Source organism: Pavona decussata, unplaced genomic scaffold (genome assembly GCF_977016875.1).
Source record: "Pavona decussata unplaced genomic scaffold, jaPavDecu1.1 SCAFFOLD_361, whole genome shotgun sequence".
NCBI classification, from domain to species: Eukaryota; Metazoa; Cnidaria; class Anthozoa; order Scleractinia; family Agariciidae; genus Pavona; species Pavona decussata.
Window position 1 is genome coordinate 189,335 of NW_028145740.1, and position 142,600 is coordinate 331,934.

At 39.4% G+C, this 142,600-nt stretch overlaps 10 protein-coding genes and 1 pseudogene across 13 annotated transcripts in view; 5 read left to right on the forward strand and 6 right to left on the reverse strand.

Annotated features, from left to right (window-relative positions):
• The first annotated feature begins 5,401 nt into the window (after positions 1-5,401).
• LOC146452949 (melanocyte-stimulating hormone receptor-like) lies at positions 5,402-6,340 on the forward strand (annotated as a pseudogene).
• Positions 6,341-13,102: 6,762 nt separating this feature from the next.
• On the forward strand, positions 13,103-28,580 carry LOC146452950 (mitogen-activated protein kinase kinase kinase 12-like). The gene is made up of 11 exons (XM_085097219.1): positions 13,103-13,863; positions 15,141-15,332; positions 17,451-17,609; positions 18,745-18,796; positions 20,015-20,121; positions 22,356-22,464; positions 23,219-23,349; positions 24,033-24,149; positions 24,750-24,881; positions 25,695-26,301; positions 27,744-28,580. The coding sequence occupies exons 1-11, from the start codon at positions 13,448-13,450 to the stop codon at positions 27,837-27,839; spliced, it is 2,118 nt and encodes a 705-aa protein (XP_084953345.1). The 5' UTR covers positions 13,103-13,447; the 3' UTR covers positions 27,840-28,580.
• A 590-nt stretch (positions 28,581-29,170) lies between these two features.
• LOC146452951 (uncharacterized) lies at positions 29,171-60,342 on the reverse strand. The gene is made up of 22 exons (XM_085097208.1): positions 59,843-60,342; positions 55,788-56,966; positions 46,926-46,961; positions 45,482-45,591; positions 44,695-44,750; positions 44,399-44,574; positions 43,070-43,171; positions 41,776-41,882; positions 38,870-40,624; positions 38,291-38,359; positions 37,464-37,547; positions 37,145-37,262; positions 36,602-36,751; positions 35,944-36,019; positions 34,971-35,070; positions 34,517-34,569; positions 33,499-33,628; positions 32,738-32,877; positions 32,111-32,163; positions 31,533-31,597; positions 30,915-31,007; positions 29,171-30,227 (listed from the first exon to the last, which is right to left on the reverse strand). The coding sequence occupies exons 1-22, from the start codon at positions 59,943-59,945 to the stop codon at positions 30,003-30,005; spliced, it is 4,980 nt and encodes a 1,659-aa protein (XP_084953334.1). The 5' UTR covers positions 59,946-60,342; the 3' UTR covers positions 29,171-30,002.
• On the forward strand, positions 47,207-50,368 carry LOC146452952 (uncharacterized). 2 transcript variants are annotated; one of them, XM_085097204.1, is made up of 4 exons: positions 47,207-48,930; positions 49,189-49,236; positions 49,449-49,690; positions 49,788-50,368. In XM_085097204.1, the coding sequence occupies exons 1-4, from the start codon at positions 47,760-47,762 to the stop codon at positions 50,364-50,366; spliced, it is 2,040 nt and encodes a 679-aa protein (XP_084953330.1). In that variant the 5' UTR covers positions 47,207-47,759; the 3' UTR covers positions 50,367-50,368. The 2 variants fall into 2 exon arrangements, with proteins under 2 accessions (XP_084953330.1, XP_084953331.1); XM_085097205.1 differs by lacking the exon at positions 49,189-49,236 and having other exon boundaries at positions 49,623-49,690.
• On the forward strand, positions 50,594-53,177 carry LOC146452953 (uncharacterized). The gene is made up of 4 exons (XM_085097206.1): positions 50,594-50,816; positions 51,170-51,374; positions 51,929-51,981; positions 52,235-53,177. Exons 1-4 carry the CDS (start codon positions 50,601-50,603, stop codon positions 53,171-53,173), a joined length of 1,413 nt encoding a protein of 470 aa, XP_084953332.1. The 5' UTR covers positions 50,594-50,600; the 3' UTR covers positions 53,174-53,177.
• Positions 53,663-55,188, reverse strand: LOC146452954 (uncharacterized). Its single transcript, XM_085097207.1, has one exon. The coding sequence runs from the start codon at positions 55,015-55,017 to the stop codon at positions 53,671-53,673; it is 1,347 nt and encodes a 448-aa protein (XP_084953333.1). The 5' UTR covers positions 55,018-55,188; the 3' UTR covers positions 53,663-53,670.
• Positions 60,343-61,953: 1,611 nt separating the features above from the next.
• On the reverse strand, positions 61,954-106,429 carry LOC146452955 (bifunctional glutamate/proline--tRNA ligase-like). The gene is made up of 35 exons (XM_085097218.1): positions 106,246-106,429; positions 103,149-103,233; positions 101,766-101,865; positions 100,704-100,860; positions 100,092-100,240; positions 99,091-99,179; positions 97,995-98,314; positions 96,804-96,975; positions 95,830-95,954; positions 89,296-89,404; positions 86,005-86,089; positions 85,507-85,566; positions 84,435-84,545; positions 83,262-83,398; positions 82,511-82,565; positions 81,870-82,022; positions 81,011-81,123; positions 79,961-80,051; positions 76,389-76,589; positions 75,510-75,739; positions 74,460-74,511; positions 74,052-74,145; positions 73,759-73,874; positions 73,288-73,360; positions 72,740-72,819; positions 71,448-71,549; positions 71,170-71,325; positions 70,738-70,818; positions 69,945-70,064; positions 69,317-69,490; positions 68,281-68,364; positions 67,895-67,971; positions 65,883-65,961; positions 65,429-65,493; positions 61,954-63,146 (listed from the first exon to the last, which is right to left on the reverse strand). Exons 1-35 carry the CDS (start codon positions 106,391-106,393, stop codon positions 62,990-62,992), a joined length of 4,200 nt encoding a protein of 1,399 aa, XP_084953344.1. The 5' UTR covers positions 106,394-106,429; the 3' UTR covers positions 61,954-62,989.
• LOC146452956 (uncharacterized) lies at positions 90,005-91,351 on the reverse strand. Its single transcript, XM_085097216.1, has one exon. It carries the CDS (start codon positions 91,334-91,336, stop codon positions 90,233-90,235), a length of 1,104 nt encoding a protein of 367 aa, XP_084953342.1. The 5' UTR covers positions 91,337-91,351; the 3' UTR covers positions 90,005-90,232.
• LOC146452957 (uncharacterized) lies at positions 91,670-93,971 on the reverse strand. Its single transcript, XM_085097215.1, has one exon. It carries the CDS (start codon positions 93,830-93,832, stop codon positions 91,670-91,672), a length of 2,163 nt encoding a protein of 720 aa, XP_084953341.1. The 5' UTR covers positions 93,833-93,971.
• Positions 106,430-108,535: 2,106 nt separating the features above from the next.
• Positions 108,536-114,475, reverse strand: LOC146452958 (transmembrane protein 41A-like). Of its 2 annotated transcripts, XR_014859626.1 has the most exons (6): positions 114,219-114,475; positions 112,824-112,980; positions 112,062-112,223; positions 110,743-110,881; positions 109,049-109,678; positions 108,536-108,710 (listed from the first exon to the last, which is right to left on the reverse strand). XR_014859626.1 is itself a non-coding variant. In XM_085097195.1 (5 exons), the coding sequence occupies exons 1-5, from the start codon at positions 114,374-114,376 to the stop codon at positions 109,497-109,499; spliced, it is 798 nt and encodes a 265-aa protein (XP_084953321.1). In that variant the 5' UTR covers positions 114,377-114,475; the 3' UTR covers positions 108,536-109,496. The 2 variants fall into 2 exon arrangements, 1 of the variants encoding a protein (XP_084953321.1); XM_085097195.1 differs by having other exon boundaries at positions 108,536-109,678.
• A 15,325-nt stretch (positions 114,476-129,800) lies between these two features.
• LOC146452959 (uncharacterized) overlaps positions 129,801-142,600 on the forward strand; it is a 42,311-nt gene continuing 29,511 nt past the window's right edge. For both annotated transcript variants that reach the window (XR_014859617.1, XM_085097188.1), the window contains exons 1-11: positions 129,801-130,263; positions 130,737-130,868; positions 131,391-131,719; positions 132,496-132,631; positions 133,064-133,323; positions 133,952-134,072; positions 135,626-135,853; positions 136,561-136,854; positions 137,751-137,861; positions 139,160-139,366; positions 141,689-142,351. Coding sequence is in view for 1 of the 2 variants with exons in the window: in XM_085097188.1 (XP_084953314.1) it covers positions 129,840-130,263; positions 130,737-130,868; positions 131,391-131,719; positions 132,496-132,631; positions 133,064-133,323; positions 133,952-134,072; positions 135,626-135,853; positions 136,561-136,854; positions 137,751-137,861; positions 139,160-139,366; positions 141,689-142,351 (2,905 nt within the window). In the remaining variant the exon portion in view is untranslated. The remainder of the gene's footprint in view (positions 130,264-130,736; positions 130,869-131,390; positions 131,720-132,495; positions 132,632-133,063; positions 133,324-133,951; positions 134,073-135,625; positions 135,854-136,560; positions 136,855-137,750; positions 137,862-139,159; positions 139,367-141,688; positions 142,352-142,600) is intronic.

Genomic DNA, 142,600 nt, shown 5'->3' on the forward strand with positions numbered 1-142,600 from the left:
TGACACACAATCTGCTGTTTCTCTCTGTCGCTGTAACATATTGACCCACACCATTACAGCGGACGCTGTATTAAAATCTCACAGCCGGAGCTACCGGAAGAGTCTCCCGAAATAGCTTAGCATTGAAACAATTGATAACATACACATACACTATTAATAGTGTACATTGAAATGAACTTCAATCAGGTTGAATCCTTTGTAGGAAAGAAACTCTCTTATCTTGTAAATAGCATGAATGTACATGCATGACCGGTGATGACTCTCTCAACCTTGTATAATTCAACAGAAAAATTGTGGCGAAAAAGAACGTCAACTGGATTATGTAACAAACAAATAAACGCGGAAGTTGTAGATGTTTTACGCTTGAAATGTAACATTGCAAAAATGCCGTTTACTGTTTGCCCTTAAATCAGGCGGTCTAAAAAAGTTATTATTTTGGGTTTCGATAAGCACTGGCAAAAGGGTTAGGTATCCGCAATTATCATATGTACATTACCCGAAATTTAGACCCCCTGTGGTCTGACCTCTGGTAAGCGACCACCTCCCGTAAGCGACCACATATCCTTGACATTATGGGTGGTCGCTAACGGGAGGTTCGACTGTAGCAGCAATTTTAGCCAACCCTCATTTCCCATCATCCAAAACAGATTTATGCATATGCCGCTCATCCAACCACGCGAATACAGGTTTTCTTCAGTGATTATCTTAAGTGGGGTTGCGTATCTTCAGTAAACTTATCCTATAGCTTTAGAATTCGCGTCCAACCAATACCCAACTCAAAACCCAGTAATGCTGAAAAGGGTTTTGGAGAGATGTCAACGGAAATTACAATTATCCACTGAGCCCGTTATCCAACAGTTGATTTTCTGATTGCGCCCACTATCGTCGCCTTTGTACTTAATCGGATCTTAGTCTTTAGCATAACCTTTAAGCCTCGGTCGTCCAATACGTTATCGTGTAATATGTTGATTTTATCTTTCGTTTTCGTTTTGCCGCTGATTGGACTCCCAGTCTTTCTTTAATTTTTTTTTTTTTTTACAAAACACTGTCGTCGGCATAGACCTGCAGAAGACCATTGTCCCCCCTCATAGACGCCTTGGGAATAGCTGTCAAATTTTCCGCATTTCAGGCAAATTTGATCTTCAGTAATTCGCCCTTCTCCATACTTCAATTTTAATTCTTCGAGTACATCTGTTATTTTTACGTCCATTTGCTGAAGGCTGTGGAAGTTGCTTCGATGGGCTTCATGGCTCACCAAAGGAATGCTGTCGAAATCGGCTTCTCCTTGTCTATGGTTATACTTGGGTAGATTATCCATAAGCCTTCTCCTTAGCTAGACACCGCAGCAACCGTAATATCTAAAATGTTCACCAGACCTGATAAGGCAACATAATCACCTCACTCGCGGGTAATGGACATCCGTCGAGGGTGCGTCTTCCACCCACTATGATTCACAAATTCTCTAAAGTGAATGCGTTCGGGATGGGAGTGGCTGGGTTACTTCGGGGAAAGCTCACAACATCAGTGCGTGCGAAATGGTGGTACTTTCTGAAGAGCCTTTCCCATTCGAGTAAGTTGGCCTGTTCCAGTATTTTTGAGTCGCACTGTCAAAATTTGTTTCGTATTGTTCGCGCTATTTGAAAACTGATGACGAATTTCCGCGTACAATTCGTGTACATTTTAGGCGTTGTAATGGTGTACGTAAATTATGTACACAGGCATGTATGTTCCAGATTAATTTATAACTAAATTGTTCTGTTGCACTGAGCTGCTACATTATAATTTTTGAAGTTGTGAAATTTGCATGCAGATAGTTTAACATAACTGACTAAAATTTTTAAATATAACGACTGGTGTTATTAAGAAAAAAAAATGTTGTGTATAAAGTTGAAATCCACTGTCCAAACTTGAGTCCATTCCATACTATATTTATGATGAAGCGATCGGGGATCATTTGCGGTCCAATCTGGGGATCATTTCCCGTCCGGGGATCATTTGCGGTTCAATTTGGGGATCATTTCCGGTCCGGGGATCATTTGCGGGCCTGTACAGTTCTCTGAGGAAGCTCAGGGCCCGATCGACTACGATCAAATGTGTTTCCACATTGCTCAAATCTATCACTTCTTCATGGCAAATAAACTCTGCTTTTCCAACACAGAATTTAGAAAGATCGGTAAGTCTTCTAAGTTGAATGACTCATTCCCGGGTGCCATTATCGGCATCCCTTTCCTTACACGCCGTGAAATTCTTTGCTTTTCAGAGAGTCCTTCTCTCCTGGTCCTACCATAGTCAATATGGCGAATCTCGTCGAATCCGTTGTGGCACTCCGCTGACTACTCGGAACGAAGTCTCAAGATCATTGAATTGAAACATTGAATTAATTATACAGTCAACTCTCTCTAAGGCGGACACCCTCGGTACCAGATTTACTGTCCGCCTTAGAGAGAGTTCATGTAAACTGATACCCGAACATCAAAACTGAAACCAGTGCCTTATTACTTTAATTACAATGTATGTAATGTAATCATGACGGGCCGGCTGTATCTCTTTTATATATTCCTTACGGAATCCAACACATTTCATACACACTTTGAACATTTGTGAATCAACCTTTCGTCGTTTCTTGGAACTTGAATCAAGTAGCGTCTCTTGTGAAGTTACAGAAAAATGATTAAATCGTTGGGGTGGCTACGGGCTTGAAGTCCCATGCAACAGAACAACAAGTTTCAAGGTGTTCCAAAGGTCGTGGCCTGGATAGCAAAGTGCATAGGTAAAGAAAACGAGAAGATTACAACTGCGGTTGATCTAAACTGTCCCAAGACGCGAAAAAGTGAAGTTAAGGAAGAACACAAGTGACTCACCTGATTCCAGTAAACGACAGCGCAAATGAGTTGTTGTATAAATGACAGGAAAAGTGACTTTAATATTGTAAGGTCTGGTCTATTTTATTAAAACCACTGTTATCAGATTGCGCTAATTTTTCGGAATTTTGGACCTGTTATAAAATTTCAAAAACATCCGGTGTCCGCTTTGAGAGGTTTTTTGAACCAACATGTCGGAAAAAAGTGTCCGCTGTCCGCCTTAGAGAGAGTTCAGTTACAGAGAAACAAGTAAAATTCGGCAGGGACTAAATTTACTGTCCGCCTTAAAGAGGTGTCCGCCGTAGAGAGGTGTCCGCTTAGAGAGAGTTGACTGTACCGTAAATGATCTTATAAACGCCGGGGGCGTTTCAGTTGAATTTCAAAGGTCCGAGGGGGGCGTTTAAAAGATAAGAGGCGTTTATTCTAATAACTGTAACAATACGGTATTATAATAACCTAAATGACAGAGCTTTAGCAGACTATAAAGGCAAACGTGAAGTCAAACGTGAAGTAGGCCTTGTAATTCCGGGATGCTACAATGCTAGGACGAGCCGAAAGAAAATTGTTGGTATCCTAAGCACGGAGATCAAGAACATTGAAGAGCGCTATCCTCACTTTGAACTGGAAATTGAGTGAGACGCAACTCGCACGTCTGTTTATAGTGTTTCTAGTTTATGTGTGGTTGTCAGGGAAGGAGACGTTTATTAGACTGGGGGCGTTTGTTAGAGAGGGGCGTTTACTACAAACTTGTCAGCTTAGGGGGGCGTTATTTAGATAGGAGGCGTTCATAAGAGAGTGGGCGTTTATTAGATCACTTACGGTGCGCATTGAATTGAATGAAATATCCATTGAATTGAATGAATATACGCATTGAATTGATAAAATATCCATTGAATTGAATGAATATACACACTGAATTGAATGAAATATCCATTGAATTGAATGAATATACGCATCGAATTAAATGAAATATCCATTGAATTGAATAAAAATCCATTGAATTGAATGAAAACCCATTTTTGAATTTTGCTACAATCGGCTTGCCATTGCCCACCATGCTGGTTTGTTATATTTTGTGACCAGCGTTTATAAGACGCGAAAAAGTGAAGTTAACTGTATATCAATATTTTTATGCCTGATTAAGGTATCATATTATGGACTTAAGGACATGGATTGTCTGTTGAATCAGTAGTCTTTGGAAATAGATAAAGTTGCAAAGAACTCATCCAAATGGTTCATAATTTTTCTCTGTTGTTTTCTGATAAAACCCATTGCTTCAACTAAAGTTCATTAAACGGATTCAGTAAAATTTGACAAAGTTAAATGACTTTAGTTGTCAATAAACTACGCCATAGTTTAAGCTTTTTTGCCGAGCGCTGCTAGCTGGAACATGGTACAGCATACTGTTGCAGAAGACGTCAAAATAATGTACTAACTTTTTAACGAACGTGCGGAGCTTTTGTTTCGCTCATGAAACATTTTGCTTTTTAACGTCCTCGTTATCTTCGCCGCCGTGTTTTCGTAAGGTCCCTATATATGTCTGTTGATGTACAGCAAATGTAAACAAAGTGAACAATATAGAAGTCAAGAGTGACATTCCCGAAAATGAATTAAGATACAAAAAATGAAACCGAATTTAACACAAACACGAACCAAAAAAATTAAAAGAAAAGGAGTCTCACTCAACCTTTATTAACAGAAACTTTCAGTTTTGTTATAATATAAATTGTAAGAAACAAGATGTCTACATATGTAAATAAAAAATGTAATAACTGTACTTTGGACGTTTCTGTTAAGGCCTCGTATAGGTAAATATCCTAACGGTAGAGAGAGCTCGCTCAGAACACTGTAATATTTCGACCCTTAATACTCGCAATATTCAAAAACGTTTATCGTTCGGATGACATTTGCACAATATGTTATTGAGTCGGCATTTGCCGCCATATTAAATTAAATGTTAGAGAATGGCAATTGTAAGAGGCAAGTTTATACTGGGATCGTTTACATCATCAGAAAAGTTTGACATTCGTCTTCTATGTCGAATGCATACAAATGTTTTGTTCTCGGCTTATTAAAATTTAATGTTTTTGTAAACTAAAGGTAGTTTTTACCTTGGCAGCATAATTTTTAATGAGCTTGGACAGAAACAAATTAAAACTTCCTCATTATTATGTAAAAGTGTTAATGTGTCTGGAAACATCTCAGGATCTCTCCTGTTGTGTCATCCTTTTGCATCTTTCTGTTAATTATCGTTTACAGAAACATTTCTACTGTGAATAAATACTCTTGTGGCAATAGTGCATTAAGGTTCCGTGGAATGCGGACTTATAATAAAAAATTTTTTCCAATAATTGAATTTTTGAAAATTAATGCATTTTCAATGAACTTCGCCTGATCTTTCAATTTTTTTCTTAACTCCCTTTCTGATGAAACCAGATGGCTTATAAAAAATTCATATAATAAATTAAATCTTAATGTATGTAGTCACTTGAATACTTAGAGCCGCCATACAAATTGAGCTCGTTCTGCGCGACGGTAACATGGCGTTCACAAACTTAACTGAAGATCCTAAGAAAACATTTTGGAGAGAGCTGGCGTGTTCAACAGAATTTACCAGGGGAGTCCATACCCATTTGATAGTCCTTTTAGCGCTAAATGGTTTTATGTCCATTACCGCATTTCTGGGGAATACTCTGATCCTCATTGCCCTTCACAAGGAGACTTCACTTCATGCGCCGTCCAAACTCTTGTTCCGCAACTTAGCGATAACTGATCTTTGTGTAGGTCTCGTTGTAGAACCTCTTTGTGTTACTTATTATATATCTATGCTGAACGAACCTTGGAATATTTGCCCCTACGCATATGTTATTTTCAATATCACAGGCCTTATTTTGAGTGGTGTGTCTTTGTTTACGCTGACCGCCATAAGCGTGGACAGATGTCTTGCCCTGTTATTAGGACTCAGATACAGACAAGTTGTGACTTTGAAGCGGATTTATCGCATTGTAGTTGTTTTTTGGGTTGTCTCCACTACCGGAGCGACAACAGCAACTTGGAGTCAACGTATACCCTCGTTGTATGCCTGCATTGTTGTAGCACTTTGCGTAGTCACGTCAATCGTCTCTTACACGAAAATTTTCCTTACTCTCCGTCATAACCAGATTCACGCACAAGGTAATATTAATCAAGGACAACCAAACCAAACAGTTCAATTGAACATAGCGCGTTACAAAAGAACAGTGTCCAGCGCACTTTGGGTGCAGTTAGCATTAGTTTTTTGTTATCTGCCACTTGTTATAGTGTTGCTTTTGCGCCTACAAAGAGGAGTGGCGGCAGACAATTTCATCGCTTGGTTTTATTCATCAACTTTAGTTCTCCTTAACTCGTCATTGAACCCAATTCTTTACTGTTGGAAGATCATAGAAGTGAGACAAGCAGTAAAGGAAACACTCAGGGGACTTTTTTGTTGATCGAGTTAATTCTTACAATAATGTTTTAAAGTTAAATGTTTCTATTAAAGCATGGTAAAATTTAAAGCTGAAGTACCGTTCTTTTTCAATTGGGCTTTGTGAGTTTTGTACAATAGTAGAAATACTGCCTTTTTAACGGACGTAACATAAAAAACTTTGTATTCGTCTAAAATTGCTATAACTCAGCGAGTGGAAGAGGAAAACTATCTACAGGTATCAACTGTGGCATTCAAACAAACGAGCTTCTTTGACGAGGGAAGTCGACAGAAGGTTGAGAAGTGTTCAACTACGCCAACCACAAGAAAATATCCAAGCAAGATTGGCCATCAGCTAGTGCACATAATTCGAGACCGCAAAGTTGGTGCACCATTTTACAGTCCAGGGATGCAGACAGAATTTAACTTTTAATGAATTAAAATTGAGACGTTTTCGTTTTTGCTTTGTCAAAGTAAATCCATCTCTTAATTAGTAGAGGGAAAAAAGGCATTTTTATTTTAATTTTACGACTGTTAAACAAAAGCTTAACAGTTAACAGTCATTGGCTAGTTGTTTGTGACACTAAACTAGTTATAAATAAAATTGCTTGATGATCTCTTTTCTTTAAATTTATTCAGTTCAGTCTACATTCCGTTTGATCTGCTGCAAATGCAAACGGAGCGACAGAAAAATGAGTAAAACAGGAGAAAACCCAAACCGAAAAATAAAATTGGAAAGAAAAATCACCATAATCAGGTCTTGTTTTACGTTTAGGGAATGCGTAAGCGTTACTTAGCGACCAAATTATTTCAACACGCGTACATATTTTGTATGCCACAATGAATGCCCCTAAATGTTCCCTTTGGTGAACTATTTTCGAAAACCACAATTAAAAGTTCCATCGCTCCTTCGTTTTTCTAAAAATTAGAAAAGTTGAATTTAAGGCTTCACGCCCGATTCAGCCCCCCGGAAAAACTGAAAAATCGTGCATCTTTAGCAGCCTCGCACACAGCAACGATAACTACTCCCCCTTTATATCTCATCTGTAAGTAAACCTTTTTTATCTCTCGTTTAGTGCAAAAATGAGGTCGCAAGTCATATTTTTAATATGCTAATTTACTAGTTGAAGACAGCGACCTTTGAGTGTTAGATATTGAATTAAAATTAGAGCCGATTTCAGAGGCCTATATGGTCCTGGCATATGTTTTCTGGAGCAAAACTATAGGTGAAGTCTAACCTTAATCCTTCCTTTTCACGACCTCAAAGTGCCTTTTTTGGCCCGCTAAAAGCGACGCATCCAGAATAAAAAGTGTGCAGGGTATTTTGATGGCTCGCTGTCACGATTACCGTCACGCAAATCACAGGTACCAAAGCGTATGTGACACAGGTCACCATGCAAGCGTGATATAAGAGTTTGTATGGCGTTAAAATTAAATCGAAATTTAGACAACAATATTCCCACAAAAAAATATAATAAAATATGTAAAAGCTTACCCGGTGTGTCTTGCTGTGTTTTCAAGGCTTCTCAGTGCTTCCAAACGCCGTTTTGAGCGGTTTATCTCTCAGCGGTTGGTCCACGTGCATCACTGTATTATGTTAATGGCAAGGTTGGAAACTACAAGTCGAATTTGAATGAAATTTGGCCCGTCAGTAGAAGAGAGCACTTCGAAAGCCTTGCTAAAATTTGCTTGAAACTTAAGCACTCGCTTACCTGCCTCTCCAAATGGCAAGAAGAATGATGTGCGGTCCTTCCTGGGCAGCTCATTTTCTGAGAAGTTCATTTATTGAGACACGGGCCTTCGTTGAAAAAAAAAAGTTCATTTCAAATCGGGTGCCATTTTTGCTGCCGACCCGACCAAGCCGTGTCCCTGGAATGTTGTTACAAAGTCACGGTCAAACCTAGGCACGAGTGCTAAAATGTGCCCAACAGGGGAAATCCACGGGAAGCCTTTGGCACGCAACAAACCACACACACACCCCCTCCCGGCTCAGTGCAGTTCTGTACCAGCCAGCAAGCCGCGCCGTTCCGTGCCGTGCCTGTAATGAGAACCTCGAAATACAAAACGTTTAATGAGCAAAACAATAACCTTACACGTGTGTAAAAAAAAATGTTGCCGTTCTCGGCAAAACAACAACGACCAAATTCAAGGGGTTTTTTGGAGAACGTGAATACAAAGACAAATTTTCAGTTTCTTTCAGTCAGCTTTTATTCAATAAAAGCCAACTCGTTACTAACGAGTTGGAAAATCGCGAAGTCAAAACAAAAGCAATTAATGATACAAAAGTCAATTCATATTATCAAGAGACATTTTTTGCTGTCACGCCAGGAAGGGCTGGCTGGTACAGAACTGCAAGGTTAAGCGAGTGCTTTCAAGCAAATTTTAGCGAGGTTTTTGAAGTGCTCTCCTCAAATGACGGGCCAAATTTCATTCAAATTCGACTTGTAGTTTCCAATCTTTTCATTAACATAATACAGTGATGCACGTGGACCAGCGGCTGAGAGATAAACCACAGGTAGCCCAAGCTGTATGAGCGTTATACCTGCAGCATTTTCATTGTACGGTTCCTTGCTTATTGTTTGCTTTTTTGTTAAGATAAAAACCTTTGTTTGACCTTTGTAATTTGAGTGTCACGATGAGTGCTACACAATGGCGTAAATTATAAGGGTTTGTATGGGAATTTACAAACGTGTTTTTGGAGTCAAAAATAAAGGGCATGAATTAAACAAAAATGGCTTACCTTGTCTCCTTGATGTCTTGCCAGTGTTTGTGTGCCGTATTTTGGCCATTTCAGCGCGATTCAGTGGGTTTTAGGTTTGCTGTTTTCCTCTCTATGACCATGACTATATTGTGGGTTTTTGTGTCGTCTAAATTTCGATTTAATTTTAAAGCCATACAAACTCTTATGATCACGCTTGCATGGTGACCTGTGTCACCTACGCTTTGGTGACCTGTGCTAAAACAATCCACTCATCTAAAGTTAACGTGTTTTTTTTTTTGTTTTCAACGACAAATCTCGAAGGCAGGTATTTAATATTCCAGTTCCTTTACAATACCACGTCATTATTTTAAATTTTGAAAGTAATAAATATTAGAAACCGATCTTCTACATGCTGCTCTACATGATAAATTTTGCCGACATATTTTAAGCGCCCGTCATAAACGTTGATGTCGTACTATACAAACTTCCTGTCAAATCTCACCAAATTAACCATTATACTCTTGCCAGCTACATAAAAAAAAATATTTCAAAAGATAAATGGCTCATCTTCAAGACATCTATAGCTGCTAGCTTTCTGTGTCGATTTATAGAGTTGAAACACAACAACAACGTAAGTCACATACCGCACAGGCAATCACGGGTTAATTAAATTTATTGGAAAATACTAAAAGAGCTTTGTACTCTACGTGCTGTTATTAGTATTTATTTTATCTACTCAATGACAGAGGGCTTACCTCATTTTCTTAACTGTTTAACTGTAAAGTTACATTATAAAGCGACAAGACTGGTTTGCATTTCTACTAAGGGACCGTTCATTAATTATCGGAGGGGGGGGGGGGGTGCTGGGTGATTTTAGGGGGGACCTGAAATTTTGGCCACTAAAAAAGGGGGGGTCCTGGAGTAATTGCTGAGTTATGGAGGGGGGCCTTGAAATTTTAAAAAGGTCAATGTTTAAAATGGAGAAGTTAACCTTTTGTATATGGTATTACTTAAAACACTACTAACTAAAAGTCTAGCATTTACAGCAATGCAACAGCAACTGAACTATTATTAAATTGTATAGTTGTTACCCCACTTGAGTTCTACAAGTGCAGCAGTGGATCAAGAAACCTCAAAACGTATATTAAAATCTACTACAGATGTATGTTATTAAGTGGTTGAACTGTTCTGCGAAAAAAAGAAAACCATATAAGAGAAGTGTGACATTCTAAATGTATATGTACAGTATATGTGAACATTTTTGATAACTACGTTAATAAATACAAAGTCTAGTCTCCTGGAAAATGTATTCATTAATTTGTTCCTCCTACACCTCATCATCATCTTAATCGCTATTGCCGGACATCACCATGAATGAATATGAAGTGTATGAAGAGGGAAAAATGAAGAGAAATGCCTGGATGGTAGCTGAGGAGGTGCAAATAAGGTAGACGATGCTCCTGTATTATTGACCAGAGTATAGCACGGCTTACTAGAAGAACATGTTTTTCTTCAATGAAGAGCATTTATCAAGTTATCAGAAGTGCACCTTTTGACAATGCCAGAAAGAAGGTAACAGGGTCATGCTACATAGAGAAAATCACAAATTTCCAGAATATTCATTGTAAGGGTGGAGAACTGTTTGAGGGATGTAGAGGACACTTGGATGGACTTGGTACTCTTTGCGATTACTGTTCAAGTCACCACTAGATTGGGCCTGAACGTTCGAAAGTTCCTCAGCCAGTTCCAGACCAGGCCAACCCTCCACACTTTCTTCCTGTTTGGAGAACGCCTCTCAACAATGATTAAGGCAAACCAAGATCTGTTTATGACTACCAGCCTCGGGTTCAGAACAATGAGGCTATTGAAAACTTCTCAATGCAATACGCGACTGATAGCGATTTAGTAAAAAAGGCAATTGAACACCTTCTTGACATCAAGCGACGAGAAAATATCCGAGCAAATCAGAGGAAATTAAATGTACAAAAAAGAAATGAAAAAGGCTATGACAAATATAATTGGGAGGAACTAACAGTAAATGGCGGATTAAATAAACTGTTTCTGAATTAGATAAATATCTGAACTATCATCGTCTGCCAAAATCTGGGAACTGAAGTTGGACAAAATTAAGCGTATCACCTGTCACACGTGCCGATCAAACAATGGACAAGTGCAATCTTTGGTTACAACCCGGCCGATATGTGATGAAGACACAGACGCCACCAGTGATGACTCGGAGGAAGAAATTATAGAAGAATTTACAGCTCAGATGACACATCGGATGGCGAGCTACACCCCCAGTTAATAACCACCACACGCAGCGGACGAGTGGCAGGCTCATGGAGAAATGTGTTTATTTAACAGTATGCTAAATTTAGTAATTATGTTAAATCGTATTTTATAGTTGAGGGGGGGGGGGGGGGTTAAATAATTCCCCAATAGAATAGGGGGGTCCTAATTTTTTTTTTGCTTTATTGAGGGGGGTCTTGATCCTGAAGGTAGTAATACTAGAACAAAGTACTCTGACTGATTGTCTCACCACTAAGGAACGTATTCGTTTCCTTTGGTCGATTTTATGACTCTTGAACCCCATTCAACACTGCTGAAAATCCGTTAGTTATGCTTATCTGCAAGTTAAATCAGCACATGGCACGGTCGTTTTCATTTGATGCCGTTTGTGATTAGTGTGACACAAACAGAAAGATGACTTCCGGTAGCGCGGGGGAATACAACTAAACTCAGCTAAGTTTCCTTCCACCAGTGAACTGAAACCTAACTGGAAAACAGTTTTTGAGTTTAAAAATCCACGTATGATTAGCGTGTGTCTTCCTTTGCTATCCGTCTTGTTTAGCCGAGTTTTGCTAATTGTGGGTAGCAGAAACAATTTTACGGAAATTAAAATCAACTTGATTAGCAATAAACTATCAAAACTATGAAAGCCGAGGCTTCTTCATGTTACAGAGGAAGATCGAAGGGCCTCTGCTCGCAGGGCATCTTCATGTCAAGTGACTTCATGACTGTTATTGCGAGCTTGACCAGTTGCACCGGCAAGCAAGTTTTGTTTGACAGTTTTTATTTGTTCCAGTGTTCGGGGTAAATGTTCAACTGTTTCCCCATGATGAATCACACCTGTTTTGGAACAAGTGCATTGCCAAGGAAACACTTGAAAAATTTTGTCGAAACATGGAAATATATATAAAACTTATCTGCGGTCAAATGCAAACCGCTTCGGTTCGCGTGCAACCGGAGTCACCTGAAGACTGAGGAACGTCGATTAGACTCTCTTGTTTTTCCATAATGACAATGTTGACAAAAACAAAATAAGTTTTGGCATTTTGTCTTATGTTTTTAAATTCTTTTACTGAAACTGTTCAGTGTCTTTGTCCTCTTAATTACTGTCAAGTTTTTAAAAGTGTTCCCAGTCGAACTTGTTCAGTTCCCCGAACTAAGCAGTACACCCGCGGCACGCTGCGTCTTGTGGGACAACCGGCCAGTGAAACATGCGATTGAACTTCAATTTTTTCAGGGAAGGCAATTTATCAATAGGCAAATGTTTCTGCTTTATTAGTCCATAGAAAAGGCATTTCGGGTCAGTGGGTTTGTTAAATTCCCCGCATATTTCAGCTTGCGTGAAAATGACCAGTCACAGTGAGCACTCGGAATGGCTTTCTTGCATACATTAACTAGGCGCCGTGAAAAATCACGTTTTCAGGCCTATAACCGTTAAGTTTAACCGGAGTATTCGTTGAAGATTTAACTCTAAGCGACGGAGTTCCATTCAACTCTAGATTGATAATCAGTCACAGGCAGGACACAGGTTATCCATGTTGAATTGCGTAAACTTCCGTTGCCGGGATTTGCATGTGAAGCGGACGGGATAATTTTTAATTTTTATTTTGCCGGTACCCTGAAGAAAAATATAATGAACCAATTAATAAGGACAGCTCTTTCCAGGCAAAACATATCGTTCTTTTTTCGTGAACCTGCGTTGTTTTTATTTGCCAAGCCATTGGCTTGAGAGACCACCTGTTTATATCACTTCGATTGGTTGGTGTTTGTTGACAAACCAATCGATCCCTACCTGTCACATGACACTCGGCGCCATGTTCGTCAGAAAGTTATAAACATCGGCTTTCGGTTGGATAATTTGCGGGATTTTTTTCGTGTCGATATGAGATAATCCTCTTGTTGAAGTGGTTTCGTTCATGAGCGGAACACTAATAGCCCCTCAGGTGCTCTAGCCCTCATGCTGTAGCGTTATCTTGAGTTTTGTTCGGAAAAGAAAATGAAATTTTTCTCGCCACAAGTTTTTATGGCCGATCGAGCATGATCTTGTTCAGCTGATATGAAAGGCGATCATGCGATTTTTATGGCTTCACTGGAAAAGCTTCAATAGCTAAAAGGGGTGATGATGAGTCGTTGACGACAAAGAAAAGAAATATGGACTTAAATGTTGAAGATTCTCAGCGGAAAGACGACAACAGTTCGCTGGGAAAAAATGGCGGGTTTTCCCCGGGTAACGAGTCCATTCCTGGCGGCCAGGATCAAGCTTCGTCTAACAAAGCCTTTTCAACGAACTCAACCTCTCTTAGCGGATTTCTACAGCGCTTGTTAGGTTGTTTAAGACCTGTTTGGACAATATTAGGGAAAGCTTCGAAAGAACAGAAGACCGATCCCTGGGTGATTCCGTTTGATGAGATATCTGAGTTGGAATGGTTAGGATCGGGGGCACAGGGGGCTGTATTCCTCGGACAATATGGCGGGCAACAAGTTGCGGTGAAAAAGGTTCGCCGTGAAGCGGACACCGATATTAAACACTTGAGGAACATAAATCATCCCAATATCGTAAAATTCAGGTAGGAATATTAAGACTACTGCGTCGATTCATTCTCTTTTATTGGTACATATTTGAAGGGGAGGATCGCCGGGTGGTGAAAAATGAATGAAATGAAAATTTGTTTTGGTTAGTTTATAGATTCTTTGTAGATGCTGTGTTTATTGAAAGTTATTTCGTGGTGAAATCTTAAATTGTTATAAAACCACACAATTAAAATTCCACTGGACTTGTTTGTGGTGGCAAATTTTACTTCCCACATTTCCACAGATAATTTCACCTGGGGAAGATTAATTCTGGGGCAATAATGAGGCCCTCCAAGGGGGGTTCTGGTGTCGCTTGTCGCGTGTTTTAGAGCCTGCTTGTCGCCTGTTTCATTCGAAAAAATGTCGCTGTCGAATTTTCGCTAGAACGGCAAATGTCGTTGTCGGTACTTAAATTTTCGCGATGCGGTACCACAGAGATACATATCAAAATATTTACACTTAGTTAATTGTCCTTGATCAAATGTGCTGCCTGCAATGATAGTTTTAAATAATTATTATGATACTGTCACTGCCGATACTGGTATGCTTTGTCGCTGTCACAAATTGTTGCGCTTTTTATGTCCGTTCCTGTCGGCTGTCGCCGTTTTCGAAAAAGATTGTCGCCACATTTTGAGGTAATGTCGGCTGTCGGCAAAACCCCTTGGAGGGCCTCAATAATTATTGTTTGAGGAGGAAAAGGCAACGGGGGGGGGGGGGGGGGATCAAATGCTTTTGTCTGCTCTGTTGCAAATTTAATTCTTTGAACCCCAATAGGGAGCAGCATCTAAATTCTTTTTCCAGTATCACTACTTGATCAAATACATTAGTTTGTGGGAAAAAAAAAAGAGAAATGATCGTCTTGATCAAATACATTAGTTTGTGGGGGAAAAAAAAGAAATGATTCTCCTGATGTTTAAACAAATTTATCCCAACTTAAGTGCGATTAGATATATTTGCTGGAAATCGCGCTATACAAATAAAGTATTGCTATTCTGTTAAATGACATATTTATTATTATTATTATTATTATAATTATTATTATTATTATTATTATTATCATTATTATTATTATTATTATTATTATTATTATAGATGGCAGTGACGGGAATATGCATCTTGATTTTGTAGCTTAAAATGGTTATAAAGTAGACACTGGGCAATTTTATTTAAGTTCAGCCAGGTTAAAGAAAACCATGGTCTAACTTGACTGGTCCATAGTCCATAGCATGCAACTGGCTGTGTCATGTATTCAGATTATTTTCTGCTGTTTCAGAGGGATCTGCAATCAGGCCCCTGTTTATTGCATCATTATGGAGTTTTGCCCAAATGGTCAGCTTTACGAGGTTTTACGTAATGGCCGTCAAATCACACCCTCGCTGTTGGTTAAGTGGTCCACACAGATTGCTGATGGAATGCATTACCTTCATGTTCACAAGATTATCCACAGGGATTTAAAGTCCCCTAAGTAAGTTACCTGACCTTCAGTATAATGTGCAGTGCCAGAAAATATCCATACTCCTCCCATGGAAAGTTTTTTTTTTTTCGACCCCCATCCGCCCCCCCCAGGAAATTCCAGTTTTGCTTCTTATTTTGCTTCTAAAATTTTGGCTTCTAAGACCCCCTTCCCCTGGGAATTTCTGATGTCCTTCCATGGGGTGGGTATGGATTTTTCCAGGAAATGCAAAATTTTAAGGTGTGTGCAGAATAAGACCCTAAATGACTTTTGATGTAAGGCCTGTAAGGCCAAATTTCACAAGCGAATGCAACAGAATCTGGAAGGAGAATCTAACAATTTATCAGAAGTCAGGGGTCTTTTTTTCCAGGCACCCCTTCAATTGAGATATGTTTAGTTACAGTAGGAGGACATTTTAGTTCAAACATGATGGGAAAGAGGGAAGGGGTAGAGAGCTGAAAATTTTGGCCATATTTTTGGGGACTGTAACAAAATAGGAAAGTAGTTTGAATATTTAGATCCAAGGGAAAGATTAACTGGGAGTGTTTACCATTTGTATGGAAAAAAGAAAACAGTTTTTATGGGGGAAATTGAATGGAGCAGTCCTTTCCACTGGCAATAGGCCTTATCACGGTTTTCGACGCCATTTTGACGGGTAGGCAAACACGTCTGAAATAACAGTGTTTGTATGGGAATCCGATGTCAAATAATTTTCATAAAACATCGCTTCTGAAAAATTCATGAATTGGAAACTTTTGGAACTAGGGAAAGGATTTTAAGAAAAAAATTGGAGGGATCTAGCTGTGCCAGAAAGCGTCCAGTCGTGTTTTGAACTTTCCATACAATTCCCTATATTTTTTTCCCGCGAACTATTTTTAGTAGCAGTTCACGGCTGGTTCGCTATACAGACAAATGTATGGAAAGTTCAAAACACGACTGGACGCTTTCTGGCACAGCTACATCCCTCAAATTTTTTTACTTAAAATCGTTTTCCTAGTGCCAAAAGTTTCCAATTCATGAATTTTTCAGATGCAATTTTTTTTGAAAATTATTTGACATCGGATTCCATACAAACACTGTTATTTCAGATGTGTTTGCCTACTCGTCAATATGGCATCGAAAACCGTGATAAGGCCTATTAAGGGAAATGATGAAGCAAATGGTACACTGTTGTACATAAATTCTGATAGTTCTGACAAAAATGGGAAAAGAGGATTTAACCGATCTGAAAGTATTTAATTCCTTTTTTTTCCAAATATTTTTTAGTGGGAAGGGCTGTTCCATTTGATTTGTAACAAAACAATCAGTTTTTCCATGCAAATGCAAAGTGTTTTGTTACATGACTACAATGTATGTTGGGTTAATTGATCCTTGCATGTTTTGGTAGCCTGTGGGTGGGTGGGTGGGTAGTATTTTTGGTATGCTTTATTGCTTCATTCTCATCTCTCTGTCACCTTTAGATGCAACAGTTCCCCTTCTGGGCAGACAGTATTGGCATCCATTGCAATTCTACATCTTATCATGAATAAATTTTTACAGTCAAGTAAATTTGCACCCACCTACACTTACTTCATGTGGGCTCGATAATTTTTTAATCTGGAAAAGTTTGGTCCTCAATCAGCCAGTTTAAGTACCAACATCACAACATAAATATCATTAACAATTATTGTAAGGGCTATAATAAACCTAGCTGTAACACCTATTGCAGGTAAAGATCTTCAGTTGACTGTTGGTAGATTCAAGGTTGCCACAACCAGGAAATTTTCGAGGAAAAAATGATTTTAATTTTCAAATTCAGTGAAAAATCAGGGAATTTTATTTTTGGCTCAGCCACCAAATCTGTGAAATCAGGTTTCCTTGTTGGTGAAGGAAATGTAGCTTGAAAAATTAGTTATGAAGGTAGTGATTTCTGTAACTTCAACGCTGGCCTTGTTGCCAAAGGATTAGTCTTGGATGATCAGGGAAAAGTCAGGCTCAATATTATTGTTATAATAAAAATTATAACCCTGAAAATTTAATTTACTTACCATGAGAAACGGTCATCCTATTTGCCTGGATTCTTACATGTCTTGACTTCCTCAATCAGCTCTTGTTAACATAATTAATTTTGGTTCATCCATGACCATGCAGTGTCCTTGTTGGTGCAGACGACATTCTGAAGATCTCTGATTTTGGTACATGTAAGGAGTTCAGCGAGAAGAGCGCCAAAATGACATTTGCTGGTACTGTTGCCTGGATGGCTCCTGAAGTGATCAGAAATGAACCCTGCTCTGAAAAGGTTGATGTTTGGTAAGTTGTTAATAAAATTCAATTTACAGTTTGTTAATCCTGTTATATTTTAACTTATTATTCAATAATTTATGACAGAATGTTATGGCTGATCAAAAACTCAAATTAATTAATCCTTGTTGTCTATGTATACATACGTGCATGTAGTCTGAGAATTTTAACTATTTTTGTTTAGAAATGGGAGCAGATTTGGAGACCACACATAATAGTATAAAAGGGGGTTAGTTTCTGAAGAAACTGTGGTGTTGTGTCGGTGGGAAGTAGAAACAAATGTTTGGTTTATCAAGTGAGTTGATAACTAAAGATAAATTGGTTAAAAAAGTAAAAAGATTCAAGTGTAAGCACTTCATCAGAGTGAATCGATTAGTGGATAGATGGATTTGCTCTGACAAAGGGCTAATGCTCGAAACGTCAGCACTCAAATCTCTTTATGGTGGCCAATTTTCCTTTTGATAGTCATCAACTCTGATCTGTTGATAAACCAAACATTCAGAAATATTTATTCCACAAGGAAAGAAAGCTTTGATTCAGGCTGGTTTTCTACCAAGGTGAAGAGGTTATTAATTTATGCATACATGTAGCTGCTGTCACATACATCTGTAACCATAACATGACTCAATTCTTACATACTCAAACATTGGCAAGAGAAAGTTGTTTTATTAGAAGCCACCCAGGTACACTGTACCAACGTGGTACCTGCCCTTGGAGATTGAGATTTAAAGCTGGTCTAAACACGACAAATAATTATAAATGAGTCGTGAGTCATCTAGCTATTCACCATATAGAGATTATAAGTAGACTACATAAAATGTATAATGAAAATTTAAAAAGACCTGTTTGCCTTACGCCATATCCTTTGTAATTGGTCAGTGGCTATCTGGAACACCTGTTGTCTCAAACTATTTTTCTCTATTTGGAGATAACAGGCTTAAAATTATACACTTTCCACTTTATTGACCATTTTTTTTTATTAAACACATGTATTAAACCCTTCAATTGAGAAACAAGTCTGGAAGGTTGACAGATCAGTCAAGAATAGTATCATCTTTATGAAAAAAAGGTGACCTTGACAGAAGACTGAGTTGGTTTTTATTTGTCAATTTTCTGGTTAGCTTATAGCTGTCTGTTTCTACAGGTCATTTGGTGTTCTCTTGTGGGAACTTCTTACAGGAGAGATGCCATACAGGGTAAATCAACTCATTTAACACATTAGTTACTTGTTAAGGATGGTGCCTCCTAATACAGAGGTATTTTTGTGTAGTTAATGACTATATGCTGGAAAAGCTGATCTTAGGAAGGGTTATTGGAACCCAAAAAGAAAATTGGGAGTACATGTATAGAACCGCACATTTTTTCAGAGATAATAATTATAAGCAACAATTCGAAAAAGACGTAAAAAATATATAGCATTTTTCTCCAAACCGAAGCTTAATTATCTCTGAAAAATGCATGATTACCCCTAAATTTCTGTCTTTTTGGATTCGTCAGTTCAAGTTAACCCTTGCCAAGATCTGCTTTTCCTAAATAGTCATCATGCACAGAAATGTAATTATACAGCAGTAAACACCCACATTTAAGAAGCTACGTTTTTCAAGGTCAGCCTGAATAAGTCTTCATATATTTATTGTAAGATTCTTAATATATAACAGTAGACTTTCTCAAAGTCGCTTGCTTGCTTCTCATTGTGGCTCCAAGGTTCTTAATCCACTTGTTCTTTTATGCGGGTGTTCACTGTGTTTGTTTTAGAAGGCACAGTGTCCTAAAGAAACCAAAGTTTCTTGGACCACTCCATTAGATGCACAGAACGTATGCACAGTAATTAAAGGCATCATCCTTATATTTAACGATTTTAAAGTGTTCTGTACATACAGTTGCTGTAGATCTATGTTGGGCTGACATATATGATCAGCAAAAATTATATGCATTCAAATGGTGCAACAAATAAATCAAACAGAAACTCTGCTTGATGCCAATACACCTTGTCAACCTTGTCAAGTTCTAAAAGGAAACTTTGCGAAAAAACTGTATGCCCATTTAAGGTGTGATTGTATACATTGTAACTACTGAATCAATTTGAATGAATGCCACCAATGGCTTCCTTGCCATTAGTGTTTAAATAATTAGTTTTTCTTGCTTTTGTACAATTTATGGCAAAACAATAAACTGAAACTGAAACTGTCCACTGAAACAGCCAAGTGAAAGTTGACCATGGAATCCTAGCCAATTGAATTGGTCTTAAGTTATTGATGCTGTTAGTAGTACTGTGAATGTACATCTATCTCTGATACTGTAAGTGGTCAACAAGTTGAGTGACACCATTTTGTCTCTGAGTGACATATATACTGACATTTTGACATAAACTTGCATTGATCAAGCTTAACGTTCTTGTTTTATGTATCATGCAGGATGTTGATTCTTCAGCAATTATCTGGGGTGTTGGAAGCAATAGTTTGCACCTTCCAGTACCAACAACATGTCCAGAGGGATTCAAACTACTCATGAAAATTTGCTGGTAAAGATTTTTTTTTTTTTTTAATCAGTCATTTTTCCTTGTTGGCAATAGGCCATTTTACAGTTGTGTGTTTAGTGACCTGGCCTTGGATTGGAAGCGAGGCTGGGGGTGACCTTGTTTTGATACAGACCTCACTTTTTTCATATGTAAATGAAAACTAGTTAGCATAAGAACAACATGATCTACATATGAAAAGCAGTGAGGTTTGTATCAAGACAAGGTCACCCCCAGCCTCGCTTCCAATCTAAGGCCAAGTCACTAAGCACACAACTGTAAAATGGCCTATTAGAAAATTATTAATTTGATTTATGTTATGAGGAGAGTAAGAAAATGTCCACTTAATACATGTACATAAAAATGGTGTACTATTATTAATGACTGAAAACCACCCAGAGTTAATGGAACGAGAGTTAAGCAGAGCCAGTGGACTTCCAAGATAATAGACTTGATAAAAAATTCATCAGTGTTAACACTAGAATTTCTCAAAGTCTGTTTTTGTTGACGCATAAGAAGACGACTTGAGGTAAGTTTATGTGAACACAAGCTATTCCAAGTGTACAAGAGTCTCAGTTTCATCTCTTTTTGACCCCGACCTTGCTTAAGGGAGCTGCAGCATTAGCAGTCACTGACACTCCTTCACCCACCATGACCGTATGTCTTGTGACAAAAAAACTAAATCCCTTCAACCATGTTGAAGCTCGAGGAAAACAATAACACAGGCATTGATATAGCCAACCACGTTGGCTTGCCTACGTATATTGAGACGTACTTCACGGGTCTCTGTACGATTTACCAAAGATTTTTGGCAATGTTGTGGTGAACCGTAGTGTAATAGCTTTGCTTTCCAACGCAAGCTGTGCAGTGATCTGGCACATGCACTGTGTTATCTCATGCGATCTCCTGTCTCTTAGTCATGTGATAGAATTGCTATACATGTATGCATTGTAGCTTGTAGTTGTATGCAATCGAAGGACATTCACAGATTGATTCTCCCAGCAAAGAAATTAAAGTGGAACTCAGTGCTGTTCTTTATTATTCAATTCAATTCAATTCAATTCAATTTATTTGCCATTAACAAAAAAATACAACATAAATACATTATAGACGACACACAATATTCTTACTATTACAATATTCATACTTGACTATTTACAATATTAAATGTGTTAAAGGCTAGGAAGCCTATATAGAAGCCGGGGGCTTATTAACTATAGGCTTCCTAGAACTATTGGATAAACCATAGAAGTTAAGGGTACTGATTGAAATTTCCAATTAAATTTTTTTTTTTTAAAAGAAGAAAAAAAAAAAAAAAAAAAAAGGAAAGGAAGAAAAGAAAGAAAAGGTAAAGAAAAGGTGTGTAGCTCAACAAAGAGTCAATTTAACTTAGATAGAAGGAATTTTTTAAGTCTTTTGCCAAACAAACTGATAGTTTCACTGTTTTGAATTTCACGACTTAGCGAGTTGAAAAACGAAGGACCTTGAAACCGAATTGAGAATTTTCGAAGATTAGTTCGACAATAAGGTATATAGAAAAGGTTGGAATTTCTTGTTTTATAAGAATGTATTTGACTTGCAAGAGTAAACATATCACGAAAATAATTTGGAAGTAAGCTTCTTTTAAAAAGATACATAAATTTACCTATTTGGTATAAATAAATGTCAGAGAATTTTAAAATCTCCTGTTCTTTAAAAAGAACACCCGTATGAGCATCAAAAGAAGCTTTTGATATTATTCTAATTATCTTCTTTTGCAGAACAATAATCCGATTTAAATTAGACTGATACGTCGATCCCCACACAGAAACACAATAAATTAAGTAAGGGTAAACTAGACTATAGTACAAGGAACGTAAGGAGGTTTTGGGGAGGCAAAAACTAGACTTATAAATAATACCTATTGATTTTGATATTTTTCTAGAAACACTAAGAATGTGAGGCTTCCATGACAAATGCTCATCGAGGATAACACCTAAAAATACTGTTTCTTTCACACGTTTAATTGCATTGTTGTCAATTTGAATAGATATATCAAGTGTTTGCCTCCTTTGGGGTGGTCTAAAAACCATAAAATTTGATTTTTTAAAGTTAATGGACAGTTTGTTTGCTCGACACCAATGAGTTAATTTAAGCAATTCAGAATTCAAGATTCCAGGAAGCATTATTCACGTAAAACAACAACTTTCACTTAAAACGAGGGCTCATAATTTAATGTTAGCATCCGTTTCTTTCTTCAGGAACAGCAAGCCAAAGAATCGTCCATCATTCCAACAAGTGCTCCTCCACGTTGAGATTGCTGCAGGTGATGTGCTCAAGACACCACAAGAAGTTTACCTTAACCAGCAGGTAGGCAAACCAAGCTCAGCTACTGCAGCCTCAAAATAACATTCAAAGTCCCAAAGGACGAGTGCAGGGGTTATTTGGAGGTTGAAATTTACTGAGCAAAGACATCTGGCCCCAGTTGTTCAAAGGCCGGATAACTTTATCCGCTGGATAAGGCACTATTCGGGGTCTAAAATATACTTCATGTTAAATGTTGTCCAAGGTTTTCTACACTCCTAAACTAGACTGTGGTTAGAGTGTGCATATTCGCTTGTACACGATGAAATACTGAAATCTTTGCACAGATTGAAACTGTCGGATAGTGACTTATCCACTGGATAAAGTTATCCGGCCTTTGGACAACTGGGGCCTGCTGTTCGAGATTAGAACTGCCCCCGCCTAAGAATTTAAGAAAAATAACTGATCAAAATTAACGTTGCGGAAATGAACGCCCAAAGAAAATAATTCCATGGAGATGTTGAATTCCCATTGGTTTCATGGAACTTTAATTTCTGATAATAAGATAGCAAAAGTTTAGTTCGCTCTGCCATTCATCAAATTGCAACTGTGTGACATCATAAAATCCAAAATGGCAACGCGCAGGAAATTTAAAGCGAAAATAGGTGATCATTCTATTTATTTTTTAGTGCACTTGATTGTTGTTTCTGCTTTTCAAACTAACATTTTGATTTTAGGCATTATTTCCAACAATTAAACGTCAATTTATTGTCAGAGTGGATGTTCTCTTTAATAACCAGATAACATTCTGTTTTCAAAGATTACATGGAGAGGAGAAATCAAGGAAGAGTTTGAGAAGATGAAGAATAAAAGCAGCGCGCATATTCAAAATCTTCATCAGCTTCACCAGCTCGACGAAGAGCTGATCAGAAGAAGGAAAGAGGAGCTAAGGTAAATGGATTGGTGGCCCAAAAATTTGGAAAAATTCCAGATGTTTTGGGCTTAGCCATTCTCAAGCTCATTAATAATTCATCAAGCCAAAACAAAGCAAATCACTACCATGGAGGAGGTTTAGAAATGTGATCTTAATTATCATAAAATTTTGCGAACTTTTGCTTCGAATTTCTCCAAGAATTATCAATAGTTTGAGAAGCTATATCAAACACTCGAAAGAGGGTTTCCTCCTATTTCTAAACACCTCGAAGTTGGTTAAAAAAAACTCGGCTGCGCCTCGTTTTTCCAACTTAGTTCTCGGTGATTGGAAATCGGAAGAAACACTCTTCCTCGTGTTTGATCTATTACTTCCTCAGTGGAAGTCAAGTATGATTTTGCCTGAAAACACGCTCCACGAGACCAATGTTTGAAATTCGGAGACGCGCGCGCGATCGCGTAGAATTCAAATAAAACGGAAGTCAAAATTGAGTCCGCACGGTTTACTGGTACCCAGTTCAAAAATGGGGCGCATTTCACGTCGCTTCAGCTGAAGCTTGCTGCCGCGGAGCATCTTTCCACGGACTTGTGCGTCATGGAGAGAGTGTCTACTTGAATTAAAATGCTCTACGATTGGAAAGCCCGGCAAGCTTTTCTCAATAGTACAGAGGTAAATTGAATCTATCTTACACTTGAATCTTCAGGCATGCACGTGACATTCGAGTACACTACGAGCAAAAGCTGGAAAGAGCCAACAGTTTATACCAGGAGCTGAATGAATGTATGCAACATCTGGAGGCACGAGAGAAAGAACTTCTCAGGTAAGGCAGAGTTGTAAAATTGGGCAAAACTTTAAAGAAATAGGCATCAGCAATTCCTCATCTGTTGAGAACAAATGAACCTGAAGCGACTATTCGCTTGGCTCTCCCCACACAGAAAGCCGCAAAAATTTAGAGCAAAAATATTCATCTTCCAAATCGGTATTCTTTGTCCACACGGAATCAAAGAACGCTTTTCATTCAGTTAATTTATTCTGTTTTTCATGTTACCATGCTCCCACCAATAGCGTAGCTTCCCTGCTCACTATACATAAACCACACTTACAATTCCTTGGTTCGCTCCGACGAAGGGCTAACGCTCGAAATGTCAGCACTCGAGTCTCTTTACGGTGGCCAAATTTTTCTTATCAACTGATGATAAAGCCAAGTATTCGTTTTCCCTAGTTTTAAGGAGAAAGCAATTTTCACGCGCGTTCCACCCTTCTTTGAAAGAAAAATAACTGTCTGTAACCTAAACAACGGTGTAAACAGGCTACCAGCCTTATCCCTCAGCAGAAAACTGGTTCTCACCCTAACAGTCGAGCTAGAGCTCAAGATTATGACCTGGATGGATGAGCATTTTTCTTTCTTTTATTACCGCAGGCGAGAGCGTCAACTCAAAGTTGCAAATAGCAAAAAGAGGGTTCTCAAACCAGAGCCAAAAGCACGCACAGCAGTTGTGGAGAATGTCGTGAACAAGCAAACTTGCGTCAAGAAGGAGACGTCTTCAAGTTGGTAAGTTTGCAAAACTATGAAAGGAGAAATTTTCTCAAGCTTTAAATTTCAGATGTCTGTCCGACTACCATTTTTCTGTGATGACTGAGGCGTTTTTTGCTGGTTTCATTCTAAATTAGTGGCTTTTAGAGTGGCACGCTCTGTACCGTTGTCACGTGCCAATTCTATTAGTTTGCGAGAACTTTTTGACGTCTCTTTGATGGCTTCCGTTCAAGCTGGCCAATCAAAATGAGACAACTGTGAGGGGTGGAGCTGTCAAACTCCATGTTTGATTTCCAACAGTTGACGATTGATTGACCATTGATTGACATCAGCAAGTTGTAAGGAAGATGTCACAAACTATGACGGGAGGAGAACAGGGCTGGCCGGTGTGCCTGCAATACTACAATATTGCTACCTCTTTGAAACATTCGTTTGACTATTTCGAGACAGGTCGAGAGATTTGAAGTACACAGCGTTTTCACCGTCAGGGAAAAGTCCGGGAAAAACAGATTTTTTTTTTTTCAAGGTCGAGGAAGAATCAGGGAATTTGATTATAAGATAACAACTAGGTTTGGGAAAGGGTTTCCTTGTTGGCAAAGATAATGCTTCAAAAGAGATCTACAAAGGGATTTATTTCTGTGGCGTCATCGCTGGCTTTATTGGGGAATAATTTGTTTTCTGTGTTCAGCAAATTTTTTTTGTCAATTTTTTTGGGGGGTCAGGAAATTTTTGTTATTGTGATAAGTGGTAACACTGGATACATGTAGCTAGAATCCGTTTTACAGATCTATTTTAGTACCTTTCATAATATTTGCGTGTGTTTTGCTTTAGTCCTAACACTTCGAGTAGTTCCAGCAGCCCCACAGAGCGCGGCAGCTGGCCTCAGGAAATTGAAAGTGAAGCTGACCACCATAAACAGAACTACAACAGGAAAATGAAGCGAAGCCGGAGCTTCCTCAGCAAATCCAAGCGCCGAAAATCACCAGGGACACAAAAGACAGGCACACAGAATGTAACTGAATTTACGGACCTCAAAACAGGACTTATAAATGGTCCCTGTAACCAAGGTGACCTTAGGAACGATTCTCCGGAAGCTCATTCATGGGAGTATACGGACAAAAAAGCTTCTTGTAGTTACACTGACAGCGACCATGATGTGCCTGCCTGTAAGCGCTCGGCGGACGAGTGTCCCAACACAACAGGGTCCCCTATCAGTATCCCAGGAAGGACAGCTAAGCGGAGAAAGCGATGGAACTCTAACTCGGATAGCTCGTCCGAGAGCAAACATTTATCCGTGCACGAGTTGTCATCAGACGAACTGTCTGATCTCGAACCTCAGTTTATTCCGAATTTGACGAACGACTCGATGGAATTCACCGAGGACGAGCAGTTCAGTAATGTCATCCTTCAGTTCTCCGAGTCTTGTCTCCAGGAACAGGTAAACTGAAGTCGCTGATAAGAGTGTTAAAAAAAGTCTACTTTTTTTCTAATTTGAACCATTCTTGTTCATTGGTGGCTTATTGCCATCTCTTTGACGTTCTTTCTTCTAAAATATTCTGATGAGGTTTCGTTTAATTTCCCCTTTCCTCTATCTCATTGGCCGTTTTTATACTAGAGGACGCATTATCCGTCTGGACGAACTTGGGCAAACATTAGTTGCTCGTCTGGTTGTGCGTCTCTAGTGTAAAGACGGACACAAGACGGATTATCCGTCTGAACGAACTATTTTCAGTTGTGCGTCGTTCAAGACGGATAGCGGAAGATAGTCCGTCCAGACAGATAATGCGTCTTGTGCTCGTCTTTACGCTAAAGACGAATAACCAGACGAACAACGAATGTTTGCCCAAGTTCGTTCAGAGAGATAATGCGTCCTCTAGTATAAAAACGGCCATTGTTGGTTCCGTCTGAATGTAGAACCAGGTTTTATATTGTCGTGTAAACTGTCAAATCGCTAAAACGGTACTCAGTCAGGGCGATTATGTTGAAAAACCACCGCTGACTCCGCAAGTACTCCGAACGGTCGTTGCGAACACTAGAGACGTTTAGATTCGAGATTTGACTTCAAGTTCTTAGCGAAGTACTAAGAAGAGATATCACAGGAAGCTTCGTTTTACTCTTTGTGAGCGACGAACTTGACGCAGTTGTTTTAAATGATGATAATTAAGTTCTTTTGTTATTCGAAAACTAGACGAAATCACATACGTTTCGCGGACTTGTTTTCGCCATTTAGATGTTCTCGCAAAAACTTGTAAACAACAACAACAACAATTTATTATGAGAAAAGGCAAATTACAATATTACAGACTCACAATTAGCAAGGGCTATTCGAGGTGGGTAGCATTTACAGTTGTTTGCACGCTCAAAAGGAACAGAAAATTAACAGCACAAAAATAGAAATGATTCATTAAACAAAGAGATTTATTTATTTATTCATTAAACAATGATTCATTAAACTTGTAGTAAAATGACGACCGCTTTCTCGTTTTCCCGCCAAAATGTCACCGTTTCACGCGCGCGTGCGCTTTGTCTATTGGAAAGATTGTTTCATCCTACTTCTAAACACCTTGAAGGATGGTTAAAAAAATTCGGCTGCTTCTCGTTTTTTCAATCTACTTCTCGGTGTTTGAAAATGGGATGAAACATTCTTCCTCGTGTTTGATATATCACTTGAAGCCTTCCGCGATTCCGACAACCTCATTACCAGGGTCTCTCCGTCCCCTTGAGCGAGAGGGGATGGGTAGAGGAGAGACACTGGGAACGAGGTTGGCGATCCGGACGATCTGCGCAGTCGTGACGAATATGAGACCCAAGTAAACTGACCAGAACAGAACCAAAGATTTGTTTTCTTACAAGATGTATCATGTGATTTATACTTTGCAGTCACGTGTTCAGGAGGGTGATAACAGAGACAGTAGCACGCAACTAGCTTCATCATCCGGGAAACATTTACAAACATTACATGGCTCATCTGTATAAAGTATTCTTAAAAATAAGTTATTTTAAGTAATCATCCCGCTGCTGGGCAGAGCGTTATCTAGGAATCGCAGGCAGATTGGTGAATGGCATTTATACTTGATATTATGTACAATGTATTATTTTAAAATTCCGTATTTATGGATCATAATGTATCGCAAAAATTTGATTCGCTGCTGGGCAGCGGCTGTGAATATATGACAGGCGCAACGGGTTCTAAGGCCCGCATTAGCCACTCAGACATCTCCACAACTAAACAAGTAGCTTGGTTTTAGTCGACTCCACGTGGTTGCTAATTTGGATAATGTATCACCTACCAACAAGTTGATGTGGAGCTCGCTGCGCTGTGGACAGAACATTTTCTGATTGGTAAACAAGCATCAAACGTTTATAGTACACCTCTCCATTCCACCGTATGGAGAAAGATGGCGTCTGTACATTTTACCACAACACCTTGCAATCCTAACACAGCCAATAGGCACATAGAAAGCCTTGTTTTGGGTCGAAATTAGTCCACGCAGTAACATTGTGTATGCTAGGTTTGAAGATTTTAGAACTTTTCTGTGCGTCTTTATGAGCGTTTTTAAGGTTTACTTGCACTAAGAATGATGGTTAAATGTACCACTCGCCATCTTTTTTGGTACGGCCGGTGGATCAGAGGCGTGCAAGAAGTCGTTTAAACTAAGCTTGGGCAACGTGTCAGTGCTTTGAACCGAAGTCAAATAAAAAACCATTCTTTTTCTCTCTACTTGTCGCTTTACTATCCACCATTTCAGTCAACAGTAAGCACCCAAGGCAACAACTGCTTCACCTCCCCCGCTCCCCTTCCCTCCTAAACACAGCGTCACCGCGCAGAAACTGAAGAATGTGTGCGAGTTGCTTTGAACCTCATTTAATATGAGAGCGAGGCTAAGTGCAAAGTTTCCATTATGAAAATTAGTTTAAATTTGTATGCAAACAAAACTAATTTTCATATGAAAAGCTTTGCACTTAGCCTCGCTTTCATAATGAGGTTCTCAGCAACTCAGAAATGGCCTATTAGTGCACCGCAATCGTAGGCCGCACACTACCTCTGCCACTAACAAACATGTTTCAGAAAGGTCGCGAGGGAGAGCATTGTTGTTGCAGAGTTGCTCTCAGTCGTCTCTCCTGTCCGTGACGAGGGCGCACGCGAGCGCGCGAGTGCGTGCGCGGAGAAGGGAGAGAGCGGAATATGATGGGAAGGATATCTCCCTTCCGCGCGCACCGGCACGCCTCTGATTACAGACAGGAAAGACCATTAAGTTGCAGTTGTCAGAATGATAGCAAAGGAAAAACAAACTCAAGCAAGGGACTCGTTGAGCAAAACTTTTATTCAAAAAGACAGCTAACTATTTTGTCTTTTAGGTCGCTTTCCGACTTAAGCAGAGATGAACGTAAGCCACTTTTTTCAGGAATTTCCAAGATTAAGGTTTTTATATTATTATCACACAATATAACATGTGTGCGTTGCTATGGACAAATTGACTAATCACTACAGTTACTTTGTTGAGTTTGTTGTTGGTTCTTGTCCTTGCTCCGAGAGGTTTCTCTCCGGGTACTCCGGTTTTCCCTCTCCACAAAAACCAACACTTCTAAATTCCAATTCGATCTGGAAAGCGTCCCTAACTAGTGCTCTGCGCTAAATACATTGACACTTAAATAATATTAAATGATAATATGAATTATTTTTAAAGCAGAGGTACTGTTAGATCTTTCCGCTTTGATTTCTATTAAATACGCGCCATGTTAGCGAACCACCATCTTGGACTATGCTCGTGAGAGTTCGCCAGGTTTATTAAAAAATAGATATACGCAGAACATTATGATAAATGTAGCAGATTAAAAAAAGTCTTCGAAACGATTCGGCCACCTTCCTCAACTCTGTCCTTCCTCGAGTAACCTTTACAACCAGCCGGAAAGGGTCGTGTGAAGTAACAAATGAGCAAAAACTTGGTAATGGAGTTATTTTGTATTCGTTTGTTGCCAAAGTAACCTGTCCACCTGGCCTTCGTGCGCACGCACCGTCGACCGATAGGACGACCTTGGGGCCTAGAAAACAATTGCAAAACTGAAGCGCGAGTGACATTCTGTGCAATGCATAGATGGCAAAACCTCCATCTTGCTGCAAGTAGACATCAATTATGTTCAAACGTCTGAACCGTCCTGATTCATGGCCGAGCGCCTACTTTCCCTAGGAGGACTGGGCCTACTTGACCCAGACTGCTCTCGTCTTCTTGCAGCCTCTTCCTCCTTGGACAGGAAGTGATAAGGCTGATGATAATCTGAGAACAGTAGCGCTTTCTCTTTCATTAGTAGTTCGTCGTCGTCCTCGTCTTCATCTCCTAGCTCTTGAGCGCGTCTTGCTTTTTCCTGAAGCGGAAAAGGGATAGATGATTAGTGACCAAACAGTGCAAAGTTTATGTAATGTTTAAAAAACGAGCAGCAGTGTTTTATCAGGATTTTAAACCACGAGGCGCAGCCGAGTGAGAAAAAACACGTGCTGTGAGTTTTTTGAACGGCTTCAAAAACATTCCTGGAAAAGCGCGTGTCAAGAGAGTTCATAAGAATGATGCTTTTGTGAACGTTGGAAACTAGCATACGAGAAAAACATTAAACACCGCAGGAGGAGGTTTTATCGGGTTTTAAAACCACTGCACGTGATGTTTTATTAATGAGTTTTTTATTGATGAATTATTAATGAGTTTCTGAAACGTAATAACAAGAACGAGCTTGAGTCCAGGCAAAGTCCAAAACTGGATGCAATTTCTAAAATGCACCACGTATCTTCTTTAGAATTTGCCGCTTGTGCTCAACAATTATATCGTAGAAGGATAGATAGCATATGACTGGACACATGTTTTAGATAGCCTTACCTCGAGAACTTTGTACGAGGGAAACCAGAAACCCTCGAATTGTGCTTATACTCTAGAGTAGCTAGACCGTGGTAATTAACCCGCGTTACAAATAATTAATATGGCATCCCTGCGGTATCTGTATAATTAAGGGCGTTGCATTGAACCAACTGAATGTTGTTTGCAACTTATCCCAATTTAATACCTGTTTGTCTTGCGCCATTCTCCGTCTCCTTGTCGCGATCATCTCATCAAACTGGCTTGAGTGGCTTGACGCCGGACTAGCAGCTCCGTCACTCTACAGGAAAAAACACAAGAAAACAATCGAGCCTCCCATTAAATGCAAACAACAGACCCAGTCAAAGTGCTAGCCCTCACGTTCTTTAATCGAATTTCCATTACACTCGCTGTAAATTCCATTGAAAGAGAAGGCAGTAAGAGCCAGCGATCTCAACTTCCTGAGAATCAAGCCCAGGCTCCTCGGATATTGGTTAGTTTCCATGGCGACTATCCACTGACCAAGAAGGTCACAGACACGAGTTTTCTTCTGAATACAAAATGTTCCCGTTGGACCCAATCTCGTACCCAGAGTCTTCAGGCTTTTTGGTCAGCGGGGCAACGCCGGGAAGACTCTGGGGACATCGAAAAAATTCAATTTTTTTGATTGGCTGTTCCGAAACGGTTTCCATTGTTTTACCGCAGAAATCCTGCGGTAATAAAATTCGATGTCCCCAGAGTCTTCCCGGCGTTGCCCCGCTGACCAAAAAGCCTGAAGACTCTGGGTACGAGATTGCGTTTGACCAGACAAAACCGAACAACATACCTTACTGCTACTTGATCGAGACGCCCTAGCAGAAGAGCGGGAGAGAGATCGTGATCTTCTTAAACCTGTTGGATTTAAAAACATTTTTCAGCCATGTCTCACGAATAAAATAAATAAATAGATAAATAAATAAGCAACTGAAAAAACAAATAAATAAATAAATAAATAAGAAAGTAAAATCAACGATTAAATCGAACGTTTTATCGCTGATTTTGACTTGCTTATGTGTTACCAACCCTTTGCTTATAATAAATAAATAAGCGAGTTTTACTGTTTATTTATCCAGGGATACTAGGTCAGCTAATTCTATTCTACCCAAAGGCCCTGATAGAAATAACAAATTATCACACGAACGTTTAAGTACCTCGTACATCAGCTGACGGTACGTACACAAAGTAGCAAAGACTGTGAATAAAACTGATGGTATTTCAGTCCCTTCCATCCAAGGAAAGTAGCCGACCATTTCTTGAAAACTAAAGGCTTCGATGATTTCAAGGCCGGGTCTCCGTCCAAACAGGGTATTTAACGTTCGGGTGATAAACAGAATTTGCGTCACGTCGAACAAATTTTAATCATACCTCGTGGTCTTGGCCGGGGCGTACCTTCTTGATCTTGGCTTCTCCTCTTCCTTCTGTTTAAAGAAACAACAAAAAAAGTAATCAAAGCCATCAAAATCCATGAAAAAGAATATCTAAGAGAGTAGGCCTTAATAGGAGTGCTTTATTCTCCTTTATTAGTCCATAGAATAGGCCATTTCTCAGCTATGACAGCTAACAGTGAACACATTTCACACTGGAAGTGAAAGATGTGAAATATTTCACACGCGGATGGAAGAATTAATAAATAACAGACCATATCAGTTATCTATGTAACTTAACTGAGCTGCGAAATGAAACATTGAAAGTGAAACTGAAGGTGCAGTGCTTTAGCTATGAACGGAGCTATCAAGCAAACTAGGAACTGGTTATTATATGAATTCGCTATATAAAAATGTAGTAGCGAAGAAATTGAATTGAAATATGTGAAATATTACTATGAAATGACACGGCTTGTTGTAGCATGAGATGATACTGGCATCGCATGACGTGGGATAGTGTGGCATATATCATCCTCATCATCATTTATTTATTTACACTCGTAACCCTTAGGAGATAATAGCCTGTTATAATGCATACGTGTCAAGTAAATATAATAACATTAATTACCTCCAGTAGAAGAGTAACAGAAGCACCAATATGATGACCACCAACACGGCAAGAATTCCCAGCAGTATTCCAATCCAGCTGCGATCCTGACTCGTCCCGGGGGAGGGTACTGCAGCTGATGGGTGTGGCACTCCTACACCCTGCCACAAAATAAATTAAAATGTGTCTGAACTATATCATGCGGCTGAGAAGCTAAGTGAAGAATAGAACTACAATCAGGATATGTGCTTTTATGTTTGCATTGAAATGTCAGGAAAACGATCCTTATAAACGCTTATGAATGAAAATAAAAGAGCTGTCCACTCGGTCATTCAGCTGTTCATCTAGTTTCGCAAATTCGTTCACTCGCGTCGGTTATTCGTTCGTTCGTTCTCGCCGGAGAGCGCTCGGTGGACCGTTTGATTGTTAACTCGTTCATTCGGCCATGCGTTCGCCAGCCCGGTTGTTCGTTTGTTTGCGTTTCTGGTGTGTTCAGTTGTTCCTCTGTTTGCTCAGTTCTTCTTGCTATTCATGGGCATAAACATGTTATAAACAATAAAATTTAACCTATTAAAAGCTGTATTAAAACATTACGAAGAAGTTTCTTCATGTTTTAACACTTATGGCTGTCATGCTACAGAGAAAGACTCCTTCTTTCTCTACTGATCTGACACGCAAAGAAAGTAAAGAATCTAGAGACGAAGAGCACAATGGAAAATATTGACTTATTGACCGATCGATCGATTGATTGTTAATGTAACTGCACTTCAGAGGGCTCTTACCTTGGCTTTGCTGGTGTCGGCAAGTACAGCAAAGTCGGTCATGTGATTGCACTCACAGGTGGTGTGAGTAGCATTTGAGCCTGTCATTCTGCAGCCTTTTGATGACCACTCAAAACCTCTCTCTCCCAGACTACAAAATTTCCAATAAGACATGATACAATGTGAGGTTAGGAGCGGTTTTTAATTAAGTGCCGGAAAACCAAAACTAAAGTAATTTCTCTGGCCAATCACAACAGTTGTAAACAGCACAATCAGCCAATCAGAACTGGAAGCAAAGACATGTAACCTGCGTCAAGCGCGGGAAAACGCGTGCGACCAAGCACGGTTGGTTTTGGTTTGGCTTCCCATTAGTTGATAAAATGGCGCGAACTTTACCAACCAATCATAGAGTCTAGTAAAGCAAAACCAAAGCAAACGCGAAATTACTTTCGACAGTCAATTGAAAGCCGCTCTATATGATTAGAGACAACATGAATAGCAAATTAAAGCACTTCAATGGATCTTTTACTCCAGCCTAGGTTTTGCTGTTGAGATTATCAGTACACAAGGTAAAAATGTAGGAGGCACTTTCATAAATCACCGAAATTATGCCCTAAATGAAATCCCGCGCATCGGTACTTTAAACTAAGCACGCTGACGGTGGAGGTGCCATTAAAGTCATAATTTAATACACATAAACTAACGATGGACCAATACTACAACAAAACCTAATAAAATATCATGCCTTTTTCGTATCCAAACATACCCAGTTACTTCGTTCTCTAAACCACTCCCGGCCTCCCGCATCTCCAAGAAATGTCTACAATAAATTTCGACCTAAGAGAAAACTGTTCAAATTTCAAACCGAAACAAAACCTAAAATCGCGTAATTTCAAGTCCAGAAAAATATTTTTCGTTACTCGAGTGCCCCTCAATCCTGCTTTTCGTTGCACTATGCTAGCATAGGAGTATATTAAGCAAAGTAATTGCACTGTAGACGATGATAGCCTAACCTGATGGATATAACACCGTTACTAACCCTTTCTTTGGTGTCCAGGCTACACACTGCTGATCGAACTTGATCAAGCTAGACTGAAATAAAAGTTATGTATATAATTAATTTCTTCCGTAGCAATGAAACGCACAAATTTTTAAGGTAGCGCTCCCTCATCCCCAGTGGTCTCGCTATTCAGTCGTCCGTGGTGCGCATGGTGTTGTGGGACTGCTGTAACTGTGCGTTCCTGTTTTCCCGCCATTTTCGCGAAATACGTTCGCGCCTGAGGACGACAGGAGGTAGCGTAACGGTTTTCGTAAAGTCACAGTAAAAGCCGTTATCACCCAGATCAGGATAACAAAATTAATCTCTGTTATAAACATCTTTATCTAAGGTACCACTCTTTTTGTTATGTCATGCCCAAACAAAGACGGTAAAGGGGATACTTAACAATTTGTTTTCTTCATTGTCCAATTTAGGCATTTGTTACAATACTTACATTTAAAACTGACATGACAATCTTCACAGGAGGGATAAGCTCGTCCGTCACGGCTGGGCGTGCTGTGCTCGATACTACAACACTGTTTAAGACCAAGTCGCTGAGAAGGCAAAAAGGGAAACAAATTGATCAAAAAATCATTATCCTTATCGATCTAGGAAACTGCTGTGTCGTTGCTATGACAATTAACTGTCAGTTTAATTTAGCCTTTGAGGCCATTATACAGGATAAACTTTCTAACTGTATCCTAACCCATTGAATAACATGTTCAACATCATCACCACCTTAGAGCTGGACTGTAATCTGGCACGATAGTCACGCTCTTCAGTTAATTTATAGTTCGAGTTAGTTCACTAAAGGCCCGAATACAAGGTAGAATATTGTGTACATCAAAGCTAAAAATGTTGCTGTCTAAAACTACCCTACGATTGTTTTTATCGATTAGCAATTAAAATCGAGTCAAAGTTTGCGTCAATCCAGGATTAGCTTAATCCGGCTTTGAACAACTGGACCCAGAATTGTTGCACACACGTACTGCACCTTTTTTTTTTTACAAAAAAAAAAAGAGGAAAACATGCCAGCGTGCGCAATAGACATGCAGTTGACTATAAAAATAAGCAAAAAAATGGAACGACGTTTCGGTGTTATCTTGGCTCCATTATCAAGTAAAGAATGCATTAGAAAAGATAATTTGCATACAGAAAGTAAAGGTGTGAAAAAGAATAAACTAAATTAAGACTAAAAGTAACTGTCCGATGTTCATTCATTCATAGACATGCACCGAAATTTATTTTCCGATGCACGAGTGACAGTCGGCGTGTCGATTTTGCGCGCTGTGAGATGTCAGTGTTCCTTTACTTATATGCCTCTTATTTGCTTTTAAAAAGTCTCCCAAAGAAAACATGAGTGTAAATATTATAATTTCACCTGTTAAGTTCACACGACATGAGTTTCTTACTTACACCCAACATACCTATCATTCCCTGGAGGAAGCAGCTGAGAAATGGTTTTAAACTGGGACGTCAACAGATGAACATTAGCACTGTTTCCTACCAAAATGTAATTACATTGAATTCAGTAAGCGAAAGGGTTTAAGCAGAGACTCGTTTAATCTCTATATCGTTTTTATGCTCTGCCTAGAGTGAGGCGTCTCTGAAGCGCCAAGCAAAAAAGCATCCCATCCCGTTGCTCTGAAGTTAGAAAAACCCGAATACTTATTAATAACCGTTCTATTCAGTGAGTGTTTTGTGAGGTGAATGTATTGTGCGTGTAAGCTCAAGGCTAAGGACTGTTATTAATCGTATGGTAGAATGTAGCCGTATCAAATAAAAATAGAAACAGTTAAAAATATAAAACGATACTTCCCATTCGTTACAAAGAGATGTGAGCAACGCCTTAGTTTTAACATTTTCTATTCGTTTTGCTGTTCAATAAAATCAAAAAGGACCTCGAAAAAATGGTTGTCCTCAAGAAAAATGCTGAGTCCACCAGACTCAAACAGTAGTCACAAAGTAATTTCAAGCCGAATGACCTTTCTTCAACAAATCGGCAAATCGGCAAATTCAGCAAAGCTCGCGACAGTCAGGGATATTTTTGTCTCACTATGGGAACGAGGCTATTACCATACGTACCTAGCACCGCAGAGTCAAAGATACTGGGTGTCAAGGTGATGGAATCGTGTCCAGTGCTCCAGTTTGCCAACACTGGGTCGGAGTAGTTTGGGAAGGACATGGGTCGAGTAGGATCCGAGCTATCTGAACCAAATGTGTGGACTCCAAGAACTACAGAGAAACAAAAACATTCGTTTAAAATGTCAAGATATCCAATTGCTCTTTATACTGGTTGGTTTATTACCAAGCAAATTGTTGGTAGTATAAAACGGTGTTTAATTGAGTGTCGTAAAACCAATAAAGCAAAGCAATCACTCTGGGCAATAGCAAAAGGCGCAGCCAACACGATGAACCATGTAATCTAACATTTTTTGCATTCTAAATGCAATTTAAAACGCTTTAGCGGAGTCAATTCCATCGCTAGTCATTAATCAGTAAAAACTGATATTTTTCCTAGACAGTATGATGGCACAGCAACATGCAATTTTTCTGTTTCCTTTCCCTCCCGTTTTATTTATTTTTAATTTAATTCTTGTTCCCAAAATATTGTAAACTGATGCTTACGAATGTTTTTCGTCAAGAGCGGCTTGGTAACGGAGACACTGTATGACGCATTCATGACGAAGTCTTGGATTGTTCCTATGAGGTCCAGCACAACAGGCCCGATCATGGAGTCCTCGGACTAAACAAGATTAAGAAAGAGTAAAATAGCGATAATGAACAAACCCAACTTAAAAAAAAAACTGCTCACGTTTTTTTCATCTTATATGTTTTGCATCATTATTACATATTGCAGCGGTTCTTACTATATTTTGTAACATAACACCCAGGTTAAACCTTTTCGAAAAATATTTGTGCTATGTAGCGAAGGACTGGTACTCACCGTCATCTCTTGAGACTCGTCCCAGTCCCAATTGCTGCTATCTTCCAGAACATTGATACCTTTCTTGTACAGCGCTTCTGCGTGCTACACAGGCGCAGAAACAATATTCAGTGCTTATTTTATCCAGTAATTCAGACACAGAAAATAATATGAAACAACCTAACAATTTCGCTTACGATAAAAGACTGCTGCGCATACGTTCTACGCATCTCAGCATGTTACCAGAAACTCTGATTTCTTTAGAACGGTGCCTACTATTTCAAAGAAATTTTTGCACGGTTTGTAGCTGTGGGTCGGGAGAAAGAAGATCGTAGCAAGTGTTATCTAAAAAGAAAATTGGGGGTAACCAGATATTTGTAAGAGATAATTTACCTTCAATTTGGAAAAATTTTCCATACATTGTTTTGTATTTTAAAGCTTTTTAGAATTGATGTTGCTTAATTGTCACTGATAAATACGTTGTTATCCCCAATTTTCTTTTTCGATTTAAAAATCCCTTGACCTACTTTTCCCGCATAGTCATAAACTGGGCAGAAATACCACTGTATTCAATCTCGTACCCAGAGTCCTCATGCCAGCGGTAGGTCGCCAGGAAAGACTCTGGGGTACTGGAATTCTATTACCAATGGAAGCCATTACGGATCTTATACAGAGCAGCCAATCGAAAAATTTAAATTTTCTCGAATTCTCCAGAGTCTCTCCTGGCGCCCTCCCGCTGACCAAAAAGCCTGAGGACTCTGGGTACGAGATTGTGCTGTATTATGAAGTACCGCCGTTAATGTGATAACTGCTGACCGGTTATTAAAGTAACCTTACAGTGCCGATACCTTTTGTGCATTTCTCCACTCTTGTTTGTTTTTGAGATCCAACAGATGGCTACTAGAATTCACGAACAACTATCGTACAACGGGACAGGAAAATAAAAGAAAAAATGATCAGTAATGTTAAATTGATGTTTGGTATACAATCGATTGAAACAAACGTCATGTAAAACGCATAAACCATGAAAGATAAGACCGAACAGCTTTCTGGGAAACGTTCTTCTTGTTAGAAGATGAAAGCACGTGCTGTATTTAAGGCTTAAAATTTACATATTTCTCGTGGCCAAAAAAAGTGGTCGTTTTCAACTTGTTATAACTCTGAAAAAGTCACTTAAACTTAACTCTTGCGTCTTAACCTAGCCACGTGCATACTTGACAGTAATTTGTTGTATAGACTATAAACCGGATAAAGCTTTTGTTAGTCACCAGTGAGTCGTACACAGACTTATTTGTGGTGGTTTATCATATTCGAGAACACAATAAACATTATCAGAACGGAGAGAATGCAATTACAGAAGCCAAAATAACACCTTATCTGTTTAACCAGCAAACAAGCATAGGTTTGTAAATTTGATAAAATCTTACCTTTAACTCCTGTTCAGTCACCGCTGGCGTACTCAAACGCACAAATTTTTGAAGTAACTGTAGCACGCCTACCGACAGCAAGATATCGCCACCAAACATTGGTACCACGTGTTTTTCGCTCCCTTTTATTGAAGAAGTCGGACTGTTTTGAAGCTTTCGAGATTTATCTTTGCTCTTCACATGAGGCACAGTAGCTGACACGTCTTGGAGCTTTTCCAAGAGATTGCTTTTAGCCCCTTCTTTCTTTGGCCGGCTAGTTCTTTGCACAGGCAGACCAGTTGGCTTGGGCGCTTGGTGCACAGGATGCACTTTATTTGTGATCTGCTTTGTAGGTTTCAATTGTCCACCAGGCGATGTTTTTTCACTAGTTTTCGTATTTTGTATCGGGTTTTGGTTTGAGTTAGTTGTAATCCTTGACTTCGTAGGAAGTAAAACCGGCTTAGGTGTAACTTGCGAATGCAAAGCTAGTGTTGGCTTTTGAATTGGGTGTGGCATTGTGGGCCATCGCTCAACAGGTGCGGGATTTGCACCCGTAAGTACTCCCGGCTGTGTCCTGTATCTCGAATTTTGAATTTGACTCCTTAACCCTGGTGCCACGCCGTTTAAGCGCTGCTGACCCGCGGGTGAAACCCCCATCCCTAGGGATTGCCGATACGGTGATCGCTGATAACCGGCTTGAAACGAATTTGCAGCGACTTGGTTTGGTGAGCCTCGGTAAGCGTTTTGCGTAAAATAGTTCCTTGGTTGTTGATAAGTAGAGCTGGGTATTGCAGGGTTATTATATTGTGAAGGATACTGGCGCGTGTTATACCACAGCGCATTTTGGCGTTTCTGCCTTTCGTTGTTATCAACAACGTCTCGTTTCCTTCTTCCTATATCAAGTTGATCGCTCGAATAACTGGGCGGGGAATAGCTTCTTCCCCAACTGCTCTGATATCTTGCACGGTTACCCTGCCAGGCTTGGTTACCTGGCCATTGGTAAGGATTTTGTGGACGAGCATAACCTTGGGCGAGTCGTGGATTTGGAGGCTGGTAAGGGTTACGAACAGGCGAAAAGTTCTTATACTGTGCTCGAGTCAATGCCCTATTATTTAGACTTTGTCTAAGCATAGCCGCGTTTGGTAGAACATTATTCTGGATTCTGGACCTCGCAACAGCATTTTGATTCGCGGTTAAGCCCCACGTTCTCATTCTCTGTAAAGGCGGAGCTTGAGAGGGTATCCTGTTTCTATTATCTTGCACAGGGATAGCCGATTTGGTACCAGTCAAACTCGCCGGCGATGGAGCCCGCGGTCTTGGAGTTGGTACAAGATGAGCAGCAGCCATCGGGTGGTTTGAATTCTTGCTGTTTGCGTTATTACCTAAATTATCCTTGAGATTTGGCACCGTTTGCTTTGTTTTTGGATCAGAAAACCACACCGTGTTATGACCTTCATTTTTCTCCGGGGAACTGATGGGTAAAATTTCTTCGCGAGCCCTGGGAATTTCCGTTACAGGAAGAGAACTTAAATCTTCTTTCTTGCCATTTTTCTCTTGTTTTTTCACAAACTTCGGTTTGTCTTGTAGTTTTGAAGTGTTTTTTCCTTTCTTTTTTGCAGCTCGAATACTCTTATGTTGATCCGTAAGTGAAGCGCTCTTAAGCTCGCCGCGATAGGTGTCTGTAAAAACCATTTTCTCGAGACGAGTGATAATCTGACTCGCGGTTGCTTTGTTAACTGCAAGCTTTTGTTCTGCTTTTGCGGCGAGATCTTTGCTCTGAGGAAAGAGATTAAAGCCACGATAAATTAATAAGTGAAATAGAGACAAACAAACGAAAACGGGCGTTGTTTAGACTGCGACTGGCAATTAAGACGGTGATGGTGATGGTGTTGGAGACAATGGCGATGATGATGATGTTGATGACGACGACGGTGATGATGATGACGACGACGATGACGATGAAGATGATGATGATGATGATGATGATGATGATGATGATGATAATGACGATGATGATGATGATGATGATGATGATGATGATGATGATGATGATGATGATGATGATGATGATGGTGATAGTGGTGGTGTTAGCTGTGATTAGATACAAAACTTTGTAGCATGCAGTATAAGTTAAGAAAGTTAAGAAGTCAGTTAAATAGGACTAAGAAAACATTTTGGAATTCTTCAGGAATATTTAAGTCTAGAGTACGAGAACAAGATTGAGCACGTAACCAGTTCAAACCAGTTACGTCCCCAGAACTCTCACTCCTCCCCGTTGATTACTAACAGATAAAAAAAAAACCAGAAACAAGATTAGTGACATGTGATTATCTAAACCACTCAAACTACATTTGAACAGTTTATTTCTTATTGTACTGTGTGACGTGGAGGAGTCTGGTATCTTTTGGAGCGCTCTCGACATCTCCCGCCGATTGTCAGGTTTTCGTGTAATGGGGAATATGGTAGTGTTCTACCGGGATCAACCACCTTTGATTGACTGAGTTTCTTGTCTCGTTTTCTTCACTGGATTGGAGTTTTTTTTGACCTTAAAATTTGGCTAAATTATATCTTAAACTGCTTGAGTTTGAAACCAGGTTGTTCTAAATAGTGAACCACCCAAGAATGAGATTAATTCATTGTACAGAAAGTATTCAGGAACTTTGACGTAATTTTGTTGTCATTTCTCACGATTCCCCTAAAAGTCTTATTTGTTTCTAATAATAAGCTTTATTCATCCATCTTAAAAAATAAATTTACATGGATTTACATAATTGGATCTAAAGTTATTCGGCATCCCAAATGATGTCCAAACACCTGTTTTGTGTGGACTCCAACTCATCTGCAAGGTATTTCGACACACCGCCCCCAACTGGGGATGCATATTCAAGGAGTGGACGTATCTTACTACAATATACTATCTGTCTTACCTCCTGATGAAGGGTTTTATATCCAGAGGAGACACATTCACTGAAGTTTGGCTCGTGCCAAGTAGCATTCACAGTTTCGTTTCCAGCGCAAAATCTGCTTGTTTGCCCTGAAAAATGTACGCGAGAAATCATCGTTCATTATTATTCGACATTATAAACTTTTTTAGACACATACGTTTTAATTTTATCTAGTTTGATATTTGTAATTTCTTGTTTTTGTTCTTTACCCGCCTCGAGTAGTTAACTACATGCAGGTGGAAGTATTTTTGCATCAGTTTCAATTTTGGCAACATTTCACTAATGTTGTGAATAACCTCTTGATCCTTGAGGCGTAATGTTATAACTTGTTTTAATCATTTCTCCTTAATTATTTCTCCATAGATTTGCTCAAGTTATTGCGACATATAAACACCCATAGTCTAAGACGACGTCTAAGACCAATTATTAAAAACTGAATCATTGTATTATGCTATTCCAGGGATTTGATTGGCTTAGCGGCCAGCAAGGTATTAATGGTTTGCAAGTGATGTCATGGCAGTCATGTTGGTGTACAGGGGCCCGTTTCTCGAAAGTCCCGGTAACTTACCGGGCCCGATAAGTGTCTTTGGTGATAAATGTTTCTTAATAGAAGTCAATTTGAATACTAAGCTTTGAATACTAAATTTTTAAATATTATAATTCTACGAAAACATTGGCCACGCGCCATGTCTGTAATCACTGTGTAATCGGTGAAAAAACATTTAAAAATATACTTATCGCGCCCGGTAAGTTACCGTGACTTTTGAGAAACGGGCCCCGGGAAAAATAAGATTTTTCTCCTCTGGAACTTACTATAACTTCCATTTTTACGCGAACAAATTCTTTTTTGTTTTTTACACCAACATGGCCGCAATGCAACCACCTATATGAGCCACGCCCTAGAAATAGCGGTCATTCAATTGTTGTTCTTGCAAAGCGAAATCAGTAAGATCTAGCAATATTTCTTGATTCTTTTTAATAAAACAATTATTCCACTCGCGCTTGTTGGATATGAGACGATCTCGATAGCCAACGAGGCGTATCTATCATCTCCTATGCAACGCGCGTTCGTGGAATAATTGTTAAAAATCTTGGAGGAGTAGTGACTTCAGTTCGTGTGTGAATCTGGTAATTCACAGTTTGGTGATTGGATTTCCGCCCGGCGATCGATTATCCGCGATGTCGGAGAATTTTTCGCTAGTAAATATTGTTACCGTTTAATGAATATCTTTAAATTTCTTTATATACTTTAGTATTTTCTATTTCAGTGAAATACCTTGAGCTTTTCGTGGACATATTTGATTGTCCGTGGAGTTAAACATCGCCAGCTTCCAGCTGATATCGTAATCGTGCTCCGCGCTGCACACTAAGTTTAGTCCTGAAAAGATCGCAAGATAGGAAAATTCAACCGATGAGATTTCAAAGCACGAAGAAAGGAAAAGCTTGAGAATTCCATAGTTAATTGAGGGACTGGTAATGAAACTTTGCCACGAAAACAATGGTTCTGCAATTTATGTTGAAAGGGCCACGACAGTGCACAATCCCTTGTTTGAATCAGTTCACACTACAGTTGAATATCTTGACACGAACGTTTCTATTGGTCAGTTGCTCAAACACATTTCAAAATGTATTGTAGCCTGTTCCAGGCTCCTAGAGAGAAGCACGAAGGAGAGGGCGAGGGGACGAAAACGAAGGAGAGGGCGACGGGACGAAAACGAGGGGGGCTGGCTCCCCCACCCCCGTCGTTTTCATCCCCTCGCCCTCTCCTTCGCGCGTCTCTCTAGGAGCCTGGAACAGGCTAAATGTATTGTCGTCAGTGCACTGTGAAGGCCAAAAAATGATAACAAAAACATACAACAAAGAAATTTGTCGGACTTCATAACCATTGCCTTCGTTATTAAGTTTGAGAATTCGCGTTTTTAAACCTTGGTCAGTATTTATTTAGTGACAAATGCTATCGTTGTTTAATTGTGATTTTAGCCATGAGATAAGGAATAAAGCTTGGCCTAGACTTATTCATAAGGTAGTTAGTTTCTAAAGAAACTGTGGTGTTGCGTCGGTGAGGAGTAGAAACGAATGTTTGGTTTATCAACAGAGTTGATAAAGTAATTTGTGCACCGTAACGAGATTCGAGTGCTGGCGTTTCGCGATTTAGCGCTTCGTCTCTGCTCTGACGAGGGGCTAACGCTCGAAACGTCAGCCCTTTTGTAAATGTGATTAAGTATTTTAAATATTAGGAATTTAATATAATTTTAGGTCGTTGTCTAGGAGCCTTATTCATTTTATATTATTACATAGCAGAGCATCCGAACTAGTAATCGGAAGGTCTTAGGTTCGACTCCTGATAGGAGCACTCGGAATTTCTTTTTCCGAGTTTGCCAGTGTCATTACTGAATAATACATCATTCTTATTATATAGTTGTAGCTCATTGTAATGTAATGTTAGAAACATGTACGCAACCCTTTAATTTAGCTAAAGCTGACTACAACGTGGTTAATAAACAGTCTCTTTTCTTTTCCTTTTACTTATTTATTCCCCAATCCTTTCATTGCACCCATGCTCCGTGAAGCAGACCGCGCAAGACATGACTGTAAGAATACCTACCGCTGGACGTTAAAAAGCGAAAGCCAGCTTCGCTTATTTTAAAATTAATCGGGATTCCGTCGATAGAGGATTTCAGTTGACCAGCTTTAACTGCATCTAGCAGATGTTTAAGCACCTGTGATGCCGGCGTTTTTGCCGCTGTTGTCAATTTTAGCTGGGCTATCACTGGGCCAGGCCTGGCGAAGAAAAAAAATGTAATACCGAATAGTTAAGTATGTAAAATATAGTTTACGACAACTAGTACAATCATGAGAATATTGAAAAATATTTCCAGGGTGAAGTGAGTCAAGCCTTACCGAAAAGAAATAACTTCTGGCTGATACGATGGGTCATTAGTGAATACCGAGGAAACCTAATGGGAAAGAGGAAAAGGAACAGAAATTTCAGCTTAGCTACATAATAATGATTAAAGGAATTTTCGTGCTAGTTACTGATACTACTATTAACCTGCCAAAAGAAAATAAGTACAAATACACCACTATATTTGCATATAGTGGTATAGTGGCTTCCGTTTTAATATTCTTTCGTTCGTATTCAAATTGGGGGCTGTTTACATGGAGGGAGGAAGATCCTAAAGGGCGGATCATCCTAGAGCCATTGATATGTTTTCTCTATTCAGTTTACATGCAAAAAGTTGTACTTGGCCCTAGCGCTAGGATCTTCCTAGAGATAGAAACTTCCCAGCTGAGAGATAGGAAGATCCTAGCACCATGTAAACTACTGTCGCTCGGAAGATCCTAGTACTAGGGACAAAAAGAACAAACATGGCGGCAGTCGGACGTTCAGCTGCTCAAGGCCGACAGTTCTTCTTCTTTTCCTTGACCACTTGGTAACCACTTTGGCCGAAATTTCTGCATGTAAAGCAAACGAAAAGTTTTTTCGCCTTCTCGGATCTTCCTGGTGCTACGATCTTCCTCCCTCCATGTAAACAGCCCCTTAGCCCATCTTACCTCGTTCCTAAGCTCAAAAATCAAAAGAATATCATCCCTTGAGCAAGGCAAGAAGAGCTAATTTGCATTGAATGCAAACAAAAGAATATCAAAATGGAGCCATTTTGGAGTGAGGTTAATAGGTTTTACTTACCGCTACTTGCAGCTTCTCAGCAAGATTCAGAAATTCAAGCGATTCGATGTCCTTCAGATTGCTTGTAAATACTTTGTCGGTGATAGATAAAAACACGGTGAATTCTTTATCTACAGGGAACAAGAGAGACATCGTTAAAAATGAAGTTCGTTCGGTCAAGGTATTAAAAATAATGTTAAAAAGGAGTATTTCGAAAGTCAAGTATGATAGATTTAAATTCTTGATTTATAGCTTTTAGCTTAGTTTTTTTAAAGTATTGTGATTCATTCTTATATCTTTTATTGTAAACCAGACGTAATTGAGCCTGTGGCTGCAAGATTTTTGATTAATAAACTACCTATCTACGTTCTTTTTCAACCCAATACATTTACGCCAATAATTACGATCATTCCTCATGAAACATACGAACGCACTCGTTTGGTCGAAAGCTAAACGCGAAATAGAACAGATAGGAAATTCTGAGATCAAAAATCGTAAGTTGCACTAAGTTCAGTTTCGCCAGGTTATTTATGAATGCCTGGTACGATCTCAGAAAAGACCTCTCCCAGTTTACAGTTATTCTAAAAGCATATATAAATTTACAGTACAACTTTGTGTGCAAGGTTGCAGAATTTATCTTAGTATTGCTCCAATTGCTTCGGGCAAGAGAAATTTTACAATAACTGTCCAAATTCCCGCGCGCTGATTGGCTCGTAGCTATTGTCTATAAGAGTACAGACAATAAAAATGACGTCAGATGTAACGCGCGCGCTTTCTCAACGAAAAAAATAGCCAATTCCGCTCGTACTTTTTCCATGTTATTGTAAAAGAAAAATCGACGGCAGTTTCCTATGGTCTATACTCTTATAGACCATAAAATGACGCCATGAAATGTCCAAAACTTGGCAGTGAAACCACTCGCCTGCGGCTCGTGGTTCCATTTGAGTTTTGAACATTTTTTGACGTCATTTTATGGTCTATAAGAGTATAGACCATAGAAAACTGCCGTCGATTTGTTAATTTTACAATAACTGTCCAAATTCCCGCGCGCTGATTGGCTCGTAGCTATTGTCTATAAGAGTACAGACAATAAAAATGACGCCAGATGTAACGCGCGCGCTTTCTCAACGAAAAAAATAGCCAATTCCGCTCGTACTTTTTCCATGTTATTGTAAAAGAAAAATCGACGGCAGTTTCCTATGGTCTATACTCTTATAGACCATAAAATGACGCCATAAAATGTCCAAAACTTGGCAGTGAAACCACTCGCCTGCGGCTCGTGGTTCCATTTGAGTTTTGAACATTTTTTGACGTCATTTTATGGTCTATAAGAGTATAGACCATAGAAAACTGCCGTCGATTTGTTAAATTTTAGATGATTTCAAAACACGCGCAATGTGAAATGAGTACTATAATGTTGCGGGAAATGTGAATGAAGATGTCGTTTCCTTCACTTAATAGTTACCAGCACTTTCTTTACTTCCGGGAATGCCTTGCCTTTCTGTGGATTAAAAAGAGGAGAAAATACATAAAATTTGTATAATGCTAATTATTCTAAAAACACTGGATTATTGCCGGAAGATGCAGTCCAAGAGCAATTCAAGAGTTCTGATGGGGTGCTGTTATCCCAGGGCCATCAAGTACCATCAAAGGTAAAGAAAAAGAACGGTTTTGTAATTATCAACAGCAGCCCATTACACCGAATGTTATAGGTTAAAGCACCCAGTCAGGAGCTTATCACCCGGAGCCTCCATCTACCCTATACAGGGGCAACAGCGTATTTACACCTTGGGCTATTTTTAGGATTGAGCATTTCCCGCGAAATTTGTTACATGATACCTTTTGCGTCCGCATTTGAACATTGAAAAAAAAATGGTGGACAGAAGGCAATAGTTTTGCAAGGAGGTGGTAGCGCAACTCCACCGTTCCAAGTCCTTTATTTTGCTCTCGTCGATTCCCCCCTTTCCTAATAAACTACCCATGATACAATGCGGTGTTTTGTGATCTTCATGTACAAGAGCGATGGGAAATGGCCGGGAAGTTTGTGTCCGCGTGAAGACATTTGGGCTTGTGGAGGCGTCTTGTCTTTGAGGGGATACAGGTTTTTCGTTCATTTCCTGTTGGTTCTTTTACATTTTTACACGTTCGTATCGACTATATGAATAATAGAATTGAATTGAGGAATACTAAACACACCGTTGTGTGCGCTCCAGCGTGTCCGTGAATGTTAGCAAAAAGCTTGTGCAGAAGTTGATTTTCATCTTGGCTTCCGCTGCTGGTAGCGTCTTTCAACTTATAAATGAAGCGTTTTGGCAAAACAGTTTTTTCAGGAGATCAGACGCAGGAAAAGTTTGCGAAAAAGAGCGACGATTCTGGATCTTGTACGCCTTCCAACGATGGCAATGTTCCGGCCTCTACTTCGAGCTCGCCTTCGACTTCTGAAGGACGTCCTCTCTCAATAAAGAGCCTCTTGAGACAGAAAATCCAGGGAAAACTCAGTACCGAAAAGGAATCTGGTGATTCATCGAGCAGAGAACGAAGGCAACTCGACGAGTGGTGTGGGAATTTGAAAACATCTGGATTTATTTGCGAAGTGATTTCCTTGACCGATCGTTACTCGCCATTTCTTCATGAAGAAAATAATGACATCCCTGGTTCATCAGCGTTAGTAGTTTACCCATCTAAGGATCATACGTACAGCAGTGAAACGGGACCTTTCCAGCCGGTAAGACTTGTCATTTTCCCCGATGGTTCTTGGCGTTTGCAGTGTCCTATCTATGAATTTCAGGATGTGTCAAAAGGGAAACTTTCGCCTTTCAGTTGTGAAGAAGTGCTTTCTCTAGTCTCTAGTTGGTTTACCCAGTACCACGCGTTGTGTCCTGGTCTAATTGGTCTAGAAGATGTTGAAGGTAAACTGGGTTATATTCCTAAAAATGTGAGAGTACTAGCAGACCCTGTTAAGATTGTGCAGGCGGTTTCTTGTAAAGTTTGGCATGTTCCAAGCTCCCAAGCACGTAAGGATGAGTCTGATGCAAGAAGGTTTCATGTTTGTGGAGAATGTCTCAGAGCACATAGCTATGTTCAACGGCGAATTACTGAAAAAAACAATGTCGATACACCAACTAAATGTAAACGTCAAAGCCCTTCGAGCAACTATCCCATCAAATACCTCTCTCCGAACAGCAAACAGAAGCGCTACTCCCATCTGAAGAATGACCGACTGCGCCTTAAAAGGAGAGTTGACCGGTTCTACAAGAAGACCAAAATTGAGCTTCCAGAGAACCAATCCATTGAGCTTTGTCAACTTGTAGAAGCCATCGAAGATTCAGAAGATGGGAAAGACGAATTGAAAAAGATAGTGATGGAAGGAAATGCATTAAAGGACAACAAAGGAAATTCCTCTGGTGTTATCTTGGAAGAAGTGTGGAAAAAGGACCGTGTAAGTTTCTTTAAAGATCAGCAAAGAAATGGTAAGTTGTTGTATCTCTCATTAATAATTAGATTATGAGCTGAGATTAGTTCCTACTATGTGATAAATGACAAGGGCACATCCCAAATCAGCTATCGCACATAGAATTGAGAGCAAATCATTGGTCTCAATACTTTAAATAGTAAATAGTATAAATCTCCACTAAGGAAAAGGTAGATTATGATCATTAACAATGTAACAGAAATAGGTCAGGTCAGGTGCATGTGTTTGGCTTATTGCTTTTTCATTTGCTTTTTAGTAACTGGTAAAAGAGGAAACAGGTGGTCCCTGGCTACCATACGAGTTGGTAAGCTCTAAGAATGGCTTTGATTTAGAAATCTGCATCAATTTTGCTTTGAAACAACATTGTTTGATTATGTAATTCATCCTTAATTACATCCTCAATTTGCCATGCACAGTGGAAGCCTTGGTCATACATGCAGCTTCTCTGATGTTTTGCTGCTAATATTTATGACTACCTTTATATTGTTATTGCATGGTTTTATGATTGCTTCTTAGCTCTTGCAGTTTTCACCAGAAGCCCCTCTGCATTTGACGCACTTCATGGTCTCAAAATCCTTCAGCTTCCTTGCTCTAAAGTCCTTAGGAAAGTTTTGAAAGATGGCGCCGAAAATGCTGGTATCGATGAGGAGTACCTTAAGGCACAGAGTTGTAAATTTCAAAGTTACCAAGAGCAGCGAGAGAATGACCATCATCCTAGACCACTTGGAATTGGAGTAATGATGTGGGATGAAGTTAAGGTATATAGAGTACATATGGTTGAATTGTGATACCAAGACACATCCAGATTGTGGATGTAGATCTGGTTCCTGATGTACCTTTGGTATTTAATTTCAGGTCCAAATGAAGGTTGCCTGGAACTTGAAGGGTGGAGGAATAACAGGCTTCACCATACCGGAGGATGAGCTAAAAGTGCTGCATGATGTTTACACCTCCACAGTGGAAGGTGGTGCCAAGAAGGCCAGCTACATCATACAGTTCTTATGGAGAGATCTCACCTCTGGATATGATCTAGTGGGACCATATTTTCCCATTGAGGCTTCCATCACATCTAATACTCTCCAAGAATTTGTCATGCTGTGCTTGAAAGCATTCACATCATATGGCTTCAAAGTGGCAATCATCCTGTGTGATGGAGCTTCTTCTAACCTCACAGTATTGAAGATCCTTACTGGTTATGAAAGAAAAGAACTTCCAGTAAATGAGGCAGCTGACAACTTGCGTGATAAGTTTTTCTTGGATATTTCTTTTCCTAATCCAGAGGATCCCTATGGCAGGCCCATATTTGTCATGATATGCCCAAGTCATCAGGTTGTAATTCTTAAGATGAACAAAAAGGTGTTCCAATTTAATAAAGTTTCAATTGGATTTTTTTTTTGTTCAGATCCAACAGCTTACAGTTTTGAAACTACTTGACAGTCCATTACCTGCACTTCTTGTTGATCTTTGCAATGATGAAAATTTACATTGTACATTATGATTTGTAATCTAGACTTGTTAGTGTTGTAAATATGATTCGACCATCACAGACACTGACAGGTAGAAATATAGTGGGAACCGAATGAACATGTTTCGGCATGAGTATGCACAAAATAATAATATAATGATGATATATTATCATAATTTTTTTTGTTCTTTTAGCTAAAGAACATGATAGCAGCATTATACAGCTCCAGGCTTAATGGTTCCAAATCATTCACTCGTGCGGGGTCAACATTTGGATGGGAAACCATTGAAAAGGTTTTCAGAGAAGAAATGACTAGAGCTGAAACTGGGAGAAGCCGCAAAGTGCCTGGACTGAAATATGCCTTTGTGTACAGAGACAACTGGACTCGTCTGAATGTGAGACCAGCCAAGATTATGCAGGTACATGATATTGGCGTGCATGAAATCGAACCCAAGCAGTTTCAAAAATAATGCTTGGAATTAAAGTTTAGCTGTCAAAAATTAAGGACTTGAATATATGACCACATAGCTTATAGTTATATCATATGACATTGTGCTGCCTTGCATGCAGTCTAGTCTTGTTTAGGGTACAGTTAGGCCCTCCCTAGCAGTCTAAAAATCAGGTTAAAATCACATGCGGCTCCCATTTAATAGTAAAAGATTTATACTTCTGTGCACTGATCAAGAAACAGGTAGACATGAAAATACACTGGACAGGTTTAAAATTAGTTCATTTTATGCTTACCGGTAAATGCTTCCTTTAATAATTTCAGCAACGATTTATGATAGCAGCCATCAAGGATCTCACAGGCCCATCACCACAACAAGTAGCAAGATATTTAGATGCCTGCAACCTCATTTTTGAAGAAGGATTGTTGAGTCGGCGGAGGATAAACAGTCTTCAGAGCCCTGTCCTGGCTAATATTAGAAAAGGCATGGAGTTCTTTGAAGGATGGCACAATACCCACTCTGAGACAGGTATTTATGTTTATTTATAATTTACAGAATGGTTGCTTGTTGTGCTGTGATAATGGGGTTGCATGGACAAATTCAAACGTTTCTACCACTAGTAGGGTTACAGATGCCATGAGTGCTTTCAAATGTGCCAAACTCCCTTGAGTGTTTACAGCTCAGGATAACACAGTGGCAATTTTGCATTTGTATTATCAGTCACATCTGACAACCCTGATCATAGTATTTATTATCCAATGACTGGTACCAGATGTAATAATTAACCCTTTTTTCACTGAGATGGAGGTGAATAGTCATGGGTATTTATACCTAGAGATTGCATAATAAATCAGAATGTGTATAAAGTACTATTTACTTCTGTGGTATATGTACAAATAAATATTGTTCATGTAAGTAATAAAGGAGTTTCAACAGGCCGCAAAATTCTTGGTATAATTGCCCTAAAATTTATTGTTGGGGTATGAATTATTGTGTACTTACACTTATTGTGTACTTACAGTAATTTTGTTCTACTTTTTTTCTTGTATTAAATAGTTTATATTTGTATATCTATTCAACAGTGTATCCTGATAACTCAAAGAAGGCAAGGCAGAAGAGATTTCTTGCTTGGCAGGTCAGTGTCACTTAATCTTTCTTTGCACTGTTCCAGCTAACATAATTTATATAATATGTGCACATGTGTATGTGTTTGAGGTGTTTTACTGGTAAGAGACTTTGTGATGTATTGTTTGCTGTCAGCAGACACGTCTTGAAAATTATAGTATAGTTATGCTCAGTGAGCATCCACTTGAGGACTTGCATGTGAATTGAACTGCTCAATTGTATTGTAACTTTCAACGCACTAACAACATGCCACTTTTTTTCAGACATGGGACCTCCTGCGAATTGTTGTCTATGGCTTTCTTGCATTCTGTGAATGGTTTTTCACGAATGTGTCTCCAGATGGGAAGTACTTTATAAGCCCATTGAGAATAAATGGGAGTGCTTTAGAATCTGTTTTTAGTGTTCTAAAGCACACCAGTGGGGGAAACCTTTCAGCTTTGAACTATGGGCCTAGTCTTGGGAGGTTCATTTACAGGAAAGGGCAGGTAGTTGTCAACCAAAACTCTGAGACAGGCTACCGTGATGTAACTTTGAATTTAGATGGAGAACATTCTCATGTAAATAGTCATTTAATCCAGGTCAAAGGCAACCGTGTAAATAATAACTTATGCCAGTATAAATTCCCCTTGGAGATCTCTCAGTCAACAATAGGAGGGAGGCAAGGTAGTAATGCTTGCACTTTAATAGCGATACAATTTGGGGCATACTGTTTCAAAGAACAACTCGACATTTCTCTTCTTTGGGAACAGCTGCCTCAAATTTGGACTAATTCATTTATCAATGCAATATGCGAAGGAAATGCACTATATGATGAACTATATGGTGACACTGCAGTGTATCTTGATGTCGAGGATGTAGTGAATGCCGCTGGTGATGAATGCTGCATTGAGTCCATTTCCCCATTATATGGGTTTACTGATGCGGACCAGTTCAGTGAATTGATTGAGCATGTGAGCCAGTCCTTAACCAAAGATAGGTATGGTGTTATGATAGGATGTAATCGAACTGTTGGTGTTTTCATAAAACAAAGTGGTATATGTGCACTTATTGACAGCCACCAAGACATTGGAACCAACAGTGGGGCAGTCATATCAATAGCAAGTTCGTTTAAATTTGCAATTCTTGAATATACAAGAATGCTGAAAGATGTTCACTCAGTACAGCAGTTCACAGGCACATTAACATGGATTGAATTCATGTAAATTTGTTGTGTGCCTTTTATCACTGCTTCTATGGAATATTGAAAGTATACAGTTTATGTTGTGACTTAATTTTGTACAAACAATAACAATTAATTTTATAATGAACAATGTAAGGAAATAATTTTTACCTAGGCCATGTAAATACCTTTCATACAAATAAGGGGTTACTGTACATACTATGTTCAAATAAAGGAATTTATTACAAGCTAACTGTTGATGATACATTCATACAACAAAATTTTATTCAACGACTAGTTTTATCTGATTGCTAAACAAATTACGTGCCCTGATGACCCTGAGCAATGTAGAATTTACCGGAATGAAATTACAGGATATGACCAAAATCCTGCGTAGGCAAAATAAAGTTAAAGTTTGTTGTTGTTACATCATTTTTCCCACGCAGGCTTAATTTACCTCCAAAGGCCAACTCGATTAAAGCGTAATTATACCTCACGTGCCATTGCTAGTAATATGAAGCGAGCAAGGTCATCCATTGTTCATTTTTTTTTGCGCTTGGAAACTATCGCGTATGATTTTAGTTTAGGTCTAAGCATTTCGTCTGCGTCCACCACTTTTCCTTGTACTTTCAAATCTCTCTCAACTTTAGCGTTAAGAAACTCGTTTATCCTCGTGTTTGCTAGCTTCGAAACTAGTACCCGATAAAGTCTGTCTACAACAGATGCTTCCATTGCACATTCAACTTCGGGCAGCAATGAGCCCACAAGTTCTCTAAAATCCGTTTCCAAACGCTCATTGTTTTTAACACAGTTCTGACACATTTGCAGAAACTTTGATGGGTATTTCCGCAAATTACTGTCTGTGGTGAATTCTCGAACTTCGTTGTCCACCGAACGCAAGAAAAATATAAGTTCATCCCTAGGAAATATTAACTTGCCCGCGTCTAGGTTTTTTAAACTCTGGGAAATACCCGATTTGTCTTTCATGACAAGACCCTCCAAAATTTCCAGCTCTTTAGTCATAATAGGTCTTTTTTCAGAAGACGGTTTTATGCGCTTCTTTTTCCCAGCCAGGGATTCTCGGCGTAATTTCAACATTCTTTGAAGCGCTGCTCCACAATATCGGTACAATGTATCGTCCGATTCTTTGCTCAGCTGTCTCGCACTACTACTGCTCTCAGCAGTGGAATGCTCTTTCCGTGATCGAACGTGGTCGTGTATTAATGTGTACACCATCTCGTGGATAACACTGAGGACTGAATGAACATCCTCGTGGGAGAATGATTTGGACGCCGGCAAACAACGCTCGATAACAATCCTCTCTTGTGACGTCTTTCCCGGCTGGAAATTAGATAACATTTTCATCCACGCTACGGAGAATGCAGCTTTCCTCTCTTTCGGTACATTACTACTATAACACTCTTTTGATAATGTAGCGAATTTCCTGCAAAAGCCGACGATCAACAGGCTGAAATTGTCCTTCTGCCCTTCGCTTGTCAAATGCAACGCGAAGTTTCTGCGCTGTTCGAAAGCTTTCAATCTGGTTGATTCTAAAAGCCGTTGGCGCAATTCGCTTTCTACTCTCTTAGCCTCTTCGGCGGAGAAAACCCAAGATGATAATTCATCCATTTCGGCAAAGCTGATTCCCCTTGCAACACTTTTTTCGGTAGTTTTGGCTTTTTTCTTTCGACTTCCACGTGCGGTCGTGTTCGTGGCTTGGGGTCTCTTTGTACCAGAGTTTGAACCTTTAGCCGAGGGATTCTTAGTTCCACTGTCCGTTTCAGCAGTTTCGCTTTCTGAATAGCTTGATTCTAGCGAAGAAAGTTCATCGCTGACGTTTGAAATTTCAGATTGACTATCAGAGAAGCACTCGCTTTGGTCCGCCATTTTTTAATGAATGCGTAATAAAGGTAAAATGAAAACAACCACCTGATTGGTTGAAAGCTGTGGGCGGGATAGGGGTGTGTCCGACCGCGAAATATTATCCAAGTAAAAGTGGTTCCAAAAATAACCCAAGGTGTAAATACGCTGTGTCGTAGGGTCAGTATGGGAGATGGAGGCTCCGGGTTATAAGCTCCTGACCCAGTTTATTAATAATAGAAGGCCTTTCTGGGCCTGGGGTGTCTGCACTAAGGACTTGAAATTTCTGTGATGATGAAGCCTGCATGGGCAATTTCTCGGTATTCTTAACAGCTATATGCCTTTAAAGGCTTGGTTCCCTGATTGGTGGATTACAATAAATCATTCACAGGCAAGAACATCCTGTTTTCCCTTAAGATTAAAAGGTAAATTGTATATGCCCACTGTGGTATATTAATAGGCCTAACTATACATGGACTATACATGGACAACAGTCCATGTAGCTTACTCACTGCATTTTGTATAAAATTCTCCTTAAGTCACCCCAAATCGTCTTAAGTCGCCTTAAGTCGCTTAAAATCGCTTCAATTTTACAGTGTGGTTTGCTTAATTTGCCTTAAAATCGCCCTAAGTCGCCCAAAGTTACGGCGACTTAAGGTCCCAGAGTAGGCCTAGTAGACTCCAAAAAAATGATGTAAAAAGTACTCACGTTTGAAGTTGCTGCCCCTCCGTAGTTCAGCACCACGGGCAACAGGAAGCAACAATAACACACAACAGAAACAACAACTCCAACTTACTGTCATTTCCAGGCTGTTGCGGTTTTCTTGTAAGGAGTGTAAGCTGGGATCGAATACTACTGGAACTCTTTTTAACGGTGATGCATTTGTCATAACAAGCCACGGAGTAGCAGTGGTCTCCTAGCAACCATGCAACTTGACAGCTCGGACTTGCGCAGCACTTCTCGATACAAGAGCGCATGTCCTTCGCGCCGGTCAAGATTTGAAATTTTCCCGCCTTTCTGCCTCCTTTCAGACTCATGCCAGTGAAAATGGCGCCATGAGGACACGAATCTCTGTTTGAAGACGAGGTCTTCTTTTTGACCCTTGTATTTGATTGGTCTTCAGCGGAACGAGTCACGAACGCCAATGTTGGGTTTAGCGTAGAAGCATGGGCCGGAATAATTTTACAAAGTTCTGGCTTGTAGCAGTGCAGTGTGTAACAGTGGCTGTTTAACAGCAGAGAGACATCGCAAGCCTTCTGTGCGCAACAATGCTTTACGCATGCATATATGTCGGGTACTTCACCAAAGTCGGAGAAATCTCCTGATTTAAGCCCTGAACGGAGAGTAACCTTGTGAAGAATTCTTCTCGCGTGACAAATACCTGACTTTGTTGTTTGTAAGTGGGTGTTACTATCTTGTGAGAGTTTTGAGTCAAGACGAACAGATGTCTTGGCGGGAAAGGAGTCTTGTGATTCGAATTCAGTACCTCTGTCATTGCTCTCATAAGCATGGAACGAATTGCTTTCATTTCTGTTTTTGAGTCTCTTGAAGCCTCTATACACTTCCTTGTCTTCCTTATGTCCTTTACTTCGGACCGTTGTTGCCAACTCTTTGTTTTCCTCGTTTGAGGTTTCTTGAACCTGTTTCTCTATTGTATCTAAGCGATCATCTATTCTTTTAAGGTGATGTTGTTTACTAGTCCTTGTAACCAAGGTTACGGCAACATGATGTCGAGAAAAATTCTCCCTTCTCAGCCGACACATTTCCTCACTGTTACACTCAACGTTATAACAAAATTCGTCCACTGAAAATGCCAGATCACACCTTGGATGTTGACAACAGAGTATACCACAATGCACAGCGTCCTTGACTGGACCCAGTTTCCAGAATGTCCCTGACGCACTGCCAGCTCGCAGTGTTACATTGAAAGTAGGTTGGTTTGGCTGACAGGTTTGCGCCTTAAGTGAGGCACTCACTGCAAGATAACGGATGGTTCTGTTATTGTGGTGACTTTTCTAACTTCTAACTGCTCATAAAAACTCAAAGAAAGATAATGCTGCAAAACATGCTAATTTAGAATGCGATTTCTTAATTTATTTTGACCTCTTTTTCAGAATGAGGCCTACTGCGTAATTTGGCACAAAATAACCAATTTCACAGTTATATGCTTGATGACTATAGAAAGATTTAGAATTCCGTTTACAAACAATAAACGGTAGAACTGACCACGTGCCCGTGTTTATCCTGCATTTTCCGCTCACTGTTTTCAGTTTCTCAGAAAAATTGGGTAGTTTTGCGTTGGTATCAAAGGCCAGAATTTAATTTTTCTAATCTTTCTTATCTATATACTCATCTTTTGAACAAAACCTAATATACGCCAATCTCACGTTTGCCGTGAACAGGAAAACTGAACGGACTGGACTGAACGAAAAAGAAAAGTTCAGCCCCCGAGGAAGATTTGTATTGCAAACCGAAATATGGGACAAAAATTTGTTTTTTTAAAACAAATATATTTCTTTGTTGTTTATTCTATCAAGCTCGTCACCTCCGCCGTTGGGATCAGTCTGCCGTCAATATTTTGTATTTGAAATAATTTGCTGATCCAGGTCTAAAAGTGATCCGGCACCACTCATCGGTTTGTCGCTGTGGAATTGCAGATTTTATTGTCTCTCTTATATGCTTGTAATAGATGAATTATTATACATAGACCTACTTTATTTAAAACGACGGTTACGTATACGCTTAGCTACATAGCTAGTTTTCAGATACCCTACTAAATCAAATACACTTTAAAATATTGCTTAAATACAAGAAGATACCAATTTTAACAAAAAAGATGATTTATTTAAAAAAACACACACACCGCACACAAATGAATGAATTATGACTTGAATTTTAAGTGTCCAAGCAAGGTGCAGGAGTTGATTTCCTTTTGATACAACGCGGTCACTGCTTTTCAAATGAGAACCATGTTGTACTTATGTTAACTAGTTTACATTTATACAGTATATGAAAAGTACTGAGGTTTGTACCAACACGAAGAAATCTACAGCCTCGTTTTTACTCATAGGCCAGGTCACTAAGCAAGTAAATAAGAATGATACGTTTAGTGGTCATGCGCTGTAGGTGATCACTCGCGCAAACACTGACAATTACCATGGTTTCAAAGGAGCGGTTTTCCCTATTGACTGAAATGAAAATAAACTCATGGATGGCTTTTATTTATCACAAAAACCGAATCTTCAACTTTTTTTCTTATCTGAAGTGTGCCTTTTTTAATTTACTATTCAGTCTTTTTACTGGAATAATAGAAAGAAAAATACCCTTCAGAGTATTTGTTTTCATAATTATGTCATTCTGAGATATCTGCATTTGCGCAATATAACTTCCCTCGAGGCAATAATAAAGCAAAATAACTCGAGTTGCAAGAATGCGTTTCGTAGGTGATTCCAGTGTATCGTGCAGCTAAACCGTGAAAATCAACAAAACGCATGCCTGCTGCGACCTCTTCAAGGATCAAGAGATATTTAAGTTCATTCTAACAGGTGGATCGAGTCCGTTAAATCTGTCAATCAGGTCACGGACTATTTTAATCCCAACGCATAGGAAGAGACTGCTCCCGGTGAACGCTGAATTATCAGTAAAGCGTCTTAGTGCGCGTTGAACAATTTCAAAAGAAGTGCAGACTCGATTGAGCTTAGGTGGTGTCGCTACTATCGCGCGCTGTTGAGTGTTTATAGTTGAACAGTTTTTCGATGAACACAAGGAAAGTGATCCGTTTGTTTTGGTTGTTTTGTTATAAGAACGTCGCTTACGCAATTTGTTGAAGATGTGTAAGTAAAATGAGACCAAATCTGGCAGAAAGCAACAAAAAACATTTCTTTGTTGTTCGTAATAAAAATGAGAAGTTCCTTGTAATTTTCTATATTGCTTTTTGAAGAAAAATAGCTAATTACAATCCTAGCTACAACTGGCAAATTCCTTGAAAGCTTCTATGCCCTGATGCTATTTTATCTATAGTGAAATGTCAAGGAAATCAATACTTCAGTCGGCTTTTCATACTTGCCAGATTTTCAATTTAAACTCGTTTAATTTAGCTAAAATTAATTATAACAAAACTGGTGATTGCATTTTATCTGCCTTAATCCTCTTTATGCTTCACTAATAATTATCCCAGGTACCAGTAATTTTTGTCAGACATGCTAAAACGCCCTCGTACAACAGTCATTAGCCGTGATTGATAAATCAAGTCAATCAAGGAAAAATTAAATGAAAATAAAACAGACGAAAAGGTACATGAAAATGACAGCGACTACGCTGTTATACTCACAACTACGGGTTAATTTTTAGATTTAGGCGAGCGTTAAATAACCCAGTTATCTACCCGTGAGTAAACATGGTATTTTGACAACCGGCAACGCTACGTTCAAACGTGTGCACTGCAGTTCAAAAGTTGGATGCCAATAAAAAAACGTGTTCTACGAACATTTTTGGTTTAGTTTTCCTTTAAATGATCATTGAGAGACTCGAGCTGTTTGTCATGATTATTGTTTTTTTCCATTTTGAGATTTTGCGTTGACGAGTTGTAAACAAAAACGTGCAAAAAACACTGCAAGGTGAAATAAGGGAAAACTAAAGAGTAGGTAACATTGGCCCGTGTATATCTGGTTAATGGATTGTTAGAATGAGCGATAACTCTAAAGGTCATTGATGCAAACCTCGCAACAGTTTGAAATCGCGAAATCAAAACACGCCCTTGTAATTCCGACTCAGCCAGCGTGGAGTTAGCCTGTGTATTGATCGCACTGCAGACAGGTCAACAACATGAATCACATACGATCAACAAGTTACCTGACAGCCAACTTAGCAAGCTAACGAGGAAGAGCAGGAAGCTGCGAGGATGTCGGTCACTGCGGAGAACACGGGTCCAAAATGCTTCGCTCCTTACAGGCATGGAGCAGGGAAGCCCGGCCAGCGCCACAGCCAGCACACAGACATCAAACCTCTCCTGGCCCGGCCTGTTTATGCCCTACGGCGGCCCTTCCTTGATAATCATGTTTTAGAAATCAAATCCACCATTTTGAGTAAATTATCTTGGAGTTACGGTATTTTTTGCTTCACTTTACATCGCGCTTTTGTATCGACATTTCAGTGCCAACTGCGGGGACAAGCTCACTAAAGGCTCCACTGAGTTGCATTAAATTTTCATGCTGTCCAGCCATGGGAAGCGCATATGATGTCATAAGCCAAACATGGTTATGAGCACGCGGAAAAGTTCCTCCTACTATTGATTATGCAACCAAAACAAGATGTTTCTGTTCCCAAAGCCTTTCCCCCTTTCATGTCGAGTTGCAACACAAGGAGCGGTTATGAATAAACGTTTAAAACTCCTGTCTTTCCTTGTCCAGTCTGTCACATGTGTCGTGTTAACATCTCTACTGGTGGTTTTTATAGGCCAGGCTACTAAGCTCCTAAAAGAAAGGTAACCACTCCTCCTTTGCCATTTGACAACGTTAAAATAAAAAGATATGGGTACACACCTTATGACGCGTACACAAGCAGAAAACGTATTTCAAAGTTTGTGAACCTTATTATGAAAGCGAGGCTAGGTAAAGCTTTTCATACAAAAGTTGGTTTAAAGATTGAAAACTAATTTCTTTTGTAAAAACTTTACACTTAGCCTCGCTTTCATAATGAGGTTCACCTGAACTCGGAAGTGGCCTGTTAGTAAATGCATCGAACCCAGGTCATCCAATTTTCGTCATATTTCCCAACCACATCCGACTTGCTAAAGAATATGGTATTTTTTAAAAACTCACTTGCTTATTTTTGCTTGCACCTGTGGGGAGTGGAGCGGGGTGGGTGAAAGGAAAGAAAGGGTGGTAAAGGGTTCTGATTGACTTTGCCCCATTCACACCAAGGCTTAAACAAGTTTAAAAGCTGTTTAGTTAAACACAGTTTAAAATTGTTTCCTTCATAAAAGCTGCTTTCGGATTTTTGTCGACTACAGATTTAGCCTAAATGAAAGCATAAGTTAAAGTTTATTTGAATATTATGTCAAAGCCAATGGTTCAGCTTTCTGTTACCAATTTTCTTTTTGTTAAACCTGGTTTAATTAAACATGTTTTGTTGGTGTGAATGGGGAGACCCTGACTCGTCCCCAGTCATCTCTCGTCTTTGAGAAGACGCACGCGCGAGGGGAAACGCGCGCTCGACGGGGAGACAAGCGCGAGGGGGTGATGGGTTAGCTAAGACACCTGTATTAGTTTACTCACTTACTGCTCAACTGACGGATGAAAACTCTTACCGAAACTATCAGCTTGGAATAGTAAGACTTGTAAGGCACATCAAAAGAAATGTTCGCATACGCGCGTGGTGCGGACCTACAAAGGAGAATTGTCGCGGCGTGAACAAAATTAAAATGTTTCGTCGTAGACCTTCAAAATTCAGTCGTGGAAAGTCGAGCGCGTGAAAAGAGAACTTCGTTTCTGAGAAATAACTACTGCACGTAAATTGATCATGATTTTTTTTATTGCTGCCTTCGGCTTAAATCGACTTACACAACGATTGTCTAAATTCTACTGAACTTGTCATGTTCGTTGGGGTGAATTGTATTAATTTTTGTCGGGTGTAACTGCTAATTATGACGTCTGACGTTAAACTATCTTTGCCTGGACTGAACGAGCAGTCACGCCCGACGTTAAGTGTCACGCAACACACCTCCGGAGAATTTTGAGCTCGACTTTGGAGCAAAGGACACAATACAGGGTGATTTTACTTAAGCCGCTATTAAACCAGGCGTCAGAATCTATTGTTTTCTTTCGTCTATCTGGTTCCACTTGTTCAAACATCGATTAAACTAATCCTGGGTTGACGTGAACTTTGATTCAAACTTAATTACTAATCAATAAAGATTCTTCCAAAAGATTTTTTGTCCCTCAGTTTTGACTTAGACTTAAACATTAACTTAAAATCGGCTTTTAATAACCTTCTGTGAAAATGAAAACCTCAGTTAACTTTTAATCATGATTTAGCGTCAATCTGCTTTCGAACAATCGGGGCCTATTACACAAGGTTGTGCGTTGCACAGTCGCCAATTGACAGTTTGGTCTTGGTCTCTGCGTGTCGTTCTTAATTAGTCTTGGACAAACTTCTTCATAGAAGGCGGAGTTGACGACTGTGATTTCTACGGTTCTTGGATTTGATTCGCCAAACAAAAAGCGAGTTAAAACATAGGGGCCATCAGCAAGTTGTCAAACTACGTCAAGAAGTAATCAAAAACTGTCATGTGGTAACAGTGACACGCGCGGTACTTAAGCAATTTTTTTCACGGTTTGAGTAAAACCATTAGAGAAATTTAGAATTACGTTTACGGCGAACGACAAACATGACCAAGTGACCATGTTTATCCTTCGCTTGCCGCTCGCTGTTTTCAGTTTCTCAGTAAAATTGAGTAGTTTTGCGTTAGCATTTTAGGTGAGAATTATTTTTGCACTATTCTCATCTGTGTACTAATTTTATCAAGGAAACACAATTTCGAATCTCACGTGTGTCGTAAAGGCGATTCTAAATCTCTCTCATATTTTTATTTTTTAAGCGCTGCCGCTGTTGTGACGCAAGTCTTAGGCACATGTCTTGTCGAAACCACGTGTTCAACATGATGATGATGATGACGTTGACGACTACGAAGATGATACATTTTAAGCCAATCAGATATTTGCTGCTACTTTACCTGCGTCTCACACCGGTCACTTGTTTTTGGTCATTTTCTTTTCATCTACTTCGTTTAAAATACTGATTGGTCATATGTTTACCGCGGGAAAATAGTTTGTTTTTGGTCGATTTCTCTTAGAGTCTTTAAATAACAGTGCATAGTGTTCAAAACTACAACATTCTCTCTTTCAAAGCGGAAAAGTGTGACATCGAACAGCGGTTGTTGATGACTACAAGATTGAAAACTGCTCTAATTCTTTCCAATTTTAATAGGCAACAGTTGTTCTAATAACTTCTGCCAAATAGCGTGTAAAACTTGGGAGGTTGGCAACACCCCGGATACACGCACTTTGTGTCAGCGGTGATCTCCATGGGCTGGTCAAACGGGATACACAGGCTTTTGGCGCCCATGGACGGAGCACCTGGCTCCAAATCTTGGTCCCTGAAAAATGAACAACAATAACACTCAACCCAACAGAAGCGAAGAGAACCAAGGTACAAAATATGATATCACGTTGAAAGCTGGCTTAAAGGGCCACTGTCACGAAGATTTTTGTCAGTTGACCAAAAAATGCTCAATATTTGACAAAGAACGATTTCTCTAAAACGAAGTAGTTCTAATACATTGCAGAACCAGGAGAAAAATATTCAATGTCTTCTCCAAGGAAGAACAAACTATAACCATTTTTGTGCTTTCTTCAAAATACACAAAAAGAATTTGAAAAATTTGGCCAATTTTTCCAGAGTTGCAATCCATTTTTATCCTGATCACCCGCAGCCAAAGATAATTAACATTAATTTCTGTGCACTAGTGGTGTCGTTGTTTCAAAACTGAACCATAATTTTAACGTTTCCATAGATACAAATATATTTTTTACTATTCACAGAGAGGTTAAAACTAAGTTACACTGCCCCTTAATAATGATCTTTGGTTGGATTCTTTAATTTTAAAATAGGCAACACACACAAACCAAGCTTAACATGGTCTCTGTAGCGTGAAATAGTGGCAGAGTTAAGGGGGGACTTAACCTAAATTTAAATGAAATTTGAAGAGGTTTTGAGAAGGGATGGAAGAAAGAAGATGATTTTTGGAACACTAACAGACAGTTGATACCCACGCAAGAGCACCCCAGGTTGCTAGTGGACTAACTTGGTATCCGTCTATTAATTATTAACTACAAATTCTAATTTGAAAACTTCACTAATTCTTCAATATTTTTTATTTCTCTTAATTTAACCAATCCTTCTAGAAAAACTATCTCCTCCCAAATATACCCAAAAGTCACCCAAAAATTCACAAACCACCCCACGCATAGATTCATGGGATGAACATAGAGTTTTGGGGTTGCTTGAAACGTGAACGAGATATTTCCATTAAAGCCATATCAAGTGCGGTAAAATGGCGTTTACGTTAAGTCCCCCCTTAAAGGGAGGGGTTCACGGTACTGCGCATGTCCATGAATCAAAAGACTTTTTCGCCTTTGCTCGCCATGACCCAAGCCTGTTTAATTCGTTGTTTATGAACCATTCGGAAGGGAATAGGTAACTCAGGTGGTAATTTTTTCATATGATTGCGCTATTTCGTATGCAAATAACTGTAAAAACATCAACCGTGGAATAAATCCTACGGGTCAACGCTAAATTCAACATCAACAATATGGGTACAACCCACTACCATTTTCTGTGAATTTTGGTCATCAACAAGATGCCTATACTGGCATAAACGCGTGATGCTGTAGCTGATTCATTTATTCTAACTGTATGCTTCGCAGATTTATAAAACTATCCTTGCTAATGGAAAAGTTTGAGTCACGAAGATCGCGCAACGTTGTTTCCCTTGTGTTACGTTACATAGGGTTTCACCGGAAATTTCGCTAATTCCATTACGATAACGTAAGCTGCTCAATGACCTCTTTTCATTCTCCCATCGTGGTCTAAGACTGTCAAACAAAGCACGATTCCTTCGCCAGGAACTCTCCAATTTCCACCGTTTTAGATGTCGAGTGCTTCTTAGAAGTTATTCTTTCGATTTACCGCTTCAAAATGTTTAATTTTCCGTTTGAAAACGGCACACTTGAGTCCACAACATGTTAACAACATGGCAACACAAATTTAATCATCTGAGATTAATGAATAAATTAAATGGTGCTTTGACGTCACACAAATTGGGGTGAGTGGGTCCCCTCCCTCGGGATAGACGCGACAATAATGGATTTTGATGGGACTGCTTTTATTGAAGACAATCAGAACAATACATCTCTAGTAGGAGAGGGGAGAGTTTAATGAATAAATTAATGTGCAGATTTGTGACTACCATGAAAAAAAAGATACGGAGCCCGTTTTTAGACACGGTATGCCCCTCGGAGCATCCCGCGTAATTATTTTGCTTGGACCAATTATAGGATGTGATTACTGAAGTACATGTGAGTGGGATCTAAGGCCATAAAGTTGATAAGAAAGAGAAAAAAGCATTTAGATTCATGCACATGCGCTGAAATGTGAACCCCTCCCTTTACATCCTGCGTCTTGTCGCCGGTACCCATAATACAACGGGGTAATCCACTCTTTGAACTTCCCACAGAAAGTTGGATCGAACTTCCAACACCCCAGCCACTATACACACCACAGTACTTCCACATTCTGTAAAATTTCTCTGGATTTGGTAGCTTGAAAACACCAAAATAAAAATATATATAACTACATAACAATAATTTAGTTGCATACCTCGCACTGTCCTTCTTAATCTTTCCTTCGCACGCTCCATCACCGCAAAATGGTGCCTGGATGATCTGAAATATAAAAATGCAGAAGTATTATTTTAAAAAAAAATTAGACCTGTTGTTGATGTCGACCTTTGAAAACAGTAACATTTTTACTGAAGATCTGGCACAACACAAACGCCGAGTACGTTCACCGCTGTCCTATTTCTAAATAACTCTAGCACCTTCTCCCAGTTTCTTGTTTCTCTGACTTAAAAGCCTATGATTTAATCGTTTGTTCATGTCACCATGCAGCATGAGCTTTCACTGAATTCAAGATATTCAAATTTTCCTGAACGCTATCACTCGTTTGACTGAATCTTGGAGATTTTTCTCGAGTCCGTCGTGCGAAGCCGAAGCGAACTCTCGTCCCAATTATTTTTGCTCCAAAATGAAGGAAAATTCGTTTCAGCACAAACCTTATTCTTATCCAACATGGCATTGAATTCGGACCACGTCTGCACCACACTCAAATTTTCGTCTTGTGCCTTCTTCGCTCTGTGAAAAGATAAACAAATTAATCCAACAGACATTAATTTTCTTTTCGCAACTGCTTAAGTTGCGTACTAACTGCGAGGATCTTTCTTCTATTTGATCTTTCATCTGCAGTTCAAAATATATGTTTCATATATTTACATTCCTTTATTCATCCTTCACGGGTATATTACGAACTCACAATATGACCAGCTCCCAGTTGGCTTGATAGCTCAGTTGGTAAAGCACTGCACCGGCATCGCAGAGGTCATGGGTTCGAATCCCGTTCAAGCCTGAATTTTTTTCAGGCTTTCTTTTCGCAACTGCTTGCCATCGATTTCATTGATACGCGACCCTTAAATGCTGAATCTCCTGCGAGCATTTGGCGATTCGCTTCCGTCAATCATGCGCTCCTGATATGGTGTTATACGAATGTCGCTCTTGTTTTCAAAAATATGGCGGCCACTGTGTAGCCTGTTCGGTCGACATGGTTGCTTCTTATTCTTCAAGTTTACGTTGTCGAGTGGTGTATTTGCTAGCCCATGTTCTTTATCCATCGATTGATGGAAGCCACACTGACTATCTTTCCTCTTGCGTACTGAAGCCATCCCTGTATTTCATCTTCGTACACTCCTGGATATAGACTTTCTCAAAGTCGCTCGCTCACTCGAGCTCTGAAGATCGCGCTTCGCGCTCTCTAAGCTCGACTTGTAAGCAAGTCTATCCTGGATATTGTCACTGATATTGTTTAATTACTCTCCTTATAAACAATAAGTCATGTACTGAAAATGGTAAAAGGCGATCAATGTCATCTACTGCATGCTCGTTTATTTATGCCGATTTATGCGATTCTTTTTTCATCTACCGTCCATTTGTGTTGCTTTTCCCGTCCGGGCTGGGTAATCAAAATGGAACCGTGGAGGTATTTCTGTATATTTTCCGAATTTTTTTAACAAATGTCAACCCCACGTTCAGAAGTCTTGCTATAGCGCTTGCGCTCAACCCCTGCACGAGCAAATACACCACTCGCCAACGTAAACTTGAAGAATATGAAGCAACCATGTCGACTGAACAGGCTACACAAAGGCCGCCATATTTTTGAAAACAAGAGCGGCATTCCTACAACACCATATTAGGAGCGCATGATTGACGGAATCGAATCTCCAAATGCTTGCGGGAGTTTTTATTCAAGGGTGGCGTATCAATGAAATCGGTGGTAAGTTGCGTATTAAATGCGAGGATCTTTCTTTGTTTGATCTTTCATTTAGACATTAATTTACAGCTTTAGACAACAGGCGCACTCACCGACGAAAAACAGATCGTGCTCTAAACAATGCATTAATTTTTACTTTTCGGCCGGTATCATGCGCTCTACGTGTACCTTTTCCAAAACGTTACTGAGAGGTGTGAATCTGTTTCGATCTGTCAGGATTGTATGGGGCAAATCAGCCAAAACTAGTGTGACGATGTGCAACGTAACCTTAGGCTATGTCTATACTTCACCGGATAGCTCTTGTGCCAGCACCAAAAACATATCAGATAGGGCTTTCGTTCACACACAAAACGCCGATTTCGGATCGACTTTTGTGCTGGAGCGATGCTGCGCTGCTTCGGTCTTCGCGTATCGGATAGGTTTTGAGCCACGACTGTTCACACCAGGCCGGAGTATTTTTCACAACGGCATAAAATACTGTCCAGCATAGTCTAGAAATAGCTTTAGAGTACCGTGCCTTGCACGACAAAATGGCCGGTCTACACTGGCGCGACCTAGTGTGACCGAATTTTCTTAAACAGCCTGAGCTTGCGTGATCTAACGTATTAAAACAGCGAGGCCTAGCGTAAAACGAATCAGCTAAAATAGCCACGTGAACCTTAGGTATTGAAAGCAATAGATTAAACAATATATTTACAAGGATCTACCAGACACAACAGAAATTACCAAAATATGCAACCTTACTTGTTGAACATGTCGTAATGGATACGCTCCAAGGTTTGGGTGATGGTCTCCTCTATGCCAGCTTGCTTGATAGAAGTCTAGACGTGAAAGTAAGAATTAAGTCGAATTACATAATCACCTAAAGCAGTGGTTTTCAAAGAAACGTTTGTTTGGTTTATCAACAGAGCTGACAACTAAAGGTAAAATTGCCACCGTAAAGAGATTCGAATGCTTTTATATTTGAAAGTAGTCTAAGTCGTTGGTAACTAGTCTTATTGTATCGTATCGTATCGCGTAATGTATCGTATCGTGGCCCTTGTATCGCGATATGTATCGTATCGTGGGAAAATGTATCTTTGCAGCCCCACAATATTTAATTGCTTTGAGGTCAATACAGTATTGCTTACCTTTTCTCCATTGTCCCTACGTACAACAACAGCTTGCTCCGCCTTCACGTCACGTGGTCCTACTTCAATACGGATAGGAACACCCTGTACAGCAGAAATAACAATAACTCCTTGAATTGCCCCTCGAAGAACTAAACCAACGGCCTTGGAGTGATTTGAAAATGCCCTATACATAGAGTCCCAAAAGCCCCCAATACCAAATTTCTTTTACACTTGCCATTAGGTCCGCTTCTTTACGCGTCGAAAATGAGCGACGAAATTGCGAGAAGTCCGCGTGACTGGACTCAAAGAGAAAGGGCTTTGAAGAAAGTCTTAATTCCTGTATGTGCCTAGCTGGGGTTTCGCAACTTCCCCAAAGACATTTCCTCTACTACATCTGATATTTGTTCATCCCCCAAAAGACGTGACTGGCTTTCAGCAAGTTTAAGTGCAGTGAAACTTTTGTTCAACTTGTTCTCAATTGATTTTCGACTCTTAATTTTCACAGTTTTTTACGATTAAGAATAAACGCGAAATAATGGTGTGTCCTTTCCAAAATTTGAGCCTGAAAATAAAGCCTTATTAAATACGGCTCGATAAATAAAACACATATTTCATGGCATTAATTGATCGTAAAAGTTACTGGAAATAAAATAGCCCCAAGTCTCTACTATTCTAGCAAAGTTAAGGATGATGCCCCGAAATACTGAGGTATTTTGTGTCGTTATGACTATGCGGGAAAAGAGTATCTTAGTAAGGGCCGTTGAAATCCAAAAAGAAAATTGGGTGTGCCCGCGCATTTTTCATTTTGCAATAACTCCAAAAAGCGTTTAAACACAAAACAATGTATGTATGGCGTTTTTTTCCAAATTGGAGCTTATTATCTCTGAAAAATGCGTGGTTATCACCAATTTTCTTTTTGGATTACAACATCCCTCGCTAAGAACTTCTTTTCCCGCACAAAAAATACCTTTGAATTACATGTAGTTGGCATCTTCCATAAGAAATTAGAGGTTCTTGGACCATCGCGCGAACGTATGTGCAGTAGCGTACTTACTTTTAATTCCCAGTGGTTGAATTTCCAGCCAGGGGAGTAGTTATCTCTGTAGTCGCCTTTCGCTCGGATGCCAACACTTTTCAGCCTCTCCTCCAGTTCTTTACACTTGTCTAACAGTTTGGTCTTCTCTGCCTCCGGTAATGTCGCAGTTAAGCCACATGGGATGATCACCGCCTGTTGGATAGAAAAAAAAAATTATGACATAGTCGAATGACTGAACCCCTTTTAAAATTGACATCACAATACTGCATTGGGATGTCAAATATAAAATTAAGAAATTTAAGTTTTTTACGGCATGTTACTAGCTCGAGCACCGTACCAACAGAAATTTAGTCCCCCTGAACATCTCATGAAACCAGAATATCAGCATAAACATATCGGGGTCATTTTTGTGCAGAAACACCATGTTCAACAAGCCCACGAAATCAATTGAAGCCTATAACCACTGAGACGTAAAAGAGGAGGACGAAAGATTAAACCTGGACAAGATTGAAATGAGTTCTGAAGAACAAAACTTGGTTTCCATCAGAGTATTGACAAAACTACTGTTGTTTGTGTAGAAATTAAATGCACTAAGTTTTTTAGACATTGTTGTTTTGAAGACCTGTTTTATGAATTGAAACATTACCTGAATAGAAGCCACCCGAGGTGGCAGCACCAGTCCTTGATTGTCTCCATGCACCATTGTCATGACTCCAACTGTCCGAGTGGTGAGTCCCCAGGAATTCTGATACACATATCTCTTTTCCTAGAAATTGAAAATAAAATAAATTACAGCAAAAACATCGAGAAAAACATCTACACGTAATCATAAGTCAGTTATATTGCTTAGATGCATGAGACAATTCTTTAAAAATGTGCATTCAGACAGATGGGCTGAAAGACATTTTACTTGAACTCTGGGGAAACACAGTGAATTGGCAAATGTGTTATTTTCCAGGAACAAGAGAACATTTTCTCACCCCTATTATAGAAAAGAAAAATGTTGACTTGTCCACAGAAAGTCTCTTATAATTATTCCCTTAAAACTTCCACACCTACTTTTATTAACAACTGTAGAAATAATACAGATGCACAGGAAATGTTTTCTTGGTCCCATCATCGCCCATCCAGCACTTATCAACGCTTTCTACCAACAGTTTATACACATATTAACACAGTGGATGAAATGTTCTTGTCTGGAGACACAATACCCAGGGGTGGGCAGAGGGCTCTAGCAGTACCTGAGGGCCTCTTGAAAGCATAGCTAACGTTTTACTTCCCCAACAAGGAAACCTTAGTTATTTTTTGCAAAAAGCTTAAGAACTGAACACTCCTGAAGTCTTGCCAGGAACAAGGCAGGAGACATTACTGGTCAAATCACTGGTCACATTCAGTTACTGTTACATGACTGTAGACATGTTACTAATAACTGAGATTACCTGTTTTGTTGGGTCAGGGTCTTCAAAAACAATTTCAAACATCTTGGAGAAGTTCTGTCCCAGGTGGTGTGAAGTTGCTCCCTATAAGAACACATCACCAAGCAAATCCATCAGCATTGAGACAAAGGATTAGCCATTTGAAAGACATATAGAATTATACATGCTATTCACAGGCAGGGAGGTATGTATTGGGAAAAAACTGTGCCAGAGGCTCATGACAGAGGACACAGTTTTTCTGAATACGGACTGTCCTAGGCTGGAGAGTATCACTTCTATTTTTCTCTGCAAGAAAACAAGGGCAAGGTCTTGCAACCAATCATGCAACAACTCCATCGGGGTTTGCGGGCAACATTGAAAAATTCCACCAACTGCTGGTACAAACACTTTTATGTAAGAAGGGTACTTTCTCATGGTGAAAACTTTCAAACAAACCTGAATTCCACGCCCACTGGCTGAAATGTATATTTCAACTGTAGTGGTAAAGTCGCCGCCAGCAAACTTCTCTTTTTCAGTTTTTCTTCCCTTGATCACTGGAATGGCAAGAAGATCTGTGTAAACTTGTCGATAAAGGTCTAAAATGGTGTAAACCTATGGAAAGAAATTAAATGGAAATTAATTAAAAGTTTTCACAGAGAAAATCAGCAAGAAAAAATACAGCTGTACTCGGTTCACAGACAAGGTTGGTTTTTCCTAAATCATCTAAGACTTACTTCTTCAACTGCTTCATCATATGAAGCAAAAGCTGAATGGCCTTCTTGCCAGAGGAACTCGCGTGTTCTCAGGAATGGTTGAGGATGTTTAAACTCCCATCTCTAAAAATAAATATCAGTATCATGGTTAATAATGATGATGATCAAAGGCTCCTGTGAGCCAACTTGTGATTTGCAGAAGTGAAAAGTGGTAGCCGTAAAGCGGTACTCGCATCAAACTATGCTACAAGGATTCATGGATTCGTTGATTTCCGCTGTTAAAACTGTCGAGCATCCCTTAGAAGTTCCTCTTTCGATTCACCATTTCCAAGAGGTCCGTTTCCCATCCGAAAACGCAAAATTCGCTAATTTCGACCAGCGCCAGAATGAAATTCTGCTACATAACGATCACTCATTCACTGCACATGCCTGAAAGTTAACAACCCACCAGCCAAGTGAAAACCTCACCATCGCTATAACTCGTTCATTGAGCATGCACGCATTCATGAGTTAAAAATGATGACAATAGTCTTCACTAAACAACAACTCCTATTACACACACTAGCCATTTTATATTGAAGGGCTCTGGGAAAAACCGGTCCATGGTGCTTTTAAGTTGCTTTTTCCTGTCTTGGGTCAAATTTGCTGGAGTTTCTGCATGTGGACCTCAGACAAATGTTCCAGTGAATTTTGCAGCTCATTTGCAGTAAAAACTGATGATTATGGGTATGATTTCCATTTTATTCCCAAAATGAAGTGGAAAACAGCAGATAAAACAACGAGGCAACATTGCCTGAAGGAAGAGAAGGCCATGTACAAAAATCTGGGAAATCTGAGCTAAAAGAACAAAAGGCAATTCAAAAAGCACTTTAGGTCAAGGTTATGCCAAACATCTTATAACGAAAATTTAAAAAACTCATTAATAATTCATAAGCCCATTGACCTATCAAATGGTCGATAAAACATCATGTGCAATGGTTTTATATCCGATAAAAACTCCTTCTTATTAGTATGCGGTGTTTAATGTTTTTCTTGTATGCTAATTTCCAACGTTTACAAAAGCTTCATTGTTATGAACTTTCTTGACACACGCTTTTCCAGGAATGCTTTTGAAGCCGTTCAAAAAACTCGCAGCACATGTTTTATCTGGTGTAAAACCACTCGGGTTTTAAATCCTGATAAAACACTGCTGCTCATGCTTTAAACATAATTTAAATAAAAAATAAACATCAAAAGTAACAATTTATTTTTATCAAGAGGACAAGAAGACATTTCCTTGAGAATGATAACAAGAAGTAAGTTCATTTACACACCACAACATTATTCCACTGATTCAGCTTTAGTGGAAGATCTCTGTGAGACTTAATCCACTTTGCATAGGCTGGGTACATAACTGGGAACACAAGAGAAAAGTAATTTAATCACAGAGGACTAACAGTACTTTCCTCAGCAAAAACACGTACATGTACACATGAAAAAAAACATGGCAAATGAATATTGTTATGTACAGTTCAAACTTAATAATAAAGTAAACAAAAAAAAGCAGCTTTTAAAATGGACAAAAGTGCCCGCTTTCAACATTCCACTGTGGGAGAGACTTTCATTTCAAATGTTTTACTCTTTTATTTGCTTCAAAATAGTTAAACTATCTTTAAGTTCCTAAAGAGGAAGCTTATTCATTTTTATGGCACACAAATTTGTGTGGATACAGAAGACTTGAATTATCTTTGACTTTCTGTCGTGTCGACTGGGTTTCCGGTCATAATTATGTGAACCAGCTGCCCTTCCATTGCTGTCAGACAGCAGACCCTTGGGCTCCTGTTTGGTTGTGCCTGAATAGTAGCAAAGCGTTTAGACTCACCAGTTTCACTTGTTGGCCTGATTGCAATTGGTTCTGCTAACTCGGACTGGCCTGATTTGGTCACCCAGGCAACCTACAAACACAGCAGTCAACAAATTTGATGAAAATGATGACAGTGACGCTAACAATATAAGTAGCAATTGATGCGAGAGAAACACCTTTCAAAATGCAGTATGTGTATGTGAGCTGTAGATTGTACAGGGTACTCAGAAGTACAGAATAAATACAGGCAATGTTGATGTCTGTCTTACATAAGGTATCACTGAGATCTAAACTTGTGACAGACCTCTTTTACAAGTATTTTGTTTTGAATCCTGTACCCAGGGAGAGTGGACAGGTACAACATTCCAATAGAAAACACTTACAGATAAAAGGGATAAGACTTTGGTAAAACTTTGCCCTGATTATGACAGAGTCCCAGAGAGGGATGATGATGATAATGATGATGATGATGATGATGATTATCATTACCTCTGGTGCAAAATCTGCAATATGTGTCTTTTCTTTCTCCAAAGCTGCCTGAGACACAAACATTGGAAAGTAAACATTCTCGACTCCAAGCTTTTTAATTTCCCCATCAAAGAAATCTGTTGAAACAAAACAAATACATGTAATGGTTACCATTGAGTAAACACAAAAACAGTTAAATAAATAACCAAACAAATAATTCAACAATATCGTGTCCACTGTTTCAATTTAATCGACATGGCCTAACCTTGCAATTTTTTTACTTTTGCATTAAGTACAATACAAATTTACATTACCTTTTATACGCTCCCATATAGCATAAGACCATGGCCTCAGAATGTAACATCCACTAACATCATAATATTCAATCATTTCGGACTTGGTTATGACCTGAAAAAAAAAATTGTTCATTTGAAGGATTACCGTGTAGCTCTAGCAAAAATCAAGACCCCCCCCCCCCCCCCAAAAAAAAAAAGGCCAAGAGATCTGTTTCTGATTTTGCACTACATGTTAAAAATTGTTAATACATATTTGTCAACTAAACATCCAGATGACAAGAAAAATTAATTTATAACTAATAAATGTACAAGGCATGAAGGAAATATAACACTTAAACAAGTTTACTTACTTATATAAGTAAGTATTCTCTGAAGTGGATAAATTTAAAATCATCATGGAAATTAAGTAATACAGCTGTGGCATACCTGCGAAAACCAGTCACTAAGATTTTCTTCTTTTTTAGCCTCCAGGCCCAGCCTATAGCCATTAAAAAATAAATAAATAAATAAATAAAACAGTTTTATTTTCAATCAATCATTTTGAAATTGGTTAAACAAGCCTCTTTACTAAGATTTAGCCAGGTGCAAAACCATTCAAGACATAAATTATATAACTTCATAAAATACTTGAATTTTTGATATTGTGGGATTTTTTAAAATTATGATGCTTGGAAAGGATCATGCTCTTTCAGAATATCTCGGCGAACCCCATGATTACATAAAATTAATTTTTGTGACTTTATGAATTTAGCCTCTATTCATAAAGGAAAATAACATTATGAGCGGGCGAGACCCAGAATAAAGAAAGGCTCCCTGGTACTTGACCCTTTTACTTCCAGGAGTGATCAAGTGTAATTTCTCCTTACGTTATCAATACATTGTCAATCAGACAGGTGATGAGAATAAAGAAATTCATCAACTAGATGATACTGTTTGGTGTAACACCAAATTCTGTGAACTAACTTTAAAAAATATGTTTGTCAGTCAGTCAGGAGAATTAACATTTACAGACCTGCCAACTATCCCGATTTTACCGGGAGTCTCCAAGTTTTTCATCAAATCTCCCGGTCTCCTGGTAAGAGTACGAAATCTCCCGGAAAACACCTACCCTGGCCTTTTTCAGACATTTGCATTAATTTCGTTATTTTGTAAATGTCTCCAAGGAAAAGTTAGCTTATTTGAGCTGCTCTCGATCAGAAAACGTAAAACAGAGAAATAAAAGTTATAAATATTGAACGAGTATTGTCATTGGTCAGAAATAAACCAATCAAATTGCACAATACATGGTAGGTAAATGCTGTTCGAACTGAGAGCTGTTGGGAAAATTCAAATTGTATAACGCCTTTTTTTTCTGTAGGACCTAATGACATGTAAAGTACTCCGGGGGTTGGCAGGTATGATTAGGATCATGGCAGTGAAAAGGTTAGAGGGAAGACTTGAATACAATCAAATAATATAAACCTGATATTCACATACCTGGTGACCTTCTTCCCTGTACTGTCCACGTCACCATTTTCCACCTTTGCAGGCTGTGCTGCTTTCTCCTGTTTCTTTGAAGGTTTGGTATCTTGTTTGTCATTTTTGCTGGCAGCTTCCTTCTTTTTGTCTTTCTTTCCTTTTCCACCACCAGCGACATCCTCTCCTGTCAGGTTTTTATATTCTGCCTTCAGTTTTAGGAGTTCAGCCACTGCCGCATCAACCTCTTCCTTTAGAAAAAGAAAATTTTGTATTAGCTTATTGACATTTTCAATAATTTTAAGCTGATCGCACGATCGAGAAGAGAGGAGGGGGACAGGGGGAAGGGAGGAAAGGAGATCAACACCACACATGGTGTTGATGTTGTGATCAATAAATCTGTAGTCTTAATTACATTTGAAATTTATCATATATTGCCATAACCTGGAACAAAACAGAGAAGGAAAAAGGAACAAACTACAGCTGTAGATAACCAAAAAAAAAAAATATTCTGAACAATCCAGGTATGAGTCACTTTTGATAAGGGCAAGCCCTCTTCTGTTTACATTGGGGGGGTTTTAAAGGGAAGAATGTGATTTTAGCCCTATAAATATGATTTACTTCCATGCTGTAAATTGCACAGAGACTTACTAATACAAACTGCTTAAGGGGACAGGGATGTGTTACACTTACTTGTCTCTGAGAATTGTTCGAATGCAAAGACAAATAAAAACTAGCAATAAAACCAGATGCTGTTATCATCATGTCATAACAGGAAAAAAACAACTTGAAATGTTTTTTCCTATGTCCCTGGTGTGCCTTTTAAATGTCTCATTTATTCAAGTTTCTTTTTCAAGCCTGCTACACATTTCAAAATGCAATACAGTGCAAGTTTAATACCTTGGCAGCTCCAGAGGTTTTGAGATTGCGAACTTTATCACCCTGCACAGTGATTTCTCCTTTTAGTTTCTCCACTTGCTCGGGTGGTGGCGCTGGTTTTGCAGTGTCCGTTCCATTCATGGCTGGCTGGCTACTGTTTTTACTTCCTTTCTCTTTCTTCTTACTCTCGCTTTTCTTGTGGCCTCCAGACTCCTGAGGGTTCTTGCATGAAACAAAATGGATCAAAAATTACTTTCCATTCCCATTTTTCCACACACTACTTTCCTTCAAGGATCAGTCAGGAGTAACAGTAATATAATTGCATTCTCCACAATTCTTCTGTGGGTTGAGATCGGACGTCAGCATGTAAAAGCATAACTGGCAGGCGCTATCAGTCAATCTTACCTACTCCCCTCCCCCCCCCCCCCCCCCGAGTTACGTAGCCTACTCTTTTCAAGCAGTGTGTGGGTTCTTTAACCTCCCACAGATTACTAGGAACAAGATGCCTATACTGGCATTTACGCGTGACACTGATTCACTTATTCCAATAAATATTGTATGCTTCACAGATTAAAAAAAACTATCCTTGCTGATGGAATAGTTTGAGTCAAGATGATCGCGTTATGTTGTTTCCCTTGTAGTTGTACCGGAAATCCATAAGTGATTACGATAACGTAAGCTTATAAATGACCTCATCTCAGTCTCATCGTGGTTCTTTAACTGTCAAACAAAGCATGATTCCTTTGCCAGGAACTATCCGATTTCCACCGTGTTAAATGTCGAGTGCTTCTTGGAAGTTATTCTTTCGATTTACTGCTTTTACTGCGGAAAGTGCCATGTCATGCATCAGTGACGTCATCAACAAAATTATGCAAATTTCTGGTGAAATGAACATTTATGGTGCAATCCAACCTGACTCGCACGTGATTTGAAGTTGCAGCCAATAAAAATCACACAATTTTTTCGGGACGGGCACGGGATACGGGCAAGTTAAAAAAACAACGCAATTTTTGACTCCCAAGAATACGAAAGGAATGCGCTACCGAATTTAAGACACTGGCTGACTACGTCATCCTGCGTAACAAGCGTTGTGAAATGGGACCTACAGCTTATTGCCCTTATCCGAAAGACTAGAAAGTCAACATTTGCAAATGTCATTAGAAAGGTAGAACTTTTTCCTCAATTGTTTTAAGACCCTGAGTGTTGGTCCAGCTGGGGTTTGAACCTGTGACATCCCACACGTTAGTCCGGTGCTCACCCTTGGAACTGAGCTGACTGGTTGGTGGTAAGTAAGCAGAGGTGGAATATCTGTTCAAAAAGTCTTATTTAATTTGAATTCAAAGATGATGACAAAGTATACTTTGCCTTATTAAAAAAAACCCCAAATTGTCATACATAGACAAATAAATTCATGTGACCAAAATATAATGTCTAACGCACTAAACAAGGCGAGTTAGGATTTTTTTCAAAAAGAAAGAAGCCCTGTTTGTTTTCAATGTTGTACATCTGCTAAATTATTAAGTTACACAACTTCAACTTCAAATTGTGAAATGCCACTTTTCCATAAGTGCGAACGAGGTAGTCAACATTCCAGCGACCGATTTCAACCAGACTTTAAAATTGCCGTTCACAATAAAACAAAATTCAAGATTTTGAGGTAGGCAAAAAAAAATTAAATAAATTAAAACAGAGAAACCATTTAATAACCCCGCGCACGCGACCAAACACGATTCGTCAACAAATCTGAAAAGATCTATCAAAATTCTTTGAGTTGACGAGGCAATTACAACAAACATAATGCCCGGTAGGTTAGCCTCGTTGAGATCAAGTGAAATCATAAATAGATAGTTTCGGTTTAAAATAAGCTTACTTCCGCCGGAATATCGGAAGAAATCTTCAAGCGATTTGTGCTCAGAAAGAAAGCAACTGAAGGCGACTTTTTGCGACAAAATGAGACCTTTCACTTCACTAATAATTGGCCAAACTCAAGAACTATCCATAATTTTAAGAAAATCGAATAAATAGTTTTAAAATACCTCAATATCTGCGAAACTCCTGCGGCCGCTCGGAGAAAAGGTTGTACACGTGGGACGACAAAACACTAGAGTCCAGACTCTATAGGTCAAAACCGGAAATTGACAAAGCCTGCTTGAAAACGTACCGGAAGTTACCTATATCGAAGTTCTTTCCGTATAAATGCTCTGTATCGGGCGGATATCCAAGTTAAATCCTCTGTATATTGTTTGATCTTGATAAGCCAAACACTTTTTTTTTACTCCCCCACCGACGAAATACCACACTTTCTTCAGATGCCATCCCCCTTTTATCCAGAAACAACTTCTTGAGTTTTCTCGAACAGTTTTGTGTGTTTGTTTGTTTGTTTCGGTGGTTCTCCTCTCATATCGAGCGAGATTTCTCGTACTAGAAGTACACCTTAAGCGTAGATAAGCAATTTAAAGTCCTTTAAACACAAGGCTAATACAAAAGGGACAGATACAAGCTCCTTGATCAATGTAAAGACAAAATTTGCCTTACAAAAGACGAGTTTTCCTGTTTGTGAGGGTTAAGGCCCAGTTTCTTAATGTACAAAAGTGTCAACATTTTGAGTTGGTCTACTATTATCCAAGTAATTAAAGATCGTTCGAATCAGTTATACCCGGTTCGAACGAATACATTTGTTTGCGTTTCTGACAAAACCACACCAAAATCACCGGAATGAGATAGAGAATCACACCTCGAGAAAGGACGGGACAAGACGCAAGACAAAACATGTACAGCCAGTACATTCAGCAATTTTATTTCAAAACATCCATATACATGTACATGTAGCAACAGATTCAGTACAAAGCAAGCTGATCAACAGTGCCGGCGCTAAGTTATTGTGAGCCATAATTCCGTGGTTGCATCCTTCCTTTTGCATTTTTTGTTGCATTAATTTTTCCGTCTAATTTTACTTGTATATTTTTCTTCCTATCCTTACATTATTTTGTAATTTATAAGATATTTTAATCGATAAATGGTTTCATTAAGCTTTATTTACTATAGAGGGCTAGGTTTGCGGGTAGTCATTTTTAACATGGGGTTAGCGCTAATCGGCTTTCAAACAACTGCGCCGAACGTGGTGCAAGGTTTCTCTGCTAAAGGCCTGTGTACTCACATTACCGACATCTCGGGTCATACCTACCTTATACGGGTAAGCAGGCTGCTCCGTTTGCCAAGATGCTAGTATAAGAAGTTGGGAGCCCGGAAAGCCGACTGAAAACACAGGCCCTAAAAACGCTATACATGAGCAACTTCAGCCCGAGAGGTACAGGCGAGGGCGTGTGAAAACTTCTCACGCGTGGAAAAGGGACGCGCAGATGACAAAACAGCTCCTCGCTCGCGTGTCTCTTTTCCAAGCGGACGCGATTTTCGCTCGCAAGTTCTTCGGAACCGTTCGAGGTCTAAACTACTGCGCGCGCCCATGGTGGGTTGGGTAAGAGGACGGCCGACAGTTCATACTAAGAAGTGAAACACACAAGACTAGTCACGGAAGTGTGTTCAAACTGAATCACGTAACAATTTTCTGTCACGCAACACTTAAACTGACTCACCTTTGCTTTGGAGCCTGCAGTTGGTGACGGCTTTGTGTGGCCATCCGGGACAGAGAACAAAATCACGGGACTTTCACGGCCTGTGTAACGACTACAAACAACACAGAGACAGACAGAAAAGTTCAAAACTAAATTTTTTTTTTTTGTTTTTGTTTGGCACTGACTATTGTTAACGTTAGAAACAACGTTAATTAAGCATCAAAGACGTTTCGGCCAAACAACTTCGGCCTTCATCAGTAACGGTTCACAGTTCTGCACGCGCTACGCCAGCAAAACACAACGAACGGCAGCCGCGCGTGTTTACATGAGGGTTTTGTAGACATCCGGGATGGCAATATGTTCGTTTCCCGCGTGGTTGTCACTTTGCGAAAAGTCCTCAATTGGTTATCGGAAGCAGTTTCATAGTTACTTTGATTTTGCTTTCGTTCTCGCCATAATTTATAAAGGCCTGTTTCCACGCTAAGATAAGCCTGTTCCACAGTGGAGAGCCACGCGAAGAAAATCAGGATACTCTTCAGTCTCTTCCTGTCTTTTCCCGCTCGCAATCTTTCTCCTCGTCTTTAGTCCGGTTGCAGTTTTCTTCGCGCTGCCCTCCACTATTTGAACGCCTGTAACAGACTACGCCATGATTTATCAAACTGATTTGTCGGCGCGAATCGTGTATTTTGACACCCGATTTACGGCGATTCGTGAAATGAAAATCGGTCCGATTCAGAAAATCTTTGTCAAGTCGGTCCGACATACTCAGAGAAACCGCAACGTCAATGAAAATTCAAAATCTAAATCGGATGTCAAAATATAAGTCGTAGCGTGTAAACTGGCCGCTTTCTCATCGTAACTTGTTCGCACGCGTTTTTCTACGCTTAATGCCATTTGCCTGTACTTCTTTCGAGTTCTGATTGGTTCAAAGTATTGCCTGCGTTTTCTGTTATTGGTTAAAGAGATGACGTTGATTTTGGTTTTACGACACTCAGCTGAAAAGCCCGCTAAAGACCTCTAATAAAAATCTGTATTTTCACGACTTGGAAAGAAGCAATTCAGTCTCTCTACCTTGGAGGTTCGTAAGCTTGGTCACAGATGAAGTAGCCTCGTCGCTGGAGTTGGATTATATCTCCCTTCTTCAGTGATGCCATTGCAGGATCTCCGGCCATTACTGTTTCATGCTTTGTGATACCAAAAAAACAAAAACTGTTAGAATGATCTATTCTAAGCAGACGTAAAATTCAGGCTTTATTTTAGGGAAGTGGTCAAAACTACTATACTCGACCAGGACCCACCAAACCACAAAATAGACGGGTCCCTGCCTGCACCCCCCCTCCCTCAACCTCAAAAGATGGTGTCTTTATTGCAAAGCCACCCCTCTATCCAGCAGTAAAAAAAGACAATGAGATTCAAACCAATAACACAGAATAAACACTTTTATTTATTGAGTCTAAAGATGAAAGCTACTAAGCAGTACTTTACTGTAGCACTGTTTATTAGTCTATACAAGGTGGTGTTAACTTTTACGTCTGTGGATGAAATCTGTGGCGCTGTTTGTTGTCGTTGTCGTTGTCGTCTGACAACCAAAGCTATTAAAATAAGGCCTTAACTGTAGTGTTGGTTATCCTTCAATTCTTTGCCAGCAAAGAACCTTTTTATTTTTTCCAATTTTAAACTTGGTTAATTTTGGTACTGAGATCTGACAAGACTTTCCAATGAGTAGTAACTTCCCTCGCAGGCGCTCTTTTGGCTCGTCACGCGATCTTTCCTCCCAACGTTAGTGACTAAAGATTGCGTGACGAATCAAAAGAGCGCCTGCGAGGGAGGCTAAATAAGTAGTTGGGTTATGGTGCATCTTAAAGGACCACTTATTTCCCACCAAGTCTGTTATCAACATAAACAGGGGAAATAAATGATGATATTTCACCTTGGAATCCTTGTTGATGTAATCCTTGAAGTTGTCATTTTTAGTGATCACAGGCTTGGTAATAACGTCATCAAACTGGACGGCAATCGTTGGGAGCAGCGGTGCTTTGGGGGTCTCTGCGATCCACGTCAATTTGGTGGTCTTCTTGTAATCCTACACAGAGTGTCACAGGGAGTGGCTTTAGTTGGTTTATAGAATTCACAGGAAGGGACGAGAAATAGCTTGTGACTGAGATATCGAGTTGAACACAGTAAAAATGTTCTCTCTCAAACCAACTAATTCCTTTATTTGCACACACAACACTAATTTAATTAGGGAGTAATTAGCAATATGCTCTAACGTCTTCGTAAACATCTTCCGAAAATTGTCCTAAGAACATTCTCGATCATTCGTCGAAAAATTTCACGTATTGCCGAAGGCGACCGAAGAAGATCCGAGGTTGATCTGATTACATCTCAACATATCTTAGTTCGTTCAAGCCTTATTAACTGGGTCAAACGTGTCGGCGAACGTGATAATGCCACCGTCAAGTTTTACACTTTGGCTCATTACGTGAATATAAAGTGCAATATGGTGGCGCGTAACCAGGCAACCTCAGCAGGGAGCAGTTGGAACGTAGCATTATTAAGATTCTGTCGTACCTTGTTATCGAGGTGTAGTTCAGCTTCCAATGATTTTACACCTCCCGAGGGGTTCCTATGAAAAAAATACCAGAAGTAAAACTTGTCATCACACAATGTTTCAAGAAAGTCGGACCTTGAGTCAATGATGCTGCGAACTTTTAAATGTAAGTCTGATTAAAGGCATCAAGCATTACTTTCCTGTGATGCTGCTTGTTATGCTGTACACATAAGATGGTTTTAACTTTTAAATCTGTGGATGAAATCCTAAAGTATGACCATTCAAATGAAAGCTACTGAGCAGTACTTTCCTGTGGTGCTGTTTATTATGCTGTACAAGGTGATTCTAACTTCTGAGTCTGTGGAGGAAATCCTTAAGTGTGACCATTCAAATGAAAGCTACTGAGCAGTGCTTTCCTGTGGTGTTGTTTATTATGCTGTACGAGGTGGTTCTAACTTTTGAGTCTGTGGACGAAATCCTAAAGTGTGACCATTCAAATGAAAGCAACTGAGCAGTACTTTCCCGTGGTGCTTTTTATTATGCTGTGCGAGGTGGTTCGAACTTTTGAGGCTGTGCATGAAATCCTATAGTGTGACCATTCAAATGAAAGCTACTAAGCAGTACTTTCCTGTGGTGCTGTTTATTACGCTGGTATGACTTCACCATTTAAACAAAAGCTGTTTAGTGGTACACTCACGTGGTTCTGTTCATTTTCTCAGTACTTCTTCCAATCATGAGTACGGACGCTTTTGTAAGGAACATAGAACTTACTTATTGATCTTTGTGATCTTGACATTGCCCCAGTTTATTAGCGTGACCATTTCACCTTCAGACAGCGTGCCAGCATCTGCTCCTTCTATAAACACTTTAGGTGAATACCAAACGTCTTTGTTACCAATGCTGGGATTCTGCACAGTGAACAGAGAAAATTTAATTTTACCTTTAACATCGAAAATAAACTAAAGAGTACAATTTACGAACCCAGCCCCCTTCAAAGTTAAAAGGTGAACAGATAAGGCATTCAAGAAGCTAGTATACCCTCATGCTCCCGTCCAGCTTGACCATATCGGTTCCAAGAGTTTTAGATGTGTGGCAAAAGCAAATATCGTTCTAGAGCAAAATTCATCTGTTATCACAGTGTTCACTATAATCGCACGTTTTATAAGAGTGTGAAGGCGAATTAGATTTCCCACAACTGAAAAAGTTGTTTCAAATCACACCATTTGTTTTATGAAGGATTGGACAGCGTGCCTCTTGTTTTCATTGCAGCTGAACTGCTTCGTTGCTTAACAAAACTAAATACAATCAACTCTGGCTTTATGGACACCCCGAATGAGGCTAAATGAAATTTAGGCAAAGTTCAAAATCAAGCCAATGCTGCCATTTCACCAGGATCAGGTGGGGGGGGGGGGCGGGTCCAGGGAGGTCTGCAGGGGTTTTGCCATGTGCTTTTGCTGGAGTTTGCTCTGCTAGCTTGCTTGCTTTTCCCTCCCTCCCTACCACACTTTTGGGTAAGTATCAATTCCACACACTGACCATAGTTCCCTTTGAGTGTTGTGTTGACATTGGCTTAGAGTTTAACAATACGGAAAACAGCTAAATCCCAAGCAAAAATAGCTTACAGACGTTTGACTGAAATAAATTCCCGCTATTATGGACTCTCGCTATTAAGGACATTAACTCGCGGTACAGAGAATGGCCGCAATAAAGGGAATTGACTGTGCATGTACGCAGCTCTATTTTTCAGGTGAAAAATAGAAGGTTTTAACATTTTAGCCAATAAAAAGTGCGAGTATGTAACTATTATGCCCTAGAAATGGGCAAACTAACAAAAACACGTCAGCAGTGAATCAAGCATGTTATGTTTATGAATAATACTGGTAAGGAATGATTTCAGTGGATGACATGCAAATTAATATTTTCTGATCAATACATGAAACAAACCTTGGGGTGCAAAGGGCATTCTTTCATTTCTTCTTTGGCTTCAGGAATGAAGATAGGAACCATCTCGTCTTTTTGAAGAGCTGTGTACCTTGGAGCTACGGGATCGATGACCTGAGAAAACCACAGGTAAAAAAATAAGATACAAAATACCAACTTTAATAAAAAGTAACCATGAGGACGTAAAGGGACAATTATTTCAGATTTGAAAACAAAAATTAACCTTTTTTCTTATTTGAAATAACTTAACTAGTACAAGGATTCATCACTGTATGTGACTTTTCTTTCTGGCGTGAACTGTTTAACAGGGGCACCCGACGGTTCATTTCGGTGGATGTCTGTTCGGAAGGCCATAATAGACCTTTATCACACGGCGGCCATGTTGAGTCTCAGGAGAATAAAAGCTTCGTTTTTGCACGGCAAGCCTCGCACTGAATTCGCGTCTGGCCGAGTCTTGCCGTGCGAAAACAAAGCTTTTTATTCCCCCAAGACTCAACATGGCCGCCATGTGATAAGGGTCTATTGCCTCAGAAATTTAGATTTAGTTTAGTCGTAAAGAAAACCTAAAGTTTTCTTCAGTAAAATTTCGTTACAATGGAAAACTAATTCCTTTAGTTTTCAAAGGGGCAAATGTGTCGTTAATGTGAAAAAAATGAGCTAGCATTTTCGTAACTGAAATCAACAACAGCTAGTAAATTCGGGGAATGAAATTCTGTTTCCTAAAACTTTCTGCAGCTTAAATTTTCAACTAAAGCATCCAAGCAGGTCAAAGACAAACTGCATTAGCTTACACAAATATGTCTTTAAAATGACACAAAACGATCTCGGAACACAGGAGACATTTTGTTTTAAGTATTTTGCAAAAATGTTTCGTCGGGTGCTCCTGATCTTTCAGTCCGTTACGCAGGACAAGATGGACAATTTTGATTCACCACATAAACTAATGACACCTCCTTTTATCTTTCTGGACATGTCTCTGGTAAGAAGGAAAGCATTTCTTTAACCCAATTCAACGAAACGCTGCAAAACAACGAGTGAAGTACATACAAGTGTAACATTCCAGTTGCTTACAAACCTTTTTGTTGAGAGCCCAAATTTTATCCCATTCCATGTGTACATTTGCTTTTGACGAGCCCTAAGTGGAAATTTATACAAATACACATAAACACTATAAAAGCTTCTGAAATAATTATGAAAGGCTCACAGGCTTAACTGACTCAAACAGTATGGAATTGGCTGCTACTGGATTTTACTTTTAAGGTAAAAAAGGACTTGTAACCTTTTAAGACATTGACTTAGACGTCCAGTCTGTGCAATCACTCCCAGATATTACACCGTTTACAAATGTTATTAGGTTTTCATATTCAATACACAAATTTCATTTTATCTTTTAATCCAGTTCTCTTACTTCTAAATTTCACGTAACATTTGAAATGCGTTTTTATTTTAATTTTTTATCTTGTAGTTTTTACCTCATAGTTTACACGACCCCACAAGTATTTTCATGCTTTAATTAAATCAGATAGGATGTGTTGTTGTTGTTGTTGTACTGATGTTTGAGTGTTTATCTCACCTGTAACACAATGAACTCCCTCAATCCCTCAACAGTCATGCCGCGCCTCAGAACTCCACGAACCGTTGGGAATCTAGGATCATCCCTAATAATTACAAGAAAACAGGAAATCAACTGAAGAAAACTGAAGCTTCCATATCATTTCGCATGCTACAAAATAATTAATAATAGAAAGGTAAACGTCAAAATATGAATACACTAGCCCTGAGAGTGGTAATCAAATCTCAGTAGGTATATTGCGGCTCTCAAAATGCACAATCCCTTTGTTTGAAACAAGCATGGCCAATTACAGTGTATGTGCGGGAATGAATGCACGTACAAAGTTATGATTTCTCCACATTTTCATAGTTTTCACAGTTAATGAGTTGACGAGAACTGCGAATGTTGTGAAAACTGCACCGTAATGAAAATTCATTAAATTTGTAATTACCGCAGGTTTCTTAGTCCTTGTCTACTTCTGTGCAATATAACTTAGAAGAAAGGGACTTTCTGAATAATATTCCTTAAGTTTACTTCAATGGACTTTCTGTTGTAAACCTTCGTAAAGGTTGCCAATTTTTTTGGGCAAAAATTTGTAGATTTTGCAATTTTATCTCTAGCTGCATTCAATCCTTGCCAAAACTTACATGTATGATCATGAAGTACAGACCGGCTCTTGTTTCATGTTGTTATATTCAATTCACACAAGTTTCATCAGGCAGTTGTACAAGGTCCTTTCCAGATCATAAAACCCCTTTTCCCCTTGAATTTTATCTTGTTGCCATGTAAACTTTCACTCAGGCAATTGAAGTGCGCACAGAATGAATTGGTAACAGGCATTTTACTCTCCGTTCTCTTCTCGGCTCAAGTTAACAATCATTTTTGGCCAACTGAGTGCGATTCATAGAGAAAGGAACCCTTAGCACTTACTTACAGTCATGTTAGTGTATGAATTCTAGTTAGGCCTCAATGCAAGCGTGTTCCACACTGCTGTTGCTCTGAGCAACTGTCCTTTGGCATATATTCTAAATTGTGGCGTTGCAGGATTGCCGCAAATAAAAATGAAGCACTGAGAAACACTCCAATACTTTTATTCATTTTTCGTCAGTACCTTGTTCCGTTATTACATGGTCTAAAACGCTGTGATGTATATTTCTCCGCTGTTACCTTGTTACGTTATTACATGGTCTAAATTGCTGCAACGTATATTTCTCCGCTGTTACCTTGTTACGTTATTACATGGTCTAAATTGCGGCAACGTATATTTCTCCGCTGTTCCCTCGTTACGTTATTACATGGTCTAAATTGCTGCAACGTATATTTCTCCGCTGTTACCTTGTTACGTTATTACGTGGTCGAAATTGCTGCAACTAAGCAACGTATATTTCTCCGCTACCTTGTTACATTTTTACGTCGTCTAAAACACTCCAATACCTTTATTCATTTTCCCCAGTACCTTGTGAATTATATATGTCTCCGCTGTCTAGGCCGCTGTCATGTGTCATGTGCATTTTTTACCAAACTTTACGTTAATATTACAAATGTTCCTCTGTCGGCAAAATGTGATGCGAACGGTTTTCGACGCCATTTTGACGGATAGGCAAACAGGCTCGAAATAACAGTGTTTGTATGGAAATCCGATGTCAATAATTTTCATAAAACATCGCTTCGGAAAAATTCATGAATTGGAAACTTTTGGCACTAGGAAAAGGATTTTAAGAAAAAACTTAGAGGGATGTAGCTGTGCCAGAAAGCGTCCAGTCGTGTTTTGAACTTTCCATACATTTCCCTGTATTTTTTTTCCCGCGAGCTATTTTAGAGCATTTCACGGTTGGTTCGCTTTACAGACAAACGTACGGAAAAAATCAAAACACGGCTGGACGCTTTCTGGCACAGCTACATCCCTCCATTTTTTTCTTAAAATCCTTTTCCTAGTGCTAAAAGTTTCCAATTCATGAATTTTTCAGAAGCGATGTTTTATGAAAACTATTTGACATCGGATTTCCATACAAACACTGTTATTTCAAGCCTGTTTGCCTACTCGTCAAAATGGCGTCGAAAACCGTGATAAGGCCTATTGCACAGAAATGTTGACGACCTTCTGCTTCAGCAAACAAGCCATAACCAGGGAATCAAAAAGTCAGGATACGACTATTCTAACACAACAGAAAAACAAACCGGCTTGGAAAGCCTTATTTCGTTACTACGAGTAATAAGCAGAAATGAAGAAAAGGCGGTTCCTAAAGCGGGCAGCATATGAACCAACTTATGTTGAATTTTGCTGGCTCGATATTTTGGCCTTGTTTTTCTCAAAAACTAAGCAGAGTAATGTTCTCTGGCTAAATTGAAGGCTGCACGCAGAAATGGGGAAACGTTTAAGCAAAAAAAAAAAAAGGCCTAAAATTTAACTCAAGCTGGTTATGCTCTCAGCCATTCATATAAATCGGCAAATAAAAACTACAAGGTTTGTTATGTTCCTATCACATGGACGTTTGACAGTTGAATGCCATTTGCAGGCATGATTATATTGGTTTGAAATCATTCTGAAAAACATTACTGGAAATGCTAGACTACAAATTAAATCTACATGTATTTTGAAAGCAGCTCGTAAAAAGTTCCTGATCACATAATTAATTTTAGGGCACCAATTTATCATTAACTCTTGCGTTCTGTCTCAGAAGCTGGGCTGTTTTGGGTTCCTTTTCATGGAAAAAGCCCCCCAAAAATGTCCAAAGGGGGCCTAATGGACCCTCAAAAGCCAATAAAGACTTTAAGAGACCAAGATGGCGGTGCTAACGAAAACGTCTCTTGAAAATATAAGTTCGCGTTTCTTGTACTACTTCACGATTATTCCAATTCATTCAACTTGGTCGATGTAGCTGAGCTATCCAGTAACAGAATAGATGAGAACAGCGTTCAAGATGAGACAGAGACTGAAAAAATTACCATCATGACGTATTAGCGTTATTCTCCACAAAACCTTGAATTTGGTCATTTCATGTTGTTGCTTGGCCGAGTGTGGTGGCGAAATGTACCAAAATTTATAATAATAATAATAATAATAATAATAATAATAATAATAATAATAATAATAATAATAATAATAATAATAATAATAATTATAATATCGTTTTGTGGCATTCTCATTGCCGTCGCCGTGATGGCTTCTTAATAAAACTTCCTAATTTCTAGAATAACACCTGGTCCTTGTTGTGAAAATTTTGGAATCTGTTGCACAGCAAACTATGAGCAGTCTTGGATCAAATAAGGGCTAGCAGCACTGAGGATGTAAAAAGGGGAATTACTACTTACCATCCATCTACGTAGCCCTGATCTACAAGATGGGTCAGCTTTCTCTTGGACATCACTGTATTTTGAAGGGTGAGCCGACTGAATTCATAAATGTATGGCTTTCGAATACCTGTGGAATTGTGCATGCACACATATTAAGAGCCATTGAGAGGTAAGACAAAATGTTTTTACAAAACCTAGGACTTGGCAAATGAGCCAAAAAAATAAAATTTCCTGACTTTTCATGGAAAGTACAAATTCCCAGAAATTCCCTGACATTTCCCCGAAAGGGGGAATTTTGGAAAGGGGGAATTTTGATTGTGATCCAAATAATGGCTCCCAAGAGAACTGGATTTGAGGTGAACAAATTTATTAGTGCCTGCAGTGTTTACCATGTTGAATGTTGTATCTGAAACATGGTTCTGTGGGTATTTTTGTTGGTTTACGCTTAGTAATCAACAATGATTTCTCACACACAACTGGGAGCCATGCCAAGCCGCCTATGCAGCAACCTGACCTTTATTACATCAACAGCACAAATCAATGGCATTACAGCACAAAAAAGAGAGCAGCAACGGCTGAAATTAAGCCTAGATACCTACAAAAAACTCAAAAACCATGCAGGGCGGGTGGGCGGGGCAGGTCAGGCAATGGCGGAAGGCAACAAAAACAACTGAACCCTGAAACGCCATGTGACCTGAAGACCCCCCACACACTCGAACCCATACTCCCCACCGTGTGTGAGAAATACGTTTTCCGCTTCATTCGTTCCTCAGCCAGCGGAAAACCACACTTCTCACACACAACTGGGAGCCATGCCAAGCCGCCTATGCAACAGCACAACGCAAAGAGCGCAGAATTAAAAACACCATTCCTAGAAGTTCAATGTCTTTAAAACTCGCAAGCTACAATGAGATGAAAAAAGGGGGCATTGCAAAAAACAATGTCAGTGTCAACCCTAAATTGACTTAGATACAAGGAGAAGTGAACTCAGCGACTCCTTTACATAATTGTTCCGTGCTTTCTCACTGCGCCAGCCTCCATGTCTCTGAAACAGTCTGTCCGGCACACCAAGAGCAGCAGCCGCTGAGGCCCCTCCCGAACGCAGGCTGTGAATTCCAAATTTAGCTGGGTCAAACCCTTCTTTGAGAAGCTCCTTCTTAATGAGCTCGTTAGCCCGACTGTAAGACATCAGCTCTTTCCTCAGACAGACTCCCCTCTTAGTATTCTGCACACGCCGAAACAATGGTGAGGCTTTAGAATGGTTTCCAACAAATAAAAATTTCTCCAAGATCGCAACTGGACATGGGGGCGTACTGCTACGGGCTATAAAAACCCATGATCCCTCACGAAACTGATCGTTCTTTCGCTTCTCCAGAAAGATGGCCACATGTGCCACCTCAAAATGCAAACTGTCCACTTTCAAACGGTGTAGGTCATCCCATCGTAGAAAACCAAAGAACCCCAGGGAGAACAATGCAGCCAATTGGATGTCAGCAAGACTACCTTTCTCTAGGCGACTGATAACTCTTCGCACCAAGTCAGCAGACAAAGGCTCCTTACGCTTCGGTGGACGAGCAAGAATACGCCGGGCAGCATCAACTGCTTGTTTCACCATAGGATACTCACTTGGTTCCCGGTGGCCACTTTTCTTATGGACCCAACTCACACCATACACTGCTGTATTCACTGAGGATACTGAATGGGACTGCTGGATAAGAGACACAATATATAGAGTAAACACCACAGAGTCTGCTGGCAAATAAGAGGCACTATGCTTCTCAGCCCATGTCTTCCAGGACTTGTATGCACGAAGATAGGTTACTGCTGTCGAGGTGGCTCTGTCCTGCACCAACACTGCTGGTAAAAAACTTGCCAAACGCCTCAGCTCTGGGTCTTCAAAACGATCTGCCTCAAATTCTGCTGGAAGAGTAACCTCTCTCGAAATGGGCTGCACCGCTGCAACACAAGCAATGACAGAAAATTCCATAAGCAGGACAACACCCATGTAACAGAAACCATCAATAACCACAAAAAACAGAATCTGCACTGACACAATCATCTTAGAATGTAATTGCCACAAACTGACAACAACATTACAACTGTAACGCAGGCCATGACAGACGAAAAGCCATAACAGCTCAACAGCTCAAGCCCATAACAGGCTGAGAAACCATAACAGTAGTCCAGAAAAAACTACAATGCCCATAACAGGCTGCGACACTGCTAACAGCAGGTACAACAAAAAATACATGACACATGCCAGGAAAAAATGCCCATAACAGGATGGTAACACGAGTAAAGCAGGTACAATGAACAAGTACAGCCTGAAGCTGGAGAAGTTCCTAGGAGCGGCCTCTCATCAATCTAGACAGGTTGTAACACTCTCAGGATGCTAAGACACGACATGAGCACCACAAAAACATAGCTTCAACGCCAGCAAACAAAAAGATGGCACGCCTGCAGTAAAAACACAGCTTGCTGCCGCCCCTGGAATGAAGAGACCTTCATAAGGTTGGATCCTCAGGGATGCTGTCACAAACTTACGCCAAGAACCATGCTTGGTGATGAGAAGGGGCCACCAAGGCGCAGAATGCCACTCTGGGACCAGGAGTGTTCCATCTTCATGTCCTTCATGCATATGGCGCAATACACGAGGCACCAGGTACGGTGGAGGAAAGAGCCAATTGAAATCTCCCGCCCATGAAACAGTAAAAGCATCAACAGCTTCGCAATCAGGATTGAGGAATCGGCTACAAAATCTGTCCAGCTGCTTAGTCTTCACACTGGCAAAACGATCAATAGTGTGAGGGCCCCAACAGCTATCCAAGCGAGCAAACCACAAAGGATCAAGCATATAATCATTACAATCTTCAATCCGTGATAACTCATCAGCCTCCTTGTTAAAATCTCTGCTGATCCATTCCACAACCAAACGAATGTCAAATGACCGACATAACTTGAAGATGTTCACTGCCTCATTATGAAGGACAGCTTTGCGGCTGCCCGCGGAAAGAATGATCTCAGTGTTTTTGTTATCAGTCCTGTGCAGAACCTCCTTCCCTCTCAGCTGAGGAGCAAACGATTGCAAGACAAGGCTAGTAGCCCTAAGTTCCCTGAAGGTGGAGCTCATTTTACTCTCTTCAGCTGACCAGTTCCCCACTGCGGCCTGTCCCCCGAGTTGTACAGCAAAACCCCCCCAGCCCGAATCACTGGCATCCGAGTAGGTCAAAACCTCAGGCTTTGGGCTAGGAGACCAAATAGGACCACCAGCATTATGAAAATTCTTTTGCCAGAAAAGAACTTCTCCCTGTGCGTCTGCAGATAACCGAAAGGGGGTGTCCCAGGTAACTATGTGCAGGATATCACGATATAAACTCCGCGTCCACAGGCGTACCACTGGACCCAAAGCCAAACTCATAGAGGCCAGCAACCCCGTAAACCGTGCTACCTTGCGGGCAGACACAACAAAACTATGAGCTAGAATATCCTGTAGAACTTGCAGAAAAGCATCCACCCTCCTCTGCGGAACTTGGAAAGTCCCCATCCGTAAATTCAAAACATAACCCAGTAACTCCCCTGACTGCACTGGCACCCATTGGCTTTTCTCATCATTTGCCACAAACCCACTACGCTGCACATCATGTCGTACCAAATCCGAAACCCTCTGCGCTTCATAAAAATCAGAATCCGCACCGGCACCATCATCCAAATAAGTAAATATACGAATGCCCTGACTCCTCCAATGCTTTGTAAGGGCCTTCTGGATTTTTGTAAAGACAAAGGGACCCACTGAAAGGCCAAAAGGAAGAACAGTAAACTTGAAGTACTTAAGGGAGCCATTAACCATCCAAGAGCAGCCGAGGAATTTAGTGTGCTCCGGAAAAATGTCCACATGGTGATAACCGCTGGTGTAGTCAAACTTGAAGAACCAATCATCTTGATGGAACAAATCAGCTGCAGTGCGTATGTCCTCATATTTGAACTTGCAAGAACGGAGATGTTGATTAACATAACGCAAGTCCACAATAAGCCTACGTTTTCCCGAACTGTTTGTAGCGACGCCCAGTGGGTTACACACCAGCAAGTCTCCAACATTAACCTCAATCAGAGCACCTGACATTAGCAACTTAGAGATCTCAGAAGACACAAACTCCATATTACATAACGTACTATCATGATTACGAAAAAACTTCTTCGAAGGTAAATCAACAAACGGCAAACAATAACCTTCGCCAATGACTTTCAGCAACCAGCTACTTGCTCCGATACCACGCCAAAAATCAATGTTTTGACGTAAACGGCCTTTAACCACAACGCAACTATGAACAACGTTTTCAAATACGACACTTTCACTGGTAATATGCGAGGAATCCATACTCGTTTCACCCGCGTATAAAAAATCATCATTCCCGTAGAACGGAACACTACTGGGCTGGCTGTTGGTAATTGCTTGAGGTTTGTCCAGCTGATCCTGCTCCGTTGAAAACATTGGCGGCACGGCAGTCTCTAGCGAAGTGTCCCGGCTTGAAGCAACGAAAACAAACAGACCGCCCATCCCGGGACTGATTCTGCTTTCCCGCCACAAATGGCGAAAGCGCACTCGTACTATTTCGGTCGAGGATAACCCTCCTATCCGAAGAACGCGGAATCACTCCTTTCGGTTTCGCAACTTTAGAAGAAGAATATCGTTTCTTCTCCTCCCTCAATTGTTTACTCTCCTTTATAGCCTTTCGAATTTTCTTTTCGTCATCTGAATCACTGGCGAGCGGATCGGCGGTGTAACAAGCGACTGTGTCCCATCCATATTTCTCAGCAAGAAGAATATGTTTGTTCCGCTCCACAAGTAACTCCTTACCTTCCGTAAGTTTACGCGTACGTTCTTCGTTGTCGTCAGCCTCCAGGGCCTCGTCAATTTTATCCATCACATCTCTGTTGAGAAAATACTGCTTCTTGTTCCCGGCAAAACGGAACTCGGGATCCGCTGCACGAGGCTGTTGATTCTTTTGTGATTTCGCACTCGACAACTCGCCCTGAAGCCGTTTAAGCTCGGCTGCGTTTTCCTGCTGTTGTTTTAGAAGCTCTTTAGCCCACTCTGGAGGACCGGACGGCGAGTGAGAGTGTGATCGCGAACGAGAATGGGGAATCACGAGACGAATCACCGCGTTCAGCTCCAGCATCTCTTCCATCTCTCGGCCGACCGCTCGGACTACGGTTGTACGGCTGTAGTCTTTTCACAGCACGAGATTTTGTGCGTGAACTTTCCTTCGCCATCGAACAAGAGAAAAAACGGCCAACACCAGAACAAAGGAATACTAAAACTGCTTAGCGAAAATCAGGTCAGGCAATGGCGGAAGGCAACAAAAACAACTGAACCCTGAAACGCCATGTGACCTGAAGACCCCCCACACACTCGAACCCATACTCCCCGCCGTGTGTGAGAAATACGTTTTCCGCTTCATTCGTTCCTCAGCCAGCGGAAAACCACACTTAAGGGCCGTTTACACGACCGAAAAAATTGGAACGGCTCGGATAAAAAGACGAACGGCTCCGACAAAATTTGACGTGTAAACGGTACTTGACCCGTTCTAGTCTTATCCGTTCCGTTCCTAAAAAGGTCCATAGGCGGCTATGGACCCTTTCGGAACGGAACCGATAAAAAACGGTTCCGTACCCACATTTTTGTCTTCTTTTTAACGTGTAAACGCTCGCCCTTTTTTCGGTACCGTTCTGTTACGTTTTTTCTGAGCCCGTAGTACTCCACGTCAGTTGTTTATCATACCAATGATCGTCAGAGTAAGGGCTGTATGCAAGATCAAACCAAGCGCTTGTTCTTGAAATTTGCCACAAGCTCCGTTCGACTGTGAAGTGCGATACAAGGGCTGTTAATAGGAGAACCGTAAGCCTTGTTTTTCTCTAATTCGGTACATTCTCTCAGAAGCATTTCTTTGAGGAATCACTCGCGCTGTCAAACATGAATTTCGTGTTCTCTTCTTCAGAAGAAACCAGAAAAGTGCTTGTAAATCTGTGATATTCGGAGATACGCACAGTGTACTGTATGTGTAAGCTCATTTGAACAACTAATCGAAGCAGTCTTGTTTAATTATTGCGGGCTCTATCGTTACCGGTCTCGAAGAAAACAACGTGTAAACGGTCTAGTACCCGTTCCAAGGGGCTCTCAAGTACCGTGCCTTTTTCTGTTAGGTATAGTACAGAATTTGTACGTGTAAACGGGAGTTTTCGTCTGGAACCGGTACTTGTTTCTAACCGGGCCGTTCGTTCTCTTTTAACGTGTAAACGGGCCTTTAAATAACATATACAGTACAGGCAAAAACTAGGACTAAGACTTTTCTTTCGTTAGTTTTTGCCTGTATATGTTTATGCTTAGTGTTCGAGAAAAACAAAGCCAAAATATCAAGTTGCAAAATTCGACATACGGTAAAGACAGTTTACTCTAAGCCCTTCAATTATGTGATCTATTAAGCTTTCAATTTTCCTTACAGTAAAACGACAGGATAAACAAAATTATAAGAATGTCAAGGAAGATCAGCTCACCCAGCTGCTCGATAAACCAGTAGTACTGAGGATCACGGTCATGATACTCTGTGGTCCTGAGTGCGTGCGTGACTCCTTCGACACTGTCCACAATGGGGCAGGCAAAATCATAAGTTGGATACACCCTGTTGACAAAGAAAGACAGTTGTTCTAGCTATATGACAGATAGTGAAAGAGGCATCTGGATACACTATTATTTTTTTTAATTGGGAAGCTTTCCCTTCATTGAGGAAGGGGAAGCAATACAATACAATTATTGTAAAATTGTATTGCTTCCCCTTCCTCAATCCCTTAAGGGTTTTTCAGAACTAATTGACAATAATTATGCAGTTCCAAAAAATATTCATCCCACCCCCCCCCCCCCCATCCCCACGGAATGGATTAATTTTCTCTAAGATCCCCCTCCACCTCTCTGAGAAATTCCTGTTTAGTTTCATGCTGTCATTAAATGTTTTGGCTTTTGAGGGCCTGCTTCCCTTAACAGCGATATCATCAACTCCAATTCAATTTGCTCTTTTAAGAAAGACCTTCAGAATTCAATAATGAAAATCTATGAATAACACGTGATTTTCAAGCTTATTACTTTTATCTATTTAACATCCTTACGCCATGTAACTAACTTAATTAATTATAAATCTAGTCACCTTAGTTTAATTGTTTCTTTAGTTTCTTTTTGGTCTCCTTGCCACTTTTTCTTTGTAACTTCATTTAAATTAAATACTGTGTTGTCTTTGTAATTTCTTTGTGTGGCAAAATAAATTTAAAAAAATTCCAATCCCTTCTGTCCTGGGGGAGAGGGGGGGGGGGGATCCCTAGATATTTTCTGGAACTAATGCCATCTAGAGTATAACAAGTTCCTAAGTTGCTTTGTGCTACACAAGTTGAAATCTGCAGTGACAAGCCTACACAGTGACAAAACAAGAACAAATTAATCAGAACAAATGTGCAGCTCTATTTCAATAATTAAGACATACTTGTATTTCAATCCAGTTCGCACATGCTCCTCTGGTTTGCATCTGTATATCGTTGGATCTCTCAGGCAGCCATTTTCAGACTGGTAATCTAGTTTAGCCCTCAGGGCAAATCTCTGGCCATATTCTGTTCCTTTCTTCATCTCTTCCCAGATTTCTAGGTTCTTCTCAACAGCTGCGAAAAGAAATGCATATCAGCTATAGAATGCTGACTAGTTATGCTTAATTGCAGGCAAGTCTACAGTAAGACAAGCTTTGAGCATTCCTTGCCTTCCTTCCCTTTATATTGCAAAATTTATGTTTTCCTATCACCAACGTTTGCTGCCCTCGCCCTTTTTAAATTTATTTCTGACTGGTGGTCAAATTCATAATTATGATACTAGAACCTCAGCTCATTTTCAAACTCACACCTGCCGAACTAATATCAAGCAACTTACTATACTCTTTAGAGGGCCAAAAATATGGAATGCTTTGCCATTATTAATTAGCTATCCACCTTCAAAAGAAAGCTTCTTGATTTCCTCAGTTAATTGTATGAAACGTCCGACTCTGTTATGTCTTTATAGTCTTACCACCATATGTTAAAAAATCTAAATACAATGTCTTTACTAGTCTTACAGTCCTAACATATCTCCGAGGAGACCTCTCAGTATAAGCCCGGGGGTTTCTTGAGGTCTCCTCGTCACTTCTTACTTCTTCTTTTACTATTATTATTCACTGTAAACTTATGTAAGATCCTAGTCTATTATTCACTGTAACTTTCTATGAATGTATGTTGAGGTGAATAAATAAATAAAATAAATAAATAAATAAATAAATAAATAAATAAATAAAATAAACCAACATCTGGTTCTCAAAAATAATAAATCCCTATCTAGATGAAGATCAACAGGTAACTCAGAGAAAACCTAGCAAAACTGCCAGGTAACCAGAGTGATCATTAGTAGCTGAAAACCAGATATTACATGTATGGCTGCCAAACACAAAACAAAAGCAGGTAGGGAAGACTTTCTTTAGTCTATAGCTGGCTACTTTTCTTATTAAGCTATCCCCTGGGGTAGCCTCTACAAAACTTGCTGAGCTTGGCTTCACATGTGGTATTGATTTGTATTTAGATTTATTTACTCACTCATTCTTCGTAAAAAATCCTTCATTATATCATGCAATGATTATCTGTTCAGTCAATGAACTCACAGTTGTCGCGGTTAACAGATTTTATACGCTGTTCCCTCTCCTCCTTCATCTTGTCGGCAGGAGTGTCATCAGCAAAGGCTTTGCCTTCCCTGATCATCTTCTCAGCGTAATCCATGATCGTATCAAAGTGGTCTGAAGTATGTGTGAAGAGATCTGGTTTGACTTTCAGCATTTTGAGATCCTCAAGAATGACCTTCTCAAACTCGGCATTTTCCTTTGCAGGGTTTGTGTCGTCAAATCTCATGATCATTTTACCCTCGTACATGTTCTTGTAGTACTGGTTTAACAAAGCTGCCTTGGCATGACCAATGTGAAGGTATCTACATGTAAAAATTAATGAGACAAGTATAGACATGTGAGGTTATCACTAACATTATTACACACCTTTCAATAACATGCAGTCTTTGAAGCTCAAGACTCAACTAACTGTTATGTCTTACACTGCTGTCAATCAGAGTTGCAGACCTCTTAGGAAACAGGAAGGTTTGGTTCAATGGGGTCAAAAGCTCAATCATGTTCATATGTGGTGATTGGCGGATTTCAATGCACTTTGTCAGTTTTGTATTTTTTTGGTCAGTCAATTGTCGCTGTAATAATTATGACTGACAGCAGTTAAACATGCAAATCATTAGCTGGATTTTGAAGTTCAGTGTTCGCATGAAATTGAAACCAAGATGGCAAACTTTAAATTTGAACATCAGTGTTTCAGTCTACTTTCAACAGCAAGAGGGGATGAGGAATTTTAAAGGGGTCAATAAAGTGTTGGTGTTGGTTTCTTCACATGTACACTGTATCTTTTTCAAAATGTTTACCTGATTTTAGTTTGCCAACTGAGAAGTCAGCTATGTCAAGTTTTCGACCAAAGACCCTTCTTTCACAGGTTACTGAAACACAGGGCCATGAATTTAAGACAACGTTTGTCCAGGATGATCATGGTACATGTACTGATTTACCATTGACATCTTAATTACATGTAGCTTTCAGTGATGGCAGAACATTTACCATGATGATCCTTCTTTCTTTCTTTTTCCTGAGATTGAACATCAAGAATGATTGTACTCTCTTAATACTAAACTCTAAACTAGATATTAATTACCCGCTCGCTTCAGGTGGAAATCGTGTGACAACATTTCCTTGTGTTGCTCCTGGCAGATGCACATATTTGCCTTCTGACTTCATCTTTGTCTAAGACAGAACAAAAACAATCGTCACACAACATATGTGATTAAAAACTGCATCATTGTATAATGCAATTCCAGGGATTTGATTGGCTTAGCCACCATGGTATATGAGCCATTATACCATGCCCTATAAATAGTGACCATTAAATTGCCTTCTGGTCGTTCTTGCAAAGTGAAATCAGCAAGATCTACCAATATTTCTTGACTGTTTGTAATAAAACAGTAATTATTTATTCCACTCGCACTTGTTAGATATAAGATGATTATAGCCAACTTGCTCATTGGCTATCTATCATCTGATATCCAATGCACGCTCGTGGAATAACTGTTAATTATAATAATGACAGCTGTCGCTGGCTGATTTCATAAAATGCTAATTCTGTGTTTGTCGTTAACCCATTGAATTCTTTTGTTTTATTTCACAATACCACACAAAGAGAACTTACGACGATGATTAACAATGGTAAAAACGTGCACATTTAGATGCGTCTAAAAATACATGCATACATGTTTTTGCTGCGTATAAAACGTGTCGGGATAGTTCGCTTAATTTTGGCCTGCACTGTAGCTTATTTACATGCACGATAGGTGACCAATGAATGGAAAGAATGAAAAAAGAACAAACAAATAAATGCCAGCCCTATCTAATTAAGTGCGCAAAAGTTTCAGAGACAAGGCCAACAACTTTACTGTCCAATCATGACAGAGCCAGCATGTCGCCACCATTAAAGCCTTGGTTGGAATTTAAACCAGAATTTGCACCTCCATTTTTCAAACAGTAGCAGGTTGAACCCAAACAACAGTCTGTACTTTTGGAAATGAAGAGGATTTACTTAATAAGCATGTACAGTGCAAGTTCAGACTTGCTCCTTTTTATAATATTTTATTACCATCATATTAAATTCATTCCACTTACCCCCAACTGACTTCCACTATCACTGGCTTGGCTTGGAAGCTTATCAGACACATGGCAGAATGGTGGTTGAGCACCACAGAATGTCAACCAGCGAGCGACATGCTCAAAGGAGCTACCAGGTTTGATCAGGTTTTCAATCTTACCACCCACTGAAACAAACATAAAATTATGACTCACAATAATTTTATTATTACAGTGAACAAAATTTTAGACTTTTCAAGTGCATGGTTATTAACTATGAACAATATTGTCCTGTGGTACTTTTGAGTCTGCAATAATATCAATTCCACTGCACAACAGTGTGACAGTTGAAAATTAATGAAATCGATTGAAAAGTAAGTTAATTTGTACTTACTGTACATGTATGTAAGATTCGTTGTATTTCAGATCAAGTGTCTGAATAATCAACAACAACAACAATTTATTTGAAATGGATTGGATTGTCCCTTTCATCTCTTTGTTACTTCTTGATTCACCATTGACAGCTACTCCACTTTTTCAAGCCATTTGGCTTACAATATCAACAAAAATTATCAAGATTTGATGGCTGACCATGACATCTAGAGACTTTAATTAGACAATTATTTAGTTACTACATGTAACTAAACAAACCTTTCAATGCTCCCCACACTGCAAAGTCGGCTAATGTCACAGAGTGTCCAACAAGAAAAGCAACTGGTGCAAGACTTTTGTTCAAGCGATGGAGAGCATTGTTGACATCACTGGCATTTTCCAAAGAGTTCACGCTAAATTCCAACCAATGGTCAACCTGCAAAACAAAAGATACAAACCCTTAATTTAACCCCTAATATCAAAAAACAAATTATCCTACCTTGTCCCCATTCTTTTCTTAATGTAAAAGTACTCTGGAGAAGTTATTAAAATATCAAGAAAATTTACCTTGGGTGATCATATCCTTAATTCTCATGAGCTCAGGGGTTGAATTAGCATTGATATTACAGGAGAAATTTGATCCTGATTACCGTTAGGGCTTGAAGTGTTAATATAATGTACTAATTAGCTGAATGGGAGGGTCATCCAGAAAAATTCTTGGCAGAAAGATGTTATAGTGTATGGTTGTCTAAGTACTTACATCTAACTTGTCATGGGCACCTGTAAATCATGCTACCTGAAAACATACCTGCTGCAGGGAGAATTGAACCATTGGCATACTAACGTTGAAGCTGCAATAACAGATTGCTATAGAGTCCTTAAGTGTGACGTCACAACTATTTGATTTTTTTAAATTATGGGATTTTTTCATATGATTGGAAAGAGCATGATGAAAAATGCCTACTTGCCAAAAATCAGCATCTTATTGCGATTTGGGGTCAAGATATTAGCTCTGTTACGCCCCGATGACTCCATACAAATCCTTCTAATTTTGCCTCACTTCCAAACGTTTGGTTTGGTTAATGATAAAGATATACAGGGGCACATACATACATGTGTGATATCCTGTATGTACAGTGTATATCTGGTTGATGCCCTTGCTGTCCTTGTATTAAGGATTTATGATCACCCAAGTTGAATTTACTTTTATAAGAAAAGTATGGGCACAAGATAGGAGAATTTGTTCTTTGATATTAGGGGTTATTAAGGGTTAAAGACCAACTCCTTAATGTAACTGAATAATGTGGATCATGATACTCAGGATTTCTACATATAACTTACCTCTGATGCCTGAAGTGGGTTCTTTCCATACAGACCCAGCATTGGATATGACCGGGCGATATATCGTGCTATTGAATGGTCACTGGTCAGAGTCAGCTCTCTGCAAAATAAGCATGGAAGCATGATTTCAACAAAAATCTACGAATCAAGACAATGCTGCCACCAAAGGCCAGATAATGGTCTTGTTGACGAAGTGGAGGAGCAAGTTAAAAATTAAAAAGAGTTTGCCTGAGATTAAGACAGCTAGGGCATAAGACCAGACAGTAACCTTGCTTATATATAATTTCTACAGAATTGTACCAGTAATCCCTTGCATTGGTATGTTAACAGAATAAGAACATTAGGGACTGGTCATAAAGTACCGGGGGGGGTGGGCTGGAAAAATTCATTTTTACGAAGGCTAGTTTTGTGTGACCCACCCTCATATTTTTGCAGAATAATGCATGGCCCACCCATATTTTTCAGGTAAAAAATGAAATGACCCACCCCTAGTAAATAAAGGTAAGACTATACATAAAACTAGACAAATTAGAGGACAAGTATGATAGAGGAAGGAGCACACATGCACAAAGTCTTGTTTTTGAAGTTTATCATTGCATGAGATCTATTTTTGTTGAAATACCTGAAATGATTTTGAGAAGATAATGTGCATCTAATATGTATCATTAATAACCACATGGAATCATAGTTGTTCATTTTAATGGATGCGAGTGAACTTGCCCTTTTCTTGATAGAATGTGTAGTTCCAGAAAATATCCTTACCCCACCCATGGAGGGAATTCAAGATTCTGGAGGGGATGGTGGTAAGAGAAAGAACAAAATTACAGAGATTGTATGAAAGAAACTTGGAAGTTCCTGGCGGTAGGGCGTCCTTTTATAAATTCCCTCTGTGATGGGGGATGGATATTTTCTGAAACTACACAATTATAATTTGTGCTTTTACTGTTAATACATTTCAAAGTTTTACTGGCAAAAGGCACCATTTGATGCAAAACATGTGCAAAAATATTATGTGCCCCACCCCTTTAATGATGCATGGTTTTTGCTAGCCCACCCCTTTTTACATGCATGAAAACAGTGACCCACCCCCCCCTTTTTTTCCAGCCCACCCCCCCCTGTACTTTATGACCAGTCCCTTATGTAAAGGATCAGCAGCATAGCAATCAATTTAAAAGATATGATGAAAGGATAGGTATCTGACACTCTTAATTGAATTACTTCAACTTCCACACCGAATTGGTCCTATTACCATTATTGTTCAACACTACTTTGATAACAAACCACAGTTTTATTGCAGAGCAAGATAATTGCCCACCAGTGATGATTGATGTACTGTGAATTGTATTAAGTTTCTACTCTAAACTCCATAATTAGTCAACTTACTCAGATATCTTGAGTGAAGTATTGTCGCCCCATTCTAACTGCACAGGACATGTGTCTTTCAAGTGCTCCACAGTAAGAAGGGTTACTGTAATGAAAACATTAAGTATGCTCAGCAAACTGTCAAATAAACTCTTCCCTTAACATAAAGTCTACATCCAATCCAACATGTTAAAACAAGCTGGATGGTGGTGGTTTTGGCAATTAATTAGGGACACACTCCCTTGGTGCGGTCCCCTTGCATAGTTTAATTTTGCCCTATCAAGTTTCTTCATTCGGTTATATAGTACTGCAGTGTTGCTCAAAGGTCAGTTGCGGTCTCTCTTTGCTAGGTTTTGGGCCTACACACTGCTCAACAATGGAGATCTCTAGTGACCAGTAGGCTCAACTAGAAAATAATGTTGCAGTATCACATAAGATTGCTGCAAATCTTTCCCATTTTACCTGCACATAAGGAAATGTGTTAAGGAAGCAACTTTCCAGAAGCTAAAAACATTCATTTTTACCTTCAAGCTGTAAATTAACATATTTGTGCTATGTATTTCTTTTTTAATGGCCAGAGTACATTGATTTGCGATTGGTTTAAGTTCTTACATTTTAACACACAACCCTACAAGCTGCAGAGCTTTAAGTTATTATGCGGCGATCAACTCGAAACTTCAACATCCCCCCCCCCCCCCCCCGGGCAAACCCCGGGCATTTGAACTTTTTAAGATTGGATCGTTCAAATTCCCGCCCCCTCGGTCCAAAATGGTGTTCAAATGCCCTACCTTATCGTCGGATTTGTCTGTCAAATGCCCCTCCTAAAGAACAATCGTTGTCGGCTCCTGTCATGAGTTACTACAAAAATCACAACTTTAACATTGAAACTAACTAGAAATACGTGACTCGCAAAACCTCGCGAAGCTGGGGCTGGGTGGAAAGCCCTCTTTACTCGTATTGTAGCATCGAATGAGGAGATTAAAAGGTTTCTGAACATAGCAACTATTTTGATGAGCATGGTCTTTTCGTAGTTCCACAGGCTAGTTTGCGGTTTGCGGTTAAAAATCTATTTCTGACGAGATGAAATGTACAACGGGCGTGCAATGCTGTCGTGTTCGATGAATTTATTTCCCACGGAAAATTATTTTACCGCGGCCACAAAACGTGTAATTTCTTCAATGCAATCTTTCACAAAAAAGATTTCTGGAAGAAAGGGAAAAGATTCTGGAGAGATTGATCTGTATCCAGGGAATATTGATTAAATTTTATCCGACACGCAAACTTTCCCGATGTATGCAAATTTTGCTGCAGACGACGCCAGACAACCTGACGTCATTCATACTTTGTTTTTCACCGTTGCTAGGCAATATGCGGACACCTTCACGGAAATATATAAACATACATACATACATACATATATATAAATATATGTTCGGCTCGAATTTTCACGGCTTAGCTCCCGAGCGCGGCCTTCGGCGGGCCTTCGGCCCGACAAATTTATTAACCTCGCTACGCTCGGGCCTTCGGCCCTCGCTTCGCGAGGAATGATTGGAAATTGAATTTATTAAGTCGGAAAATGTCAATCAGCAAGTGTAAGCTGTTCCTAACTCCGAAGCAAAGGTTGTTAAAATGAGTTAGCCGGCTACGTAGACTGCTCGAGTGGCAGGGTATCCTGCAGTTTAAGCCAAAGCGGCGGCTTTTCATTCGACAATTTTTTTTTTTAACTGTTCACTGCTGTTTTATGGCTATTTTAAAAACCTCTGCAGACACAAATGCGGGAGAAAGGCGCAGCTTGACTCATTGAATAAAAAACTACAACTAGAAATACATATTAATCAGTTAGCCGGCTACGTAGAATGTTGTTCGAGTGGCAGGATATTCTGCAATTTAAGCCAAAGCGGTTTTTCATTCGACAGTGTTTATTTCTTTCACCGGATCACTGCGAGACAAAGCCGCAGCTTGACTCATTGTATAAAAAAGCTACATCGTTTATATACAATCTATAAAAATAATTAATATTTAAGCACTCTCACTTTTGAAGACCCTTTTTGGTAAGCTTTTTTTGTAATGCTGTATCTCTTCCTTTAACCTCTTCCATCTCGTCCAAACACGTGTTTATAGCTGTTAGCGACTTCGGCGCCCTCTGAAAAAGCGATTTGAAACCTGACACTTCCGGTTCAATTTTCCCCACCCCACCCACGCAAGGTCAAATTCCCCACCCCCGGGGAGGCCTTACCCGTCAAATTCCCCACTCCCGGGCACAGAAAATAGTCAAATGCCCGGGGTTTGCCCGAGGGGGGGGGGGGATGTTGAAGTTTCGATTTGATCAGCGCATTACCGTGCATACCGTAAATAAAGTCTGTCTGAAACTCATGAATGATGCTAATTCTCAAGAGACCACTTAAAACTTCACTTTGACAGCCCATCAATGGTGAGTGTTGTGACTTCCATTGACCATGCATTCCACTTCGAAAATATTTATGTTGATTTTGTGACGGAAATTGGGATTAGGGACTGGGAGAAATCAGATACATAAATGAGGTGATGCAATACAAGAGCAAATGGTGATATTGTTATTGCATGTACAATAATAAATATTGCAGGATTCATTTCTAGAGAATAACGAAATAGAAGGAAGTAAACTAGATTTATTTCTTCGTCTTTGTCCTCTTTCTCTCGGTGTACATCAATGTCCACCTAAAATAATTTGCGATTGCAAATTGTTCTAGAGTTGAGGTATATATTCTAGCTCCTTCTAGATCTGATCTAGCTGTCTCTTAACACAACTTCCTAAAGAACACTTGCGATCACAGCAAAATTAATTTCCACACATTGTTCACTGAGATCATATTTGCTTCGCTATTGATTGCCGGCCAAGACCCGGAATCAGGATCGATACTATGCAGTGCTTAAGCTTACATTTCTTCTCAAAAGCTAATAACTCAGACGATTTTCTTAAAATTCGTATGATTAATATCAACATCGCCATCAAAAGTAATAACATATTACAAAGATAGTAAGTTTGAGTTTAAATTCCGAACTGTTACCCGCTAAATTCACATTCCAACAATTTGAGATGAAGAAAAATTGGAATCATCCTGCGCGCGAAAACACCTACCTGGAGGAGGGCGAGAGGAACAGACGGTCACAGTTTTCATACCGGTGTTACCAAACTCTGAAGACGTGTTAAAAGAAACAACCATGATTCTACGGCAGCAGATAGAAAAGAACTGACCACCCTTCGCCGGAAAACAACGTGCTAGCATGGGCACATGAATCACCGGTTTCGCGGAATTTGAAGAGCCGACGGTATTTGTGGACTGAGGTCAAGATCTTACTTCATGCTTCTTTTCGTAAAGTGTCTCAGGGTTGAAGTGACGCAATCGAAGCGCAACTGCTGCAACTGGGTCGGTACTACTCCAGCGACTTTACGTACCAGAGCCTTCTTTACTTATTAATATACTTCACTTGCATAGTGTGCTTTACTTGCATGGTATACTTTACTTGATTGGCGTACTTTTACTTGCATGGTATACTTTACTTGCTTGGCCTTCCTTTATTTGCTTAGCCTTAGTGCATTTTTCGTGCGTGGTGTACTTTACTTGATTGGTGTCACTTGCTTGATGTACTTAACTTGTTTGGCCTACTCTTCTTGCTTGGTTTACTTTATTTTCTTGGCCCTCCTTTATTTGCTTAACCTTAGTGCACTTTACTTGCTTAGTGTATTTTTGACTTGCCTGGCGCACTTTACTTGCTTGGCCTTAATTACTTTACTTACTTGGTGCGCACTTTACTTGCTTCGTGCACCTTACTTGTTTGGCCTACTTTATTTGCTTGGCCTACTTTGCTTGGTATACTTTACTTGATTGGTGCACTTTAGTTGCTTGGTGTACTTTACTTCCTTGGTATTACGGGGGTTTTCAACACTAAGAAGAACGGTTTTGGGAGAATGTGGAAAGTGTTCCTAGACTTGAAGATATTGCCGGAAGTCGGGAGAATGGAAAAATTTACCGGGAAACTAAAAATGATTTAAAGATAACCTGCGATCAAGCGCTCTTTTTTTCGGGGGAGCACGAAAGTGTGGCAGCGCGTGAGTCGGCGGTCGGGGAGAAGAATGAAAAAAAAGAACGCCTGATACAATTACTGCACAAGTTGTCTGCCGCCCCTTGTTTGCTCATGCGATGTTATCTTGTGTCATGCTTTTAATGTAAGGCAATCATATTTTACCGGAAATTAATACACCTTGGAAGGCGCTAATTCTCAAAATTCTAAACCTTCCCTTCTCCCGACCGCCGTCTGAAAAAGAAAAAAAGAACGCCTGATCGCAGGTTAATTTAAAGGCAGCACAAAAAAGTTCCGGGAAATTCATTAATTTCGAGCGTTGTGACGTGATTTTGATATAAGTCCTACATATAATGTGTAAACAGCTCTTCTCACGTGTTGTTCATGTGGTTTCGGTCATGATTCCACATTTTGGCCTTAAATTTTTATCCCTGATCACGTGAAAATAAGTTGATCCCAGGGTTCAGCTCAACGCAGAAACTGGGTCGGACAAATGGCGTATAATTGTTGCTTGATTAAACCTGAATAAACTATGGGTCAAAATTAAGTGTCGCTTGAGTTTTTTTTAAACTTAGTCCCACCATTCACGAAACGGAGAATGACTGAATGGGAATTTGACTCCCGTAAGTTCTTCAAGCTATGATTTCCTTTCAGCACAACACTTCCATTTTACTAGTTGACCAACTCGGTTCAGTCGCACATCTAGTCGTAACTAACTATCTGCTTATCCTACTGGTCTGGATTTTTTTTCTGGTTGGGTTAAACTGTGACATAATTGTAAGATATTACCAGCTGTAATTACCAAAAGTGGTCGCGGTCGCTTACGGGAGCTTTTAATTGGAGGAGTTTGGGTGAAAGTTAAAACAGGGTTTCATAGTGTCGGTTTGTAACTAGAGCTGGTCACGGGCTAGAGAGCGATCACAAGGAGAGCTTAGACTGCATTGCTAAAGAGGAGCAGATTTCATTCCTTTTATCTTGAAACCCATTTTTCGAAAGTCCTGACATCTTTTCGGGTCCAACACACATTTTTTAATACGTTCTTTTTTATTGATTGTTGGTGTTGTTAAATTCAAACTTGTTCAGTGTATTCTCTAAAATAAAAAAAAATAGAATTAACCCTTAAAATCAACAAGTAACCAAGCCGACTACGCAAAATACTAGAGACACGAACGACTTCGTACATGCAAAAGGCTTGCCAGAAAAAGACCTCTGCTAGCAGGGTACGTTGAGGGAAATTGTGCACATAAGATAGTTTTTGTGCCCAGTAAGTTAAAGTACTGGAACTTTCAGAGAAGCTGTCCCCAAGTGCTCATTTATTAACACCTGGATATATTTTAAGCCATATACCTGCTAAGACATCATTAGTTTTCAACCTTGCAAACCTGAACCCAAAGCCATAATGGTTATAATCTCCTAATTTTAAAATTCCTTTGGAATAATCTTAAATACTGACAGTACAGAAAAAGGGGGAAATAATTATTATACCCAGTACATTACGAAAATTGAATTAAAAAAAAAACACTACAGTCGACTCCTGATAACTCGAACCCTTGCTAACTCGAACCAATTTTCCTTTCCTTTCAGGTCATTTTCTATATAATTTTACCCTCGATAACTCGAACTCCCGATAACTCGAACCTTTTTCAATTTCCCTTGAAGGTTCGAGTTATCGGGAGTCGACTGTACAGTCGACTCCCGATAACTCGAACCCTCGCTAACTCGAACCTCGCGCTAACTCGAACCAATTTTCCTTTCCTTTCAGGTCATTTTCTATATAATTTTACCCTCAATAACTCGAACTCCCGATAACTCGAACCTTTTCCAATTTCCTTTGAAGGTTCGAGTTATCGGGAGTCGACTGTATTAAAAATTCGAACCCTTCAACGTTTATATACAACTGCAACTTTTGTTGGAAATAATGGCTTTTTAAAGTAACAATTTTTAAATAACATTATTTTGTAAAATTATGTTTTAGTTCAATTATAATGTAGCTACAATCAAGGACAAAAGGTCTTGAGAAAAATGTTACAAAGTATTTAAAATATTAACTACCAATTTAATGTGACTGACCAATGAAGCCACATTTCTCGTTTAAAACCCATCTTACTTACCCCACCCCTTCCCCCCCCAAGACAATGTTGAAACCCACAACTCATTTTCATTACCCGGGTTCAACATTGTAAGGGGGGGGGGGGGGGGGTTGGGGCAGGAAACGGACACTGCTCATTGGCGTGTACCGTTTTTCTGTGCGTAGGGAAACATCGTAAATGCGATTTTGTCCCAACCCGTTTGTCCTTGATTGTAATCTTATTCCAGGTGAATTTTTTTATGTTTATGGAATATTTTCACAATTAAACCAGGAAGCAATGCGACCACTGCTACACCACAAAGCTTGATGACTACTGAGAGTGTAAAAAGTTCATCTAAAGAATTCAACTGTGAAAGAATACAGCCAGTCTGACAGCAAATGAAGTTATATGGCATAAGACCTGCAAAATTAAAACATTGAAAAAATGAATGAGTATGGGAATTGAAAACAATGACCAGTTTAGGTTGGCTAACCCTTTATGCCAGATGCAAACAATACTTGTAATTATAGAAAAGTCTGACATAGCAGCTTTGTAGAATCATCATGGGCTTCACTTTGCAAACTGCGTAATGGCGGACGTGTTTTCGACAGTACTTGGGGAGTTATTTCCAGGTTCAGTAAGCTTTTATAAAGCTTATTTATTGTTATTTTTGCCATAATGAATTCATTAATTGGATTGAAGCATGAAAAGGGAATAAAATTGAAAATTTTCGTTTCGTTGTAAGTAGTCCACTTTAAAACTTTATGTATAAAATCTTATTAAATACCAATTTGCCCCAGATTTGAGTAATTCCTTTATGAGAATTAGACACTGTAATAAACGTTATCAATTAAGAAATTTTCAAACTGATCTAGTACTTCTAAATCCACAATCTAATAGTCTTATGATATGTTATAAAACAACCTTCCTGAAGAGACTAAATTACTACTTAGATCTGGGTAGTTGTTGTGTCATCAGAGCAGTATCTGCAGTTACAACTCAGATGTTACTTTTCTGGGGCGACCAGGGGTGCTGTTGTGAAATGACCTCTGCTTACTTAAAGTAAGCTAAGTTTTCCTGGACAGTGACACTTTACACCAAATCGTCTATAGTAACAACATTCTACTTAATATAACTTTAAAGGCGCAGTGTCACGTAATTGTGATGTCACTTTGAATGGCGACAAAACATATTTGTATGGACGGATTCATAAAAATTATGGCTCAGTTTTGTTGACAACAACCGTACTAGTGCACAGAAACTACATTGATTATCTTTGGCCACGGATAGCCAAGATTGATATGGTTGCAGCTCAAAAAAAAAATTGGCCAATTTTTTCCAGTTCTTCCATTGTGCATGTATTTTGGAGAAATCACTCAAAATTGGATTAAAGTTTGTTCTTCCTTGGAGAATTTTCTCGCTTGACCAAAACAAAGAGAAATCCCTGTGACAATGCCCCTTTAAATGAATGAATCCAAGCTTACCAATTAACACTGAGAAAAAGAACTGGGTGATTGGCACCTCTAACACTGGTGATGCCATGTTCAGGAACCAGTTTGGTGACATAGGAAACAAGCGTAAAAATAACAGAAAGAACAACAAGCTATCAAGGTTCTCTTTCACCTGAAAAAACAAAGAGGAATTACACTTTAAGGACAGTGCCTACTAATACCGAAGTATGTTTGCATGTTTTATCACTATGCAGAAAACACAGATCTTAGCAAGGGCTATTGGAATCCAAAAAGAAAATTGGGGGTAACCACGCATTTTTTAGAGATAATTAAAACAATAATTCTAAAAAGCGCCAAAATTCAAAACAATGTAAGGAATTTTTTCCCAAATTGAAGCTCACTTATCTCTGAAAAATGCATGATTACCGATAATTTTCTTTTCGGATTCCAATAACCCTTGCCAAGATCTGCTCTTCCCGCGTATTTATAAACTGTGCAAAAATATCTCTGCTTTAGCAGGCACCACCGTTAACAAACCCGACTTTCTTGGACCATTGCAAGATGTGCAGAACGCATGCGTAGTAGCTAAAGTAGGCACCATCCTTAATTAACATTACATGTAACACTACCCAACAGACCAGCAGCTGATTTCTCCTTACTATCAAACATGTAGGATCATCAGAATATGAAGGGAATGATTTCCAATAAACCGTCTTGATGTGCAAACAAATTCTCCCAACACTACCATAAGAAATGTACAGAAAACAGTGAAAAGGATATGCATTTTAATAGTAAATTATTTTATTTCAACCAATCATAAACTTGTATATAATGACAGAATTATTTTTATTTGCTTCAAGATCATATCTTCATGTGGTTCTCATATGAAAATCTAAAAAAAGATTCCTTATCAAACTTTCTTCCTGGCATTTTGAGGGGTATAAAAGTCCCAATTCTTTTTACTTCTGGTTGGGTACAATACCGTGCAAAATGGGAGACTGGGGATCGTAGGACTGTCATGCTAGGAACGCTACTCTCGTGATTAAATTTTCTCTGTTCCTAAGTTGTTTTTCGTGTGCAGAGAAGAAAACTGTGTGGATGAAAATACACGTGCTGTATGAATGGGATTGTTGAATACTCAGAATGAAACAACTGAGGAATAAAGAAATCATGAGACTTACAGTGTATAAGCATTCTTGTATTGATGTCACTAGCAGGTGCAAACAAGCTTCCCTGGCATGCTCAGGTGCCTCTTGCGCCATCTGAACATGCCCAGGAAGCCTGTTCGCAGGCTAGCTTTGACATCACAACCCTACTATCCCTACTGTTAACTGCAGCCATTATTGTCTTACCTTACTTTGTAAAGCTTGGACTTTGTTAGGAAAGAACTGTAGCAATAGAACTTTGCCAAATGCTTTGGATAAAAGATAACAAAACATGGCTCCACAACCAGTTAAAAAACACACCAAAGGAAATCCAGCCCAAATACCAAATATTGCACCAGCAAGCAAGTTCTGCAATAAAGAATCAATACACAACACAATATGTTATCCAATGATTTCCCAAAATATTTATTAGAAAATGTGTCTACAAATTTCATCATGCATGATTACAGTGTACATGTATCTCATTACTGAAAGCTGGTTAGCAAGCTCACATGCAAGTTCTGCAATAAACAACGTTGATACACAATACAACATGTTACCTACATGTAATGATGAATTCCCCAACATCAAAAATGTGTCTTTGATTTCATCATGATTATCTCATTAATGAAACGTTAGCTAGCTTGCATGCATTAACTGCTCATACTAGTCAGATCATTTTTTCCTTTCTGCTTTTACATACAAGTAACATCCACAATGACTTAATACCCAATGCATGCAACAGGCCTACAACTTGTAGAAGGTGACACAGTCTGACAAGTTCAGAGCCCTTTTCATTTGTTCATTTATTCATTAAATTTATTTGACTTGCAACAGCATAGCCAGTTGCTGTGGGCCTATATAAGAAATGGAAAAACTTAGACTCTTATAAAACTATAATACAAAAAACTGTAATCAGAAAAAAAAAAAAAAAAACTAAAAAGGCAAGGTATATATAAATACACTTACCATAAAAACAGACCCGGGAATGGCAAATGTCTGTTTATACAAGTATGCACTGCAGAACAGCAAAATAACATATCCAAAATTGTCTTTTCTATACTGCTTCAAAAGGCTTGCTAAAGACTTCAGGTCTTCAAGATCACTTGGGAAATGCAGGTCATTGCTGCAGATATTAAACAAGAATAAATTATTGCCTGTCATTATATTTTTGTCACATTTTTGATTCAGCTGAATTGAATTGATACCACTGTTATTCCCCTTCCAGGACATCATACGAAGGGAATAACAGTGGTTTCAAAAATCCCTAAAATGGTGAAATTACCCCCAAGCACAGTCATAAGAATACACCAGAGGTGAGTCAGTTTTATTCATTTTAATGGATGTAAGTTAAAGTTTAGCATTATTCAAAGTTTGAAATCAACAATATTTCATTTCCCAGACAAAGTCTTATAAAGTGTTAGAATTCTCAACACCTGCCTGTAGTTAACCCGTATACTGCTTGCATTCAAATGTCATCATCCCACTGGTAATTAATCATTGCTCACTCTCTAGTGACATGAACTTGGGCTGCCTGTGGTTTGAAGTAAACTACGGTCCGGTTCAGACCTGTACTTCACATGAGCCAAATCAAGTTCAATGAATTAAGTTCATGTGAAGTATAGAATCTCATCATTACTCGGAATGGCCGATATAGAGCTGTAATTTGGATTGACTCAGCCGTTTTTCTCACCCGGCTGGGAATAATGGCTGTGGACCGGCTTTGATTTAGACATCATACTTCACATGAGCTGAATGAAATGCACAAATTTACCCAAATCTGCAATTTTCTTCAGTCAGTGGATTAATTTTGGCTGAGTTAAGTTCAGCATCTAAATCAATTCAGCTGGAATTAATTAACTTGGGTCGGTCTAAATTAGAATTCAATTCGGCTGATGTGAATGAAGTACAGTAGAACCTCTCCTTACGGACACCTCTATAATACGACACCTCTCTATTGCGGACAGTTCACTGTACTTGCTCCCTGAGAGACCGAAATCCATATAAAGCCTACTTGTCTAAAATGGACACCTCTATAATAAGGACACTTATTCCTGTCCCCTTGGTGTCCATAATAAAGACGTTCGACTGTCTGAACCAGGCCTAAAAGCTCCAATAAGACATATCTGCTTGAAATTCCATATTTAGGTGTGGAAAATGCGTGAGAAAAGGCTAGCAATGCGTGGCAGCGTGAGACAGGTATCAAATGCGTTTGCGGTGACTGAAGGTGACGTCATCATTTCAGATGCGACTGCAGAATCGAAACCGCCGCTGCTGCGATCTAGGTTTGCATAATCTGTCACCTCGTCCCTGGATTCGCAATATATATCAACAATTATCCCAGCAGATGGCCGTTAAGCTTACCTTTCACTTTCGTTCGTTCCTGCAGCGGTGACATTTGAGTTGAAAGGTGGTCTGCACATAGACAACAGCGTCAAGAAAAGAGTTGCTGAAAAAAACGTCGATGCAATTCCCAAAATAGAAAAAAATATTCTCTCCGTCTTGGACATTGTAGTTATCATATTTCCAAGCTCAAATCAGCATTCAAGAAGGTGAAAGAGGAAGTTAAAAGACGAATAAATGCAAGAGTTGTTACTTTTTACGTGTGCATGTATCATAAATCCGACATGTTGCTTTGTAACCTCGTATGTGGCAGTGAGGGGACTAAAACTAACAGTGCGACCACGTGAGAATCAGCTGATTCAGAAACTTGGACATGTTTCGTAAATGAATAAGGGTCGAGATAAGGGGTTTACTTGTAGTTTCTAAAGGACTTGCGGTGCTGCGTCGATGGGGAGTAAGAGCAAATGTTTGGTTTATCAACAGAGTTGATGTCTTAAAGTAAATTGGCCACCGTGAAGAGATTCGAGCCGGCTCGAGCGACGTTTGCCTTGGTATGTGTTTATATCGTGAGCGCAAGAGCAGTGGATGAATTTTGCGAAACCCAAAAAGGTGGAAACAGAGCTTTGCTTCCTCGCCCTAGTCTAGACTTGTTTGTAAGTACAGGAACGTAAACGCGTACCGGGTGGATGGAAGGACATTAATCCTGCACTAATTACATGGAAAATGATACTAATTATAAGGTCGGAGGCCAACAAGAATCTAAAACAACAACACACAACAACACGCCTTATTTAATGAGCGCTTATGTTCCAGTCTCGTTCAATATTTACCATCGGAAGTTCTCATTAAATGAAAATTAAAATGTACTTGTCAATATTCTGGCTTGAAACATCTGCGAGAGTTTTCTTAATTTTTTTTCCGCTTAGCTAAAATTTAACTAGTGTATGGATTTCTTGGTAACACACCCAACTTGCTTTAAGTGTTTTTCAATAAGTTCAAGTTAATTTATTCACACTTATTCAAATTACAATAGACAAGAAAGCATGCGCAAATGTAAGTAACCAAAATAAGTTATTTTTGTGCAGTTTATGTCTTAGCAAGGGCTGTTAGAATCCAAAAAGAAACTTGGGCGTAACCATGCAATTTTCAAAGAAAATTGTCAACAATACAATTCTACAAAACTTTCAAGTACATAACAATGCATAGACTATTTCCGTTCCCTCTTTCTCTATTGACAATTGTCTCTTTCTTTATTTATTTCTCTCTTTCTTTCTTTCTTTCTTTCTTTCTTTCTTTCTTTCTTTCTTTCTTTCTTTCTTTCTTTCTTTCCTTTTTCAAACTGAAGAAGCTTTTAAGCTTAGATTATCACCATCTAATCATAAGATGAACTCTAATCTAGATTCTTTAATCCAATAAGCGTGATAAAAATCTGGTATCTGTTTCTCTTCAGAATTGCTGACCAGGCAGAAAAGGGAAATTGATTATCAACTATCAGGGATCTATCTTGACCGATCATTTTTCATTCTAGGCACTAAATAAACATTAAAAGAAATAAGTATCAGTTAAACTGTGTTCAGATTACCACGAGCATAGGGTTGCAATTAGACTGCCAAACAGTCTGTATTCCTCCAATGGTCCGTCTTAGAATATGCTTGGCCCTCGAACGAAAACAGCGCTTGCAGCGCTTCCGGTCCCACAAGTTCGTGTATTTGGCACGTCTCCCGCGGATAAGGCTTGAAATGAAAATGTCTGATTACTCGAAGAGATAAAAATCAAGCCTATGGCCTTGACTAGATCGATCAGATACTTTAATCGCTCTGTGCTATGAGTAGAATAAAAAAATGCATGAAAATTGTTCAGGATGATTTAATTTAAACATGACGAGATTTAGAGGGGCAGTATCATGGGGCGGATGTCATGATTTTGGGCAAAAATTCACTAAATTTAAACTTTGAACACTGTGTTAATTAATTTCTAAATCGCTAATTTAAAGAAATATTAATAGTGATTCTACTTAGACGAAAGGTTGAACCAAAATATAGTACAACCGATTTTTAGTGCGTTACGACAGCGAAAATTGAAAACGTCGGCCCGACGTTTTCAAATTTGAACCGATTTATGTTTTGGTCATCTGCAGGCGAAAATATCCGTGGATAGTTTCTTTGCATTCTGATAGTCTTTTAATGGAATTTTGGTCATTGTATCTTGGCTGCTATCAACTGAATAGCGTTTTTTCGATTTTCAATGTGTTACTAAAAATAGCGTGATACCGGTCCCTTTAATTGGAAATTACAGGATTAACACTGCCTGCTACACCAAATTATTTGTAATTATCTCTAATCCTTCCACCTGCTGCACAAGCTCGATTTCGCATAGAGTGAAAGCGTGTTCTATTTGAATGACCCGTGAATGCTATTTGATGCTGAAACCCTAACTTCCTAAAATGACGCTTGTAAAGGTAGGAGCTTGAATGTCTTGATCGTATTGAGATAATATCTCAGTTTAAAGTGGAACTGTCACCGGGAGACTTCAGTGACCCTTTTTGGCGCAAATGGTCTAACAATACCCAGCTTCACTTCGTTATAAGATTATTCTAGAACGTACAGCGAGAGAATTCTTAAAGGGAACAACTCATCAACTCTAGCGCATTCAGTTTAGAAACGAAATCCGTGAACTTGAAAAAATTAACCTAACTTAATTCAAGGTGGAATCCATTTAAACTCAATCCATCTGTGGCCAGAGCCACTCAACGACAATTATCAGGTATCCTGGATTGGTAATTTCATTAAAACAAAGTCGGACCATTATTTTTTAGCAGAAACGTTTTGGGAGTCTGTAAAACTGACACAAATCACGTTACACTTTCCCCTTTAATTTTGCGAAACAGTTAAGCCACACACAATTAGGAGTGTTAGTGACCGAGTTTGCGCCAAACTACCCGAATTACATGAATTTAAACTGACGGAATTCAAATCCTGTTATCTCTGATTGTACCGAGGGATAACATGTTCCTTTTCTTAGATTCAGCTTTTATTCCGTATTTTATGTTTTCTTTGTGCTTTAATTCGGTGCAGTCTTAATTCAGTTTTTTTTTATTTGGTTTGGTTTGGTTGGACCTCTGAAAGTCGAAAACTTTGGGTGAAACTCAATAAGTGTATCCATGCATTCCAGTGAAATAGGCCTTATCACGGTTTTCGAAGCCATTTTGAGGAGTAGGCAAACAGGCTTGAAATAACTGTGTTTGTATGAAAATCCGATGTCAAATGATTTTCATAAAACATCGCTTCTGAAAAATTCATGGATTGGAAACTTTTGGCACTAAGAAAAGGATTTTAAGAAAAAAAAATTGAGGGATGTAGCTGTGCCAGAAAGCGTCCAGTCGTGTTTTGAACTTTCCATACATTTGTCTGTATAGCGAACCAGCCGTGAAATGCTACTAAAAATAGTTCGCGGGTAAAAAACACAGGGAAATGTATGGACAATTCAAAACACGACTGGACGCTTTCTGGCACAGCTATACATCCCTCCAATTTTTTTTCCTTAAAATCCTTTTCGTAGTGTCAAAAGTTTCCAATTCATGAATTTTTCAGAAGCGAAGTTTTATGAAAATTATTTGACATCGGATTTCCATACAAACACTGTTATTTCAAGCCTGTTTGCCTACTCGTCAAAATGGCGTCGAAAACCGTGATAAGGCCTATATATATCCACCCAGCATCACCTTGAAGCGGTGCTGTTTACTTTGCAAAACTAACAATAGCCGCGACTAGTTTTGAAAATGGACAAAATTCCCTAATTTGAAACACAAAAATATTGCAAATATTTTACTCATTCACAATTTAATTTTACCTTAACCTATAGGCCTTTTTCATAAATGGCGGCCGATAAATTATTCTTTTGTTTTCATGAAATTAGCCCTACTAGCCTCGTCAGCATGTGCAAAATTCAAAAGAATTTTTACTCTGAAATGAGGTTAGTAGGGCTAATTAACATATATTGAAAAGAATAATAAATCGGCCGCCATTTATGGAAAAGGTCTATTTAGGTCCAGTAGAATACATGAAAACTAGCTTTAAAGCTAAGATTATAATCATTTTAAATAAAGTCCATGGTTGCATTCAATTGACCGTATTCCGGAATAAGAGTAAGTGAAATAGCTGATGGATTTCTCTTTTCAAGTAAATTTGGGAAGATATTTCTGCAAACTTTCATCGACAGATGATAATTTACTGAGGGGTGATTTTGTATTCCAGTAACTTCAAAAACCTCTTGTGAGGGATTTCTTGCAATCACTGCATTTATCAGCTATTCCGGAATAGGCTCAATCGAACGCATCCTATTTCTATGAATAGCCATGCTGCATCTATTCCGGACAAGCTATGGGAGAATAAATTAAAGTCGGCGTCCAAAAAATGCGAGTGAATACATCGACTTACATACATCACTATATTATCATCACAATCAGTGCGCCTTTTACCGTGAAGGCGTAACTATTCATGCCTGTTGATATTTCGCCAATCATGCAATGACTTAAATAATTTTGTATTTTCCCAATCTGTTTGCCTCCTTTTTAAGGTCGTTACTTTCCTCTGTGTACTGAGTTTGTGGCTACAAGGAGTGTATTCAGGTAACAGGTCTCAAGTAGTCTATAAAGTATTTTTTAACCGAGAGGGGAATGGGGCGGGGAGCGGGAAGGGGGTGGGGGGGGGGGGGGGGGGGGGAAGGAACCGTCCAAATCCTCGCTGCTGAATAGAGAGCTTGATCCCAAGAGTAACCTATGCAACTACTACAAAACTCAAATGCAGCAGAAGAAATTTGATGTTATATTTTAATATTGGTGAATAAAAAAGTATTTAACAATCATTTCAGTCAAAGTCAATAAAATTAAATAACTGTTATTAATAAGGAGCATTACGCGCATAGAATAGTTTTTTGGGCGCGGTAAGTTATCAACAATTTTGAGAAATGGTCCTTCGTGGTCCCCCTCTTTTTCAATTAAACTTGCACTGTCCAATAGACTATGGGTCAGTTATTAAAACAAAACCACGTTCTAAGCCATTTACAATTTTGCCAACAGTCATATCTAAACATTGTCTGCTGCTGATGATAGCAAGAAGGCTTGCCTCCCAGACTAGAAAACTATTTATCTACATGAAATAAACCACTTATAAACAAATTTGGAGGCCCACTGATTGTCTTAAGCCGCGGTCTAAGTTAGACTCTGTTTAAATATTAACTGACCCTATGTTTTTTTCATACCAGTTTACACGAAAGACATTCACTTTGAAAGCCAGTCCATCGAAAATATAGTGAGTGTCAGCGGTCCCACCACCACAATGAATAATATCACCATCTGTATGTGGCTCAAGTTCCCAGATGATGGCCGTTTGGTTGGCCTTGTTTCTTTGTTATCTGGAAGCGATTATAAAATGGAAATCCGATACAACAACGTTGAAAAAGTTATCGAGGCTCGGATTGAGGACGTTATGAGGTAGGAATGCTTCATCGATGTTCTAATGAGATTTTAGTATTGAGGAGGTTCATCTGTGCTTGGGGTGCAGGGATGGCGCAGTGGTGAGAGCGCTTACCTCCCACCAATGTGGCCCGGATTCGATTCCCGGACTGGGCGTCATATGTGGGAATGAGTTTGTTTTTGGTTCTAGTCCTCGGTTCTCCGGTTTTCCCATGGTGCCACATCCTTGGAGACCCAGGGGCAGGAAGTCGGGTGGAAAGGATTTTCGTGGAGCACAAGTTCTTACAATAAACTTACACCCCACGAAAATCCGTTCCACCCTACTTACTGTCCCTGGGCCGGACCTCTGAGGATGATGACGCCATAAAATGACACCATGAAATGTTCAAACCTTGGCGGTGAAACCGCTTGCCTGTGACCCTTGGTTCCAGTTGAGTTTTGAACATTTTATGAGGTCATTTATGGTCTTTGGGAGTAAGGACTACAGAAAATTTTCCGTCAATTTGTTAATTAGTACAGTCTAATAAACAGGTTTTCTTTCAATATGAATAACTCCTGGAAATAACTACTGAAATATCGACTATTTTCAGAGCAAAGAGCTTATCAGCAAGCCTTGGAACAGATAAATGGCGTCATTTTTGCTTTGCGAGAACAATACCTAGTGGAGATTATTACCTCTTTTTGAATGGTAAAATCGATGCCACAGGTGGACCACTAAAAAAGAATGGAGCGATTGGTGGTCCTGGGCAAAACCTTTTCCTGGGGCAGGCCTGGAACAAGACCAATGGGACTTTTTCGTTTGAGCATGCTTACGTAGGTTACATAAATGACGTCAATATGTGGGACGAGTTGTTCACAGAGACGAGGGTTCGTCAGCTTTACCTCACTTGTGGTAAGACGGTTGGAACTGCTGTGAGATGGAGCAATCTCAACGCAGCAGCAGCAAGCGCTGGTTTACTCGCTTCTCGCGGCTCACGATGCCCGGTCACACGAAGTAAGTACCGCGTACATGAACTACCCCACTTCCGGCCCGTTGATTTAGGAACCTTCTGCTCGCCTGAAAAACGCATAAAACAACGCCTGTTCTGAAGGCTAGATCCTATGCTTTGATCAAACCGCTTCGATCTTGGTTTGTAATTACGTGGAAAACCTAGGAAGAGCGCAAACACTACCACGCTATACAACCTGACGAGGGGTCCCCTCTGTAGTTTTGGTTCTCTCCTCAGGTTGCGCTCGCCACTACAAACCAAGATGGCGGCAGTTCAAACTCGACAATCGCACGAAAAAATAGGGGAATGTAAACTATCTAAGAGTTTGTAAGGAACCATTGCATTATATAAAAGCGAGGCTAAGTGCGAAATTAGTTTCATTCATTAATAATCGGAAGGTCTTAGGTTCGACTCCTGATAGGGGCACTCGGATTTCTTTTCTCCGAGTACGCCTGTGTCACTTTCTAGAATAATTCATAATTCTGGTTTCATTCATATGCAAACAAAACTAATTTTCACATGAAAAGCTTTTTACTTAGCCTCGCTTTCATAATGAGGCTTACAGCAGCTTGGAAGCCGGTGCAGATAAGTGTTGTAACGCTTATTCGTAGAAAGGAGCAGTATCACCTATATTTAGTGTCAATTTGAAAACCCCCCAAAACGTATTGCTATAGAGGTAAACGTGAAAATAATTGTTCAGTTTTGTTAACAATAACCCTATTAGTGCACAGAAACCATTATCATTCATCTTTGGATGCGATTGGCTAGGATGGAAATGGATTGCAACTTGAAAAAATTGGCCAATTTTTTCAAATTTCTTGAGAGTTTTGGACACAAAAATGACTAAAAACGACGATTGTATTTTATTTTTCCTCGGAGGAATCATTTTATATTTTCTTTTCGGCATTCTAATAGTAATTTCATATTAGAAGAGACGTTCTTAGTCAAGTATTTGTAATGAGTAATTTTGATCAACATACAGCAAAATCTCCGTGACAGTCTCCCTTCAAGGATACGGGGTCGCACATTAAGAACACATGTGGACCTGTTTTTATTTCAACAGAAGCAACCTGCCTCGATTATCTTCACGGCGGCTATACTTGGGATAACTTCTTCTACATCAATTCAGTAAGAATAAACAACCTTCCCGTGTACTGCACTCATATCAACGGTGGGGGATGGATGGTAGTTCATAGGAAAAGTGACTTTATAACGAGTTTTGACAGGAACTGGGTGAAATACAGACATGGATTCGGCAGTTGCATGGATGATGTAAACAACGGGCAAATCTGGCTGGGGGATGATTGTACAAGAGATTTGTGGATAGGCAATAAAATTCTTCATAGAAGCTATCAAATGAAAGGCCCACTTCAGCTGCTAGTCCAGCTCACAGATAGTAACAATGAAGCCCATGCGATATACAAGAGATTTGGGCTCGGCAGCGTGGAGAGTAACTACACGATGTATATTCAAGGTTACGGAGGAAGTGCAGGGAACTCACTACAAGTTCATCATGGAATGCAATTTACCACCAAAGACAAAGACAATGACTTGGATCCCAGTCAGAATTGTGCTTTGAATGGGAGGGGTGGGTGGTGGTATAACGCGTGTGGTGATTCTCAGCTCAATGGCAATAACCTGGGTCTGGTGGCATGGAACACGTGGCCTGCCACGCCATTAACAGGAGCAAGTATGATGATAAAGCCTAATATAGGTGAGGTAATCTTTCATTACTCAGGCATTTGTTTATCGCGTTCTTATTGAATACCCACATTCCGGGTGGTATTTGTTATTAAACTCTTAGCGTTCGAAAACCCTAAAATTAAAAACGCACGGAAAAGTTCTAAAACTTCAAACCTAGCACACGCATTGGTGTAAGTAAAGGGACAAATTTTTGCAAAATTATTGCCTTGTATGTGCCAACTGGCTGTGTTAGGTTCGCAAGGTATTGTGGTAAAATGTACAGCCTCCATCTTTTTCCGTAAGGTAGATTAGTGCTGACTATCCACATTTGCTTCGGTTAACAATTGTAAATGCATAAAAAGACAACGATACCACCAAAAACGTAATTAACCTGACATAATTAATTCAGCGTTTTCTGAACTAGCTTGCGATAATTTCAACTCAATATATTTAATTTGCGTAGGGGCAACTTTAGAGTTCAGGGCCCAGTTGTTCAAAGCCCAATTAAACTAATCCTGGATTATCGTGAACTTTGGTTCGAGTTTAATTACCAATCAATAACGATCTTCCAAAAGATTTTTGGTCCTCAGTTTTGACTTTGACTTTTCTTTACCTTGAGCTTGAAATTAGCCTTCAAAACCACTGATTTTTAACGATCGAGTTAAAACCTCGATTAACTTTTAATCGTAGATTAGCGTTAATCGGCTTTCGAACAATCCGGCCCAGCTGTGCTAGGTTCACGAATGCATGTTTGGTTTATCAACATAGTTGATAAATAAAGGTAAATTGGCCGCCGTAAAGAGATTCGAGCGCTACTGACCTTACGGTGGCCAATTTACCTTTAGTTATCAACTCTGTTGATAAACCAAACATTCGTTTCTACTCCCAACCGACGCAGCACCACAGGTTTTTTTTTTCTTTCTTTTTTTTTTTTTTTGATGATTATAACGTCACAATACTATTTACGAGGCTAAAAAGTTAAAAAGATATTAAAAAAACCAAACGCCGTTTTGACTAATCAAGTCATCATCAGGTTTTTAAATCTGAAGCGAATATTATGGACAACAATTATAACGTTGTTGTAAATGTTTGTACTTGCTTTAAAAAATTAAAAATAAAAAGACACAGTTCAGCTTTAGAAACTAACGCCTTATCCAGGTTCGAAGCCTTACTAAAGCATTGCTTCTGAACAATCGTCTATTGTTATCCCAGTTTTGGAATATTGTTAACAAACAATACTTACCATACATCTTAACTTATTAGGAGTGCGTCAATCTGGCCCGTGAAAGAAAAAGGAAAATTATAGTTGTTGAGTTCACTTTCTACATAAAACTTTGAATGTTGTCTTTCCAAGTTGTTAGGGAGCTTTAGCAACGACGACAGCAACGGCAACAGCAACGAGAACATAAAAAAAGCAATAGCATTAATAAACAAAACAACAATTAACTCTGCACGTGCTTAATACACTTTTTGACGCATCAAGTCTGTTTATTTCATAGAGCGACACTGGGACTATGATCTCCAGTTTAGTACCAGTGGCAAAGGATATGTTGGTCCGATGAGAATATCTGAATTTTTGCAAACATCTGTCTGTTGGTGGATGATGCTGTCAGATTTATCTTCTTCTGGTATCACGGTGTTTGCAGTGACCAATGATCAATCAGACCAAGCACTTAGCTTTTTGCACGACTGGCAGTTAGGATCAAATGACATTTTTGTCCATGGGGAACGCAGGTAAGCTGTATTACCATTTATGATAAGGGAACATCCATTTTTAGGGGAGTGAGGAGAGTGTTCGGCGGAACGTTTCCATCCAACCACTAAAACCAAGGTTGGAGCGGCAACAAGTCTCAACACGTCCGCGCCACGAAACGAGACCGCCCGTATATGGATGAAAGACTATGTTTGCAAAAACACAACAGGAAAACGAAACTGGAAGTGTTGGATCAGGAGAAGAGGGGTAATGTTTAAAACACGGGCAGCAGTGTTTTATCGGTTTTAGACCCGATAAAACACGTGCTGTGAGTTTTTTGAACGGCTTCAAAAACATTCCTGGAAAAGCGTGTGTCAAGAGAGTTCATAACAATGATGCTTTTGTGAACGTTGGAAATTAGCATACGAGAAAAACATTAATCACCGTATACTAATGTGTGTGTAATGAATGTGCCATCTCGTTCCTTGTGGCGCCGTAAAGGGTATGTTTTTCAAGCAGTTTAGTCTACAAATCAAAGTATCGTGAGTATTGTAAGTATTGCAGGCAGCACTTGTAGCTATTGTAAATATTATAAGTAGTATAGGTACTGTAAGTATTATAAGTAGTGTGCTTCACTGCAAGTATAGTAAGCATATATTGTAAGTATTGCAAGTACTGTAATTATCGTAAATAGTGTAAGTTTGCTATTGGAAATATTGTATTCTGTGTCAAATAAAGCTAATAAAAATTGCATGTTTTAAAAAAAGTTCATTCTGGGATAGGAAATAGAAATCATAGTGCTTGGGCTCAGAATAGTACTTGATTAATAACCTCCGAGCTAGCCAATCAGCGCGCGCGAAAAGTTCTATTCACTTGTGTGGTATATACTAAGGTGCCATATTGAGTTTGGATTTACTACGCTCTGTGATTTGTTGGCAAAACTCGCGCCACTTGCTCAACCAGTGAGAACCAAACCAACCATACTTGCTCGCACGTGTTTTCCCGCGCTTGAGGCCGGTTAAATTTATTTGCTTCGAGTTCTGATTGGTTCATTCAGTCTTTCGTGCCTGTCGTGATTCAGATCGGTGTAATAACATTGGTTTTTGTTTTATGTCACTCAGTTAGAAATCGCTCTGTCGTCGGATATGCCCAGCTATAGTCTGGATAGCATACAAGACCTCGGCATTAACTAATCACTTCCCTTCATCAGTTCAAATCTTATCCGCTCATTCGCGTTAGTTTCCTTTACTCTAGCCTATTTTTCCTTCATTTTGTCCGACTAATTCAAGATATTTCGATAAACACAAACGTTCATTTCCACCATGTTTAGGAATGTGTCCAAAAGAGGTAACCTAAAGGGAGATTCGCTTTGGCATCACGCGTGTATCACGTGGAGAAGCAGTGATGGGCGGTATAGTATTCACGTGGATGGCAGCAAACTGCTTGAGGGCCTTGACCTCGCAAGAGGAGTCCATATTGCGCCTGGGAGATTGGTGATTGGTCAAACATGGGAGGCAGGAAAAATAGATCGATCAAAGCCTTTTGTTGGAAGCCTAAGCCATTTCAATATGTGGAACAGCGAGCTGTCGGACGAACAGATCAACCGAATGTCGCTGGGTTGCGGAGCAGAAATAGGCAATCTGATTCCATGGCCGGAAATGAAAGCATGGAAGCCCCAGTGGACGCTAGTGAACCTCGTTGAACGTTCGTCATGTTTGGCGAAAGGTTGGTTATCCTTTTTTCAAGAGAAAAAGGTCTTTAACTGGCCAGTGTATAATTGGTCTGTAATTGTTTGTGAAACAAATAATTATACAAAACTGTTACTCTTTTGGCTCGTCACGCAATCTCCACAACGAGCGTGACGAACCAAAAGAGCGTCTGCGAGGGAGGCTGACACAGTGTGTCACCTTTTAAATGAAAGTCGTTTACTTTTCCTGTGGGACTGTTTAGTTGGCTGGGGTTTACTATAGTTTATCAGTGAATAATTATATGCTTCAGACTTTTGAGTCAATGGTTGAAATCGTAATGTGTGGCCAATCAAATGATCACCACTGAGCATACGGAACGTTTTCTATAATGTGCTGTTCAAAGTTGTTCTGAATTCTGAGCAATGAATTGAATGAAATTCGAACGTGTGGCCATTTAAATGAAAGGTACTGAGCAGTACTTTCTTGTGCTACTGTTTTTTGTGCTGTACAAGACTGGTCTAACTTTTGAGTCTGTAAATAAAATCCTAAAGTGTGACCATTCAAATGAAAGCTACTGAGCAGTACTTTCCTGTGGTGCTGTTTATTATACTGTACAAGATAATTCTAACTTTTGAGTCTGTAAATAAAATCCTAAAGTTTGACTAATGAAAGCCACTGAACAGCATTTCCCTGTGGTACTCTTTATAGTACGCTTTCCAACTAACTTTGAGTCTGTGGGTGAAATCCTACAGTGCTGTTTATTATGCTGTACAAGGTGGTTCTAACTTTTGAGTCTGTGGGCGAAATCCTAAAGTGTGACCATTGAAATGAAAGCTACTGCGCAGTACTTTCCTATGCTGCTGTTTATTATGCTGTACAAGGTGGTTCTAACTTTTGAGTCTGTGGGCGAAATCCTAAAGTGCGACCATTCAAATGAAAGCTACAAAGCAGTACGTTCCTGTGGTGCTGTTTATTATGCTGTACAAGTTGGTTATAACTTTTGAGTCTGTGGGCGAAATCCTAAAGTGCGACCATTCAAATGAAAGATACTAAGCAGTACGTTCCTGTGGTGCTGTTTGTTATGCTGTACAAGGTGTTTCTAACTTTTGAGTCCTTGGGCGAAATCCTAAAGTGTGACCATTCAAATAAAAGCTACTGAGCAGTACTTTATTGTGGTGCTGTTTGTTTTTCATTATTTTTCAAAACAAAATTTGGAATTTTCTTGAAATTTAACGTAAGGCATTCCTACTTGAATGGTGTAAAAGCTAGGATTCACGGACTTGCGGTCCTTATGTTTATAGAAAAGCACCGCCTGGATTTCTCAAGCTTTTCGTCGCACAACAGTTTTGCTGATTTGCTGTCTTCACAAGAAGCATACGTCGAATCAGGAGATGGAGTCGATACAAGCATGAAAGTGCTAACTTTACAAGGAAATGCAACAATAAAGTTTCCTACCACAAAGGATGACTGTCTCAAAGAACCCAGTGTCTGTCCCGGCGGATTCACTGTTAGCTTCTGGTTGAAACACGAACGTAAGCTCTTGTAATACTCACTTTGCTGTAGTTTGTAACGAAAACTTCAGTTGCAGTTATAGGGACTTACCTGTTTTGACTTCCTCCTGACCCAACCTCTCCGAGAATAAATAATATGGGATGAGATGCTCTCGATTACAATAATTTTTTTGCAAATTAGCAATCACAAAGCTGTGAAATTTTGTTTATCGAAACAAAGAAACTATTACTTAACATCATCAGTTGATCAGTAAAAACCTCATTTGCATTTACTTCCAACGCACAATTTACATATGCGACTATAAAACTAGTTTCATCGGAAGACCTCGTCAGGGTTGCCATGTTCGTTTTGAATTTGACACAAAGTCGCTCAAATTTAAGGTTAGATGAGAAGTTATCAGCTTTAGAATTTCGGTGAAGCAGGAAGGACGACAGTGCTCTGACCGTGATATCTGGTGTTATTAATCGGAAAATTAAAGCCAGACATTAAGTAATAAGTGTTTCTTTCTCTGTGCAGCCAAATTCATCTCACACATTTTGGGTGGAGTTTCTACTCATCACGAGACTTTAAACAACTGGCTTTCCGACGTGACTTCTCCCCAGTCTCTTTGGACTCGATGTTACCACGCTGCAGTCGATGGTTGGTCAGCGGAAACATTTCATGCCAACTGTGATAATCGCGGTGCAACGGTGACGCTAATTAAAGCCGGAGAGTACATTTTTGGTGGATTCTTAGATAAATCGTGGGGCGGTAAGTGTACATTTGCAATATCAGATAAAAAATAAGCTTACTCAGTGCGTATATCAAAAATCTTGACTATAAAAATTTATTTTAGGACTTATAGGTCCTATAGGGAATTTCCCTTGAAAAGTTTACCGTTCAGCTATAGGCAGGATATAGAGTTTTACAACTGGACTATACTTCAGCTGGTAAACGGCGGTTCTGATTGCATATTTGAAAGCTACGTTTTTATAATTCTTAGAAACCCGGTACAGTTGATCTGTCATACGAATGCGCGCGGTCTTCAAACAAAACGTCTGGGCCCAGCTGTTCAAAGAGCGGATAACTTTATCCAGCGGATTAGTCGCTATCCAGCAGATATAATGTATTGGTTGGAGTACATTTTATTCGCTGGATATTGATTTATCCGCTGGGTAGAGTTATCGGTTCTTTTAACAACCGGGGCATGGAGCTAGTGTATAAATGGAGAGTTGGACTGGGGAGAGACGTGAGACTCACGCGCGCGCTTCACGCGTCAGGTTCCACGCTTTCAAAGCGCCTTTCGATTCATTTAAGACCATTTTGCAGTCAAGTTCATTTCCCACTTATTATTTGTGATGCATGGGACAGGGAGGACCACAAATCTTGATACTCTTGATGCAACCCAAAATACACTCGATTATAATATTCTTTTTCTGTTCCTTACTTTCTTTTAGGAGAACAAAACTTAACAAGCACTTCAGCTTTTCTGTTTAGTTTACAAAACCCCGAGCAGGATTCCCCGTTCAAACTCGAATTAAACACCTCCCAATCAAACAATCATTTACAAGCTGCTCAAAGTCTTCCCCTCCAGGGCCCAGTGTTTGGTGCTGGTGACCTGTTTATAAGTAACAAAGCAAACGAAGGCATCACCTCATTCAGTAAATTAGGTCACGTGTATCAGTTACCACTGGGCATCGAGCCATTGACCGCGGATGCAGCAAACCTCTTGGCCGGAAGTGCTTATTTCATTCCAGATGATATTGAAGTGTTTGTATACGAAGGTAAGTGTGCTATGGTCAGCTCAGGGAGGGGGGGGGGGGGGGGGGGTCAGAACCAATCAGGGCACGCGAAAAACGCTGTCTATAATTATTTATTTATAACGAATGACAACCATTGAGCTTATTTGAAACATCTTAGAAGAGAGATAAAAATTGATTTTTTCCAGTTAATCTAGTAAAAGAACAAAGCATATAAAACAATGAAATACCGATGAGTTGATAAAATAAAATGGCTTCATCAAAATAGCGCTGGACGAAAAGAAGAAAAGAGTGCCTTTGATGATGATGATGATGATGATGATGATCATGATGATGATCATGATGATCATGATGATGATATATCTGGTAAATGAATGAGAATTATGTATTATTCAGTCATGCATACTTGGTGAAAGGAAATCCGTTCAGTTCTCACAATAGAAGTCGAGCCTAAGACTTTCCAATTACTAGTTCGGGTGCTCTACCAGTGAGCTACAGGAGACTCGTGGTAACTAAGGTCATTAAACTAGGTTCATGGGACAAACATCCTGCACACTGCTAGGATTGGAATGGCGATGTGCGGCATATGCGCAATGAAAATAATGCGATGGTTTATTTCTATGCCACACATCGCCATTCAAATCGGCCTAGCAGTATGCAGGATGTTTGTCCCATGAGCCTAATTTAAGGCCTGGCTCGGCGGTAGAGCATCCGAACTAGTGATCGAAATTTTACAGGTTCGACTGCTATTAGGCGAACTCGGCTCTGTTCCCGACTATGCCTGCGTCACTGACCGAATAATACATCATTCTCAACTGATTAAAACTTCTTTTTCTTTTTAATTTCTCTACTCACAGACTTGAATATGGAGAGAGAAACCAACATATTTTCATTAGCTGCAGAGAACGCCTCTTCCACTGGTCTAAGCATTTACACAAAGGCAAACCCCTCGCGTTACGAAGTTCGTGTTGCCACCATGGAAGGTCTTGCATGGTCTCTAGCCATTAACAGGTCTGGTGTATCACATGACTGGAAGCACGTGACGGTCACGTGGCATGAGATGTGGGGTCTGAAGTTGTACATAAATGGGGAAATGACATCGAAAACTAATGAGCCTGAGTTTATTTCAACTGTTGGATTACTTAAAGCTGATCATATAAGGATCGGTGGAGCGTTGCGTGAGGACGGTAATGTGAGTTCACTACCTACTAACTTGCAGATGTCAGACTTGCGCATATGGGAAAGATTCGTTTATAGATCACACATCATGACCAACTACCTCTATTCTTGTAAGTATTCTTCGTATAAATTACCAGTTAGCCTCGCTTTGGATTTAGCAAAAGAACAAAGCATCAAGTGCGCTTTCCATTAAACCAAAATTTAAGGATCGAATTTACGGCTTTTTCTTTCTAATGAAAGAGCTTCACTTTCGGCTCCAATTTGGAATTTCATTGGTAAATTGATGGGTGTAAAATAAGTGGAAGACCTGGCACGGTAGTCAGGAAAATTTCCGGCAACAATACGCGCGCATCTGCATTTCAACGGCAAAATTTCTATAAAGCTGCTATTGATAGCTAACCAGTCATCGTGTGTAAATGTGATAATCAGCATTTAGAAAACAGTTAAATTCCTCAGTGGTTCAAAACCTTTCCAGACTTCGTGTCTGGTACACAATGAGCATTTCGCGTTTTATTTGAATCGTGTCAGTATGAGCGCAATTTATTTCCTCTCACATATAAAGTCGTTATTCTTTTATCTGCAGTGGACGTCACATTTGGACTATGGTATGTAATGAAAAAGGCAACTTTCCAAACCGAAGGCGTGGTCCAGCATATACGCTGGGTGTTAAGAAGCGGGAGTACCCCCTCAAGTTACACAGGACCTAACAACGACGGTGAGGTTTTAAAAATTCAGCACTCAGAAAGTCAATTTAATCATGTACTGCTTGCTTTCCGTTTGGGACATTTACAGTCGTTAATCCTTTTAAATGTTGCTGTAAGGTTTTTTGTAAGACAAATACTAGAATGCGTACAGTAACATGTACAGGGTGGTCTCATCTTTTGCAATATATAATAGTTTTGATGATAATAATCATTATAGTATCATCGTTATTATCATCATCATCATCATCATCATCATCATCATCATCATCATCATCATCATCAGCATCATCATCATCATCATTATTATTAGTTTTCATTATAACTTGTTAGCTTTCCTGGTCACGACTTCACTGATGTACTGAAATACTCTACCATGTAATTCTCAAGAACATCTTCGAGAACGTTTCCAATCTCAAACCGCCCAAATATTAATTTAAAAGATTCGGTTCTTGCTCACCCTCGGCATAAAACTAAGCTACCACTTCCCCACAGTCTTCCCAAAATGGTCTCAATACTGCCAACGTATTTCCTAGGTCTAACACCAGCGTTTCCGCCACACTGCTTCACTGCACTTGGTTTAGAGAACGGCCTTATTACAAACTCCAAACTCACATCTTCTTCTCATCGCGGTGCACAGTTTCAAAGCCATGAAGCCAGACTTCATTCTGCGGGCTGCTGGTCTTCAGCGGATCTAGCGCCATGGATTGAAGTCAAACTCAATATGTATTCAAGGATTACTAGAGTAGCCACACAGGGAAATCCGAATCAGGATGAGTGGGTCACAGAATATACTATCCAGACCAAGGCAGCATCCACTAGTTCGTTGCCTCTGAGCGACTATCCTTCAGATGGGAACCTTGAGGTAGGATAAGCATGCGCAAAATCTAAGGGTGTCCGAAATTTAAGTTAAATCGAAAAAATCCAAAAATTCATTTTGAAAAACTATAATGAGAAACAAACATCACTTGTGTAAAGCACTGCTGATAAGCTATGAAAAAGTTAGAAACAAGAGAGTTTTCGGTTGAATGCCACATGCCCACACCAGTTAAGGATTTTAACCACAGACTCAATAATTATAAAACACAGAACCGCTGATAAAATACTTCTCTGATAAACAAAAAGACTTTCATGGATTATCGTAAAAGGTGCGACTTTCTTATTACTGAAGTAATGCCGCGGAGAAAACTAGTCTTGCCAGGGGAATGGTCTTTGATAAATAAATGTTACACGAGGTGTAAAAGCCTCAAAAAGGCTACTTAAACTTCTTGAGATAAAGGCGCGGTAAGTGGGGCAATAATTAACAATTATTCACCGAAGTGGAGGTGAATAGCACTTGGCTAATCACCTCCGAGCTAGCCAATCAGCGAGGAAGAAAAGTACTATTCACTTGTGTGATATATACTAAGCCCTGTAAGAACTGAGTAAGATACAGAACAACATTAATTACATGCAGATACTTAATGACTTGCCATACCATCCAGGGATTGTATTCATGCACTTGTTTGCGTACCAATTTTCATAATAAAACTATTCACCTCCACTTTGGTGAGTAATTGTTAAATATTGTTATTTATTAATTATTATTTGTTATTTGAATGCCTGACTGATTGGTTAACTCGTTGATTAATTTCTCCTTAGCGTTTCATTGCGAACTCGGACAGATCGACGGTGGTGACAAATTACCTCTCAGTCAGCGGCTTGGTCGTCCGTATTAATCCAACACAATGGCAAAGTTTTCCTTCTCTCAGGCTCGAGCTGTACGGATGCTTCCGAGGTACTTAAACTAAAAACCATTTATATTACCTCCCTAAAGGCACCCTCACATGGTAACTTATAGCTGTAAATTGTAAAACGTGTGGGCAATAAAAGTTGGAGTTTGCGGTAAACATATTGTTCTAATTATGCTTTAAACATGGAGGTAATTTAAATTATTGTCTTAGCTCTGTTCTATTTCTATTTCTATTTCACTTTACTTCGAGCAATAAAAAGCCTGGAAGTCTAAAGTCGAACAGGGTGCACGATTCTTATCTGTTGGAATTGGACGCCACAAAAATGTGACTGGCAGATTAAAACTCATTACGTTACTCGTCAAACAAATTCAAACCTTACAAAATCAGGATGCAGTGTTTTGTTTTCACTCAGCTATCAGAGGGAGTCTCTTCATTCACTGCTCCCCATAATACTCTCAACAATATCTTTTTTATAGATGCAAGAAGCTTTAAGCACATTGAGTCCTCGTATCCTAGAGTGAGGGGAGAGAAAGCTCGAATGTTGACTTTGTATGCAACGGAATCTCACAACTGTCTTAAGTTTTGGTATCACATGAAGGGCTCTACGATTGGTCGTTTGAACGTATATGTTCGCCGACATGATGGGCAAGAATCGTTGATATGGAGACTGGCAGGTAGTCAAGGAGTACTTTGGAAATTGGCTGAAGTGCCCATAGAAAGCAGTTGCCCATACCAAGTAAGTTAGTTTAGAGAGGCTATTTCACCTATTTTTCGTGTCAATTTTAACAGCTAAATTAACATATTTGCAACCATGGAAGCGTTAAAAAGAATGATCCAGTTCTGTTAACAATGAACTAATTAAAAAATTCACAGAAACTAATTGGAAATGATTACAACTAATTTTCAAGTTCTTTCTATCAGTACTTAAAAATCTCTTTTAACTGATTATGGGTTTTCTTCTTTCAAGAATCCCTTGATATTTTCTCCTCAGTATTCTAAGAGCTATTTCTAAAGTTGGAAAAGGTACTTCTTCGAATATTGTTGTAGTTTTGACGAGAACACTCAAATAGGCCATTACTTTCCGAGATGCTTTGAGTCTCGTCATGAAAGCGAGGCTAAGTTCAAAGTTTTGATTATGAAAATAAGTTTTCGTTCATTTTCAAACAACAGTAATTTTCACTTTGCACTTAGCCTCGTTTTCACAATAAGGTTCACAGCAACTCGGAAATGGCCGATTGAAATCGCCGTAGTATTTTTTCTAGCAATGGATCATTTTTTACATTTTAATGACCATGACACGGACACGTTTTTTGGTCCTTCCAACTGATACTCTAAATCGATATCATGCTGTTTTTACTGTGCAGGTTATTTTTGAAGGCGTCATTGGTGATGGTTATACCGGAGATATTGCAGTGGATGATGTGAAGCTGGGCATTACTAACTTGTGTTCTTTTACGCCTGACAGTGCACGTCAAGGAATGTCAGGTTTGTATTTACTTTACTGGGCGTAATGCCGCTGCCTTTTGACAACGTTTTTGATCAGGCTTTGGTAAGGTTTTGACAACTTTTTTGAAAAGTTTCTTGCGGTTTTGTTTACCCATTAGCCCAAAATCAGTTTTTAAAAACCTTTTTAACAAGCGAGATAAGAACATCGGTTAACTTTTGATCGGGAATTAGCGTTAATCGGCTTTCGAACAAGCGGGCCCAGATAGTCTTCAAAAAGGTGTCAAAAGGTTTTTCGAGTAGCAACGATGAACTGCCTTGATTTTTAAACAAATTCTCCCAACTTGTACCACAAAAATATAGACAGAACAGTAAAGAGAATGTGTATGTTTATATTGGGAATTAAATGGTTAAGCAAACACAACGGCAATAAAAATGCCACCGGGAAGGGAACTGGTCATAACAAGTTTGTCTGAAGCGTGAAGAGGATCCACGTTGTCTGGGGTCGGCGGTTATCGGATAAAATTTGATTGGCTTTATGATTTGAGTGGACACAGAAATATTATAATAATAATAATAATAATAATAATAATAATAATAGTAATAATAATAATAATAATAGTAATAATAATAGTAATAATAATAATAGTAATAATAATAATAATAATAATAATAATAATAATAATAATGATAATAATAATAGAGAATACCAAAAGTGCATACAGGTCTATAAGTGTATCAATGGCTTGGCCCCAGCTTATCTGCTAGATGACTTCCACTCCTCGGAGCAGATCCATAACTACAACACTAGGAACAAAGACCTTATTCGCCTGCTTCTTGCCAAGACTACTAAATTTCAAACATCTTTTAAGTACAATGCCGCCAAATCCTGGAACACTCTTCCTCGTAACTTACGTCATGATCAGTCTCTCACTAGTTTTAAACTGAGAGTCAAGAAACATCTAAATCACCTTAGTTAATTTCTCACCTTCATGAACTCTTTGAATGACTTTTCAAAGAAATTCCAATTCAGCTACGCTGAATTGGAATTTCTGTTTAAATAATGTATATAAATAAATAAAATAAATAATAATAATAATAATAATAATAATAATAATAATAATAATAATAATAATAATAATAATAATAATAATAATCTTTCCGGCTATTACAGGAATGGCCTAGTAAGTCATGATTTTTTTTCTGCTGGATATATATATTGAGGAAGGGGGGAGGGGGTGGGGGCAGACAGAGACGACCATCTATTTTGTGGTTTGGTGGGTCCTGCATGTTCAAGTTTAATCAGAAACTGGTGTCCATCAGAAGAAATATCACATTAAATCTAGTCAGTTTAGCAAATTTGGTAAATTTACTAATTTTTGTGTGATTTTTCTGGCAAAGAGGCTCATTTCTTCATATGACGCAATTAGAACAATGAATAAACTAGGGCCCAGTCCCTTTATATACTTCGAAACTTGAACTACAGTAGAGTAGTGCGTGTATGAGGAGGAGATGAATTATGGCAGAGGGCTTTATAGCTTTTAATTTTCTACATTTGTGAGGTTTTTGACACTGAATGTTACTGTTTTGTACAGGAATTAACTCAAAAATGCTTGACAGTAGCCTCTTTCACAAAGACAAGTTAAACCTGTGGCTGGAAGCGGAGGGGTTTGGTGACAAGTACTGGGTCCCATGCTTCCGCGGCATTGGAGACGGCTGGAATGCTAGTGTATTTGACAGCCTGTGTGCTAAAAAAGAAGCGACCGTCACCATCATAAGAAAAGGCGATTGTTTGTTTGGTGGATTTGCGGATAAACCCTGGAGTAAGCTAAGTAGAAAATACCATGGAAATAATGGTTGCATGCATAGAGTTACACATTTTTATTTCTTGTCTCGTTCACGTTCCCGCGTTAAAAAAATTGACATATTGGTTCGGTTATTAAAAGACAGTTTAGACCGTGTTTAACAAAACCACGTTCTAATCAGTTTACAATTTTGCCAACAATCACATCTAAACATTGTCTGCTGCTGACGGTAACAAGAAGGCTTGCATCCCAGACTAGAAAACTATTTATCTACTTAAAATAAACCACTTATAAACAGATTTGGAGGTCCACTGATTGTCTTAAGCTGCGGCCTAAGTTAGACTCTGTGTAAATAACTGGCCCATTGTCTCGGGGACATCATATTTGAAGCCCAAAACGTACCTGCGTATGGAGGGTTATGACCATCAAAATCGACTTGCGGGGCCGTTTCCACATTTCAGACATATTGAGAGATTCAGCACCTCGTTTACGGCAAACGTGAGATTCGCGTTTAGTTTTCTTGAACAAATGAGTGCATAGATGAAAAAAGTACAAGATAATTCTGACCTTTGATGCTAACGCAAAGCTACTCAATTTTTCTGAGAAACTGAAAACAGCGAGTTGTAAATGTTGTGCAAACATGTTTTTTTCTTACTTACTTTAGAGTCTAAGTAAGTGATTTAGTTCAGCATTCATATCATTTTCTCTCTTTTTGTTTGCCTTAGCTTCTGTTCCTGGGTTCATACCAAGTGCAAAGGCCTTCGTATTCACACTGCAGTCCACTCAGACTCCATCATCGCTACAGGCAAAATGGAATGTTTCAAAGGATAAAAGATTTCATGCTTTCATCCATAAACCAGGAGCAATCCAATTCGGAGGCGACATAATTATGAATGTAACCAATAGATCTGTTTATCTTAACATCGGCGACGTGTATGGCACAGCCAACAGTTCTCTTTTTTGCGAGGACCAACATGAAGCTGTACAAATTAGCGACGTTGAAGTCCTTTCTCCTTTAGGTATGTACAATAGCTGTTTACCTTTATGTATTTTATTTTTCGTGTTATCAGACACTGCATTCCCTGGCAACCAAATCCTGGTAAAACCAGGGTCATACCTGATTCACTTTTTGTATATAGGATTCAATCCTGGGAAGTCTGGTTCAAAACCAGGATATCCCGGTTTTTGAACCAGACTTACCAGGCTTGAATCCTATAAGCAAAAAGTCTGCAAAAAATGTATTTCAAAAGGACCAAGTCTCTTCAGAGGAGGCAAGAAAAATAAGGAATACCTGTGGTCTACCCTTCAGGTGGATATTTTAAATAATAATAAGAAGTCACATGATAGCTTGAGGTTGCAAGAGTTATATACGTGGACTTTTGTGGTGGACGCTTAAAAAGGATCTGATTTCTGGCGCGCGCGTTTCACCGATGAAAATACAAAGGCACCTGGTGACCAGATAGTTTAAGAACACTGTTATGATCCCCAGTCTCCAAAACGTTAATGTTGATATCTAAGTGCACCCCACCTCTCTCCTCCCCTCCCTTCTTCAGTTTTGCCTAATAGATCGAGAAAGGCTGTAAGGAACATTTTGAAAATAAACGTAAAATTTGTAACACAACTAGCAGATTATCAGTCACTGTCGTGTTTTCTATCCACCGTGGGGTTTTTAGGACAAGTTTATTATAAGAAAGGCTAGGTAAATACCGCGGAACGTCTTGCCAGAGGGTGGCTATGTTCCGCCTCTTGGTTTTTGCTATCCTTTCATCTTGAGGCGATTTAATTTTGGAAATGTTTTGGTGTTGGAGATCGATCTCGTCAGTTAGTTATGAGTTTTCGTTGTTTAACCCGCCACTAAATCTGCACTAAATGTTTTGTTACCCAATAATTTCTCTGATTGCCTGTCTTTTGATAGATACCTTGTGTGACCCGCCTTGCCTTCATGGTCAATATTGTGACGAAATCAGCGGGAAGTGTATTTGTGACGACACCAAGCGAGACGTACAACGTTGCTTCGAGAGAGCAGGTAAAGCTGTGACCCAGCCTGGAGCAATCCTCTCCAATTTACTGAAATCGCACTGAGATTACAAATAATTTCATGCTGCGTTCAAAGGAATTAAAAGCATCGAAAACTCCACTTTTGGAGGAACGGTTCCAATGGTGAAATATTTTAAAAGCGAAAACTTTTGAAAACGCCTTCGTCTGGACAGCAAAAGCACAAAATTTTGAAAAAGGGTGGTTACGATCGCATGGACGCAAAGTGCTTGGCCCCTGTTCGATAAAAACACAATTTTTCAGTGGAAATGCATTGGTGTGGAAACCGCCTGAGTTCCATTAGTTTTCCGTGAAAAATTTTACATAAAGTAATGTCTCTAACGTTGGGATGAGATCAGTCGTATTATTGTAAAAATTCGTTTAAAAGTTAGGGCTTGAGAAGTCACTTGAACGCGTTAACAGAAACACATGACCTTCCTTACGCCGGTCGGTTGATCTGACCTCTGAACTTTTGGAAGAGTCTTAGCACGCAAATTGTCATAGCCTTAAAAAATTTCCATCACTGATTTCTTTTTTTTTTTGGGGGGGGGGGGGTGGGGACGGTGCCTACTAATAATACAGAAGTATTTTTGTGCGATTCATGACTATGCGGGAATAGCAGATCTTAGCAAGGGCTATTGGAATCCAAGAAGAAAATCGGGGGTAATCACGCATTTTTAGAGATTTTTAAGCAACAATAATTGAAGCGCTAAAATACAAAGCAATATAATGGCGTTTTTTCCCCAAATTGAAGATTAATTATCTCTGAAAAATGCATGGTTGCCCTCAATTTCCTTCATGGATAGAAAGAGCACTTGATAATTGCAAATGTCATTTAGTGACTCATCATAATACTCTTGTCCTTTTTCCCCGCTGAATATTAATAAACCAGAGTTGTAGTTTGTACAGCTAGCAAGGAGCCCTCTATAGCGATACTTGAGGAATAGGAAACCCAAGTATCTCGAGAACGCAGAACGTATACAGCTGTTTCGACAAAGGTTGTTCAAAAAAGCGTAAAAGCGTACGCGACAATGCCGAAAGGTAGTCTGGAAAATACCCAATAAATTTCAATAAAAGCTCAGAATCCATGCGAGCATTATGGATTCTGAGCTTTTATTGAAATTTATTGGGTATTCCCGGACTATCTTTCGGCATTGTCACGTACACTTTTACACTTTTTTTGGACAACCTTTGTCAAAACAGCTGTACACGGTAACAAAAGTAGCCACCGTCCTTTAAGTACTTTATACTTCATCTTTTCAGTTGTGTTTAATATTCGCTGTTTCACAGAGCTACAAGCCAAACTGGACGAGTATTGCCAGACTATCCCAGATACACCCATGGCGATCTATGCTCGCTTTGATGTTAGTCTCAACTCCAAAGTCAAGCTCTGGAGGTGTTACACTTGGGAGGCTCTCACGGGAGATCGCGCGCGCTTCGACAGATTATCGTCCGATTTCTACACACGTCATAACCATCTTACAGCTATTATAGAAGGTAGAGAATGTTCATTTGTTGTGTCAGTGAGAATACTGCAAAAGATCGATGCTTCATCCTATCTTAAATAATATAACTAAAGAAAAATGTTCAGAGAAGTCCACAAGTTTATCAGTCTGAGACTGTAACTGTCTTTAACTTCGTAAAATAAAGTACGTTTCTTGTTCTTCTTCTCATTCTTCTTCTTCTCCTTCTTCTTCTTCTTCTTCTTCTTCTTCTTCTTCTTCTTCTTCTTCTTCTTCTTCTTCTTCTTCTTCTTCTTCTTCTTCTTCTTCTGGCTTGTGCATTATTCTCTCAGTTCTCGTTCGCGTATTCACTTCCGTGAGGTCACCACATTTTCGCCCGAACCCGGTCACCTGAAACGGATTGACCTAATCTCGTACCCAGATCTCAGTCGGTTCGGGAATGTCGAAATGTAACCGTGGGAGATCTGGGCACGAGATTAAGAAAAGGGTGAATACAGTTAGATATTTTGGTAATGTGACCGCCTCTCTGTTTGTTCTAGAAATTTGCGCTTGGATGATCCAAAACAAAAGAATGTAAATAGTGCTAGGGTCATACCAAGGCTATAATAGACCTATTCGGCTAATGCAATGTTGTGCCCAATTCAAATCCTTTGGGCATAAAATGTTTTGTTCTAAGAATTTCCATATCATTTAAATGTGAATGCTACATTATAATGCAGATGCAATAAACAAAGAATCTTAACCCCGGGGGATCTGAATTGGGTACAACATTGGGTTAGCCGAATGGGTCTATTGTGGTCGCTTAGATAAATCTTTGCACCTGTTCGAAACGCACAGAACCTTTTTGCAACCAAATCTTGACTTTTTATAGGCTGCAAAAGTTACGAAATCTAGCCATCATCTGTCCCATGACCGAGCTAGTAAGGGGCATGGGTCTATTCCTTACATGATGTCACAAACTGCTTTGCATGCATTTTCACAAAGACTCAATACAATGCAAATCAGTTTGTGACGTCAAGTAAGGAATAGACCCATGCCCCTTACTAGCTCGGTCATGGGACAGATGACGGCTAGATTTCGTAATTTTTACAGCCTTTTAAAAGTCAAGATATGGTTGAAAAAGGCGCCAAATAGCGCAATATGTTTCAAACAGGTGCAAAGGTTTATTTGAAAGAAAAAAAAATTGGGGTTAGGTGCACTTTAACTATAGTTAGCTGTTATGGTAATGTGACCGCTTCCAGTATCTCTGGAAAGTACCTGCTGAAACGTAATGTTTCGAAAGCACAGTGGCGCCATTCTGTGGAACAGCCTTCCATGCGACGTAAGGCAAGCAGAGTCCCTTGGGCAATTCAAACATGCGCTCAAACAAGTACTCTAAGGCAAGGCATTCGTGAAAAGGAGCATCTACATCGCTAATTATAGTGAATTGGTATTATATTTGTAATGGTTCATTTAGTTTTAGATTTAGTTGTACATAGCTGATAAATTGTCCATGAAACTATGACGAAATTCGGGTCTTTCTAATCTAAGCCATTTTAAAACATAAACAAGTAGTCTGTACGAGAAGAAGAATGCTGTTTACTATTTTCAAATATCTCTTTTTGTTCCAGAGATATTCAAGTTTTTAAAATATGCAAATTAGCCAAGTGATGACGTCATAAACTCAACCGAATTTTGATCACATATTATAAAAAAGATATCTCAGCCAATTTGTGTCAGAAATGCTTGATTCGTTGCAGTGACATTGTCCTAGGTGCGCTCCACAATATGAGCTTATCAGTTTTGTTACCGAGGCAACGTACCAGGTTCCAATCCTCCCTAATACTTAAGGATTTGCTATTTGCCAATGGTGCCTCATCTGCATGATCCAGCAGGTGTATAAATATGTTAGGTCGAGTTCGTGGCCTTGTTAAATGTTTTTCAAGGTGAAAATCACTAAAATATTGAAATCAGGTTGGAGGGGACTGGAAAAGAGTGAGTTGCCATGGGAACCCAATTTTTTATTGCCGTAGGTGTATTGCATTTAGAACTATTAGCCTGCCAATTTTCAATGGTCTCTGCTTTAAAATGACTGAGATAGCTCTATTTATATACTTGATGTTATCTTGAGTTGAGAATATGACGTCATCAGTCCTCTCATTTACATATTTTACACATTTTTCAAATTAACTTAAATATCTCTGGAACCAATGCAGATATTTAGAAACGGTAAACGGAGTTTTAAACCTTTCCTAGAATTCTATCTGATAAACCTTAAAATTCAAGAGGTAAAAATTTGATCATAGTAGCACTTTAAATAAAGATTATTATTGTTATTATTATTATTAAAATATATCTAGATGTGTATATGTTTCAGATTATCCCTCTTTGAAGCTGGAAACTCTACTTTTGACTGCAAAGTACTACTTTCCCCTCGACAACCCAGAGCATGTGTATACTTCCAAGGATGACCACTTATCATGGGCAACAGCCTTCACAGGTCAAACAACAGGCCCGAAAGACGATGCTGTGTTTACAAATGGCGAACCTTACCCGATATTCCTGTTTAACGGTACTGGCTGTATTTCCAATCCAGACCTTTGTGCACAGGGTCTGACGATATCCCTTTGGTTAAAGCACACTAATAGAGAGGCTGGACAGACGTTCCTGACCACAAGGGGCGTCCGAATCTTTCAATTGAATGGCTCATTTGATCACATTGCTGTTCAAGTGCGCCACCCAGCACAAACATGTCTTTGGGTTTTTAGAGCCCCGCAGAATATCTGGTCGCATTTTGTAATCGCTTTCGACTCCAGCGTTTCTACTAAATCGTGCAATTCCTTGAGTTTCTTCTTCAATGGAGAAAAACAGTCGCCTTTATTTTCCGATGTACTGAGCCAGATAATTCTCGCTTTGGCCCCTACGGTTCAGATTGGTGATGCATCCAGCGGTTTGCCCACGGCCTCCTTTGATGAGATGATCATTTGGTATGACACATATCCAGAAGCGGTCATAGGTCAAGTGTTTAAATATTACAGAGGTACGTCGTTAAAAATAAAGTACAGATAAAACCCACTAACTCGAACTCCCTGCAAACCCGAACTAATTTTACTTTCCCTTGGCTCAAATTAACGCCTTTTACTCGATCTCTATATTAAAAATTGCTGTCGGTAAAAAGTAAAATAAATTTATTTATACGCGGTTAGGTATAAAGCTAGAAGCTTGTGGGGCCTTGTAATCAAACCGAAATATTTTAAACAGAACAGAAACTCGCTAAACATCCCAACTG

Excerpts from the sequence above, each read along its gene's own strand:
- LOC146452950 (XM_085097219.1), top strand. The coding sequence starts at position 13,448 with ATGGACTTAAATGTTGAAGATTCTCAGCGGAAAGACGACAACAGTTCG. Across the intron at positions 15,333-17,450 it reads AGGGATTTAAAGTCCCCTAA|TGTCCTTGTTGGTGCAGACG; the intron begins GTAAGTTACCTG and ends ATGACCATGCAG. Across the intron at positions 17,610-18,744 it reads TCTGAAAAGGTTGATGTTTG|GTCATTTGGTGTTCTCTTGT; the intron begins GTAAGTTGTTAA and ends CTGTTTCTACAG.
- LOC146452952 (XM_085097204.1), top strand. The coding sequence starts at position 47,760 with ATGAAGCGTTTTGGCAAAACAGTTTTTTCAGGAGATCAGACGCAGGAA. Across the intron at positions 49,237-49,448 it reads CCTGGCTACCATACGAGTTG|CTCTTGCAGTTTTCACCAGA; the intron begins GTAAGCTCTAAG and ends ATTGCTTCTTAG. Across the intron at positions 49,691-49,787 it reads TGATGTGGGATGAAGTTAAG|GTCCAAATGAAGGTTGCCTG; the intron begins GTATATAGAGTA and ends ATTTAATTTCAG.
- LOC146452953 (XM_085097206.1), top strand. The coding sequence starts at position 50,601 with ATGATAGCAGCATTATACAGCTCCAGGCTTAATGGTTCCAAATCATTC. Across the intron at positions 50,817-51,169 it reads GACCAGCCAAGATTATGCAG|CAACGATTTATGATAGCAGC; the intron begins GTACATGATATT and ends TAATAATTTCAG. Across the intron at positions 51,375-51,928 it reads CAATACCCACTCTGAGACAG|TGTATCCTGATAACTCAAAG; the intron begins GTATTTATGTTT and ends TCTATTCAACAG.
- LOC146452954 (XM_085097207.1), bottom strand. The coding sequence starts at position 55,017 with ATGGCGGACCAAAGCGAGTGCTTCTCTGATAGTCAATCTGAAATTTCA.
- LOC146452951 (XM_085097208.1), bottom strand. The coding sequence starts at position 59,945 with ATGCCTGTAAGGAGCGAAGCATTTTGGACCCGTGTTCTCCGCAGTGAC. Across the intron at positions 38,360-38,869 it reads TGACTGAACAGGAGTTAAAG|TTGTTCGTGAATTCTAGTAG; the intron begins GTAAGATTTTAT and ends GTTGTACGATAG. Across the intron at positions 30,228-30,914 it reads GAATGGCGCAAGACAAACAG|GAAAAAGCAAGACGCGCTCA; the intron begins GTATTAAATTGG and ends TTTCCGCTTCAG.
- LOC146452956 (XM_085097216.1), bottom strand. The coding sequence starts at position 91,336 with ATGATTGTGTCAGTGCAGATTCTGTTTTTTGTGGTTATTGATGGTTTC.
- LOC146452957 (XM_085097215.1), bottom strand. The coding sequence starts at position 93,832 with ATGGGCGGTCTGTTTGTTTTCGTTGCTTCAAGCCGGGACACTTCGCTA.
- LOC146452955 (XM_085097218.1), bottom strand. The coding sequence starts at position 106,393 with ATGCTAGCACGTTGTTTTCCGGCGAAGGGTGGTCAGTTCTTTTCTATC. Across the intron at positions 81,124-81,869 it reads ACATCAACAAGGATTCCAAG|CATGAAACAGTAATGGCCGG; the intron begins GTGAAATATCAT and ends GGTATCACAAAG. Across the intron at positions 69,491-69,944 it reads CTCGGGTGGCTTCTATTCAG|GCGGTGATCATCCCATGTGG; the intron begins GTAATGTTTCAA and ends TCTATCCAACAG.
- LOC146452958 (XM_085097195.1), bottom strand. The coding sequence starts at position 114,376 with ATGATAACTACAATGTCCAAGACGGAGAGAATATTTTTTTCTATTTTG. Across the intron at positions 112,224-112,823 it reads TTCCCGGGTCTGTTTTTATG|AACTTGCTTGCTGGTGCAAT; the intron begins GTAAGTGTATTT and ends TCTTTATTGCAG. Across the intron at positions 109,679-110,742 it reads CTTTTTCTCAGTGTTAATTG|GTCTTATGCCATATAACTTC; the intron begins GTAAGCTTGGAT and ends TTAATTTTGCAG.